This window comes from Myxocyprinus asiaticus, chromosome 17, assembly GCF_019703515.2.
Source record: "Myxocyprinus asiaticus isolate MX2 ecotype Aquarium Trade chromosome 17, UBuf_Myxa_2, whole genome shotgun sequence".
NCBI lineage: Eukaryota > Metazoa > Chordata > Actinopteri > Cypriniformes > Catostomidae > Myxocyprinus > Myxocyprinus asiaticus.
The window spans coordinates 6,553,596-6,697,774 of NC_059360.1; the positions used below are offsets into that span (position 1 = coordinate 6,553,596).

The following is a 144,179-nucleotide window of genomic DNA, read 5'->3' on the forward strand; positions in this document are numbered from 1 at the left end:
CAAAACGTGAAATATTGAGGCGGATGGACTACAGCGGCAGAAGACTACATTGGGTTCCACTTCTGTCAGCCAAGAACAGAAAGCTGAGGCTGCAGTGGGCACAGGCTCACCAAAACCAGACAGTTGAATACTGGAAAAACTTAGCCTGATCTGATGAATCTCGATTTCTGCTGAGGCACACAGATGGCAGGGAATCCATGCCATGAAGAATTGAGGCTGTTTTGAGAGTAAAGGGAGGCCCTACCTAGTGTTAGTATAGTGTTCCTAATAAAGTGCTCAGTGAGTGTGTATGTATGTGTATATATATATATATATATGTATATATATACAGTTGAAGTCAGAAGTTAGAAGATTTCATATTGGCAAACGTCATGGTTACTGGTGTAACCTCCGTTCCCTGATGGAGGGAACGAGACGTTGGTGTCGATGTAGTGACACTAGGGGTCACTCTTGGGAGCCCGAGACACCTCTGGTCTTTGATAAAAGGCCAATGAAAATTGGCGAGTGGTATTTGCATGCCACTCCCCCGAACATACGGGTATAAAAGGAGCTGGTATGCAACCACTGGTATTTACGCTGAGGAGCCGATATAAGGTCCGGCCATTTCAGCGGGTAGTTCAGTGTTGTGGCAGGAGGGACCAACGTCTCGTTCCCTCCATCAGGGAACGGAGGTTACACCAGTAACCATGACGTTCCCTATCTGTCACTCACTCGACGTTGGTGTCGATGTAGTGACACTAGGGGTCCCTATACAAAACGCCACAAGGCTGAACTGTGTTACGTGAACTGGCGGTGTGTGGTGGGCAGACTTGCTGTGTGCCTCATAGCCAGCACACCAGGTCGACACGTAACCTCCCCCAACACTGTTATGAGTGTCGAACGGCCCTTTTTGGGGACAAGTCGACTACCCAAAGATAGAGACGGGCTTAACCCAGTCGTGGCCTCTTTTCCCCTTCTCTTTTTCCACTCCCTAAAAAAAGAAGGGGGATTATCCGACTGGGCCGCCAGGTCTAGTCGGGGGGTGTCCCTCCCAAGGGGAGGACACCGCGGAGACCACACCTCACCCCAGAGAGGGGGGGGGGGCTATTTAAGTGGAAAAATACATCACATGGTCTTTCCAACCATGTGGAGAGCCTTCAAGGTAGATCCTGCCCAATGGGGGAGGAGGTACTACAACATGGAGACTGGGGCAGAGGGGCTCTGCCCAAGGAAGACGCAGTTTGCCAGCAGGGAAACGAATTAGCGGAAGATATAGATCGCATGGGGTTAGCCTTACAGGGAACCGCCACATGCGGAGCACCTACCCCAGAACTGGGCTCTTAGTTAGCGCGTGTACTGGGCCGGCAGTGAGTCTCTCCGAAAACTCGACTGCCACAGGGCTCGGAGGAAGTCAACCAGGGAACAACTTCTGTGAACACTACTGGGAATTAACAGCGCACGTCTTCAGCTCAAAAGGAGGTGGAAGGTGCTATGTGCAAGCGATACACCTGGCCGGCTATCCCGGGCTTATCCGCTTAGGTTGCGTGCCACTACCTGGGACGAAACCGGTTCCACCCGGAGGTTGTAGAACCTTGCAAAGGTGTTGGGTGTTGGGTGTTGCCCAGCCCGCTGCTCTACAAATGTCTGTTAGAGAGGCACCTCTGGCCAGGGCCCAAGAAGCCGCTACACCACGGGTAGAATGGGCTCGTAGCCCTACCGGGGGCAGCATGTCTTGGGCGAGATATGCCATAGATATGGCATCAACAAGCCAGTGGGCGATCCTCTGCTTGGAGACAGCGCTTCCTTTCCGCTGTGCACCAAAGCAGACAAAGAGCTGCTCAGAGAGTCTAAAGCTCTGCGTGCGATCCAAATAGATGCGCAAAGCGCGCACTGGACACAGCAACGCCAGGGCTGGGTCTGCCTCCTCCTGGGGCAGCGCTTGCAGGTTCACCACCTGGTCCCTAAAAGGAGTGGTGGGAACCTTGGGCTCATAGCCCGGTCGGGGTCTCAGGATCACGTGAGAATAGCCCGGACCGAAGTCCAGGCACGTTTCGCTGACAGAGAACGCTTGCAGGTCACCTACCCTCTTGATGGAAGTGAGCGCAGTCAGGAGGGCAGTCTCCACGGTGAGAGTGCCTTAAGCTCGACTGACTGCAGAGGCTCAAAGGGGGCTCTCTGTAGGCCCTGAAGAACTACGGAGAGATCCCATGAGGGAACGAGGGGCGGTCTGGAGGGATTCAGCATCCTAGCGCCTCTTAGGAATCTGATGATCAGGTCATGCTTCCCTAAGGACTTACCATCAACTGCGTCGTGGTGAGCTGCTATGGCAGCAACGTACACCTTCAAGGTGGAAGGGGACAGCCTCCCTTCCAACCTCTCCTGCAGGAAGGAAAGCACTGATCCGACTGCGCATCTCTGGGGGTCTTCGTGTCGAGAAGAACACCACTTAGCGAACAGACGCCACTTCAAGGCATACAGGCACCTCGTAGAGGGGGCCCTAGCCTGAGTGATCGTGTCTACCACCACGGGTGGTAGGCCACCTAGGTCTTCCGCGTCCCGTCCAGGGACCAGACATGGAGATTCCAGAGGTCTGGGCGCGGGTGCCAGAGGGTGCCCCGTCCTTGAGAAAGAAGGTCCTTCCTCAGGGGAATTTGCCAGGGGGGAGCTGTTGCGAGGAGCGTGAGGTCCGAGAACCATGTCTGGGTGGGCCAGTAGGGTGCTACAAGGACGACCTGCTCCTCGTCCTCCCTGACCTTGTACAGAGTCTGTGCAAGTAGGCTCACTGGGGGAAATGCGTATTTGCGAATGCCAGGGGGCCAGCTGTGTGCCAGCGCGTCTATGCCGAGGGCGTACCAGAGCGGGCAGTGGGTGGATTCTTGGGAGGCAAACAGGTCCACCTGTGCCTGACCGAATTGACTCCAAATCAGCTGGACCACCTGGGGGTGGAGTCTCCACTCTCCCCTGTGGGAAACCTGCCGTGACAGCACGTCCGCTGTAGCATTGAGGTTGGCTGGGATATGAGTGGCTCGCAGCGACTTGAGGTGCTGCTGACTCCGGAGGAGGAGACGGCGGGCGAGTTGTGACATACAGCGGGAGCGCATACCGCCTTGGCAGTTGACATATGCTACTGCTGCCATGCTGTCTGTCCGAACTAGCACGTGCTTGCCCTGGATCAACGGCCGGAACCTCCGCAGGGCGAGCAGAATTGCCAGTAACTCGAGGCAGTTGATGTGCCAACGCAGCCGCGGACCCGTCCAGAGGCCAGTGGCTGCGTGCCCATTGCAAACAGCGCCCCAGCCCGTTTTGGAGGCGTGACCATGACGTGCCTGGAGACCAGTTCTAGGGGAACACCTGCTCGTAGAAACGAGAGGTCGGTCCAAGGGCTGAAAAGACGGTGACAGACCGACGTAATGGCCACGCGGTGTGTCCCGTGGCGCCATGCCCGTCTCGGGACTCGAGTCTGAAGCCAGTGCTGAAGCGGCCTCATATGCATCAACCCGAGCGGAGTGACCACCGCCGAGGATGCCATATGCCCCAGGAGCCTCTGAAAAAGTTTCAGTGGAACCGCTGTTTTCTGTTTGAACGCCTTCAAACAGGTCAGCACCGACTGGGCGAGCTCGTTCGTAAGGTGTGCCGTCAGAGAGACTGAGTCCAACTCCAAACTGAGAAAAGAGATGCTCTGAACAGGGAGGAGCTTGCTCTTTTCCCTGTTGACCCGAAGCCCTAGTCGGCTGAGGTGCGAGAGCACCAGGTCCCTGTGTGCACATAACACGTCTCGAGAGTGAGCTAAGGTTAGCCAGTCGTTAAGATAGTTGAGAATGCGAATGCCCACCTCCCTTAATGGGGCAAGGGCAGCCTCTGCGATCTTCGTAAAGACGCGAGGAGACGGACAGGCCGAAATGGAGGACTTTGTACTGATACGCCCGACCCTCGAACGCGAACCGCAGGAAGGGTCTGTATCGAGGAAGGATCGAGACATGAAAGTACGCGTCCTTCAGGTCTACCGTCGCAAACCAATCTTGATGCTGGACGCTCGCTAAAATGTGTCTTTGCATCAGCATCTTGAATGGGAGTCTGTGTAAAGCCCGGTTCAGTACTCGCAGGTCCAAGATTGGCCGCAACCCACCGCCTTTCTTTGGTACGATGAAGTAGGGGCTGTAAAACCCTTTCTTCATCTCGGCTGGAGGGACAGGTTCTATCGCGCCCTTCCGTAGGAGGGTAGAGATTTCCACGCGCAGGGTAACAGCGTTTTCGCCCTTGACGAAGGTGAAGTAAATACCGCTGAACCTGGGCGGGCGCCTGGCGAACTGAATCGCGTAGCCGAGTCGGACGGTCCGGATCAACCACCGCGATGGATTGGGAAGCGCAAGCCATGCGTCCAAATTCCGTGCAAGGGGGACCAAGGGGACAACGTCGTCAGACGTACCAGCAGGTGGGGCCTCGCGGCGGGGCGGAGCGTGAGGTGCCACAGCACGTCGTGGCCGTGCTGAGTCTAGGGACATTGAAGCACTTACCTGGCTCCTTGTGACCACCCCCGGAACAGCCTGGGACGGGGGAGGAAGAGGCCTGTCCTTGCAACCCTTGGAGGCTGTCACATCAGGGGTGGATTTGTGCCACAGCTGGGCGCTCAGGGGCGGAAAGGGCACCGCTGGAGCGCCAATCCTGCAAGATAAAGCCTGTGGACGGTAGTCATGGTGACGACCGTACACACCGGGTATGTGACCCAGGGAGGAAGGGAGCCGCTCTTTTGTTGAACTGTTGGGTACCGCAGCCACTTGGGCGTGCGGCGAAATCAAACAAAAAGGCAACAAAAGATTTTCCACCCGGCCCTTCACCGGGGGATGGAGTGGTCTTTCTACCAGCTCCAGGTGAGTGGGTTCCCTCGTCCCTGGGTTGCCCGTCTCAGGGGCGCTTCAGAGACCTCCGTGGGTTTTTCGGTGCCGGCTGTGAGACGGGTGGCGTCGGCTTCCTGCGGGGGATGCCCATGGCGACGAGCAGACGGGGTCCGGGGTCTTGAGCCGTGCCAGGGCAGGATGTGCCGGATTGCCTCCGTCTGCTGCTTTACCGTCGAGAACTGCTGGGCAAAGTCCTCAACGGTGTCGCCGAATTGGCCCGCCTGGGAAATGGGGGCAGAAAGGAACCGTGTCTTGTCGGCTTCGCCCATCTTGACCAGGTTGAGCCACAGGTGGTGCTCCTGGACCACTAGTGTGGCCATCGTCCGCCCGAGAGACCGCGCCGTGACCTTCATCGCCCGGAGGGCGAGGTCGGTCGCCGAGCGCAGTTCCTGCATCAAATCTGGGGTGGAACTACCCTTGTGCAGTTCTTTCAGTGCCTTGGCTTGGTGGACCTGCAGGAGAGCCATGGCGTGCAGGGCAGAGGCGGCTTGTCCAGCAGCGCTGTAGGCCTTGGCCGTCAGGGACGACGTGAGCCTACAGGGCTTGGAGGGGAGCTTAGGGCGTCCATGCCAGGTGGCGGTGCTCTGCGGGCATAAGCGCACCGCGAGCGCCTTATCCACCGGGGGAATCGCCGTATAGCCCCTGGCCGCCCCGCCATCGAGGGTAGTGAGAGCGGGGGAACTGCGGAGTCGGGGTCGGGCAGTAAAAGGTGCCTCCCACAACTTTGTCAGCTCCTCATGCACCTCCGGGAAGAATGGCACTGGAGTGGGGCGCGGCTGGTCTGAGCGACGCCGCGTGCCCAGAAACCAATCATCAAGCCGCGAGGGTTCAGGGGAGAGTGGAGGGTTCCACTCTAGCCCGACGCTCGCGGCCGCCCGGGAAAGCATGTCCGTCATTTCGGCATCGGCCTGTAACTGGGCGAACATCCCCAAAGGGGGAAGCCCAGCTGGGGCTTCTGCGTCCGACTGGACAAGCCCGCTCTCTGATGCTGCGCTCGAGAGCTCATCATCTTCGTGGGCCTCAAACAAGAAGCCAGACTCGCCGTGCGACGAGCCGGCAAACTCATCCGGAAGCCCGACTGGGGCAGACGAGCGTGCTGGGGAATGGGAGGTCCGCGGGGGGATACCTGGCGGAGGCGATCCCATTGAGGTCCACAAATCTCCCCCAGCGCCAGCCGCGCTGACCTCAAACCCGTAGGTAGGAGGACCAAGGCGGGGAGCCGCTTTCTTACGAAAGCAAGCCGCGACCGCAACGTTGCCATGGTCATGTTCTCGCAGTGAGAACATGAACCATTCATAAATGCTGCCTCCGTGTGGGTCGCACCCAGACACGAAAGACAGCGATCATGACCATCCGAAGTTGAGAGAAAATGACCGCAACCAGGAATAACACACGAACGGAAAGGCATCTTTAGAAAGACGCGTCTTTAAAAAGACGTTCCGTGTGTGCGCTCTTTTAGAGAAATATATTCTTTTAGAGGGGAAAAACGCTCTTTTAGAAAATATACTCTCTAGTTTTTCTGCCGAAGCGCCCAGGGGCGTTCTCTGCAGTGCACCAGTGCAGAGGAGGGAGAAGCCGCTGAAATGCGCTGTCAGATCCAGCAGAGGTGAATGAACAGTGCTATTCAGCTCAATGAGCATGACCGTTCGGATCCGAAGAGAAAATCTGAATGAGTGGTTGCATACCAGCTCCTTTTATACCCGTATGTTCGGGGGAGTGGCATGCAAATACCACTCGCCAATTTTCATTGGCCTTTTATCAAAGACGAGAGTTGTCTCGGGCTCCCAAGAGTGACCCCTAGTGTCACTACATCGACACCAACGTCGAGTGAGTGACAGCTAGGGAACTATAGTTTGGCAAGTCATTTAGGACCTTCTTTGTGCATGACACGAGTATTTTTTCCAACAATTGTTTACAGACAGATTGTTTCGCTTTTAATTGACTATATCACAATTCCAGTGGGTCAGAAATGTACATACACTAAGTTAACTGTGCCTTTAAGCAGCTTGGAAAATTCCAGATAATTATGTCAAGACTTTAGACAATAAGCTTCTGATAGGAGGTGTACTGAATTGGAGGTGTACCTGTGGTTGTATTTTAAGGCCTACCTTCAAACTTATTGCCTCTTTGCTTGACATCCAAAATAAATCAGCCAAGACCTCTGAAAAAAATGGTGGACCTCCACAAGTCTGGTTCATCGTTGGGAGCAATTTCCAAACACCTGAAGGTACAACGTTCATCTGTACAAACAATAGTACCCAAGTATAAACACCATGGGACAACGCAACTATCATACCGCTCAGGAAGGAGATGCATTTTGTCTCCAAGAGATGAACATAGTTTGTGTGTGAAAAGTGCAAATCAATCCCAGAGCAACAGCAAAGTACCTTGTGAAGATGCTGGAGGAAACAGGTAGACAAGTATCTATATCAAGTATCTGGATCCACAGTAAAACGAGTCCTATATTGACATAACCTGAAATGCTGCTCAGCAAGGAAGAAGCCACTGCTCCAAAACCGCCTTTAAAAAGCCAGACTACAGTTTGCAAGTGCACATGGGGACAAAGGTCTTACATTTTGAAGAAAAGTCTTCTAGTCTAAAGAAACAAAAATTTAACTGTTTGGCCATAATGACCATCGTTATGTTTGGAGGAAAAAGGGTGAGGCTTGCAAGCCGAAGAACACCATCCCAACCATGAAGCATGGTGGTTGCAGCATCATGTTGTGGGAGTGCTTTGCTGCAGGAGGGACTGGTGCACTTCACAAAATAGATGGCATAATGAGGAAGGAAAATTATGTGGATATATTGAAGCAACATCTCAAGACATCAGCCAGGAAGTTAAAACTTGGTCGCAAATGGGCCTTCCAAATGGACAATGACCCCAAGCATACCTCCAAAGTTGTGAAAAAATGGCTGAAGGACAACAAAGTCAAGGTATTGGAGCGGCCATCACAATGCCCTGTCCTCAGTCCGATAGAAAATTTGTGGGCAGAACTGAAAAAGTATGTGTGATCAAGGAGGCCTACAAACCTCAGTTACACCAGTTCTGTCTGAAGGAATGGGCCAAAATTCCAGCAACTTACTGTGAGAAGCTTGTGGAAGGCTACCCAAAAAGTTTGACCCAAGTTAAACAATTTAAAGGCAATGCTAACAAACACTAACAAAGTGTATGTAAGCTTCTGACCCACTGGGAATGTGATAAAAGAAATAAAAGCTGAAATAAATAATTCTCTCTACTATTATTCTGACATTTCACATTCTTTTTTTTTAATTTTTTAATTTTTTTATCCCCTTTTCTCCCAATTTGGAATGCCCAATTCCCACTACTTAGTAGGTCCTCATGGTGCCGCGGTTATTCACCTCAATCCAGGTGGTGGAGGACAAGTCTCAGTTGCCTCCGCTTCTGAGACAGTCAGTTCGTGCATCTTATCACGTGGCTCGTTGTGCATGACACCGCGGAGACTCCCAGCATGTGGAGGCTTATGCTACTCTCCACGATCCACACACAACTTACCACGCGCCCCATTGAGAGTGAGAACCACTAATCATGACAATGAGGAGGTTACCCCGTGTGACTCTACCCTCCCTAGCAACCGGGCCAATTTGGTTGCTTAGGAGATCTGGCTGGAGTCACTCAGCACACCCTGGATTTGAACTCGCGACTCCAGGGGTGGTAGTCAGCTTCAATACTCGCTGAGCTACCTAGGCCCCTGACATTTCACATTCTTAAAATAAAGTAGTGATCCTAACTGACCTAAGACAGTGAATGTTTTGTACAATTAAATATCAGGAATTGTGAAAAACTGAGTTTAAATGTATGTGGCTAAGGTGTATGTAAACTTCTGACTTCAACTGTATATATATATATACAGAGTATGTACAGTGTATATATATATATATATATATATATATATATATATATATATATATATATATATATATATATATATATATACAGGTGCATCTCAATAAATTAGAATGTCGTGGAAAAGTTCATTTATTTCAGTAATTCAACTCAAATTGTGAAACTCGTGTATTAAATAAATTCAATGCACACAGACTGAAGTAGTTTAAGTCTTTGGTTCTTTTAATTTTGATGATTATGGCTCACATTTAACAAAAACCCACCAATTTACTATCTCAACAAATTAGAATATGGTGACATGCCAATCAGCTAATCAACTCAAAACACCTGCAAAGTTTTCCTGAGCCTTCAAAATGGTCTCTCAGTTTGGTTCACTAGGCTACACAATCATGGGGAAGACTGCTGATCTGACAGTTGTCCAGAAGACAATAATTGACACCCTTCACAAGGAGGGTAAGCCACAAACATTCATTGCCAAAGAAGCTGGCTGTTCACAGAGTGCTGTATCCAAGCATGTTAACAGAAAGTTGAGTGGAAGTTAAAAATGTGGAAGAAAAAGATGAACAACCAACCGAGAGAACTGCAGCCTTATGAGGATTGTCAAGCAAAATCGATTCAAGAATTTGGGTGAACTTCACAAGGAATGGACTGAGGCTGGGGTCAAGGCATCAAGAGCCACCACACACAGACGTGTCAAGGAATTTGGCTACAGTTGTCGTATTCCTCTTGTTAAGCCACTCCTGAACCACAGACAACGTCAGAGGCGTCTTACCTGGGCTAAGGAGAAGAAGAACTGGACTGTTGCCCAGTGGTCCTAAGTCCTCTTTTCAGATGAGAGCAAGTTTTGTATTTCATTTGGAAACCAAGGTCCTAGAGTCTGGAGGAAGGGTGGAGAAGCTCATAGCCCAAGTTGCTTGAAGTCCAGTGTTAAGTTTCCACAGTCTGTGATGATTTGTGGTGCAATGTCATCTGCTGGTGTTGGTCCATTGTGTTTTTTGAAAACCAAAGTCACTGCACCCGTTTACCAAGAAATTTTGGAGCACTTCATGCTTCCTTCTGCTGACCAGCTTTTTGAAGATGCTGATTTCATTTTCCAGCAGGATTTGGCACCTGCCCACACTGCCAAAAGCACCAAAAGTTGGTTAAATGACCATGGTGTTGGTGTGCTTGATTGGCCAGCAAACTCACCAGACCTGAACCCCATAGAGAATCTATGGGGTATTGTCAAGAGGAAAATGAGAAACAAGAGACCAAAAAATGCAGATGAGCTGAAGGCCACTGTCAAAGAAACCTGGGCTTCCACACCACCTCGGCAGTGCCACAAACTGATCACCTCCATGCCACGCCAAATTGAGGCAGTAATTAAAGCAAAAGGAGCCCCTACCAAGTATTGAGTACATATACAGTAAATGAACATACTTTCCAGAAGGCCAACAATTCACTAAAAATGTTTTTTTTATTGGTCTTATGATGTATTCTAATTTGTTGAGATAGTGAATTGGTGGGTTTTTGTTAAATGTGAGCCAAAATCATCACAATTAAAAAAACCAAAGACTTAAACTACTTCAGTCTGTGTGCATTGAATTTATTTAATACACGAGTTTCACAATTTGAGTTGAATTACTGAAATAAATGAACTTTTCCACGACATTCTAATTTATTGAGATGCACCTGTATATACCGATCAGCCACAACATTAAGACCACCTGCCTAATATCGTGTAGGTCCCCCTCATGCCGCCAAAACAGCTCTGACCCGTCTAGGCATGGACTTCACAAGACCTCTGAAGGTGTCATGTGGTATCTGGCACCAAGACATTAGCAGCAGATCTTTTAAGTCCTGTAAGTTGCGAAGTGGTGCCTCCATAGATCGGACTTGTTGGTCCAGCACATCCCATAGATGCTCAGTCGGATTGAGATCTGGTGAATTTGGAGGCCAAGTCAACCCCTTGAACACTTTGACATGTTCCTCAAACCATTCCTGAACAGTGTGGCAGGGCGCATTATCCTGCTGAATGAGGCCACTGCCATCAGGGAATACTGTTGCCATGAAGGGATGTAGGTGGTCTGCAAAACTCTTTAGGTAGGTGGTACGTGTCAAAGTAACATCCACATGAATGCCAGAACCCAAGGTTTCCCAGCATAACATTGCCCAGAACATCACACTGTCTCCGCCGGCCTGCCTTCTTCCTATAATTCATCCTGCTGCCATCTCGTCCCCAGGTAAACGACGCACACGTGCCTGGCCATCCACATGGTCTAAAAGAAAACATGATTCATCAGACCAGGCCACCTTCTTCCATTGCTCCATGGTCCAGTTCTGACACTCACGTGCCCATTATAGGCACTTTCGGCAGTGGACAGGGGTCAGCATGGGCACTCTGACCAGTCTGTGGCTACGCAACCCCATACGCAGCAAGCTGCAATGCACTGTGTCCTGACACCTTTCTATCATGGCCAGCATTAAGTTTTTCAGCAATTTGTGCTACAGTAGCTCTTCTGTGGGATCGGACCAGACAGGCTAGCATTCGCTCCCCATGCGCATCAATGAGCCTTAGGCGCCCATGACCCTGTCGCCGGTTCACCAGTTGTGCTTCCTTGTACAACTTTTGGTAGGTACTAAACACTGCTTACCGGGAACCCCCCACAAGACCTGCCTTTTTGGAGATGCTCTGACCTAGTCGTCTAGCCATCACAATTTGACCCTTGTCAAAGTCGCTTAGATCCTTACGCTTCCCCATTTATCCTGCTTCCAACACATGAAATTCAAGAACTGACTGTTCACTTGCTACCTAATATATCCCACCCCTTGACAGCTGGCATTATAATGAGATAATCGATGTTATTCACTTTACCTGTCAGTGGTTTTAATGTTGTGGCTGATCAGTGTATACTGTGTGTATATATATATATATATATATATATATGTATATGTATATATATACACACAGACACACACATATACATATATACACTGGTGGCCAAAAGTTTAGAATAATGTGCAGATTTTGCTCTTATGGAAAGAAATTGGTACTTTTATTCACCAAAGTGGCATACAACTGATCACAATGTATATTCAGGACAATAATAACGTGAAAAATTGCTATTACAATTTGAAAAAAAAATTCTGAACTTCTTAAACTATTTCAAAGATTTCTCATCAAAAAAATCCTCCACGTGCAACAATGACAGCTTTGCAGATCCTTGGCATTCTAGCTGTCAGATACTCACATTTCACCCCACACTTCCAGTAGCACTTGCCATAGATGTGGCTGTCTTGTCGGGCCCTTCTCATGCACCTTACAGTCTAGCTGATCCCACGAAAGTTCAATGAGGTTAAGATCTATCACACTTTTTCCTAATTATCTGTTGTCCAATGTATGTGTTTCTTTGCCCACTCTAACCTTTTCTTTTTGTTTTTCTGTTTCAAAAGTGGCTTTTTCTTTGCAATTCTTCCCATAAGGCCTGCACTCCTGAGTCTTCTCTTTACTGTACATGAAACTGGTGTTGAGCGGGTAGAATTCAATGAAGCTGTCAGCTGAGGACATGTGAGGCATCTCTTTCTCAAACTAGAGACTCTGATGTACTTATCTCTTTCTGTCCTTGTTAGAGCCAGTTGTCCTTTGTCTTTGAAGACTGTAGTGTACACCTTTGAATGAAATCTTCAGTCTTTTGGCAATTTCAATCATTGAATAGCCTTCATTCCTCAAAACAATGATTGACTGATAGACTAGTTTCTAGAGAAAGACATTTCTTTCTTTTTTTGCCATTTTTGACCTAATATTGACCTTAAAACATGCCAGTCTATTGCATACTGTGGCAACTCAAAAACAAACACAAAGACAATGTTAAGCTTCATTTAATGAACCAAATAGCTTTCAACTGTGTTTGATATAATGGCAAGTGAATTTCTAGTGCCAAATTAGCAATTTAGCGTGATTACTCAAGGATAACGTGTTAGAACGATAGCTGCTGAAAATGAGGCCTGTCTAGATTTGATCATGACTTTTTTCAAATAGTGATGGTGCTGTTTTTACATCAGTAATGTGCTGACTATACTTTGTGATCAGTTGAATGCCACTTTGGTGAATTAAAGTACCAATTTCCTTTCAAAACCACAAAATCTGTACATTATTCCAAACTTTTGGCTGCCAGTGTATATATATACAGGTGCATCTCAATAAATTAGAATGTCGTGGAAAAGTTCATTTATTTCAGTAATTCAACTCAAATTGTGAAACTCGTGTATTAAATAAATTCAGTGCACACAGACTGAAGTAGTTTAAGTCTTTGGTTCTTTTAATTGCGATGATTTTGGCTCACATTTAACAAAAACCCACCAATTCACTATTTCAAAAAATTAGAATACATCATAAGACCAATAAAAAAAATGTTTTTAGTGAATTGTTGGCCTTCTGGAAAGTATGTTCATTTACTGTATATGTACCCAATACTTGGTAGGGGCTCCTTTTGCTTTAATTACTGCCTCAATTCGGCGTGGCATGGAGGTGATCAGTTTGTGGCACTGCTGAGGTGGTATGGAAGCCCAGGTTTCTTTGACAGTGGCCTTCAGCTCATCTGCATTTTTTGGTCTCTTGTTTCTCATTTTCCTCTTGACAATACCCTATAGATTCTCTGTGGGGTTCAGGTCTGGTGAGTTTGCTGGCCAGTCAAGCACACCAACACCATGGTCATTTAACCAACTTTTGGTGCTTTTGGCAGTGTGGGCAGGTGCCAAATCCTGCTGGAAAATGAAATCAGCATCTTTAAAAAGCTGGTCAGCAGAAGGAAGCATGAAGTGCTCCAAAATTTCTTGGTAAACGGGTGCAGTGACTTTGGTTTTCAAAAAACACAATGGACCAACACCAGCAGATGACATTGCACCCCAAATCATCACAGACTGTGGAAACTTAACACTGGACTTCAAGCAACTTGGGCTATGAGCTTCTCCACCCTTCCTCCAGACTCTAGGACCTTGGTTTTCAAATGAAATACAAAACTTGCTCTCATCTGAAAAGAGGACTTTGGACCACTGGGCAACAGTCCAGTTCTTCTTCTCCTTAGCCCAGGTAAGACGCCTCTGACGTTGTCTGTGGTTCAGGAGTGGCTTAACAAGAGGAATACGACAACTGTAGCCAAATTTCTTGACACATCTGTGTGTGGTGGCTCTTGATGCCTTGACCCCAGCCTCAGTCCATTCCTTGTGAAGTTCACCCAAATTCTTGAATCGATTTTGCTTGACAATCCTCATAAGGCTGCGGTTCTCTCGGTTGGTTGTGCATCTTTTTCTTCCAAACTTTTTCCTTCCACTCAACTTTCTGTTAACATGTTTGGATACAGCACTCTGTGAACAGCCAGCTTCTTTGGCAATGAATGTTTGTGGCTTACCCTCCTTGTGAAGGGTGTCAATGATTGTCTTCTGGACAATTGTCAGATCAGCAGTCTTCCCCATGATTGTGTAGCCTAGTGAACCAAACTGAGAGACCATTTTGAAAGCTCAGGAAATCTTTGCAGGTGTTTTGAGTTGATTAGCTGATTGGCATGTCACCATATTCTAATTTTGTGAGATAGTGAATTGGTGGGTTTTTGTTAAATGTGAGCCAAAATCATCGCAATTAAAAGAACCAAAGACTTAAACTACTTCAGTCTGTGTGCATTGAAATTATTTAATACACGAGTTTCACAATTTGAGTTGAATTACTGAAATAAATGAACTTTCCCACGACATTCTAATTTATTGAGATGCACCTGTATATATATACACTACCTGTCAAAAGTTTAGGGTCACTTACTCATTCTTTATTATTATTATTTTTCACATTTAAGGATAATATTGAAGTCATCAAAACTATGGAAGAACAGAAATGGAACTATAGGAATTGTGTTGTGACTAAAAAAATCCAAAATAAATCAAAACTATGTTATATTTTAGCATCTTCAAAGTAGCCACCCTTTGCCTAGAATTTGCAGAAATGTACTCTTGACATTTTCTCAACCAGCTTCTTGAGGTATCACCATGGGATGCTTTTTAAACAGAATTGAAGGAGTTCCCATCAATACTGGGCACTTATTAGCTGCTTTTCTTTTTTATTCGGTCCAAGTCATCCATTTAAAAATCTTTTTTTTTTTTTTTTTTTTTTTTAAATACAATTTTAGTTTTGTAATGAAATAAATTAATATGTTGGCACAATTATATTTTTGTCTACAAAACTAATTTCAAACCTTTAAGCATACGCCTTCAAATCAAAAGGTTTTTAAGATCGTGAGAAACATTTCAGTCAAGTGACCCCAAATTTTGAACGGCAGTGTGTGTATATATATATATATATATATATATATATATATATATATATATATATATATATATATATATATATATAATGTTGTGCTCAAAAGTTTGCATACCCTGGCAGAAATTGTGAAATTTTGGCATTGATTTTGAAAATATGACTGATCATGCAAAAAAACTGTCTTTTATTTAAGGATAGTGATCATATGAAGCCATTTATTATCACATAGTTGTTTGGCTCCTTTTTAAATCATAATGATAACAGAAATCACCCAAATGGCCCTGATCAAAGTTTACATACCCTTGAATGTTTGGCCTTGTTACAGACACACAAGGTGGCACACACAGGTTTAAACGGCAATTAAAGGTTAATTTCCCACACCTGTGGCTTTTTAAACTGCAATTAGTGTCTCTGTATAAATAGTCAATGAGTTTGTTAGCTCTCACGTGGATGCACTGAGCAGGCTAGATACTGAGCCTTGGGGAGCAGAAAAGAACTGTCAAAAGACCTGCATAACAAGGTAATGGAACTTCATAAAGGATATAAAAAGATATCCAAAGCCATGAAAATGCCAGTCAGTACTGTTCAATTACTTATTAAGAAGTGGAAAATTCGGGGATCTCTTGATACCAAGCCAAGGTCAGGTAGACCAAGAAAGATTTCAGCCACAACTGCCAGAAGAATTGTTCAGGATACAAAGAAAAACCCACAGGTAACCTCAGGAGAAATACAGGCTGCTCTGGAAAAAGACGGTGTGGTTGTTTCAAGGAGCACAATACGACGATACTTGAACAAAAATGAGCTGCATGGTCTTGTTGCCAGAAAGAAGCCTATACTGTGTCAATGCCACAAAAAAGCCCAGTTACAATATACTTTGCATGACTTGGAGGCATATTGCCAAGACAAATGGACAGCTATACCACCTGCAAGAATTTGGGGCCTCATAGACAACTATTACAAAAGACTGCACGTTGTCATTGATGCTTAAGGTGGCAATACACAATATTAAGAACTAAGGGTATGCAGACTTCTGAACAGGTGTCATTTCATTTTTTTCTTTGTTGCCATGTTTTGTTTTATGATTGTGCCATTCTGTTATAACCTACAGCTGAATATGAATCCCATAAGAAATAAAATAAATGTGTTTTGCCTGCTCATATTTTCTTTAAAAATGGTACATATATTACCAATTCTCCAAGGGTATGCAAACTTTTGAGCACAACTGTATACAGTATATATATATATATATATATATATATATATATATATACACACACACACTCACTGAGCACTTATCAAAATCAAATCAAACCAAATCAAATCACTTTTATTGTCACACAGCCATATACACAAGTGCAATGGTGTTTGAAATTCTTGGGTGCAGTTCCAATCAACATAGCAGTCGTGACAGTGATGAGACATATACCAATTTACAATAACATCAAATTAACACAACACAATTTAAAGTCTAATATACACATAATTACACACAACAGAATATACAAATAATAACTTACACTGTACAGTATACAATACACACAATATAGATACACATTATTAAAAAAAAAAAAGTATATATAGAATGTACAGTAGGTTGTATTATACTGTATTGACATTCAGGCTGTCGGTTGATAGTAAGTTGCCAGTGTGTTGTTAAAAGACAATATAATATAATAATAATATAATTTATGACAGTCTGGTGTGAGATATAAGAGTAATAAAGTGCAGTGCTGATGTATTTTGATTGTGGGAGATCAAGAGTTCAAAAATCTGATTGCTTGGGGGAAGAAGCTATCATGGAGTCAGCTGGTGCAGGTCCTGATGCTGCGATACCGCCTGCCTGATGGTAGCAGTGAGAACAGCCCATGGCTTGGGTGGCTGGAGTCTCTGATGATCCTCCGAGCTTTTTTCACACACCGCCTGGTATATATGTCCTGGAGGGAGGGAAGCTCACCTCCGATGATGTGTCTGGCAGTTCGCACCACCCTTTGCTGTGCTTTGCGGTTATGGGCTGTGCTATTGCCATACCAGGCGGAGATGCAGCCAGTCAGGATGCTCTCTACAGTGCAGGTGTAGAACCATGTGAGGATGTGGCGGTTCATTCCAAACTTCCTCAGCCGTCTCAGGAAGAAGAGACGCTGATGAGCCTTCTTCACAATGACTTCAGTGTGGATGGACCATGTGAGTTCCTCAGTGATGTGGACACCCAGGAACTTGAAGCTGCTGACTCTCTCCACTGGTGCTCCATTGATGGTGATGGGACTGTGTTCTCTGTCTTTTCTTCTGAAGTCCACCACAAGCTTCTTTGTCTTACTGACGTTGAGGGAGAGGTTGTGCTCCTGACACCAGTGTGTCAGAGTGTGCACCTCCTCTCTGTAGGCTGTTTCATCATTGTCAGTCATCAGACCTACCACCGTCGTGTCATCAGCAAACTTAGTGATGGCATTGGAGCTACAGTGCATCCGGAAAGTATTCACAGCGCTTCACTTTTTCCAAATTTTGTTATGTTACAGCCTTATTCCAAAATGGATTAAATTCATTATTTTCCTCAAAATTCTACAAACAATACCCCATAATGACAATGTGAAAGAAGTTTGTTTGTTTAAAAATAAAAAATGAAAAAAATCACATGTACATAAGTATTCACAGCCTTTGCTCAATACTGTTGAAGCAGCTTTGGCAATTACAGCCTCAAGTCTTTTTGAGTATGATGCTGCAAGCTTGGCACACCTATTTTTGGGCAGTTTCTCCCATTTTTCTTTGCAGGACCTCTCAAGATCCATCAGGTTGGATGGGGAGCATCGGTGCACAGCCATTTTCGGATCTCTCCAGAGATGTTCAATCGGGTTCAAGTCTGGGCTCTGGCTGGGCCACTCAAGGACATTCACAGAGTTGTCCCGTAGCCACTCCTTTGTTATCTTGGCTGTGTGCTTAGGGTTGTTGTCCTGTTGGAAGATGAACCTTCGCCCCAGTCTGAGGTCCAGAGTGCTCTGAAGCAGGTTTTCATCAAGGATGTCTCTGTACATAGCTGCATTCATCTTTCCCTCGATCCTGACTAGTCTCCCAGTTCCTGCCGCTGAAAACATCCCCACAGCATGATGCTGCCACCACCATGCTTCACTGTAGGAATGGTATTGGCCAGGTGATGAGCGGTGCCTGGTTTTCTCCAGACATGACGCTTGCCATTCAGGCCAAAGAGTTCAATCTTTGTTTCATCAGACCAGAGAATTTTGTTTCTCATGGTCTGAGAGTCCTTCAGGTGCCTTTTGGCAAACTCCAGGCGGGCTGTCATGTGCCTTTTACTGAGGAGTGGCTTCCGTCTGGCCACTCTACCATACAGGCCTGATTGGTGGAGTGCTGCAGAGATGGTTGTTCTTCTGGAAGTTTCTCCTCGCTCCACAGAGAAACACTGGAGCTCTGTCAGAGTGACCATCGGGTTCTTGGTCACCTCCCTGACTAAGGCCCTTCTCCCCCGATCGCTCAGTTTGGCCAGGCGGCCAACTCTAGGAAGAGTCCTGGTGGTTCCAAACTTCTTCCATTTACGGATGATGGAGGCCACTGTGCTCATTGGGACCTTCAATGCTGCAGAAATTTTTCTGTACCCTTCCCCAGATCTGTGCCTCGATACAATCCTGTCTCTGAGGTCTACAGACAATTCCTTGGACTTCATGGCTTGGTTTGTGCTCTGACATGCACTGTTAACTATGGGACCTTATATAGACAGGTGTGTGCCTTTCCAAATCATGTCCAATCAACTGAATTTACCACAGGTGTACTCCAATCAAGTTGTAGAAACATCTCAAGAATGATCAGTGGAAACAGGATGCACCTGAGCTCAATTTTGAGTGTCGTGGCAAAGGCTGTGAATACTTATGTACATGTGATTTTATTTTTGTTTTTTATTTTTAATAAATTTGCAAAGATTTCAAACAAACTCCTTTCACTTTGTCATTATGGGGTATTGTTTGTAGAATTTTGAGGAAAATAATGAATTTAATCCATTTTGGAATAAGGCTGTAACATAACAAAATGTGGAAAAAGTGAAGCGCTGCGAATACTTTCCGGATGCACTGTATGTGTTGCCACATAGTCGTGTGTACAAGGAATACAAGAGTGGGCTGAGAACACAGCCCTGTGGGGCTCCAGTGTTGAGGGTCAGTGATGAGGAGATGTTGCTGCCTATTCTAACCACCTAGCGTCTGCTTGACAGGAAGTCCAGGATCCAGCTGCACAGCGAGCTGTTTAAGCCCAGAGCCCGGAGTTTCTCATCTAGCTTGGAGGGCACTATGGTGTTGAATGCTGAGCTGTAGTCTACAAACAACATTCTCACATATGTGTTCTTTTTTCCAGGTGGGAGAGAGCAGAGTGTATTGTAGATGCAATGGCATCATCAGTGGAGTGGTTGTTGCGGTAAGCAATTTGCAATGGGTCTAGAGAGAGAGGTAGCACAGAGCAGATGTAATCTCTGATTAGTCTCTCAAAGCATTTGCTGATGATGGGGGTCAGAGCAACAGGATGCCAGTCATTTAAGCAAGTGATTTTTGATTGCTTTGGAACAGGCACAAAGGTGGATGTTTTAAAGCTTGTGGGGACTACAGACAAAGAGAGGGAAAGGTTGAAAATGTCCGTATAAACACCAGCCAGCTGGTTCGCACACGCTCTGATGACGCGTCTGGGCCGTCTAATGCCGTCATTATTAGGAACACTATGGTTATTGGAGTTACTATGGTTATTGCCGTAGTGCTACTCGGCCGCCTACAGGCCTCCAAAGTCCCACGCCCCATCTGCCTCTCGCCAGGGCTGTCCTCCTGTGGTGTCGGCCCCGGCTCCCCCACCATCAGAGCCTGTACACCGGCCTCTGAGAAAAAGATCCTCCCACAGGAAGGTGGCACTGCCTGCCCGTCAGCCGCTGCCAAGAACCCCGGACGGGCTTCAAAGCGGTCCTGAGATGGGCGACCCAGGGATGTGGCAACTCTCATTGACTGGCCTGACCCAGGGGTGCGCACAGGCCCCACTCCCGCCCCTGGGCCAGCACGAGGTGAGTACCCTCGTAACACCACCGGGTACCTTCTGGGCCCCAGCACCCAAATTGTCAATAAAAGAGCAGTTTCCTCATTCCCTGGGTCATTCTCCAATGTTCAGCCCCTCTGGCCCACGTGCTCATGATGGCCAGGTGCTGAAAGTCTTTCTGGTCAACGAGTATCTCGCGTTCTCTTGTTTTCTGTCAAAAGAAAGCCGGCAAACAAGTACAGTGGTTCTATGGGCCACTCGCCCGCCCCAGCCACCGGCCACTGTTGCGGGCTCGCAGGGCAGCATGCCTCCCCTGGACGATCTTCCTGGTGGGGCGTCTGCTCTGCCTCGCCACGAACCACCCACCCCGGGCATGATAAATCCAATCGTCCCCTTGGTGCCCTTAGCACAGAGGCTGGAAGCATGGTTAGTGCTTTCCAGCCTGTCGCGATGGCTCATTAGGACAGTCCAGCTCGGCTATGTGATCCAGTTCGCCAGATGACCGCCTAGGTTCAGTGGCATCCTCTCCTCTGCGGTGCGAGTCGAGGATGCCTCAGTCCTTCGGGCGGAGGTCGCCACCTTTCTGGCAAAGGGAGCAATAGAACCTGTCTTCACCAAAGTCACAGAGGCCCTGGCCCCGCTAAGGTAAAAGGGCATTCGTACCCTCAATTATCTCGATGACTTGCTGATCCTAGCTTACTCGCGAGATCTATTGTGTGCGCACAGGGACCTTGTATTTCTGCACCTGGACCGACTGGGGCTTCAGGTCAACTGGGAGCAAGCTCTCCCCTGCTCAGAGCATCTCTTTTCTCAGTATGAAGTTAGACTCAGTCACCATGATGGCACACCTTATGAACAAGTGTGCACAGTCAGTGCTGGCCTGCCTGAGAACCTGCAGGCAGAAGGTAGCAGTCCCAGTGAAACAATTTCAAAGTCTCCTGGGGCATATGGCATCCTCGGCGGTGGTACTCCCCCTCGGGTTGATTCATATGAGACCGCTCCAGCACTGGCTACAGACTCGAGTCCCAAGGTGGGCATGGCGCCACGGCACCCAGCACGTGACTATCATGCCATGGTGCCACCAAACTTTCAGCCCTTGGTCAGATCTGGCATTTCTACGGGCAGGGGTTCCCTTAGAGCAGTTGCTGGCGGTATCGCTAGCCCTGCAGAGGCTTCGGCCGTTGATTCAGGGAAAGCACGTGTTGGTCCGGATGGACAACACAGCGACTGTGGCATACATAATCCACCAGGGCGGCGTACACTCACGTCGCATGTCGCAACTTGCCCGCCGCCTCCTTTGGAGTCAGCAGACGTTGAAGTCTCTGTGAGCCACTCACCTCCCGGGTGTCCTCAATCGTGCAGTGGATGCGCTCTCATGGCAGGTAACGCTCCGCGGAGAATGGAGACTCCACCCCCGTGCAGTCCAGCTAATTTGGGAGAGATTCGGGGAGGTGCAGGTGGACCTGTTAACCTCCCAAAAGTCCTCTCACTGCCCCCTTTGGTACTCCCTGTCCGAGGCTTCCCTCAGCATGGATGCCTTGGCGCACAGCTGGCCTTGGGGGCTGCACAAGTATGTGTTTCCCCCAGTGAGCCTCGTTGCACAGACTTTGTTCAAAGTCAGGGAGGACAGGCAACAAGTCCTGATGGTTGCGCTGTACTGGACCAACCAGACTTGGTTCTCAGACCTGATGTTCCTGGCAGTAGCCCCTCCCTGGCGCATTCCCCTAAGGCAGGACCTTCTCACTCAGGGGCAGGGCACGCTCCGGCACCCGTGGCCAGACCTCTGGAATCTCCACGTCTGGCTGCTGGACGGGATGCGGAGGACCTAGCTGGCCTTCTGCCAGCAGTGGTAGACACAATCACACAGGCCAGGGCCCCCTCCATGAGGCGGTTGTACGCTCTGAAGTGGCGTCTCTTCTCAAATTGGTGTTCTTCCCGTGGGGAAGATCCACGGAGATGTGCAGTCAGGTCTATGTTGTCCTCCTGAGACCCCAGCCCGGTTACGTGCCCAAAGTTCCCACCACTGTCTTCTGGGATCTGGTGGTGAACCTGCAAGCGCTGCCATCAGAGGAGGTAGACCCGGCCTTGTCATTGCTGTGTCCAGTTTGTGCCCTGCGCATCTATCTGGACCACACGCAGAGCTTTAGACGCTCAGAGCAGCTCTTTGTCTGCTTTGGAGGGCAGCAGAAGGGGAAAGCTGTCTCCAAACAAAGGTTGTCCCATTGGATTGTGGATGCCATTTCTCTGGCTTACCAATCACAAGAACTGCCGTGCCCTTTGGGAGTCTGGGCGCACTCCACCAAACGTGTTGCATCCTCCTGGGCACTGACGAGGGGCACCTCTCTAGCAGACATATGCAGAGCAGCGGGTTGGGCTACACCCAATACCTTTGCGAGGTTCTACAACCTGCACATAGAACCGGTTTCGACCCGAGTGTTACAGGGTGACAACAGGTAGGCCGGTCAGCTGGTCGGGTGTATCGCTTGCATTGCGCCTTTCCCCTTTTTAAGGTGATAATGTGCGCTATCTTGTCCACAACAGTTCCCCACAACTGGTGAACACTGGACACCTCTTTAATCCTTTAAGCACTATTCAGCGGCGAACTCGGTGGAGGAGTAACGCCGTCAGGCCCAGTACTCGTGGTATGCCCCTTTTCAGGTGAGCCCATGTACTTGTGCTCAGTGCTCCATACGTGGTGATTACCCCCTCGGTAATCCCGTATGATGCGTTTCCACTGTTCGGTTTCCCCTCAGGTGAACCCTGCTCTGCCTCGGCCACTGTTGCTGTAAACATTATATACAGTAATAGGGTCCTCATTCCATATGTGAACTTCCCCGTCGGTAAATCCATGTGAGGTATTCTCCACATGCTAACCTCCCTCTGGTAGGATGTGGTCTCCGTAGTGCTCTCCCTCCTGGAGAGGGAAGAGCACTTCCCCAGCGCTATTCTAGCAGGTGGTCGGCGGGAAATTGCTTAATACAAAAATCAGGAAAGGCCACCGCCTGTAGCGTCCTCGGGTAAGTGCCTCCTCCCACCCCTATCGGGACCAGGGAGATGCCTTACCTAACTCGCTGGAAGGTCACAACGTGGTCGAGCGCTCGCTGCGAGGCATGCAGCAGCCTGCCTGTGTCCGCTCCTCTGTACCTCATGACACGGTTCAGTGCCTGCGGCATTTCGTATAGGAACCCCTAGTGTCACTACATCGATACAATGTCGAGTGAGTGACAGACAGGGAATGTCTTGGTTACTGATATAACCTCTGTTCCCTGATGGAGGGAACGAGACGTTGTGCTGAACTGACCGCTGACATCGCCGTGACTATCTCATAGCTCCTCAGCACAACTCTGAATGAGTGGTGCACGCCATCTCATTTTATACCCGTATGTCTGGTGGCAGAGAATGGCATGCAAATTCCACTCACCAATTTTCATTGGCCTTTTCTGAATAAAGCAAAGGTGATTGGAGCTCTCAAGAGTGAACCCCTAGTGTCACTACATCGACACAACGTCTCATTCCCTCCATCGGGGAACAGAGGCTACATCAGTAACCAAGACATTTTTGGCTCCATTCTGAGTAAATTCTAGACACTGTTCTGTGTGAAAATCAATCGAATAACGCAGAATACAAGATGGGGTATAATTCAAACATCTTTATTAAATGATTGCTGTGCAAACAGCATTAACAGCCGCACCTGTAGAGTCCAGAAATTTACCTCACGAGAGAGCGTCACCCTTATTTCACTCCCAGCTGCAACAAGTGAAAGCGGAACTAATATTACCAGCATCCAACAAAATGAAAAGGAAGGAACGTACATATAATAAATCTATATATATATATATATAAAAGATTTTGATACTATAACATAATGCATTATTAAATTATGTAATAAAACAATGAATACAAATAATTAAATGAAATGGTGACAAACTAACCAAAACTTTCACTTTTTTTAAGTTTAATTACACCAATGGGTTATCAGTTCAACTTCAGTTTGACATTAAGCCTCTTTAGCACTGTCTTATATACAGTCGAGAAAAGTTTGTATAAGCCTACTTGTTTTTAAGGCCTAGAGTAAAGATTAAAATGGAATATTTTGTGTTTATTTAATTATTCAACCATCCAACAGTATTTTTGACATCAAAAACTTGGCAACAACTATGATATTACTAACAAGGAAATTCAGTTAACAGTGACATTGAGCAGAAAGCTTACATATAAACAATTTTGAGCTGCTGATAAAAAGTTAAATTATCAGCATCAGATGATTCGATGAAAAGAAAACTGAAGATCGGTATCAGATGTTAAAATCCTGATTGGAGCATCCCTAATATTCAAGTTGACTGGGTTTCAAAAACTAATGATGATGATTAGTGGGCTGAGATCCTATCGCAAAATGGACAAAAACAGGTACAAGGTGGGTTGGTACAATTTAAAGTTTCACTGTTTATATATTTATTTGTTTGTGGGTGAACTGAAAAAAAAAAGGTCTCAGTTTGGTTCTTTTTAAGTGGACTTAAGTGTGAAAACCCCAGCAGCCTTTTGACAGTTGAACATGTGAAAAACATTACCTTTTTTTTTTTTTTGTCTATCATAAATCCAGTTAAAATCGCAATATTTTTCAAAATAATCACAATATGACTTGTTGCCAAATCGTGCAGCCCTAGTGTACAGGTGTTCCAAATAAAGTGCTCAGTTAGTGTATATATACAAATATATATCAGAATCAGAATCAGCTTTATTGCCAAGTATGCTTACACATACAAGGAATTTGTCTTGGTGACAGGAGCTTCCAGTGTACAACAATACAAAAACAATACAAAAACAGCAGCAAGACATAGATAATAATAAAAAATAAAAAAAAAAATAATTATACACATACGTACAGACACACACATACATACATACATACATACACACATACACATGGGTAGTGCAAATCTAATACAATCTGTTATGTACAGTGCAATTTTTTTTATTTATTTTTTTTATTTAGAGGAATGAAATGGCAGAAGAGGTTGGGTGTTTTGGATAAATATAAGAAAGACTAAACTGTGTATTGCACATAGTTATTGCTCAAGGGGGCAATTTAACTGTTCATGAGATCTAGAGTGATTTTTCCAGCCTTTTTCCTCACTCTGGAAGTGTATAGTTCTTGAAGGGGGGTCGGGGGGCAACCAATAATCCTCTCAGCAGTCCGAACTGTCCTTTGTAGTCTTCTGATGTCTGATTTCATAGCTGAAACAAACCAGACAGTTATTGAAGTGCAGAGGACAGACTAAACGACTGCTGAGTAAAACTGTATCGGCAGCGCCTGTGACAGGTTGAATTTCCTCAGCTGGCGAAGGAAGTACAACCTCTGCTGGGCCTTTTTCACAATGTGGGTCTCCCACTTCAAGTCCTGTGAGATGGTAGTGCCCAGGAACCTGAATGACTCCACTGCTGCCACAGTGCTGTTTAGAATGGTGAGGGGGGTCAGTGTTGGGGTGTTTCTCCTAAAGTCCATAATGATCTCCACCGTTTTGAGTGTGTTCAGCTCAAGGTTGTTTTGACTGCACCAGACAGCCAGCTGTTCAACCTCCTTCTGTATGCAGACTCATCGTCATCTCGGATGAGGCCGATGACAGTGGTGTCGTCTGCAAACTTCAGGAGCTTGACAGAGGGGTCCTTGGCAATGCAGTCATTGGTGTAAAGGGAGAAGAGTAGTGGGGAGAGCACACATCCCTGGGGGGCACCAGTGCTGATTGTACAGGTGCTAGAAGCGAGTTTCCCTTGTCTCACAAGCTGCTGCCTGTCCGTCAGAAAGCTGGTAATCAACTGACAGATAGACATGGGAACAGAGAGTTGGTGTAATTTATTCTGGAGTATAGCTGGGATGATGGTGTTGAAAGCCGAACTGAAGTCCACAAAAAGGATCCTTGCATATGTCCCTGGTCTGTCCATATGTTGCAGGATATGATGCAATCCTATGTTGACTGCATCATCCACAGACCTGTTTGCTCGATAAGCAAATTGAAGGGGACCTAGAAAGGGTCCAGTGATGTTCTTCAGGTGGGCCAAAAGCAGTCTCTCAAATGATTTCATGACCACAGATGTCAGGGCGACAGGTCTGTAGTCATTAAGTCCTATGATTTTTGGTTTCTTTGGGACAGGAATAATGATTGAGCGTTTGAAGCAGCATGGGTCTTCACACTGCTCCAGTGATCTATTGAAGATCTGTGCGAAGATGGGGGCCAGCTGGTTAGCACAGGATCGAAGACACGCTGGTGAGACGCCATCTGGGCCTGAAGCCTTCCTCGTCTTTTGTTTTCGAAAGATGTGGCTCACATCATCTTCACAGATCTTAAGTGCAGGTTGAGTAGCAGGAGGGGGGAGGAGGGGGATTGCAGGAGGTGTTGGTGTTTGTGTGAAGTGAAGGTCAGAGTGGGTGTGGGGTGTGAGATTGGGCCTTTCAAATCTGCAGTAGAACACATTCAGGTCATCAGCCAGTTATTGGTTCCCTACAGGGTTGGGGGTAGGAGTCCTGTAATTTGTGAGTTGTTTCATCCCACTCCACACTGATGCAGGGTCGTTAGCTGAAAACTTCAGCTTCTCAGAGTATCTTCTTTTAGCCACTCTGATTTCCCTGTTCAGTGTGTTCCTGGCCTGATTGTACAACACTTTATCCCCACCCCTGTAAGCATCCTCTTTGGCCTGACGAAGCTGCCTGAGCTCTGCTGTAAACCAGGTTTGTCATTGTTGAACTTTAAATAAGTCCTAGTAGGAATGCACATATCCTCACAGAAACTGATATATGATGTAACAGTATCTGTGAGCTCATCCAGGTCTGTTGCTGCAGCCTCAAAAACACTCCAATCCATGCAATCGAAGCAGGCTTGTAGTTCCCGCTCTGCTTCATTGGTCCATCTCTTTACAGTCCTTACTACTGGCTTGGTTGATTTTAATTTCTGCCTGTAGGTTGGAAGAAGATAAACCAGACAGTGATCAGAGAGTCCCAAAGCTGCTCTAGGAACAGAGCGATATGCATCCTTTATTGTTGTGTAACAATGATCCAGTATGTTCCTGTCTCTGGTGGGGCATGTGATGTGCTGTTTGTATTTGGGCAGTTCACGTGTGAGATTTGCTTTGTTAAAATCCCCAAGAATAATAATAACTGAGTCCGGGTATTGTTGGTCCATGTCTGTGATTTGATCAGCCAGCTGTTGCAGCGCTGTGTTTATACACGCATTTGGTGCGATATACACACCCACCAGAATAAACGAGGAAAACTCCCGCGGCAAGTAGAAAGGCTTACAGTTAATAAAGAGTGCTTCCAAATTAGGACAGCACATCCTCTTTAACATTGTTACATCTGTACACCAACTTTCATTGATAGAAATGCATGTTCCACCGCCTCTCGTTTTTCCCCATTAACTCCGAGATGCGATCTGCTCCGAACAGCTGGAAGCCTGGCAGATGTAACGCGTTGTCCGGAATGGCTTCACTCAGCCAGGTTTCTGTGAAGCACAAGGCAGCAGAGGTTGAAAAGTCCTTGTTTGTGTGTGTGAGGAGATGTAGTTCATCCGTTTTGTTAGGAAGAGAGCGGAGATTCGCTAAGTGAATACTCGGCAGCGCTGTTCGATATCAGTGCCGACGGAGTTTGACCAGCGCATCGGCACGTCTCCCTCGTCTGCGTTTCTTGAACAGCAGAGCTGCGCCTCCAACTAAAATGTCTAGCAAAACGTCTGAATATTCGAAAACCGGGAAAAGATTGTCTGGTACATGCTGTCAAATGTTCAGCAGTTTGTTAAAACTGACTGGAAAAAGATTACTAAACACAGGACAAACAAACAAAAACAACAAAAGAACTGAGGAGCTCTACACCGAGGCAGCCATCCGCGGCACCATCATGATGATATATATACAGGTGCATCTCAATGAATTAGAACATCGTGGAAAAGTTCATTTATTTCAGTAATTCAACTCAAATTGTGAAACTCGTGTATTAAATAAATTCAATGCACACAGACTGAAGTAGTTTAAGTCTTTGGTTCTTTTAATTATGATGATTTTGGCTCACATTTAACAAAAACCCACCAATTCACTATCTCAACAAATTAGAATATGGTGACATGCCAATCAGCTAATCAACTCAAAACACCTGCAAAGGTTTCCTGAGCCTTCAAAATGGTCTCTCAGTTTGGTTCACTAGGCTACACAATCATGGGGAAGACTGCTGATCTGACAGTTGTCCAGAAGACAATCATTGACACCCTTCACAAGGAGGGTAAGCCACAAACATTCATTGCCAAAGAAGCTGGCTGTTCACAGAGTGCTGTATCCAAGCATGTTAACAGAAAGTTGAGTGGAAGGAAAAAATGTGGAAGAAAAAGATGAACAACCAACCGAGAGAACTGCAGCCTTATGAGGATTGTCAAGCAAAATTGATTCAAGAATTTGGGTGAACTTCACAAGGAATGGACTGAGGCTGGGGTCAAGGCATCAAGAGCCACCACACACAGACGTGTCAAGGAATTTGGCTACAGTTGTCGTATTCCTCTTGTTAAAAATGAGAAACAAGAGACCAAAAAATGCAGATGAGCTGAAGGCCACTGTCAAAGAAACCTGGGCTTCCATACCACCTCAGCAGTGCCACAAACTGATCACCTCCATGCCACGCTGAATTGAGGCAGTAATTAAAGCAAAAGGAGCCCCTACCAAGTACTGAGTACATATACAGTAAATGAACATACTTTCCAGAAGGCCAACAATTCACTAAAAATGTTTTTTTTATTGGTCTTATGATGTATTCTAATTTGTTGAGATAGTGAATTGGTGGGTTTTTGTTAAATGTGAGCCAAAATCATCACAATTAAAAGAACCAAAGACTTAAACTACTTCAGTCTGTGTGCATTGAATTTATTTAATACACGAGTTTCACAATTTGAGTTGAATTACTGAAATAAATGAACTTTTCCACGACATTCTAATTTATTGATATGCACCTGTATATATATATATATATATATATATATATATATATATATATATATATATATATGCTGTTGATAGAGCTCAACTGGAAATTGACCCTTAAACAGTCCTCTAAGCCATGTAATCTTTCTTCCACCACTTACATATACCATGTACATTGTTCCACTTGCACAGCACCCAGGCAGGTTCCTTCTCTCCAGCAAACGGGAATCATCACATAGTGCTGTCATCTTTACAGGTCACCAGACCTCCAGCGGCTCATCAAGACACGATGGCGTCACAACTACGCATTCACCATCTCAGACAGAGCTGATACCTAATCACCCTTCACTCTCTCTGCAACAAAGTGGCCTTTTGATGCACCCCCATGTGTCAAAAGCCAGCGGTGCTGCCGTCTTATCTGATGACATTCTGAACTCCTTGGTGTTTTCCTTGAGGGCGGCCGTGTGAGTGACATGCATGAAAAGCAGATGGAGTCTGATTGTGATGTCTCTCAGTGGCCAGGAGAGCAGCAGATGGAAGAAACTAGACTCACCTCATGCAAACTTGAAGGAAACTGAAGTGTCCTCTCGATCTGTGACTATTAAGAGGCCTGCAGCCATTGTCTCACTAGAGCGGTGTCCAACCCGCAGTCCTTCTCCAGACACCACTGATCCAAGAGATTCCTCACAGTACAGGAATTCTGGAGATGAGGATGAGGTAGTGTCTGCAAAGGATGAAGCTGACTCAGTGCTGAGACATCAAGATCTTCCAGGTGTGAATCTTTTTAATTATTGCAATTCAAGGTTTTTACATAACTTTTCATGCCTCACCAGTATTGTATTATTTTTTGAATGACAAACCCAGCTGATATAAATTATACCTACTCACAGTGCTCTTCTACACATTTTAGATCACTCTAAAAGCAGACGTCCCAGCATTCCTAGATCAGCTGTTAAAATTAATCCAGAGCTCTCAGTGCACACCGACAGTGATATTTCAGTTTTACCAAGTCAGAGTTACCATGGTCATCACATCTGGAGAGATGTTGTAATTTAAGGGCAAAGTGTCATACCCATTCAAGCCAACAGTGGCACACAGTGGAACGCTGATAAAAAAAATTCTGCAAGACCTGACTCTCTCAAACGTCCCGTCAGGTGAGGTTGTTTAGATCGTTTTGCTTCTAAAACAACACACTCTCATGATGAAACTTCATTTGGTCTGTATGTTAATTGTTACTATAATGTCGTATTCAACTCATTTTGAAGTATTACTGTACCCAAGGCTTCATTTTTAAATTAAATGATTTGAAAGTCCTTTTATCATTTACTCATTGCATTATCATTACATTTTTATTTTGTATGCCATTAGGGATAAATGAAGTTTTCAGAATGTCCAAGTTCTGGCTCAAAAATTAGAACATAAAGTAATCCTTTATTTGTGCACTATATTCCATGTCTTGTGATTGCTTTGTCTTTATTTAATGATCATGCTGTAGCAGTCAGATGCCGACCCACACTCATTTTAACATTCAAAACTGCTGTCTCAAGAAGCATCATGACAGCTTTGACATCAGTGGTGTCAGTTGCCAATGGTTTTCACGTGTCTTATAACTGATTGCAACATTTAAATGTTTGGATGTATATTTTTGCTCCTCACACGACTCTATCGTGTGGCTTCGGATGTCTTTGAATGCTGCATGAGTCAATTTGGAATACTTGTAGAGTGCTTTTTTTTTTACAGTGCTTTATTATTGTTCCCTATCTGTCACTCACTCAACGTTGTGTCGATGTAGTGACACTAGGGGTCACTCTGGGGAGCCCCAAACACCTCAAATTGGCGAGTGGAATTTGCATGCCACTCCCCTGAACATACGGGTTTAAACGGAGCTGGGATGCAACCACTCATTCAGATTTTCTCTTCGGAGCCGAGCGGTTCTATTCATCGAAGCTGAATTCATCCGCAAAGTTAATTCACCTCATCTGCTGGATTCTATGCTGCATTTCAGTGGCTTCTCCCCCTCTCAACTTGGTTGAGATGCGAGAGGCTGACAAGGCACGGTTCCTTGATGCCCCCATCTCCCAGGTTGTCCTATTCGGTGACACCGTCAAGGACTTTTCCCAGCAGTTCTCGGCAGTGAAGCAGCAGACGGAGGCCATACAACACATCCTGCCCCGGCGCGGCTCAAGACCCCGCGCCCTGTCTGCTCATCGCTAAGGGTGTCCTCCTGCAACTACAACACCGGCTCCACCGCAGCCCGCCCCCATGGCCTGGCCCCGGCGTGGAGCCCAGCGCAGGAAGCAGACGCCACCCGTCTCACGGCCGGCCGCCAAGAACCTGAGGAAGGCTTCGAAGCGCCCCTGAGACGGGCGACACAGGGGCAAGGAGACCCGCTTCTCTGGAGCTGGTGAGCAGACCACTCCATCCCTGGGTGGAGGGCCAGGAGGAGAATCTTTTGTTTCGTTTTCATTTAACTTTGCCGCATGTCCAAGAGGCTGCGGTACTCAAAAATGCAACAAAAGAGCGTTTTTCTTGTTCCCTGGGTCACATGTCCATTGCGCACAGCTGTCGTCATGACCACTGTCCCATCTTTGCAGGTATGGCACTCTAGCGGCAGTCCCCCCGCCCCTGTGCGCCCAGCTGTGGCACAAACATGCCCACACGGGATTGGGTCCGGTGGACTATGGGGACGAGACTCCTCCTCCCCCCTCTTCGGCCAATCTTATGGTGGGCGGCAGGAGCCAGGTAAGTGCTTCAATGTCCCTGGACTCAGCACAGCCACGGGGCTCGAATCCCCTCGACGTGGTACCTCGAGCTCCGCCGTCCGGTGCGAGCTTTACGCATCTATTTGGATTGCACGCAGAGCCTTAGAAGTTCTGAGCAGCTCTTTGTTTGCTTTGGTGAACAGCGGGAAGGAATTGCTGTCTCCAAACATAGAAAGCCCACTGGGTCATTAACGCCATCACAATGGCTTATCAGGCTCAGGACATGCCACCCCCTGCGCAGTTACGAGCCCACTCCACCAGGAGTATGGTGGCCTCCTGGGCCCTGGCCAGCGGGCTGGGCAACACCCAACACCTTTGCGAGGTTGTACAATCTCCGGGTTGAGCCGGTCTCTTCCCGTGTATTGGCAGGCACGAGCAGGTAAGTTCCGGGACAAACTGGCCAGGTGTACCGCTTGCGCATAGCGCCTTTCCCCTCCCTTGAGGTGAAGACGTGCGCTCTTGACTCCCTGTGTTCACAGACTGTGATCCCTGGATGACTTTCCTCCGTAGCCCTCTGGCAGTTGAGTTTGCGGAGAAACTTGCTGACCGGCCCAGTACGTGCGCTAATGAGCCCCTTTACTGAGGTAGGTGCTCCACATGTGCTGGTTCCCCAAAGGCGACCCCATGTGATATCTTCCGCAAAATCGTTTCCCTGGCGGCAAACTACGTCTTCCTTGGGCAGAGGCCCCTCTGCCTCCAGTCGCCATGCTCTGTAGAAACTCCTCCCCCTTCAGGTAGGACCTACCATGAGACCTCTCCACATGACATACTTCCGACAAGACTCAGTAAGACCATGTGATGTATTCCACTCAAAATACCCCCCCCCCCGAGCGTTGGGGGAGATTACGTGACGGCCTGGTGCGCTGGCTACGAGGCACACAGCAGTCTGCCCGTCACACACCGCCAGTTCACGTAACACAGTTCAGCTAGTTGTGGCGTTTTGTATAGGGACCCCTAGTGTCACTACATCGACACAACGTCGAGTGAGTGACAGATAACGAACATCCTGGTAACCTCTGTTTCCTGATGGAGGGAACGAGACATTGTGTCCCTCTTGCCACAACGCTGAACTACCTGCTGAAATGGCCGGGACCTGGTCTCGGCTCCTCAGCACAAAACCTGAATGATTGGTTGCATACCAGCTCCTTTTATACCCGTATGTCTGGGGGAGTGGCATGCAAATTCCACTCGCCAATTCTCATTGGCCTTTTTTCAAAAAAGCAGAGGTGTTTGGGGCTCCCAAGAGTGACCCCTAGTGTCACTACATCAACACAAAGTCTCGTTCCCTCCATCAGGGAATGGAGGTTACGAAAGTAACCAGGACATTACTGTTCTTGTAAATGCTTGTTAGGTCTTTTATATTGTTGAGAATTGGTTAGGTTTAGGCATAGGGGTGAGGTTAAGTGCTCAAAAATGTCCATATAATATTGTAATGTAACCAATTATTTGGACAAAAAAAAAACGAAAATTTTTTCTGGGGATATTTTTTTTTCTTTCTTTTTTTACGAATAATCTAAAAGTACCAATTCCAGCTATTTTAGCGATTCAAGTTTCTTCAAGTTTACAATTGTGCAGAATTAGTGGCAAAATAAAGAGTATTTTGGTGAGGCTTGCTTCTGTTTCACAAATTTGTTCAATTTTGTTAACTGATTAGTTCAGTGACCCCTTCTGGAAATGTCACTAGGTGGCAACAAATGAGCGTCTTATGTGCCTTGAGTGAGTCAGTGAATCATTTTGAGTCATTCATGACCGAAATCTACCAAGAGACTTTATAGTGTTTAAGCATTAAAAGAACAAAGCAGATCTATAGTCTTTCTTCAGTCTGAGCATTATTTTTCATCCAAAAAGACAACAATAATAATTTAATAATAGTGAGTTTCAATAACGTCCTTACCTTCTCCTTTATTAAAACTTGTATGGCTACAAATCTACTGACTTCAGTATAAGAATTATAAACACAAAGCAGATCTACGGTATCATTTTCCTACAGTAGCCTATTTAAACTGCTGAGCATGGCTTTTATCAGAAAAGACCACAATAACAGACAAATAATAATAATTTTGAGTTCCATTAATGTTTTTCGTCATTGTAAAGCACATTTCACATGAGTTGAGTCGAGGCGTCAACGCTCCATTCAACACCAGCGTCAAGCGCCGCATTGCCCTCCACATGATGAGCATTGCAGAAAGCGTCACAGAGGGGCGATTTTACGAGCTTGCCATGCAATAAAGTGGGAGGTGTGTACAATAAACATTGAAAACATATTTGGAAAAGAGAGAAAAAAGCTTGCAGTTGCTTTGATAGCAGAAAGTAATAAAAGGACTCGTTTATGTTTAGGTCTAAGCGTTTTCTTGGTGAATTTAAATTAGTTCAATAACTTGGGGTCTCTGATATTCGTAAATGATAAGGTAATATTTAATTAAAAGAAATTATGAGACATTCGATGTCTCTTCACAAATTTGGACAGTTTTTAAATATTTCTTGTTGCTTAGTACTCTCAAAGACATTATTGGTGAAGCAAAAACGTGTGTGTGAAAAACACTTTGGTGCAAAGTGATGTCAATTCATAGACTTCAATATATTCTGCAGTGCTGACGCGAGTCATGTGAAAGACCCTTAACGCGTATAAATATCAGTCACTTTTGCACATTAATCATTGCTCTTCACAATCACAAAAGTGACCGATTATGGTTTCAAAATGGCAAATGTATCCGAAAGGTGAGGAGTTTGGATCCCTGAAATTACTATATATATATATATATATATATATATATATATATATATATATATATATATAAAATTTCTTTTTATAATTATTTTTTTTTATGCATTTATATATTTTGTGGAATTTGATAAATGTCCACGGCACACCTGACAATCTTTCAAGGCACAGTAGTTGGGAAACACTGGCTGTATAAAAACTGTCAAAACTACCCTACATGGAACTGACGATGGGTCCTGCTGAATGTTTGCCCCCAAAATGATTAACCTCATTACCAATGGGATCACAGCCTCCCTCTTATTTTTATTTAAGTATTGAAGGTGGCACTAATTATTACAATAAAGGAGAGTTTGTGATGTTAAAACACTACATTTAGCTGTAATTGCCATTAGCTTCTGCAGATTTCAGATTTACTAAAGCATTTTTATTGCATTAGTGTGCCCTGTCTTGTGACTGATGTGTTAAATTTAATGGAGTAAAATGCTTGTAGAGCATTTTCTTATAACTGCATTATATCTTATATTTGACATTTGGGATCCATTAACATAGCCTAGGGCTTTCAGTGTATGCAGTTTTTCTGTACTGTTATGTTAAGTGAAATCAGTGCTGTTTTGAAGAGCGGAAGCTAATGTAGTCGACACATCATACATACACTGGGGTTTCTACTAAAAGTAGAAGCCACAAAATTGAGGGGTTATTTCTCTGTGTATGGTTTTGTTGGGAGGGGGAAGTGTGTACAGGGGTGTACAGATATAATGAACTGCTGTCCTGCTCACTTAGTGGGGCTCAGTTTGGCTTTAGGTAGACTTGTAAGGAAGGCTCAGACCCCGATTCCAGCATTATTGGCCTAATCCCAGATAATGCTGTAACAGAGCAATTTTCTCCTCGGGAGATTTGACCAAGTCCCAGTATTTCTTCACTTCATAGAGTGGTCTGAAAAATGGGGGTGTGGGCATCACCAATGCTGCAGGAAGTAATGGTACTGCAGGTCACAACAAGTGGTAGATTTGCATGATGTGCATGGACAAACAATTAGATATACACAAAATGGCATTAACAGCTGCAGCAATTGCATGTTTCACAGAACATACGTATGAACACCTTGCACAAATTAAAATATTAAAATATAAAAACTGTTTAGTAAGCTTACAGTGTTTCTAAAAATATGTTATGCACATATAGAGTAAATTGCTGGACCTTTGCATTTGTTCTCTGCCTTAGAAATATACAGTATATATTCCCTTAAACTTCCTTTATTTGGGCATTAAGATGTGATTGGAATTTGAAGTGCACAAAATCAAATAACCGCGGTCAGATGATTATTTAATAAGCATGACAATACAACATGATTGCGAGTGTGATATTGCTTTTAAACGACAGTTCAACGAACAAGTAAATAAATAAGTTGGGAAAAACTAAGGACTGGCTCAAGAAAACACTTGTGTGTAGAACTTCTTTCTTACACCACAGGATCTGCTGTTGCTACTATACAGAGAGCAGGTCTAAATGATTAACAGCAATACACATACACTAGGGATGGGCATTTTGGTCATTTTGTCTTCTCGAGTACTCGGACTAATTAGGGGCAATGACATGGATATAACTGTATATATAATAACATGTCTGACAAATGTGGCTGCTGCATTGCGGTCTTGTTGTTCCAGTGTATTGTCTATTCGTTATTATAGGCTGTTATAAAATAATCTGTTACAAAATGTACAAAATGTTGCATAATAAAAATATAATGCATCATATTTTGTCATTATGTGAAGATTCGCTTCCCAACTCAATGAAAGAATGTGCACAACGCATGTCTGTCTGAGCCGTCTATTTTCAAATCACGGTTGGCTTAACAGGAGACGCCATAACCATCGCGTTTTTAACATGCATGTTAAGTTGACTTCAGTTTTGAAGATGCTGCATTCTGTTCCATTTAGCTGCACTCTGTCTAGCTGTTTGAAACACTCGCAGCGTGTTGAGTCCACTGCCACATGCCTGGTGTGTGTGTGTTTGTCTCCCCAAGTGTTCGCTCCTGTGGGGAAAGCCGTGATGCTCCGTATTGTTGTTGCTGTGATGATTCATGAAGCACTCCATTCAACTCTTGAGTCGGAATTTCCACCTTTCAACCGAGGAAAGTGCAACGGAATGACACTCTGTGTCGGATTTCTAACTTCTAACTAACCCTTCTTCTAACTAAGCGGAAATCTTCAACTCCCATTTCGTCGAGATGCAGGTGTATGTTACATTATGCAAACATTACAGAACCCAGGGCAGGGAGGTTTACAGTCAGTTACAAACATTCACTTTTATTAAATAATGACCATTAACAAGTCAAAGCTCTAACATTAAATGATAATAAAACATGTTTAGCCAATGTTTTGCAGTGACAGTTGTTCAAAACACGGTTAATGACTCTCTTTTTTGATTATCGTAACGATAGCATTGTAGGGCCATATATCAATTTGGTTGCTATGAGACGTCTCTGACAATCAGGGTACCCCTCAAAATCACAACGTAATCAGTCTCAAAATTTAAAATAAGCATTTTGACATGTTTGTGTTTAGTTGTCAGGTAATTGACTTTTCACTTCATTCGAAATTCAATGACATTCTAGATCATTGCTATGACTTCTTATGAAGAAAGTATTCAACAGTTTTGGCTGATATTGCTATTCAATGGTTGTATACATGTATTTCTGACTAAAGCGAGTGATCATGTCTTGTTTTCAGAGGCTCACCACTCTCCCCTCACCCTCATAAACAAACCTAATTTCTCCACTGAATGATGTTGTTTGTAAGGATTGTGTTCACTGCCACTAAATGAAATAATTCTTCAAGACTACATTAGGTTACATAAGTCAGGACAATTCAAGTCATTTTATTTGTATAGCGCCTTCCACAACACACATCGTTTTAAAGCAGCTTTACAGAAAATCATGCATTAACAGAAAATGAAACTGTAATATCTATAATGTCTTAGAGTCATCATTGTGTAGTTTGATAAAATACGATTGTGAATTGTGTTTAAAAATAAGTAATTAAATAATAATTTGTAACAGGGTTAAAATGAGAAAAGAGGAGGCGGGAACCGGATGAACCATCAAAGTAATATTTTAATAAAAACATAAACAAAAAGACACAAACATAAACACACACATGGCAGCTACGTGTGGCTCTCTCTCTCTCGAACTGCCACATCTGGCTGCCTTTATCCCTCTCCTCGGCTGATTAGTCCGATTTGGGGCTAGGCATGCATTGTCATGGCCCAGCCCGCCCTCCTCCTCGTCACATAATTGTATTTAGAAACCCAGTGAGCAAGCCGAAAGCGACTGTGGCAAGGAACACAAAACTCCATAAGATGTTGGTTAATGGAGAAAAATAACCTTGGGAGAAACCAGGCTCACTGTGGGGGCCAGTTCCCCTCTGGATAACATCATGAATATAATGCCAATATTACTTATGTGTAGTGCAAGTCATGGTTTAAAATTATTAAACTAAGTGTTAAGGGTCAGTGTTTAAACAAAGATTTTGTAAGAACTGTAAGATTAATGACTAAAGTTTATCCTGGATTAACTGCAGAAGTTCACATAGATGCATTGTCCTTTGTTAGTTGGCTGATGAAGGGTTTTGTTGGCAATTAATTGATAGTCTATGTATTCAATTACAAGAGTGTAGACCATCCTTAGACCAAGGTGGACCTAAACCATGCTAATGCAAGTCCACAAATGCCAACATAATTCTCTAGTGTATTCAAGAGAATGTCGTGATCTATTGTGTCGAAGGCATCACTATGATCTAAAAGCACTAGAAGTGAAATGCAACCACGATCAGATGATAAGAGCAAGTCATTTGTAACTCTGATAAGTGCAGTCTCTGTACTGCGATGGGGCTTAAATCCTGACTGATATTGTTAATATATACTATTTCTCTGTAGAAATGAACATAGTTGGGAGGACACTACCTTTTCTAGTATTTCTGACATAAACAGGAGATTTGAAACTGGCCTATAATTAGCCTGTTCTCCAGGATCAAGTTGTGGCTTCTTAATAAGCGGTTTGATAACTGCCATTTTAAAGTTTCTTGGGACATGTCCTAAGGATAGCGAGGAGTTAATAATATCAAGAAGAGGTTCTGAGATTATATAATACCTCTTTTAAGAGCTTAGTTGGTATTGGATCTAACATACATGTTGTGGCTTTTGATGTTTCGACAAGTTTTGTTAGCTCTTCTTGACCTATGACATGGTCATGGGGAGACTGTTTCTAAGGTACTGTGACAGATGATTGCATAATTCCAATTTTATTTCTGATTATTTCAATTTTATCAGTAAATAAATTCATGAAGTCATTGCTATTGTGCTGCGATGGAATATCTGGTTCAGATATTTACTTTACCATTTACTTTATGAGCTATAATACAGAAGAAAAATTGTTATCAGTGAATGTTGAAAACAAAATTTAATCAGGGCTCGACATTAACACTTGTCCACTTGTCCGGGACAAGTGGATTTTTGAAGGGGCAAGTGAAAGAGAATTTTACTTGCCTGACCGGACAAGCAGACTGATTAAAACATCAATAATGAAACAAATAACCAGCTATATTTGTACTATGCTAGGCCTGTGTCACTTATTAGAAATTTCATATTCTTATTTTGCTGTTGAAAGTAATCCAGAGCACGTAATTTTATAATTCGCTAGCGATCTAGTAACAGCTGTGCCTTGTTTGATTGACAGGCGGCGTATGTGTGTGTGCTGAACATGCTTGCGCTAATGCGCCTGAACGGTCAAATACATTTCAAAATTCTGCCAAAATGCCCATCTTGGTGAGGTATTCATGTAAACACAATGAGTTATGTCTAAAGTGAATGTAAACAGTGGCGAAAAAAGCAGATTTGTATTAAAATGTCGGACTTGTAAGTGTAAATGTAAGCTAATAGACCTGCTGCTGTCTAGTGTGTCATTATAATAATCAAACATCCAGAACAAGTAAATGAAAAAAAAAACACTGCTCTTGATTGGGTAACTTTAGTAGCTTTAAAAATTATTTATGTATTATAATCATACAGTGAAGACCAGTAGTAGTTTTATGTTGCATTTCATTCTGAATGTTTACTTGAATACTTGATAGCCTTCTGCTGTTGAAAACTTTTAAAGCTGTTAAAAAAGCACTGAATTTTCTTAATTTGTATTTTTTGTTCTATTAATTTTAATTTTTTCTATTCATTGCTGTTTATTGCTATTTTATTACTGACTGTTTACTAGTCTTGAATAATTACTTACGAACTTGAAACCACTACCGACTACTGAAATTTTGGTGTTGTGAAAAAGTATTGTATAATACATGGGCAGTGATAATTGTACTAATTACTGTGTATGTGTTGTCTGTATTGTGGCAGTGTTTTGTGGTGTTTTGGTTACCTTTGATTGCTGCCTTGCTCTGATTGGTTGCTGGACAGAGAGCTTGAGGATAAAGCTGTAGAGTTAACTTACTTCGGGGAGGCCTTTTGTCTCCAGGCTGCTGAGATGGGTTTCTCCTTCCGCAGCAGCAGCAGCAGCTGTTGTATTATACTAAGTGTTTCCTCAACTTATTTTAGTTGTTACCTGTTGTTATTGTACAACCTGTTGTTTATGGTACAACCTGTTGCTTATTGAAGTAATGGTGGTGAGTATTGATTCTTTGTTTCATATTTTTAGATATTGATACTCGCAGAGACTCCTTAGTTCATTGTTTATCTTTTTTTGTTCCTTTTGGAAGCCGTAGGGAGGAGGATACCATTTTTGTTGTTGACCATGTTTTCTCGTGTTTTTGGTTTAGAGAGGGAGTAAGGAAAGCGTTTTGTTAATTTTAATTTTGTTTTGTTAAGGTTAGAAAGTACTCCTTAAAATTAGACAGAAGGAAATTATGTTTGTTTTGTCCTGGTCCCCTTCTGAAGCCTTTTTAAGCTTCCCTTTTTTGTGTGTGTGTGAACTTGTAAGTAAATTTGATTTGATTTGGGTGATCTTTGTGACAGCGCTGGGACAGGAGAGGATACCTCTTTAGCTGCCCAAGTTATTTTTATGAATTTCTGTTATTTCCTTGTTACCCCCTTCTCAACCCTAGACGGGGAGGGACGTAACATTACCATACATAAAATAATGATCATGTGACAATAGCTTCCTACCCAATGCAGTTTACATTTAGAGTTCAAGGAAATCCACTTAATTTTTTTTTCTTTTTTTTTTTAAAGTTCAATAAATGCATGACATTTCCAAAGTCAATGAGTAATCGTGATCTCAGTATTGACCAAAATAATTGAGCAGCCCTATTGTGATATCTCACCTGTCTCTGTGACAGCTCTAAACTATGTAAACAGCAAACAAAAATGTGTCCGCGGACTGCGTTCTCTGGCGCTTTCGACCTGTCAGTCATTTTGCACATTCTCATGGTATTGTAGTTACAGCAACATATTGAGGCTTAATGCCATTTTTATGCCATGTTGTTCATTACATTTGTCAGTGCAGGGCGCTATTTTGTGCTGTTGTTTTTAACAACTGTAAAAACCGCACCATGTCAATCTCAAAACTCATTTTTGTATATTTGGACTGTGGGGTTTTGGAAAGAAGGGCATGGATAATTCAATGGCTCAGTCTCATGAAAGTAGAATGGCCAAAATCGCTAACAGCACCTTTAATTAGAGGCTCTAAACAAATAACTATTCACCTAGTTTGATTTAAAAAAAAAAAAAAAAAAAACTCTATAATAACCGAAACACACCAATTTCACTCCATGTGTTTCAGATTAACCCAAACAGTTTTTAAAAAGGTTTGTGAGTAATGGTTGGTTTAAGGATAAATGATTAGAGTTGGCTTTTAATAATTGTTAAATGTTTCTTTGCTTTGTTAATCTATGAGGCATTGTTATGTGTTTCGGAAAAGATAAGCAAGTTGTGGTAATGATAATTTCATTCTCAATTTACAGTTAAATACCATTTAAAAATTGGATCATTCCTTGCTTCCTCAAGCACCTAAATAATTATTTCTGCACATTGTTGGGTGTTAATGTAAATATGAAAGCATTTTGTCTACCTGATTTTCCCTGTTTCAACATGTTACTCAACCTAGATCACTTGCATAGCCTTTTAAAATGTGATACACTCAAGTAAAGTTTTAGCACACAAACTTTAACTGTACAGTAGTTTATTAAGACAACTGATGGTACAAATACACAACACATCCATTTTAAGAACAATTAAAAAATAAGAGCAGTTATTTATTTAATTATAGTCAAACTTAGCATGTTTGCTAGTAGAGAAGATAATGACTTTTGATAAATAGGTTAAATGTATAGCAATATCTTTTTTTCCATAAAAATATAGATCACTGATTAAATTTTCACAGAAACAGAGGTTCTTTTTTTCACAGGGTTTAGTGAGGAATTTTTTTTCTAACATTAGAAAAGCTAATGACAAAAATTTGCTCTAATTTGGACTTGTAAAGGAGGAGGCGAGAAGCAGCTTTCCTTGTTTAGGTAAGGATTTATTTTCTGCGTCTGTAGCACAATTACAGTCTCACAGTCTTTGCGTTATCCACTAAGTTAATCTCCAATTGCACACCGCTACACAAAATAAACTCTCATCATTTGTAATAATAACACTCTTTGTTTCATTCCCGTCTGTGGTGCCCAGGCTCTCTCTCTTCTATTTGCGGTGTGTCTCTATTTATGCCGCTCTCCCCGTGCTCACTGAAATTAGAGACAGGTGTTAGACATAATTTAGCTCAGGTGTAAGCGTCCTTACCGCTTTCTCTCTCTCCGGAGAGATGCTTGACCACGCCCCCGCTGCCACAGGACTCTAATTAGTTAATGGTTTAAAAACTTACTTTCAAACTTCTTGTAAATATGGAAAATAACATGTTTAAGTAAAAGTCATATATTCTGACTGACAAGAGCACATTTAACTTGCGTTGTAGTCATTTGAAGGTCAAAGCCAAAGGTGTGCTGCTTCATTCCAAAAAAATCCATCTTTATTTAAAAATCCTGATGGAAGAAGAAAGAGAACATCACTGATGGACCTCATTTAATTTTCCAGCAGATTCAATTTATGATTTTATTTATTTTAGAAACATTTAGGATGACATTCATTAGTTTTAAATTTTTTGTGATGGTTGCAGAGATGTGTAAATTATAATTTTAAGGTAAAATTTTGCATAGCTTATTTAAAAAGTATGTAAAATTAACTTTTTTAGGTCTGACTAAAAATGGGTAAGACAGACAACATGACTGTTTAATATAATTTTTATTAAATTAAATTATAAAGAAATTACTGTTACATATAAACAATACAAAAACAACAATGTATGCTGTACCGAAGACCAACATAGTAAATAAAAATGATTATTTGAGGTTCCAAACATCACTATCTGGATAATAGAATGGAAAAAAAACATGGTGACCATCAAGCCATTTCTCTGTATTGCGACACTTTTTGGCTGCCTTTTCAAAACACAACATTTTAAGGTAATACTTATTAAGGTAAATACTATGATGCATCAGCAAGTTCAAACAAAACCTAGATACATGTCACCTCACTTTTTCACAAAAAAAAAAAAAAACTAAAAAAAGAAAAAAAATGTTTTTGTAGTTGTGTCTATATAACCTGTTTCAGAAACTTTGCTTTCTCATTACTGCAACAAATGCAAAATTTGTTTGACAATGGATTTAATGGTCATTTTTGACAACTGTGTTTTTACATACCTCTGTAAGATGAATCAATAATTATTGCTCACTTGTAATTGGTGTCCCTATTATTAGGGTTTTTGAGTTAGGGCACCTTATTACTGCAATTAATTGTATTATTACCGTGACTTTTGTATAATCATGTCGGTATTGAGAAACTATTCTCTTTTTGAGTATTTCAACTTAAAATTGTCTTTTTAGTTCCAATATGAATGCATTTTAATATTAAAATGAATGACTGTTCAGATAAGGGTAAAACATCAGTGACAATGAATGACTGGGCTGCCCCTGTGTCACGTAACATCTGAATTCCTAATTGATCTTCAGGTTTACAGAAAATGAAATTAATCCTTTAAGCAAGAATGGACTATAACTTGAATCAAAGTCCTCACAAGGTAAAGCATTCTCAATCACAGAACTCACAAACCCAACACATTTAAGTGGCTGTTGCTACTGTTTGCACTGCAGTGCAAGACAATTAGCAATGACATATTGTGACTGTAGAAACATTCGCTTACCTCTTTAGGTTGAGGGGGGCTAGATTTCGTTGGGAAAGTTGAGATTGAGCAGACGGGACAACTGGCATTCTCTGTGATCGGGCAGATGTGAACACGTTTTTGTGCGTTAGCACAAACTCTTCTACGAACAACGCTGTTCATTTAGGTAAACCACAACTCGCTCTGTTAAACAGCCTTTAAATTCCTCCAACATTCTCTCAACGAAGTAAATCATTCACAGCACAGCACTTATCAAAAAGAATGCCCTTTTCCCTGGCAAACTCAACAAAGGTCTGATTGGGTAACTTTTTATGATTCCTGAATCATTGTCTGTACGCTTCAGGAACGAGCTTGTGTGCATGGAGGATAGCAGTTTTAACCATGTCATACTGTAAACACTCTTCTAAGGAAAGTGTAGAACAGACCTCCTGAGCCTTGCCAACCAACTTACATTGAAGCAGAAGGGACCATACATCTTTCGGCCAATGGAGAGAGGATGCAATGCGCTGAAGTATGTGTCCATCTCCGTTTCCCTGAACTGAGGCACTAAAGCGATTATGCCTACTAACATCAAAGGTGGCGGATGGTGGCTCAACCACCGGAGCAACAGTAGAGAACAGCGGGGCTTGGCTGTGCAGCAGAACTGGCAACTTTCATCGAATTTGTTGAAGTGGCATTCGAAAACGGTATGGTTTATCAAAATTCTGTGAATAACTTTTTGTCGTGAGTGCCTCTAGATGATGCAGGCCAATTTTCGTGCAAATCAGACAAACGGCCTAGGATGAGTTCGAAAAGTATGTTTTTCAGAAAATTCAAAATGTCTGAATTTTCATGACGGAAAATTATAGGGTCTCAAAAAAAAAAGAAGAGACCAACACTAAAACAGCCTGTAATGGATCCAGTGTGAAGCACTTTCAAGTATGATGCTGAATTTGTAATGAATCGTCACCCATTTATTTCATATTATATTTGTACCTCAATGTGGCATTTTCAAGTTTCATATGCTTTTCAGAAATAAATAGACATATCAGTGCCCTATTTCTATTTCTAAGGGGCAGAATATACACTGATGAGCAAAAACATTATGACCACTCACAGTAGAAGCGAATAACGTTGATTTTCTCCTTACAAGGCCATATGTCAAGGTCTGGGTAGTTTAGATGGTAAGCAAACAATCAGTTCTCGTAGTCAACGTGTTGAATGTAGGAGAAATGGGCAGGAGTAAAGACATGAGTGACTTTGACAAGGGCCAAATTGTTATGGCCAGATGACTGGGTCTGAGCATCTCTGAAACTTTAAGGCTTGTGAGGTGCTCCCGGTCAGCAGTGGTGTGTACCTACCAACAGTGGTCCAATGAGGAACAAACCACAAACTGGCAACAGGGTGTTGGGCGCCCAAGGCTCATCGATGTGCGAGAGCAACGAAGGCTATCTGTCTGGTCCAAACAGACAGAAGGTCTACTGTGGCACAAGTCACAGAAAACTTTGGTTACGGGAGGAATGTGTGACAACACACAGTGCATCGCACCCTGCTGTGTATGGGCTGCATAGCCGCAGATCGGTCAGAGTGCCCATGATGTCCCCTGTCCACCATCGAAAGCACCTACAAAGGGCAAGTGAGCATCAGAACTGGACCTTGGAGCAGTGGAAGAAGGTCGCCTGGTCCAACGAGTCCTGTTTTCTTTTACATCACATGGACGGCCGTGTATGTGTGTGCCCTTTACCTGGGGATGTGATGGTACCAAGATGCACTGTGGGAAGACAACAAGCCGGTGGAGGGAGTGTGATGCTCTGGGCAATGTTCTGCTAGGAAACCCTGAGTCTGGAAATTCATGTAGACGTCAGTTTGACACATGCCACCTACTTAAACATCGTTGAAGATCAGATACACCCCTTCAAGGCAATGGTATTCCCTGATGGCAGTGGCCTCTTTCAGCAGGATAATGCGCCCTGCCACACTGCACACATTGTTCTGGAATGGATGGAGGAACATGATGAAGAGTTCAAGGTATTGCCCTGGCCTCCAAATTCCCCAGATCTCAATCCGATTGACCATCTGTGGGATGTTCTGGACAAACAATTCTGTTCCACGGTGGCTCCACCTCACAACTTGCAGGATTTGAAGAATCTGCTGCTAAAGCCTTGGTGGGTCGGTGCTGTTTTGGTGGCACGAGGAGGACCAAAAGCACATGGATATTATTCACACGGGGTTCACACGCAGCTTCATCAGGGTGTTTCCTGGAAACAACCTACAAAAGAGAGGCAGGGATTGTTTTGTGGCCCCTGACCCCAGAGCCTATTATAGATTGTCATAAATTATTTTTGGCCATTTTATGTGGTGGGGGGTTTAGGATTTGGGCCTGTGTTTTGCAGAAGCTTTTCTATAAGGGCCACCCAGTGCTTGATACATCAGTGTGAGAGAGATATGAATTCACTAAAACAAAATGAGGCACAGACAATATTTTACATTTCTACAGCCATCCATTGCTTAAAGACAGAAGAATGTCTCTCATTTTACACCTAAGATGAAATGCAGGGTCACATACATAAGTTCTTTTAAATTGCATTTTAAATCTAATATGTTTTAAATTCAATATATTTCAATATTTTTAATATGATTAAAGTCCTTTCTTAACACATTCCTATGCTGTGTCCAAAATCGCTCATTTGTTCACTCATTCACTATTTCCTATTTAAAGGATGTCAGTAAGTGCACTATATCAGCAAGGAGTAAATGAAATGAATGGGTGAATTTGACAATAATACTTGTTATTCTTATAAAATGGTATATATAGTGTGGTGAGGTTGGCAAGAGACAGACACAATGAGTGTGGCTTCAGACCTTGAAGAGGCATTTTTTTTGAATAAAATATAGTGAGGAAAGCTGCAAATTGCACCTCTCTCTCTCTCTCTCTCTCTCTCTCTCTCTCTGTCGGTTGCTTACTCACTGTCTCTCTCCTTCTTGCATTCTCCCCCAATTTATCAGTTCTCTCCGCAATGGATTATGGGCAACATAGCGTCAACAAGTGTACATCTGCCATACACATGAAATCAGAGTACAGTGTTGGTAAGAATGAGTAAACGTATGTAGGGAACAAGTTGTTCACTCAGAATTTGTACACTACTTCAAAATGGCAGACACTCGAAATATTGCACTATATAGTAGATAAGGGGTGATTTCAGACACAGGCCTGGTCTTATAAGTGCAACAGTGTCTGCCCACTTTTTCAGCCATCTTGGTTCCGGAAATAATTTCTTCCATTATTTCATAAAATCCTCCATAAAAAGAGTTCTAAGCCATTAACCAAACTTTAATTTGAAGCAAAAAAATATTTGAAAATGGACAAAAAGACAAGGGTACAAGAAGTGTATTTAGTGTCTTTTTTAAAAGGGCATTAATACAAAACCATGATGCATTGCGAATGAGGTAATCAAATGTAAAACTATGGAAAAATATAAAACAATTACATTTAAGTTGTTGATTATAAGTATAAAAACAAGATATACAAATTGTATTGCATACTATTCTGATATTTGCAAATAGATAAGTAGTTTAAGAATGTTTGAAAGTAATTTGGGCAGTAGCTGCAGAGTTTGTTTGGTGCGCTTTGTATGCCATGATTCTCTGACTGGTGAAGCTTTTCTCTTCAGGATCATGGGGAGTGTAGGTCTTCACCAGGAATTCTGCTATTAAACAGAATTTTTTAAAAATGAAGTTGTAAAAACCTGGACTTATGGCTTCAACAGTAGCATAAACCATCGATAAACAACCTTGCCGCGCATGGTAGCTCTGTCTTTAAAGGCTTGTTTCAAAAACATTGTCCATGCTATTTAGGCTACTGTTGTAGGTAACTCAGTTTTTCATTCTTGCCAATAGTTAAAGGGTTAGTTCACTCAAAAATGATAATCCTCTCATGATTTACATACCTTTAAGCCATCCCAGATCTTCAGCAGAACCGGAGGGAAGATTTTTATAAGAACATTTCAGCTCAGTTTGTCCATACAATGCAATGAATGGGTGCCATCAGTCTGCTGGTTATTTGATGGCCCAAAAGGCATATTTACGCAGAACAAAAGTAATCCACAGGACTTAAGTCGATCAATTAATGTCTTCTGAAGCAAATCGATAGGTTTGTGTAAAAAATAAATCGATAAACAAAAAATCGCTTCCTGCCAGCATCACACTGCATTACGCGAGAGTTAGGTAATTTCAAACAACAATCCAGCGCAGGGCGGAAGCAACGATTTAAAGTTAAAAACATTTTAATTATCGATTTGTTTCTTACACCAATCTATTGGTTTGCTTCAGAAGACATTAACTGATTGACTTTAGTCATGTGGATTTCTTTTATGCTGCCTAAATATGACTTTTGGACTGTCAAATAGCCAGCTGCCTGATGGCACCCATTCACCTGCAATGTCAAGTCAAGTGGCTTTTATTGTCATTTCAACCATATACAGCTTGTACAGTACACAGTGAAATGAAACAATGTTCCTCCAGGACCATGGTGCTACATAAAAACAACATGAAACAACATAAAACAAACTCATTTTTGGGTGAACTAACCCTTAAATTTAGTAATTTAATTCATAAATAGATTTTAAAAATGTAAAACCATTAGGATATGTCAAGAGGCTTCTGAGGGTGAACTTGACATTTCACATTTCACAAAGCTTCCTCAAAGTTGGGTTCTGTCTGTGTTTCAGGAAGGAAGTAGTCCTCCACAATTGACTGCAAACTTTCATACAGGTCTGGCTTCATTCTGTTGAATGTCCACTTTTCACTATCCAATCAATTCCCAATGGATAAATATCCTGTTGAATATCCTGTTTCATTTGGAAACACATCACATTACTGAAGTAAAATAAGTTACAAATGCCGTTTCATGTTGAATCTCAACCAAAATAGAATTGCACTTAAAAGAAGTGGAAGAGGAAAGACAGCTTTTAAAGATAATGTGCTAAACACAGTAACAAATATTCAGTGTGAACTTACAGTTTTTTTGTTCTTATTCTGGTAAATGTTCCCAGGCTCTACATGGAAGGATTGTGTCATCTTCTAGACTGCATCAAGCAACGTCTCAGCAACGTTAAAGAAATATGGCTCTACTGAAGCTGCACAGACAGTGAGCAGAAACTCAGAGATATCATCAGGTAAGCAAGGGACAGTGTTTTCTTTCCCTGCTTGAGTCTGTCCCTGTCTCAATGTGCAGACTATCCACCCTAAACAGTATATGAGATAAGAATTAGTATGTCTCAAATGGTAGTATGTTTAGAAAAAGGGTTCTAAAGTAGCCAGGATGGTCTACTATTTCCGGCAGATGTGCGAAGTGTGGACCTTTGCATGCTTTTTTGGCTAATATTTCCTACAATCCCTTGCTCGACAGAAGCAATTGTTCTGTCTTTCTGAATTGGTTATAACATTCAATATATGATAGATAAACTTTTTATTTTTATTTTTATTTTTTTTTACTTCATTTGATTATGATTCATACGATCACATTGTATATTTATTTCATTTTTTTTTTTTATGGTGTGAATATAAAATTACAGTATATAAATTATAATTGTATTTTTTTTCCCATGTAGTTTGGATTGACTTTTAGCATTGTGTACTTCTAGAAAATAAAGTGTTGTTTAAACATTTTTCACACTCACTAGTTTATTTAACTTGTTATCTAGCAATAGCTATCAGTTTATATACATGCATAACAGGAGATTTATGTATTTTTTTTTCTAAAAGTTATGGACATTTCATAACTAACATTGTATTTATTCAAAATACATTTCACACTTTTTTTTCTTCCTAATCAAATTACAGCTTGATTGAAAATGATGCCAAATAAAAATATGCTGCTCAAAAGGGATATTTACCTTGATGTTTCTTTGTTTTCTTCAAACATCACTTGTCTCGTATTTCATCTCAAGCATGCTTTGTACTGACACTTTTGTCCAAAAAAAAAATCTTCATTAGATGCAAAATTGTTTGGTGTGGTGAAAATTATGCCACAACTTTAGGATGGTTGTAATTTAAATAAATATTGAAACGCTTTAATTCATTCTTTGTTTAGATTGTCATAGTTTTAAAAATTAGGCGAATTTTGTATTTTTATAATGGATATTCATAGTTTTATATTGAAAGTCAGAGTCTGGGGCAAGGGTAAAACAAAATCTATTCATAAAAAAAAATATTGAAAAGCATTTAAAAAGTTCCAAAAACAAATGATGAAGACATGGTAAAAAGTTTCTTAAGTCACTTCTAAAAAAAAGTTAAAATCTGTTCATTTTAAATAATATGAACATGAAATAAGTTGAAAAAACACCCATGTGCATTTTAAATAAATAATAATTTAATAAAATCATAAAGAGTAATGTAGATGAAAGTAATTAGAATAAATCTTATTGACTGTTCTAATCATCTGTATCAATGAGCCATCAGTACACACTTGTCATACATGCCCCAGAAAAAAAACAGGATGTTCAATATTGCTCGCAGTTATTTGCTTTGACTATTTGCTTGCAGATTATTAGATGGTTTATATATATATATATCTCACGCACACACACACACACAGGTGGCCAAAAGTTTGGAATAATGTTCCAGCACCATCACTATCTGAAAAAACGTCATTTTTTATCAAATCTAGACACGCCCCATTTCCAGCAGCCATCACTCCAACACCTTATCCTTCAGTAATCATGCTAAATTGCTAATTTGGTACTAGAAAATCACTTGCCATTATATCAAACAGTTGAAAGCTATTTGGTTCGTTAAATGAAGCTTAACATTGTCTTTGTGTTTGTTTTTGAGTTGCCACAGTATGCAATAGACTCAATATTAAGTCAAAAATTGCACACACAAAAAAAAAAAGAAACAGATTTCTCTAGAAACTCGTCAGTCAATCATTGTTTTGAGGAATGAAGGCTATACAATATTTGAAATTGCCAAAAAACTGAAGATTTCATACAAAGGTATACACTACAGTCTTCAAAGACAAATGACAACTGTCTCTAACAAGGACAGAAAGAGAAATGGAAGGCCAGATGTACAACTAAACAAGAGGATAAGTACATCAGAGTCTCTAGTTTGAGAAATAGACACCTCACATTTCTTCAGCTGACAGCTTCATTGAATTCTACCCGCTCAACACCAGTTTCATGTACAGTAAAGAGAAGACTCAGTGGTGCAGGCCTTATGGGAAGAATTGCAAAGAAAAAGCCACTTTTGAAACAGAAAAACAAAAAGGTTAGAGTGGGCAAAGAAACAGACATTGGACAACAGATAATTGGAAAAGAGTGTTATGGATCTTAACCCCATTGAGCTTTTGTGGGATCAGCTAGACTGTAAGGTGCATGAGAAGTGACAAGACAGCCTCATCTATGGCAAGTGCTACAGGAAGCAAGGGGTGAAATGTCACCAGAGTATCTGGACAAACTGTCAGCTAGAATGCCAAGGATCTGCAAAGCAGTCATTGCTGCATGTAGAGGATTTTTTGATGAGAACTCTTTGAAGAAGTTAATGTTCTGATTTTTTTTTTTTTTTTTTTTTTTTAATTGTAATAGTAATTTTTCACGTTATTAATGTCCTGACTATACATTGTGATCAGTTGAATGCCACTTTGGTGAATATTAAAGTACCAATTTCTTTCCATAAGAGCAAAATCTGTACATTATTCCAAAATTTGGCCACCAGTGTGTGTGTGTGTGTGTGTGTGTGTGTGTGTATGTATGTATGTATGTATGTATGTATATATATATATACATACACACATACATACATACATACATACATACATATACGTATGTACTGTTGTACATGAAACTGGTGTTGAGCTGGTAGAATTCAATGAAGCTGTCAGCTGAGGACATTTGAGGAATCTGTTTCTCAAACTAGAGACTCTGATGTACTTGTGCTCTTGTTTAGTTGTATCTGTTTAGTTACATCTCTTTCTGTACTTGTTAGAGCCAGCTGTCCTTTGTCCCAATTCAAAAACAAATGCAAAGACAATGTTAAGCTTCATTTAACGAACCAAATAGCTTTCAGCTGTGTTCGGCAAGTGATTTTCTAGTACCAAATTAGCAATTTAGCATGATTACTCAAGAATAAGGTGTTGGAGTGATGGCTGCTGGAAATGGGGCCTGTCTAAATTTGATCAAAAATGACTTTTTTCAAATTGTGATGGTGCTGTTTTTTACATCAGTAATGTCCTGACTATACTTTGTGGTCAGTTGAATGCCACTTTGGTGAATTAAAGTACCAATTTCTTTCTGAAACAGCAAAATCTGTACATTATTCCAAACTTTTGGCCACCAGTGTGTATATAAAATATATATATATATATATATATATATATATATATATATATATATATATACTGCGTGCCCAATTATTAGGCAAGTGAGTATTCTAATCTTATCATTATTTCCATGCACATTTTCCAACTCAAACCATATAAACTTGAATGCTAATTGGATTCAATCATTTTCAGGTGGTATGTATTTGTGTAATGAGGGAGGGTGTGGGGAAAGTGACTAACACCTTATATCAAGGTGTGCATAATTATTAGGCAGCTTCATTAGCTCGTGTAAAATGGGCCAAAAAAGAGATTTAACTGACACTGAAAAGTCAAATATTGTAAAATGCCTTTCAGACGGATGCAAAACTCTTGAAATAGCCAAACTATTGAGGCGTGACAACCGGACAATCAAATGTTTTGTTGCGAATAGTCAACTGGGGCGCAAAAAACGCATGGAGAAGAAAAGGCGCAAATTAACTGCAAAATACTTGAGAAGAATTAAACGTGAAGCTACCAGGAACCAATTATCCTCCAATGCTACCATATTCCAGAACTGCAACCTATCTGGAGTGTCCAGAAGTACAAGGTGTCAAGTGCTTAGAGACATGGCCAAGGTCAAGAAGGCTGAAACACGACCACCACTGAATATATTCACAAGTTGAAGCGTCAAGATTGGGCAAAGAAATACATGAAGACAGATTTTTCAAAGGTTTTATGGACAGATGAAATGAGAGTGACTCTTGATGGACCAGATGGATGGGCCCATGGCTGGATCACTAATGGACACAGGGCACCACTTCGAGTCAGGAGCCAGTAAGGTGGAGGAGGGGTACTGGTATGGGCTGCTATTATTAAGGATGAGGTAGTTGGACCTTTTCGAGTTGAAGATGGACTGAAGCTCAACTCTCAAACCTACTGCCAGTTTCTGGAAAGTACTTTCTTCAAGCAGTGGTACAGGAAGACGTCCTCAGCATTCAAGAAGGCCATGATCTTTATGCAGGACAATGCTCCATCACATGCATCCAAGTAATCCACTGCTTGGCTAGCCAGCAAGGGTCTCAAAGATGCCAAAATAATGACTTGGCCCCCTTCCTCACCTGACTTAAATCATACTGAGAACTTGTGGGCCCTTCTCAAATGTGAGATTTACAGTGAGGGAAGACAATACACCTCTTTGAACAGCATTTGGGAGGCTGTGGTTGCTGCTTCAGCGAAAGTTGATCGTGAACAGATCAAGAAACTGACAGACTCCATGGATGGAAGGCTCATGGCAGTTATTGAAAAGAAGGGTGGCTGTATTGGTCATTGGATATTTTTGAAAGGCCAGCATTTTTATTTAATTGTCATTTTTTGTTACTTATTTGTCGCACCTACTCTAAAAATTATTTTTGTAATTTAGTTGCCTAATAATTGGGCACACTTATATACTCCCCTGAGAAAGACAAAACTCACTTTTTCTTTGTTAAACATTCAGGTTTGAGGTTCAATAACATTTTGGATTGACTGAGAGCATTGTGTTTATTCAACAATAAAATTAATCCTGAGGAATACAATTTGCCTAATAACTGGGCACGCAGTGTGTGTGTGTGTGTGTGTGTGTGTGTGTGTGTGTGTATGTTGTGTCTCTTATCAAGGCAAGCGGTAAGTTATGATGTGTGTTAAATTTGTTTCTCCTGGTGCAGCGAAGGCCGTGTCTGTCAGCTGACAGTGCTCTGCTGTGGGACCACTGTTTCAGACATCATTCAGCTGCAGCGACAGTGAATCCTCAGCATAGACCTCATCGTTCAGCTCTTTACTCCACTCCTAGTGCTCAACAACTCCACATACAATGACAAGGTATCACTCTCACCTACCTTCTGCTTTAAAACAGCCCCCCAGAATAGTACAGCAAATTGCAGAATATAATGAAGTCAGTAGTGTTATCTACTGTAAACATTATTTGACAATTGGCATCTTTATCCTTCAACAGCAGACTAAAACCATGTAATAGCAGGATGGATACTAACTATGGTACAGAGCCAGTTAGTAAGACAACACAGGTTCTGTTTAGGACACAGAGCTAATATTATCTTGCCACTAAATCCCCAAATCTTGGATTTTTACCTAAATCTAGTTGAAACTCAAATTCAAACATCTAAAGGATTTTTATTCTTGTGTTGAAATAACAGTAATTATGATTGCAGTGGTGCAAGGAGGATGTCCAGCCCCTTCCCCCATATGTTTGCATATGCAATCATGTGCTGACTTATGTTATGTTCTTGTTCTTGGCAGATACCTTTAACAAATACTTTAATGGGTAGTTAGAGGGCAGTTCACCCAAAAATTTAATTTCCGTCATTATTCATCCTCAAGTCTGCATGAATTTGCCTCTTCCATAGAATGCCAAAGGAGATGTTAGGAAGTATGTCTCAGTCACCATTCACTGTCACTGCATCTTACTTTACATACAATTAAAGTGAATGGTGACTTAAAATAACATTCTCCCTAACATCTTTTAAGTTCAGTGGAAGAAAGGAAGTCATACAGGTTTGCAACAACACGAAGGTGAGTAAGTGATGACAGAATTGTAATTTTTGAGTGAACTATCACTTTAAGAGTACAAGTCAATACTCAACAGTTACATTAGAAATGTCAGTTTAGTGTTGACAAAATTAATTATTTTTTTTAATTAAATCTTGAGAACCTTGCTTTATATAGTATGTATATTAAAGATCGAACCCATGACCTTTGAAACTATATAAACCAGTGCTTTTACACACTGAGCCACTTAGTTGACATGTCAGGGTGATGGCAAAGAGACATCGCAAGGTTAGAGTCAGCACACAAGTGTGGATTATCTTTTGAACTTTAGTTGCTGCTGTCTCAATACTGCTCAGTTATCCTCAGGACATGATGTTTATGATGCATAAACATTTTTCTTTTAAATCTGACAATGCTTTTAGAAGATATATCACGTTTTAATTAAATTCAATGTGGCAGAGGAACAGTATGGCTGACATGAGAAACATTGGTATTGTTGAAATCTGTATGACCTAAGGAATCCACAGGCATCAACCCCATGATTTTAGGACATACAGATCCAAAGTTACGGCCAGAAATAGCCATTTTTTTACATATTTTTACCAATAGATGGCGCTGTCTCCAAATTTTGCATGTACCCTCATATCATGGTCCTGATGAAGCATACCAAGTTTTGTATTGAAAGGACAAACCATTGCCGATATACAGCCTCACATCCAGTTTTACATCGACGTCATTAACTTTGCACTGCCATAACTTTTAAACAAAGATGACAATTTTGATTATTTTGAGCCATTGTTTGGACAAATCGGACAAAGTTTGAAGGATGTGAAACTTTTAAACTGTAAACATCATTATCCAAGATGGCAGCTACTGTAATGGGTGGAGTTATAATGTATGGGGGTTCATTTGAAACATTAAGAGGAGAGACAAAAAATAATTTTGTTTCTAGGACAAACAGTTCAAAAGATACACTATATTGCCAAAAGTATTCGCTCATCTGCCTTTAGACACATATGAACTTAAGTGACATCCCATTCTTAATCCATGGTGTTTAATATGACGTCGGCCCACCCTTTGCAGCTATAACAGCTTCAACTCTTCTAGGAAGGCTTTCCACAAGGTTTAGGAGTGTGTTTATGGGAATTTTTGACCATTCTTCAAGAAGCGCATTTGTGAGGCCAGACACTGATGTTGGATGAGAAGACCTGGCTCACAGTCTTCGCTCTAATTCATCCCAAAGGTGCTCTATCGGGTTGAGGTCAGGACTCTGTGCAGTCCAGTCAAGTTCTTCCACATCAAACTCGCTCATCCATGTCTTTATGGACCTTGCTTTGTGCACTGGTGCGCAGTCATGTTGGAACAGGAAGGGGCCATCCCCAAACTGTTCCCACAAAGTTGGGAGCATGGAATTGTCCAAAATCTCTTGGTATGCTGAAGCATTCAGAGTTCCTTTCACTAGAACTAAGGGGCCAAGCCCAGCTCCTGAAAAACAACCCCACACCATAATTCCCCCTCCACCAAACTTCACAGTTGGCACAATGCAGTCCGTTCTCCTGGCAACCGCCAAACCCAGACTGCTCTAGAGTCCAGTGGCGGCGTGCTTTACACCACTGCATCCGACGCTTTGCATTGCACTTGGTGATGTATGGCTTGGATGCAGCTGCTCGGCCATGGAAACCCATTCCATGAAGCTCTCTATGCACTGTTCTTGAGCTAATCTGAAGGCCACATGAACTTTGGAGGTCTGTAGTGATTGACTCTGCAGAAAGTTGGCGACCTCTGCGCACTTAGCGCCTTAGCATCCGCTGACCCCGCTCTGTCATTTTACGTGGCCTACCACTTCGTGGCTGAGTTGCTGTCATTCCCAATCGCTTCCACTTTGTTATAATACCACTGACAGTTGACTGTGGAATATTTAGTAGCGAGGAAATTTCACGACTGGACTTGTTGCACAGGTGGCATCCTATCACAGTACCACGCTGGAATTCACTGAGCTCCTGAGAGCGGCCCATTCTTTCACAAATGTTTGTAGAAGCAGTCTGCATGCCTAGGTGCTTCATTTTATACACCTGTGGCCATGTAAGTGATTGGAACACCTGAATTCAATTATTTGGATGGGTGACTTTTGGCAATATAGTGTACATGCTAAAGAAAATTAAATTTTTGAACTGGTGGTGGCACTATGGAGTTTGTCCTAGAGGTCCCAAATTTGCTATGGGGACTATTCATGACCACCCCTATCAGTGTGCCAAATTTCATCATTTTCCTACAAACGGTTCTATGGGCTGCCATAGACGTTGGGGAGGAATAATAATAATACTAACGGATACAATAGGGGCTGCGCACCTTCAGTGCTTGGCCCTTAATTATGGTTATTATAACTACAGTAAGAAATTACAGAAAAATATTAAGCCTACAATTGTACTATAACAAATAATAACCATATTAATATTCTTATTATACCCAATTAATATTTCTCTAATAATTTAATAAACACGGCATTGCTATGAGATCTGGTTAAACCCTCGAGATGATCTCATCTCTTCTTCTGTCTACAAAAACCTGGTGTCATAAGGTTGTTTAAGATTTATATAGGAAGTTGTAGTGAACAATGAAAGTGAACAAGAAGTGCTGTAAATACAGTTGTGCTCAAAAGTTTGCAAATCCTTGGAGAATTGGTAATATATGTACCATTTTTAAAGAAAACATGAGTGAGCAGGCAAAACACATTTCTATTATTTCTTACGGGATTCATTTTCAACTGCAGGTTATAACAGAATAGCACAATCATAAAACAAAACATAGCAACAAAGAAAAAAATGAAATGACCCCTGTTCAAAAGTCTGCATACCCTTAGTTCTTAATACTGTGTATTGCCCCCTTTAGTATCAATGACAGCATGCAGTCTTTTGTAATAGTTGTCTATGAGGCCTCAAATTCTTGCAGGTGGTATAGCTGCCCATTCGTCTTGGCAAAATGCCTCCAGGTCATGCAAAGTCTTTTGTCATCTTGCATGAACCGTACGTTTGAGATCTCCCCAGAGTGGCTCGATGATATTAAGGTCAGTAGACTGTGATGGCCACTCCAGAACCTTCACCTTTTTCTGCTGTAATCACTGGAGGGTCAACTTGGCCTTGTGCCAAGGGTCATTGTCGTGCTGGAAAGTCCAAGAGCATCCCATGCGCAGCTTTCATGCAAAAGAATGCCAGTATTTTCTGATAACGCGCTGCATTCATCTTGCCATCAATTTTCACAAGATTCCTCATGCCTTTAGAGCAAACACACACCCCCAAAACATCAGTGAGCCACCACCATGCTTCACAGTGGGGATGGTATTCTTTTCACTATAGGCCTTGTTGACCCCTCTCCAAACATAGCGCTTATGGTTGTGACCATAAAGCTCTATTTTGGTCTCATCACTCCAAATTACAGTGTGCCAGAAGCTGTGAAGCGTGTCAAGGTGTTGTCGGGCATATTGTAACTGGGCTTTTTTGTGGCATTGGCGCAGTAAAGACTTCTTTCTGGCAACTCAAACATGCAGCTAATTTTTGTTCAAGTATCATTGTATTGTGCTTCTTGAAGCAACCACACTGTCTTTTTCTAGAGCAGCCTGTATTTCGCCTGAGGTTACCTGTGGGTTTTTCTTTGTATCCCGAACAATTCTTCTGGCAGTTGTGGCTGAAATCTTTCTTGGTCTACCTGACCTTGGCTTGGTATCAAGAGATCCCCGAATTTTCCACTTCTTAATAAGTGATTGAACAGTACTGACTGGCATTTTCAAGGCTTTGGATATCTTTTTATATCCTTTTCCATATTTATAAAGTTCCATTACCTTGTTACGCAGGTCTTTTAACAGTTCTTTTCTGCTCCCCATGACTCAGTATCTAGCCTGCTCAGTGCATCCACGTGAGAGCTAACAAACTCATTGACTATTTATACGCAGACACTAACTGCAATTTAAAAAGCCACAGGTGTGGTAAATTAACCTTTAATTGCCATTTAAACCTGTGTGTGTCACCTTGTGTGTCTATATCAAGGCCAAACATTCAAGGGTATGTAAACTTTTGATCAGGGACATTTGGGTGATTTTTCTATCATTATGATTTAAAAAGTAGCCAAACAACTATGTGATAATAAATGGCTTCATATGATCACTATCCTTAAATAAAAGACATGATTTGCATGATCAGTCATATTTTCAAAATCAATGCCAAAATTTCACAATTTCTGCCAGGGTATGCAAACTTTTGAGCACAACTGTATATCAGTGCACGTTACCGAACTGAAACCAACGCTTCACATCTGTTATTCTGTGCATGAGATGAAATTTGTGGAGCGGCACAGAACCGCCTCACGTTCTCAGAACAGAGCTCCACACGAGCATCACGTACAGACTGTTTGATTAAATCACATCACAGCCCTCTGCAGTTTAATATTCACATATGGTCATATCTTGATTTCAATTTTTTTATTTTGCTGGATCATTCAGCCCTACACAATGCAATGGAAAGAAGTGTTGTTTTTGCGTTATTTCGCGCATGTGCTACTTTTATCTCATCACATCCAATTCAAACTGCAAGCTCACAACTTGGGTATCTTCTTTTGCCATGGTGCTGGAGATTCAGTAGCAGCAGAGCAGTGCAGGAAACACCGTTACATACACTATAGTAAACCCTTGCTTCAGAAATCTCCTATTTTCTGTTTTCAGAAAGTTTTAATACATCTTGAGTCCTAAACTTGTGTTAAAGTGGTATATTGCTTCATTCTACTCTCCAGTTCTGTATGGGTTCAAACTGGAAATCTACTTAAATACTATTGAAACTGCCCATAAAGATTCAGTGATTCATGCTAGTGTTCATGAAACCACTCTTTACTGTGTTTAGCTGTGTATATGGGGGCATTAGTATGCTGAAATATGGAATAATTATGAGGAAATTATGTTTGCACAATACTATACACCTGGTCCAGTAAAATGACATCATCCTGTAAATGTGCATGGGTCTTGAAAACACACTCTTTCCTGGTGGCACCCCTACCATAAATTCTAGCTTTATAAAGCTTACTACTTTTCTGTTGAAATTAGTCACAGAGGTGCTGATACTGGCCTACTGTTATTGTTAATGCTGTATTTTGTGGCATTAAGCCTATGAAGTGTTTCTTTTGGAACTGTGGACTTCCAGAAAGTAAAGTTGTACACTTTTTGGACACACTCACATTTTTATTTTTTATTTACTTGTCTACATGCATCAAAGATTTAATTTTTGTATTTTTTGTATTTTTTTTTTTTCTGAAAGTCATGAAAATTCCCAACACAGCTCAGATTCTGTATTGTGTTTAATAGAATTCAGTGGTGAAATTGAAAGCGAATCAACATTTGAATATTTTTGAAATAAAATGGCCAAATTGATTTGTCTGAAATATTTTATGTATCCTATAAACACACAAATAATATTGTCATGCTTTTTGCATAATTTGGCAAAATTATGATTGGAATTTTGATTGGAAATGACGCCCAATAAAAATCTAAAAAAAAAAAAAAAAAGGTGATAGTAACCTTAAATTTTCTTTTTATGTCAAACATCACTTTTCTCATATTTCAGCTCAAGCATGCTCTTCAATTACACTAACTTTTGAAAAATCTTTTATTAGGGGCGAAATGTTTTGGTGTGGAAGAAATGATTCAGAATGATAGAAATCATTTTTACTCAATAAATATTGAAATGATTTGTTTATTTAACTCTGTTTAAACCATCATAAACATGTAATAATTTGTATTTTTAAACATGTAATAATTTGTATTTTTAAAATGGATTTTCATAGTTTAATATTGGAAGTCTGGGACAAGGCTAAAACAGTCAAATCTGTACATAAAAGCACTTGTAAAGTAACAAAATAAATGATGATGGTTAGATAAAAAGTTTCCAAGTCAGTTTTAATGTGTAAAAAAGAAAAGAAAGAAATGTGTTCGTTTAAATATAAATTAACCCCATGTCACATGAAAGTGTCGAAGTTGAAGAAACAACCAGCTATTGTAAGATAGTATTTGACAGGAATTCTCTTTCTCGTGATCTGTGCAGATTACACTTGTTGTCATTATTTTTAAGACCGTTTCCTTTGATACGTCAAGCAATGTTGGGAGTTTTCTTATAATCCATGCGATTACCCTTGTCATTTATTTTTAAGGCATTTCCAGTGATACCTCAAATATGTAGCAGTTTGTTATTATAGTCCACGCATCTTCAGTTCATGCAGTGACTATCTGGCTTACTTTGGTAGTTGTGGTTTACTTCTATTTTCATATGTATTTCTTTTATTTTGTCCACCCATTTGTATTCATCCTCATACAGAGAAAGTAAATTCTGATTTTACAGGATCTGGGCCTGTATTCACAAATATTTTAAATTTACCACTAGGAGTTCTCCAAAGAGTAAAAAAAAAAAAATAGATCTCAGGGATTTCAACTGTGGCATGATTGTTGGTGCAAGATGGGCTGGTTTGAGTATTTCTGTAACTGCTGATCTCCTGGAATTTTCACACACAACAGTCACTAGAGCAGGGGTACTAAACTTTGGTAAGCTGGGGGACCAGAAAGCAGGATCTTTTTAGCCTCGAGGGCTGCACTCTTTTTTTTTTTTTTAATTATTATTTTTTTTTTTATTAAAACATATAACCCCAATTCCAAAAAAGTTGAGACAGATTTGTAAATTATATTCACTCATTGCTATATTGAAAGCACTACAACTAAACATTATATGATGTTTTATCTCGTGAATTTCATTGTTCTTTTTTAATGTACAGTAATTTCAAATCAGATGATTACAACACACTCCAAAAAAGTTGGGACAGGGACAATTTAAGACTAGTAACAATTTGACGAGTTAAAATAATAAGGCAATGTGAAACAGGAGATGTTAAACAGGTGAGGCAATCATGTCAAAGTATATAAGGAGCCTCCAAATACAGCCTAGTCCTTCAAGAGCAATGATCATTCGAGACTTGTCAATTTGCCAACAGATGCTTCAGCAAATAATCCAGCACTTTAGGAAGACTCTGTCTGCTTTATATATCTAGCCAAACGCTTCCCTGCTTTGTCCCCCCGACTCAAAGAATGACTGTCTTGCCCTGAATAACCAAAACTCCACTTTCTGCGACAAAATAGTATTATATCTATATTCAATCGGGTCAATTCTGTGAGGCCTTCAGATGACATACGGCGCTTCAGCTCTGCCTCTGCACTTTTAATATTTCCTTCCAACTCCACGTGTTCTCGTGCTTTGGATTTTTTGATGAATGAGGCATACTGTTTGATCCGACCCCTAAGAACCGCCTTAAGTGCCTCCCAAGCTATGCCCACAGAGGATACCGAGGACCAGTTGGTCTCCATATAAACAATGATTTCAGTCTTTAACATTTGTTGGAAATCAGGATTTTGCAAAAAGGACACATTAAGGCGCCAACTATATGATTTCTTTTGCTCTATATGTGGCAACTCACCAGGGCAGGGATATTTCCAATTGAGCAATCAACAACAGATGAAATGAGGGATTTGGATATATATATAAAAAAATCTATTCTAGAATAAATCTTATGGACTGATGAAAAAATATATAGTCTTTACCAGATGGGTTCAAAAGTCTCCAAATATCTGTAAGACCAAGATTTTTACACATCCTGTGAAGCGTCAGTGTTGCTCTAGGGGGCTTACACACTTTTGCTTCACTATGATCAAGGACTGAGTCCATCAAAAGATTAAAGTCTCCTCCCAAAATTATATCAAGAGTGGTGCCAGCGGCTTGCAACATCCCTTCAAGATCTATAAAAAAGCCCTGATCATCAGCGTTAGGTGTGAAAATATTAGCCAAAATCAGACTTTGCCCCTGAATTTCTGCTAAAACAATAATGACTCTTCCTAATTTATCATTAAACTGTTTGAGAAATTTGAACTGTAAATGTTTATTTACCAATATAATGACTCCCTTGCCCTTACTTGAGCCAATCGGCGTAATCGATTGACATATTACAGCGAGATCCTCCAAGTCCGCAAGTACCTTCGTCAACATCACCGACATGTTTGACAGTTGATGCTGGATTCCTTCTCCCGCCGCACCATGCAAATCGAGTCCCCGGTCCACAGGCCTGTCTGGGCTTTCATCTTGAACCCGTAAGTGTCTTTTAATGTCTCCAGAGCCCGAGGATTTTGACTTCTTTGCCATGTTTACCTCAAACAGTAAATGTGTAACTGGGTGTATCAAATTTCACCGGATTATATCATGAAAATAATTACAAAGATTTGCAAAGTGCGCAGAGCTGTCTCTCACACGTCTGCCCTTCGCATGGTGTCACCGTACTCCTCGGACATCACTGTCTTAAAAAAACATCATTCATCTGTAATGGATATCATGAACATTGGCTTGGGATTACTTTAGTAAACCTTTGTTAGTCAACACCATTCGCCGCTGCATTCACAGATGCAAGTTAAGACTTTACTATGCAAAGCAGAAGCCCTACATCAACACTGTCCAGAAGCACTGCCGACTTCTCTGGGCTCGGTTTCATCTTAGATAGAAAGTAGAACAGTGGAGCTGTGTTTTTTGGTCCAATGAGTCCACATTTCAAATAATATTTTGAAAAACACAGCCTTCGTGTTCTCCGGGCCAAAGAGGAAAAGGACCATCCAAGCTGTTATCAGCATCAGGTCCAAAAGCCAGTGTCTGAATGGGCCAGTGGTGTGTCAGTGCCCATGGCATGGGTAACTCGCACATCTTTGAGGGCACCATTAGGTAGAAGCATATACTGCCATCCAGCACTGACTTTTCCAGGGACATCCTGGCATTTTCAGCAGGACAACTTCAAACCACATATTGGCCGAATAAGCAGAGAGCGCAGGTGCTAGATTGGCCTGTCTGCAGTCCTGACCATCTCCAATTGAGAATGTGTGATGCATTATGAAGCGCACAATACGGCAACGAAGACCCTGTAAAACTGTGCAGCTGAAGTCCTGCATAATGGATGAATGGGGGGAAATTCCACTTTTTAAACTTAACAAACTTGTGTTTTCAGTGCCTAAATCTTAATAAGTGTTAATGGTGATGTTTCACAGTGGTAAACACTCGACTATCCCAACTTTTTTGTAGTGTGTTGCAATCATCTGATTTTAAATTTCTGTACATTTTGTCCAAACTTTTTTGGAATTGGGGTTATATTTTAATAACTTTTTTAATATTAATGAGGCGAGCAGACTATGCTATTTAATACATTATGGACACATGCAAGTAACACAAGTAAAATAAAATTCTTGTAAAAGTGTGGTTCTTTAAAAAAATAAAAAGTGATATACTATTATTATAATGATCATATACAGTATAGGCCAATATGTTTTTTGTTTGTTTATTTTAAAAGATTCTCACTTTTAAAAGTAGACTATATACTGCTGCAGAATGCACCACTCTAAAAAATGACAATGTACAATTAAAATGTACCTTTTGATAAATGACAAATTTTTTGCCATATATAGAAAGATGATAATCGGGCCTGTTGTCATTGTCAAAGATTGTCGTGTCACACTGGCCACCTAATGAACACGCTCGCTCATGCGTGCACACACACACCACAGATCTAGTGCTCTCAAAACAAGACATTTATATCCAATACTATCTCCAAAATTGCTTCAATGAGGCGGGCAGCCTGTTGAGTACCATGGCTCTAGAGTTGGTGGCACAGAATGGTGCCAAAAAAACAAAATCCAGTGAGCGGCAGTTCTGCAGAAAGAAACGCCTTGTTGATGAGCGAGGTCAACAGAGAATGGCCAGACTGGTTCGAGCTGACAGAAAAGGCTACGGTAACTCAGAAAACTACTCTGTACAATTGTAGTGAGCAGAATAGCATCTCCGAATGCAGAATCATAGTGTTCCTAATTTTTTTTTTTTTTTTTCGGTTGATGAACATTTCTTCATCCTGTGTTGATGCAATGAAATGAGCGTGCATTCCGTACAGCATCAAAACATCGGGTAGCCCCGCTATGGCTGTGAATGCCCCATTTTTTTCTCTGCATCGAGCGGGCATCCTCAGGAAAAAAAATATGCTATGAGTAGTCAGAGAATATGTGGTCTGGAAAGGGCATATACAGGTCCATCTCAATAAATTAGAATGTCATGGAAAAGTTCATTTATTTCAGTAATTCAACTCAAATTGTGAAACTCGTGTATTAAATAAATTCAATGCACACAGACTGAAGTAGTTTAAGTCTTTGGTTCTTTTAATTGTGATGATTTTGGCTCACATTTAACAAAAACCCACCAATTCACTATCTCAAAAAATTAGAATATGGTGACATGCCAATCAGCTAATCAACTCAAAACACCTGCAAAGGTTTCCTGAGCCTTCTAAATGGTCTTTCAGTTTGGTTCACTAGGCTACACAATCATGGGGAAGACTGCTGATCTGACAGTTGTCCAGAAGACAATCATTGACACCCTTCACAAGGAGGGTAAGCCACAAACATTCATTGCCAAAGAAGCTGGCTGTTCACAGAGTGCTGTATCCAAGCATGTTAACAGAAAGTTGAGTGGAAGGAAAAAGTGTGGAAGAAAAAGATGCACAACCAACCGAGAGAACCGCAGCCTTATGAGGATTGTCAAGCAAAATCGATTCAAGAATTTGGGTGAACTTCACAAGGAATGGACTGAGGCTGGGGTCAAGGCATCAAGAGCCACCACACACAGACATGTCAAGGAATTTGGCTACAGTTGTCGTATTCCTCTTGTTAAGTCACTCCTGAACCACAGACAAGGTCAGAGGCATCTTACCTGGGCTAAGGAGAAGAAGAACTGGACTGTTGCCCAGTGTTCCAAAGTCCTCTTTTCAGATGAGAGCAAGTTTTGTATTTCATTTGGAAACCAAGGTCCTAGAGTCTGGAGGAAGGGTGGAGAAGCTCATAGCCCAAGTTGCTTGAAGTCCAGTGTTAAGTTTCCACAGTCTGTAATGATTTGTGGTGCAATGTCATCTGCTGGTGTTGGTCCATTGTGTTTTTTGAAAACCAAAGTCACTGCACCCGTTTACCAAGAAATTTTGGAGCACTTCATGCTTCCTTCTGCTGACCAGCTTTTTGAAGATGCTGATTTCATTTTCCAGCAGGATTTGGCACCTGCCCACACTGCCAAAAGCACCAAAAGTTGGTCAGATGACCATGGTGTTGGTGTGCTTGACTGGCCAGCAAACTCACCAGACCTGAACCCCATAGAGAATCTATGGGGTATTGTCAAGAGGAAAATGAGAAACAAGAGACCAAAAAATGCAGATGAGCTGAAGGCCACTGTCAAAGATACCTGGGCTTCCATACCACCTCAGCAGTGCCACAAACTGATCACCTCCATGCCACGCCGAATTGAGGCAGTAATTAAAGCAAAAGGAGCCCCTACCAAGTATTGAGTCCATATACAGTAAATGAACATACTTTCCAGAAGGCCAACAATTCACTAAAAATGTTTTTTTTATTGGTCTTATGATGTATTCTAATTTTTTGAGATAGTGAATTGGTGGGTTTTTGTTAAATGTGAGCCAAAATCATCACAATTAAAAGAACCAAAGACTTAAACTACTTCAGTCTGTGTGCATTGAATTTATTTAATACACGAGTTTCACAATTTGAGTTGAATTACTGGAATAAATGAACTTTTCCACGACATTCTAATTTATTGAGATGCACCTGTATACAAGGCTCCCATGTATCCTGGAACACCTGGAATTTTGCAAGATTTCCAGTCATGGAAAATGAGAAAAATACCTGGAAAATATTTTTGTATAATTAAACTGTTTGACTAACTAAGTTTTTTGTTACATGTACAAAAACTTTGTAACAATCGGGACTCGGGATAGGTGTCAAATACACAAATTCATATTGTTTTGTCACTGCTTGCGGCTACGCATTGCGAATCGAGATCAACGATTGACTGTCATAAACAAAATCCTGTCACATACGTTCTATGCTCATCTACTGTCATCTCTACATTGCTCTAAAAAAAAAAAAATGTATAATATGATATAGTGCAAATTGTTGTTTTTTTTTTTTTTTTTTTTTTTTTTAGCCCTACATTGCTGTTGTGTTCACTACAAAAACATTCACATTGTAAACTTTAGACAATGATGATGGCCATTTTGTTTTTAATAATAATTCACTCCCCGGAGTGGTAGCGTTTTGCTGCAGCCTTTACACCTCAAGATGGGAATTCATTTTTAGTAATTCAATGATCATAGTTGAATTAAACGGTTATACTGCGGTGACTACATGTAGGGCCCTATGATTTCCGCAATGTGGAAAATACAGGCAGAATCACTGAATCCAGTCATAAAAATGGCATTAGCTGTAAAACACGGAATGTCACAGAATTTGACATTGGGATGAATTTGAATGTTTGAATGCACAATTGATCAAATTAAAATTGCAATATGTCCTAGTGTGATTATTAAACCGCAAAAGGGTGTCATTTAATTGAATAAATATATAATCTCCATGTGTGTAGTAGATGACAGAGCAGAGCGCTCTGAAATGCACAGAACATATTGACTATGTTTATTTAATTAAATCACAGCTTTTGGGGGTTTGACAATTACACTGGGGCATGAAGCGAACTGCTTATCCGGAGGTGAGAAACTACTGTCAAAAACACAGAAACACCAAAATAAAAGCTTGATTTAAATGGACACGTGAAATAAAAAAAAAGAGACAAAAATATATTATTACTAAATAGTAATGTTACGTTTACTATAAATAATAATTATGTATTAAAGCAATATCTCACATCAATGATGTGAGATATTGCAGTGTTATGTTAAAAAAAAATTATGAAAATAATTAGATTTTCATTTGCATAAACTTCTAATGAATTAATTTGATTAGACACCATTTTGATAATATTTAATTAATCTTTTGAATATGGAATAAAAAAAAAACTATCTAATAACCTTGTGCAACCCCGCGTCCACTTGCGTGGGCTTTGTATTTTAGCTTCGATATATGCAACACATCATTTAAATGAATAAAAACTGACTGAATACTGTTCACAAGAATCTAGACTGTCATTTAAAGGGTTAACTTCTGCCGCACCAAGTCATGTGACACAACAGCATGTCGTTGATTTCCTTGAAGCGCTCCTACGGCCTCTGGTAAAAAAAAATCTCTACGTTTTTTAATTGAAACCTGTTTGGTTGTAAAGAGGAGATTCTCTAATTTCATTTAATATGCTGCTTTAAAAAATCAGTTAATATCGTACGTCATGATAAACATGATGTCCACATATGTGGAAACTGGCACTGCATTTCCTCAAAAGTAAAAAAAAAAAAACGTGTTAGATATTTTGAATATCTTTCAACTCTAACACATCAGTGGGTCATTTAGCTTCAGTGCAATATACATTTTGTTAAGTTTAATTTTGTTACCACTGTACAATACAGTTCTATCAGGAAGACTCGCAGACTTGAGTGAAATTTAAGATGACATTTATTTGATGAATATAAAACAGAAATGCAATGTTTCTCTTTGGTGTAAGCCCCATCTGGCAGTCCAAAGAAGTTGTACTCTGGACTGTCATATCCTGCCGGAGATAGGAGGCAGGGGCGAGGAGCCTGCCCCCATGCTGGACGGGACTCAAGTGGTGGTGGTGGGGTGGTGGAGGTTGCCATGTTAGCACACTGAAACAGCAATGTGATAGATTGTGAGCAGGCTTTTAAAGCACTGGCTTACATGTGATTGGCTAGGAGTTGCCTAGCTAATGGTGCAATGATGTACAGCTGCTAGTCTTCCCACTAGAACTACGCTGTGCTTACATTTCTATTCATTAACATTAGTAAATATACTCCTATATTTACTGTGCATTTTCACATTGAGAATAAATGGGTTCATCCAAAAGCTGAAAAATGTTGCTTTCAGAGGCTTTATATGGAGTTAGGATGAAAATTAGGTGCATTTCAAACTGTTCTGAGACCAGTAAAGACAGACAGCACACTGGAGGTTAAGTCATTCACTAAATAGGGAGCAAGGAAGCATTCTATAGGTTTCTATGCAGCTAAGTGCATTAAATCCTAAAATCCAGCCAAAAGTTCAGTTTCAGGCTGCAGATGATATTTGGACCACTCAAAGTGCATGGCAGACATGGGACAATAGAAATCATTACATAGATTCAGAATTTTATAGTGATAAATGTTATTTTAACATGGTTGGCAGTGATTGCATGATGAACATTACTTTGAATACAAATTATTTATTCAGCTTTACAGAAAATCAGCTGAAAACATAATAAACAATTTGATTAAAAAAAAAATCTTTCTATAGCTTGGTGTTATTTAAAATTTCACAACGTAGTCTCACTGTCCACATATGTGGACATTAATTTTTAGGAAAACTATTTGCTCTAGAAATTATTATTATTATTATTATTGCTTGTTTATTAGGTGCTACTAGTTACAAATCAAAAAGGGAAATGGAAAATGCACACAGCAGTTACGTGGAGGTCTCAGGAGGATAACCACATTTTACTGTACATCATGACCTCTCGTGTGTATTTTCTTAAATATTACACCTGTTCGGCATATAAAATGTCCTGGAAAATTGTTCCTTGAAAAGAGTGGGAACCTGTATATAGTTTGATAGATGATTCTGCTGATGGATGACAGAAATGTCCAATTCATCCACGCTACACAATTTCATTTTGCCTGTGGCCAAGGAGCGCAGAGTTGTCAAATCTTTATCTCCGGTGTAATTGGGTTGTTTCAGTTTATGGGAGAGGTACCTTCATCTCTAACTAAGTTTACAATAATGAAAACACCCTCGTGATTCAGACTATACCTTTTTTAAAAGATCAATGTAAACATTATAATATTTTTAATATTATAATGTTATATCACTAAAATACACTGACTTAATTGTGATTCAGGCGAATAATATTGTAATACATTGTTTTTAATGTGGATTGACGGCAGCAGCCATGCTTCAGATCGTTTGTGAGTCACTCTTAAGGATTTAGAAGTCCTCAGGGTGACTTCTAAGCTGTTGTGGGTTTTGGAGCTTTAGGAGCTACTTTTAGCGTTAAAATGCTTTTTGAATTACTCTTAAAATTTTACGAGTCCTAAAATTAGTAGTGACACACCCCTAATTTTTAAGAGTTGCTCCTAAATTTCCACGTTAGGAGCTACTTTTAGTTTTAAGATTTTTTTGTTAATACAGGCCCTGACCTGTAGATGACCACTAAAAATCTGATTGACTATTTGAAGTATATGGGTTTTAATCCAGCTAATCTACCAACTTCAATAATAGTATCACTTTGTAATATGAATAAATGACAGTCTGGAGTTGAGAGCAGGGCTTTGAATATAGAGACCGATACAGAGACTTCAGATGTGTTTTTATTTTTATTTTTTTATTTTATTTTTAGTTTCAAGCAATTGCTGCATTCTCGTGATTTGTGATATCATCTCTCTAATCTTGTACTGCAAAGAGATGAGAGGGTGAGCTAATCCAAATGAAATCATATTACTGGAAATCATGGAGAGAGTGATTGTCCTACCGTTGTAGTTCTTCTAGTTAAATAATCTCCTATGAACAAATAATCAGCATTACAATATGTTGAATTTGAATGAAGAAAGTTGTCTCTTTGTCTTACAGGCAGGAGAGTTGTTGAAGAGGCTTCTGACTTATGAATCTGACATCAATTAGCCTTCAGATTGTGAACAGTCATCCTCATGCAGCTTGCCCTCACTTCTGGACGACAGTGTGGAAAACAAGCCTGCCAGGCCTTCCAAGAAATATTCTAAAGCCATTCAAACACAAGGTTGATATGCTTTGTTTTCTTGCAAATATCTGTTCATCCAGTTTCAAATGATTGATGTATAGTCCATGTAATATAGAGCAGATTCTATACCTATTGGTTTTAAGAGCCATACTTAGCCATGCAGAAAAGATCAGTGAGAGAAACCGTGAGGAACATAACCAACCAAACCACATTAATGGCTCATTTTCAGTGCCAAAGCAAGGAAATATCAGCTCGGTAACTTCATTCTGATGGAGGAAGAGGGGACCTTGAGTAGTCGCAGGATGCCAGAGCTCTGTGACCCTCATGAGAATACACTTTTGCCCAAATCTCATTTCTGGCAAAGCCAGCCTTTACTCTCCATTTAAACCTGTCTCAGTCAGTCCTGCTGTTCAGATTCAAAAAGCTCCCCACCCCCTCCCCCAGCTCTCTCTCTTTTCTTTTTCTTCCTTTCTCCTCTGTCTCACTCTCCCACCATCTCTAAGAGCTATGCTTTCCTTCTCTTTTCTTTGTTTCAGGAATTCAAAGTGCTGAAGAGGACAGTGCCGACCAAAGCCTAGTGGAAAATTATTCCTATTAGAGGTAAAAAGGCAGATCGAAGAACCGCCCATTTGGGAGTTCTTCTGTGCCTGTTTTGTCTTTCTCCTCATGCAAGAGATAATGGGGATCCCTTTTTTGCCTGACTGGATAGCTGTGAAAGGATGATCAAGGTGAATCAGAGGTCAAAGTCCCACCTGAAGAGTGGAACAGTTCCCCTAATTATCGCCCAAGAAAACAAACCCGTCTCTTTTCTTCTTCCCTAGGTATGGGTGAAACTGAGATTCTCAGAGCGTATAATGCGAAGGTTTAATTGTCCGTCAGCCAGGTCGGGGGTGCCGGGCAAGATCTGTCATTGGCTCTCATTATCTGCTAAACAATGCAAGCTAGAGGCGGACTTGAAAAGACTGGATGTCAAGGCATCCTTTGAAAAGCTTCGGGTAGCGAGTCCCAGCACCAGCTCAGAAATGTAAAACTATCCATTATTCCACTTGGCTATCTGATTTCAAACTGTGCCTTTCATGCGCAAGGCTAGCCCGAGAGCGCCGCATAGAGAGAGAAGTCCAGCTTCTCACTGCAACTAATCAAAGGCATTATGGCAGTAGAAATCCGCCTCTGCTGTCCCTGGCTGCTTCTGAGCTATTTACAGGCGGCTAATGAAGACTGTCTTGAGTTCTGTTGTCTTTTGCATTAAATTACTTTGCAATCACCAGTGGAAACATCATACAAACATTGGCAAATATCACTCTGTCCATATCAGTAAACCAGTGCAGACAATCGCAACATTTTTAGATGCTCTTTGTACATGGTACTGATGCCTGATGCCGTCATTATAGCAGGAAAAGAAGCAACAAGAACATGTTTGTTGCTGCCATACTATAAATATCAGGATAATGAGATATTGCAGTGTATTGTGTCTTCGCTTTAAGCTTTGTGGACATAACCACGTTCAATTTGTATTTTAGCATTTAAAACTAGCATTTCTTTTACAAGGCTCTTTTTTGGTCATATTTCAAGGTTGAAATGCTTACTGGTTAAAGATTTCAAATTTGAAAGTTTATAGAACACTAAAGAAAGAATCCAATAAAATGGTGCGGCAACACAAAAGCCGGCTGGTTCTTTTTTCCAGAGATGGTGGCCTGTCTATGTGCATCTGGAATAGATCAATAGTTTAGTGCTCACTCACTCTGTTCTTCACCTTCTCTCTTTGCTCATCAGAGGCCTTAAGGAGCTGCTGTTGGTTCATCAAACATCAGACCTCTGGAAAGTTGGAAGTCAAGGTCTTTAGCAAATATTTGAATAGCTGCTTTTGAATTTTGTATTTTTTCTGTCTCTCTTTTCTTTAGAGACCAAAGCATATCAGCTGCTTAAACAGTCTGTGGCACAAGAGAGGTACTGAAGTGACTCAGAGGAGGAGGACTCAGAGCCGTCAGGTAATGGGAATAATAACAAATGTTCTAAAGTCTTAGACAGAGTCATGCAATTCTTCATGTTTATATAAAAGAAAACATTTTACTGTTGTACATATACACCAATCAGCCACAACATTAAAACCACCTGCCTAATATTGTGTAGGTCCCCCTCGTGCTGCCAAAACAGCACCAACCTGCATCTCAGAATAGCATTCTGAGATGCTATTCTTCTCACCACAATTGTACAGTGCGGTTATCTGAGTTACCATAGACTTTGTCAGTTCGAACCAATCTGGCCATTCTCTGCTGACCTCTCTCATCAACAAGGCATATCAATTCACAGAACTGCCCCTCACTGGATGTTTTTTGTTTTTGGCACCATTCAGAGTAAATTCTAAAGACTGCTGTGTGTGAAAATCCCAGGAGATCAGCAGTTACAGAAATACTCAAACCAGCCCATCTGGCACCAACAATCATGCCATGCTCCAAATCACTGAGATCACATTGTTTCCCCCTTCTGATGGTTGATATGAACATTAACTGATGGTCCTGACCCGTATCTGCATGGTTTATGCACTGCACTGCTGCCACACGATTGGCTGATTAGATAATCACATGGATGACTGTTGGTGCCAGATGGGCTGGTTTGAGTATTTCTGTAACTGCTGATCTCCTGGGATTTTCACATACAACAGTCTCTAGAATTTACTAAGAATGGTGCCAAAAACAAAAAAACATCCAGTGAGGGGCAGTTCTGTGGGTGGAAATGCCTTATTGATGAGAGAGGTCAACAGAGAACAGCCAGACTGGTTCAAATTGACAAAGTCTTCGGTAACTCAGATAACTGCTCTGTACAGTTGTGGTGAGAAGAATAGCATCTCATTATGCTATTCTGAGATGTGGGTTGGCACTGTTTTGGTGGCACGAGGGGGAACTACACAATATTAGGCAGGTGGTATTAATGTTGGGGCTGATCGGTGTATATAAAATATAATTTTTTGTCTCCACCTTTTTTAAATTGGACTTAATATCATTTTATTTAAATTGTAACATTTGTGATACATCAGGCCTATTTTCTGAGTTTAATGTTTGTGAATATTTATACTAATCTGGCCTATTCTTATGAAAAAATACCTTTTGCTTTTTATTTTTTCAATGGCTGATTACATGTAGTTTTTTCAATGGCCAATTCTTAAACTATTACCCCCAATCCTAAATATATGGTTAAGTCTTGCAAAGAAGCAATAGCCATTTATCATTACTAACACAAACCCTATGGGTTACATTATTTTACCTCTGTCACAGTAAGTTTGGAATTTATAAACTTCTATAATTTGAACCAATAACTGGGTAAATTCTGGTAGTATCACTCAGTTTTTGGTGTGCCTTGTAATAAATGACACATTATAGTTGAAAAATAATAACCCATATCATGTCTCTCTCATAACATATTTTGTGGAATGACCAATCAACCCTGTTACATTCAAAAAGTTTCAGGGTAGAATCTTACGGGGTTAAAGGTCAGTGGCGAATAATGGCCTTAACTAGCAAATATGATCGCATGCCACCACATTATTTTTTTATGTCGTCAAATATGATGTCAGGTATATTTAAAACCATTTATGTAAAGGTGGGATATATAAAAAATTATGCATTAAGCATTTTAGAAAAAAAAAAAAAAAAAAACAGACATTAAAAGCATATTTTAATTTTAGTAATGCAAATGTCTCTATATAAATTTCGATATGATGAATGTGGACACACAAATTGGCAGATAGTATGAAAATAAACTATTTAAAAATAAATGTGACAAAGCTCCGTATCTATTTTGTTTTCCTCTTAATTGTATCAGTAGTAATCCTTGGGGGCTCAAATAGCACGTTTTTCCTGAAAATGGGCCATATATATAGTTATACAAGTTACAAATTAAATTATTATATTAAATAATTTTTAATAAAAAAATTGTAGGAACACACCCTTTTCATTTTATTTAAACGATTAATTTGTTATCCAAAGACATCAACAAATTGGAGAGGACTGAGGTGCTCTGGGACTCTTTCACACAAAATAGACGTTAAGTACATGTACCTATCTATCTATCTATCTCTCTCTCTCTCTCTCTCTCTCTCTCTCTCTCTCTCTCTCTTCTCTTCTTTAATAAAAAAGCAATGTAGTTTGTCCTTGAAACACACTTAGCACAATTAACACAAGTTCACGTGGGAGACATCAGTCAAGCTGTATTTTCATTCAGAGCTTCCTCTGTCATCATTGGTATTATTTGATTGCTTCTGCATATCAGGACTTTGAATGATGAAAAAGGATCTTGAGGGTGCAGTGTTTAGGTTTTCACATCAACACAAGTTCACACAATCAGCTAAGAAATGCAGCCCTCCTAGCAGTGCCTCTCCTCAGTGAATCCATTAGGGCAGGTAATGGATGGGTAAACCTTGTGAAGAGTAATCGTCTCTGATTTCACATGCTTTCCGAGCATCACGCTGATACAAGGGTCGAAAGTCTCCCTCCCCGTCTTTCCATCTTTTTTCTTTCTTTCTCCTTTTCTCTCTTCTGCCCATTTTTTGCCCACTCTTTGCCTCCTCTCTCTCTCTCTCTCTCTCTCTCTCTCTCTCTCTCTCTCTCTCTCTCTCTCAGCTAGTTTACACTATTTGCAGAGAAAAGGGTTTAATGATCACTCTCTGTCAGAGCTCCCTGATGGATGCCACAGTCTGTCCAATGAATGGCCTCATTAATAAACATAAGCCGCCTCTTCTGCGAGATGCTTTTGGATCATCCCAGAACCTCATATTCACACAGAGCTCCTCAGAGAACCCTGCAAGAGACTCTATATCGCTTGTAGAGGGTTAGTGGTTTTTTAAAGCTCATAGTAAAGACCATGGTTTGCTTGAAAAAAGAAATGTAACATTGTTATGCCTCTGCTTAGGTTTCAGGTGAATTATTTATTTATTTATTTAATTTTTTGCCATGTTGAAGAATTCCTCTCGCCGGTCTCTTTTTGTGCTTTATTGGCTCTATAAGTACCCTGCACTTGAGCACCAGTAGAACACTACATGTGCTGTTCCCCCATCCTCTCCTCTCTTTCTCACTCTCTCTCCGTCACTTACTGCTGTCATTCTGTCACCGAGCCGATGGGCACATTAAAAGGCATTCTGGCTCGGTCCAAAATGAAAAAATAAAACTAAATTATACTAATAAAACTAAATAAAATAAATCGAGTGCCTCTCTTTCTTAAGCATAATTATGATGTTTGTGGTTAAGCCGGCAAAGTTGCTGAAGAATTGGAGTATAAAGCAGGTGCTTTGGTGCAAAAAATGCATTTATGGGCCTTTGTGCGCCTCCTCATTATGTGTGGGGCTGATTCATTAAGTAATTGGTTTGCAGTTGTTTACATGAGTATTAAGGCCCCCTATTCAGCAGTCTTTGAGAGATACATTGTGCAAATGTTGCATGTTATGAATGCCCAATGAGAGGCGGGGGGCCAGGTCTATTGGCCAAACACCGCACCGCGCTGAAAAGACCAGAGAAAAGCATCAGGCGTTGCTTTGCATAGCAATGACTTGCCCATAATAAGCTTTCCAGAATAAATACATGCAGTTCATACAAGATGCAAAGAGATACTCTTAACACATTTATGTGTGTTCATTTCACTATAATAGCACTGAAGAGAATCAGGGTCTTTCTTATCCACCCCTTTTTTTATTATTATTAATTCCCCTCCCTGCCCTCCTCTCATCAGCATGCGTTTTTTTTTTTTTTTTCTTCTTCTTTTCTCTTACAGCAAAATACTTTTATTGAGCACTGTGTTTATTGTATTATAATTCAGAGAGGACGCGGACAGATCAGCCTGTGTTTATTACGGCTGTGTGCTGGAGTGATTCAGGAAGGGGAGAGCTGGAATAAGCAGTTGCACTCCATGTAAAGACCTCTTGTTCCTATGCTTTGTTTCAGGCTGCATGCCACAGCTTCCTCCTCTTCAGCTGCTATTGTGTCCTCTTGTACTGCAGGCATTTAGCACGGCTTTCGCTCTTGCATCTTTTCTCTGTCCTATTTTGTTGCTTTATGAAAAATAGCCGGTTAGGATTAGTAACGGGTTAGCATAACATCTTCAGAATGCTTCAGGATTTCAGTAATTATTCACAAGTTGAAGAGGACAAAACAGTGCTTCTGTAGCAGCAGGTTTGTTAATGTGTCATGGAAGCAGTAGCGAGTTGGGGTTTTTCTACAAATTTCCAACAGTGTATGTGCATGCATCACATGAGAATTGTGTCACTATTGTAATTTTGTCATCTGAAAATCATTAAAAATTACCACACAATGTAATTTCCAACACATCTTAAATTCTGTATTGTGTTTAACAGAATTGTGTGGTGGAAATGATGGTGATGGAAATGACATTTTTAAAGTTTTTTAAATAAAATGGCCGAGTATATATACAGCTTAACGTTGTTTGGTGTGTTGGAAATGATGTGAAAACTGTGGGGCAGTCATAATATTTGAAAAATTGATAGAAAGCATTTTCACACAATAAATATTGAAATGTAATATGTTTATTACACTTTTTGTGTAGATTATTATAGGTTTAAACAATAGATTTTCACAGTTTAATATTGAAAGAGTACAACAGTCAAATGTATACATCAAAGGCATTTGAAAAGTACCAAAAATAAATTGTCAAATGTTTCAAATTTAGTTTTAATAAGACCTTCATACAATGTATAAATATATGAATGATATCAACATATAACATTTGTTTTCAAGTCGTCATTTTTATGTGTATAGCGCTTTTCACAACACACTGTTTCAAAGAAGCTTTTCAGAAAATCATGCATTAACAAAAAAAAATGAAACTAATATTTATAAAGTCTTAAAGTGATCATTGTGTAATTTGATTAAATATGATTGTAAATTGTGTATAATGATTAAATAATTTTATTTAGAACCCGTGTGAGCAAGCTGAAGGTGACTGTGGCAAGGAACACACACACACAAAAAAGATGTTGGTTAATGGAGAAAAAAAACCTTTGGAGAAACCAGACTCACTGTGGGGGCCAGTTCCCCTCTGGCTTACCAGCATGAATAAAATGCCAATATTAGTTATTTATGTGCAGTGCTGGTCATGGTTTAGGATTAGTAAACTAACTAAGTGTTAAGGTCCAGTGTTTAAATTTTTTTTAAAGAAAAATAATGAACTGTATGATTAATGACTAATGTCTTTGAAGTCCATCCTGGATTAACTGCAGAAGTTCACATAGATGCATTGTCCTTTGTTAGTTGGCTGATGAAGGCTTTAATTAATTGATAGTATGTATTCCATTTCAAGAGTGTAGTCCATCAATAGACAAAGATTATGCAGGCAGAGATCAATGAGGTGCATCATAGTTCAACCGATAGGTCATTTCGGTGAGGTTCGGTGGGGTCCATCCTAAGTCCAATGTTCAGGCAGTGGCATATGAATTATCCGATGTCTTACAGTTGGAGTTGGCATCAGTTCATCCTCTGAAGTCTATCGTAAGAGACTGAAGTGATGTCTGGCTAGCACCGGCTGCATTTAGTCGTCATCACTCAGTGACACCAAGCAGGAACGGAGCTGGATCTGGCCGGCTATGGTAACCTCGGGATAGGAGTAATAATATTAGCGTAGATGTCATTCAATTTTATGCAGAGTTATAGATCATGATAGATGTTTCTAGTTCCAGCTGACCTAACTAAAGCAGCCTAATTGTGAGTTGATGGATAAATTAGGTGTATGCCTGGCTGAATAGATGAGTCTTTAGTCTAGACTTAAACTGAGTGAGTGTGTCTGCGTCCTGAACAGTGTTAGGGAGACTATTCCATAGTTTAGGAGCCAAATAGGAAAAGGATCTACCTCCTTTTGTGGATTTTGATATTCTAGGAACTATTAACAAGCCATAATTTTGTGATCGTAATGAACGTGATGGAATATAGCGTGTCAGAAGGTCACTTAAGTACCATGGAGCAAGACCATTCAAAGCTTTGTATGTAGTTAACAGAATTTTAAAATGAATACGAAATTTAACAGGTAGCCAGTTTAACGATGATAAAATGGGGCTAATATGATCATATTTCTTGGTTCTAGTCAGCACTCTGGCAGATGCATTTTGAACCAATTGAAGTTTATTTTTGAACTTGCAGGACATCCTCCGAGTAATGCATTACAATAATCTGGTCTTGAGGTCATGAACGCATGAATTCGTTTTCGGCATCAGCAACAGGGAGCATGTGTCATAATTTAGCAGTATTTCTGAGGTGGAAGAATGCTGTTCTACAAACACTGGAAATTTGATTTTCAAAGGATAGATTGGTATCAGTAACAGTACATCAGTCGAGAGTCAAACTGTATTTTAGCAGCTTATCTTTAGAGCTTTATGATCCAATAATTAGTACTAATATTAGTATTTAATATTATTATTAATAGTAGTACTAATAGTATGTAATAATAGTATAGGATTAGTATTAATAATTTGTAGTTTTGATGAAAACCCCTTGGACATGAAATGGCTTTAATATATAAATATGATATATATAAAGTTCATATACATATTATTTGTCAACTACCCAAATGCAGCAGACCCAGTTCAGTTCTCTGTCTTGTTTGTGCACAGCACATTTCAAAAGTAAAGCCACTCTGCCTGTTGCCCTGCAGTTTTGATTGTTGACCAGCAGAGGACACTCATATTTAGGCCAGCTGTGTGGTAGCAGACAAGAGGCAGCCAGTGACACACAGAGGGCGCTGCTGCTCTGAGTCATTACCTCACTCCAGAGTTCTTGGCTCTCACAGAGGCCTAATCAATGGTAAATCAGTTCTGATGTGGGTCACATCTAGGATAGGTGTAGGAGGTGCTACTGCTACCTTACACAAACACTGATCCAGAGAGCACGTTGTATTAGCATAGCTGTGGAGGCGTATAGATGTTTATATTCATACAATATATTATCATGTTAAGTAGAGATATATTATGTTTATAATGTGTATTTATATAATGTAGCTACATGAAAGGATTTGCACCTACCATGAGTGATTATTATGATCATGTTTAAATGATTCTTGTCTTGTCAGACTAAGATGTTTCTAGCTTTATCTTTTTCTTTAATTTCCATCTTTTGTTTATCTTTTGTCTTTTTAAGTGAAGGAACTATTTTCAGAATGCCACTCCTGTATTTGTATTTTTATTTTGTTCTTTTTAAATGGAAAATTACAAAAGGAACAATATTATGACCAATACACTTTGTACACTTTCATCATTGTAACCGTAGAACTATAATTGGCTGTGATCACAGGTATTATGAAAATAGCTTTGCCCAGACAACAACTGCAGACTAAATGCAGTCTATTTACATGAAGCCTACTATTGCATAAATGCTAAGAGATGTCTTTTATTCATAGCTCGGATATCATAACAAATAACCCACACTCCCCATATATTAATATATCAAATGCTTGCCTAAAAATGCACAGGGGTACTTTTCATCAATATCACAAATACCCCCAAATGCACAAAACAGTGTGGTACAGAGCGAGAGAGAAAAAAGTAAACGTTGGAGCGGAGGAAAAAAGAGAGAGGTTGCCGCCAAAGTGGTAATTTGCATCATTTTACACATTATATTCACCTCTGTGTATGAGACGCAGCCAAACAGTGGCCAGCCCTGTCTTACATATTTAGATCCGTTGCCTCAATTAAGTGGACCTCAGTGCAAGAAGAACTGGCATATATGTTTATGGAAATGGAATATTAGATTGGAGGGTCAGTGGCATTCATAGCTCTCTCTGATAATAGTGTCTTGAAATCAGACTCGTCACTGTCTGAAGTGGCCCAGCTGATAAAGCATTCTCATGGCAAGCAAGTAATATAAAAGAATAGCCCAATTTACCCACCCAAACATGTATTTATTACTAAGCTTATCATGGCTTTGTTGGAGCATTTGAAGATCCCTCCCGTGTTTTCAGCTTTCGCATTGGAAAGAGAAACTGAGATTTTTTTTACTTTTATTTGTTTAATTTATTTGTTGTCAGTATAGTTTTTAATTTGTACAAATCCCAATGAATTCTTTCAAAATGTTTATAGTAAACAGATCACATTAAAGTAATAGTAAAATGCCATTCGTGTCTAGCTCTGAACAGCATTTTTCTAGTGTCAGTTTTTGTACCACAATTTCAAGGATTTAAAACACTCGAAAATACTATACTATAGAATATGTGTAAGGGGATAATGTACAGTCAAGCAGTCATTATCTCAAAATAAACCCAGATGGGTGATCAGGTCTTGTAACATTCTGAAGGGAATTATTTTTGTGACAATGACCAGTTAACTGTACATTGTCCCACTTTTTACATGGCTACTTGCCAAAAAAATAAATGGGCATGAAATATTGGTTGTTGAAATTATTTTATTATGTGATAAACAGAGTTGAGGAAGCTACTTTGAAACTGTAGCTTTCCAAGCTACAAGCTTAAAAAGTAGCTAACTACATTTTAGTAAGGAAAACTCTCTGAAAGATTTACTATGTTAATGTGGCTATAACATATTTGACAGGATTTTGGTCTTGGCAGACTAGATCTGCTACGCTGCTGCTGCTGCTGCTGCTGCTGCTGCTGCTGCTGCTACAGAGCAAGTTCGAAGACTCGCTACTGCTAGAACATACACAGATATACTGTGTTAAGCATGTGAACATGTTGCAGCTGCTGAACATTTAGACAAACACAAGACATGCTGCATTGAGCATGTAGGACATGTTGCTGCACAATTAGACATACACTACATACAATGCCCAAACAAAGCAGGGAAGCTGCACAAACGCGTAATACCAGACACAAACCCCCCAACAATGCAGATCTTCCACAAAGACTTGTGTACTGCTGCTGCTGTAAAAAGTCAAGGTATGTAAGTGTATACTAGCTAAAAATCTCTGGGCCAGCTTGGCCGAATAGCTCAAAGCTATTTAAAGAAGAAAATGTTTTTAGATTTATAACAATCAGATTCAATTCAATAATGTTACCTGATAGTTATATATTTAATTAGGGTTGCATTCTCTTACGAAAATTGACCATGGTTTTACAACAGTAAACAGTTTAACAATGGTAGTTGTAGTAAAACTATAATAACAAAATTAACCACGGTTACAGTCATTGTAACTACAATAATACTGTATAGACACTACAGTATTACTGTTGTATCAAAACTGTGATTTTAGACAAAAAAAATAAAAAAATAAAAGTTACTACAATAGTGCTTTATATTAACCATTTTTTCCACAAAAAAAGCATATAAGCCAGATCCAACAGGGTAGTAAAAGGCATTTTTAACCACCCCTTCATATTGACAAATAGGAAGAAAAGTGGGGACAATAAACCAACAGCTCAGTGCAAAGAAAGAGACACTAGCTATGCCAGGTAGTGGAGCAATCATGTCTTGACACATCTTCCCATTTAGCACAAAGCAGGGGAGCAGAGTGATCATCTAGCAAAGGGCTTTTGTACAATGACACTAGCCAACAGGGTAGTGAAATATTGCACACTTGCTCTCATTCACTGCAGTGGGAATAGAGAGAGACCATACTTTTGATCGAACACCAATTAGTCAGTGTTCAACCTTCTTTCTCTGTAAAGATTTAGCAGCCAGACATATGTCTTCTAGTGGCATGCCCTTTGTCCATGCCCAGGAGAAGGCCATACTCCTGACAGAATGAGCATTTATGCCCACGGGACATTGTATGCCTTGCAAATCATATGCAAGTGCATTACCATCCACAACCCAGGAGGAGGAGAGAACCCCTGCAGGGTAACAACCTGGAGCCGGATTCACGAAAATGTTCTTAAGAAAAAAAAAAAAAGTTCTTAGGGTAAATTATAAGAAATTCGTAAGATATTTCTAAGTGCAATTCTTGAAAAATTCTTAAGAAGTTCTCAAATATTTTCTTGATGGGCTTCTGCTCATGAGGTTGCCTTGTCTAATAGAACAAATTCAGTACCAACACTGGTAAATCGTAAAAATAAATGTATCTATCTATTAATGACATTAACCGTCATAGGAGAATTTGCTTACTGCTACGAATGCGTGAGCAACAGATTTCTGTGCTTCCACGCCTGTGCCTCTGATTGACCTAGTAACAGCCAATCATCAAGATAAATCAATATGTGGATGCTGCTCAGCTTCAGCGGAGCAAGCAGTGCATTGAATATTTTTTGTGAATGCGCTAGAAGCCCAAAAGGTAGTACGTTGAACTGGAATGCAGTCCCCTTGAAGGAGAATTTCAAGAATGGCCTGTGAAGAGGGGCAATCTGTACATAAAAGTATACATCTTTCAGGTCGATTGATACAAACCAACCCATAGGGCAGACATAAGACAGAATCTGTCTCTGAGTCACTGTCTTGAACAGAGACTTCTTAAGTGTCCGATCCTTTTTGGCAATCAGAAAATAAAGGCTGAAACATGACCATCTGTCTGAGTGCAGGCCGCTGGGCTTGCTTTCTCACCAGCGCTTTGCACTTTGGTTCAACTTTTGTTGTTTTTAAATGTGCTTTATAAATAAAGTTGACTTTACTTTTCTCAACTCAATGGGAAGAAACAAGGATAGAGATGGTAACACTCTGTTTGGCTGGACATTGTCCAGAAGTAGAGTGAGAGAGCAAACCATCTGCGTTGGAGAACTACCCTGTCTCGGCAGGATGTGTCTATAAGCCAGTGATTGCTTCTTACCAGAGAACCTCTCAGTGAAAGCATCAATTGCATCACCAAAGAGGCCCTTCTGACACCGGGGCATCAAGAAGGATGGCTTTGTCCCTGATGCTCAGATCTGATAAGTTTAGCCAGATGTGGCATTCAGCGGACACCAGGCTACCCATAGATCTGGTAATGGCCTGGGCAGTGGTCTTGGTTGCTCGGAGCACCAAATCTGTAGTGTGAAGCAGCTCATATAGGGATTCAGGGACTGAACCACTCTTATCCAAGTCCTTTAGCAGATCTGCATGGTTGGCCTGCAAAACCTCCATGAAACCAGCCTGACCTGCTTGAAGTGTAGGCCTTACACAACAGTGTGGATGTGGATGCAATGGCTTAGATTTCCATGCCAGTTTGGAAGAGGAGGGGCATAAATGTGCTGCTACTGCCTCTTCAACTGTAGGAAGCTGTGAAAATCTTCTACAGTTAGCTCGGCCTGGTACAAGAATGTGAAGGCCGCTGTACTTGAGACACACTTTCTCGTTGAGTACGGCACATGCCATGTCTTGACCAGTTGGTCATGCAGCTCGGGGAAGAACAGTCCTGGGTGGTGCAATACACGATTTTGCTGGCTCGGTAAAGATTTTTCATCCAGTCGAGATATACAATATAACTCGTTCTCACCGACCGGGTGCAGATCCTGAAAGAGGAAAATGTTGATGGTGTAGTGCTGGACTTCGGCTTATATGCCCATGATGAAGTCAGCGTAGGCTGAACGCCAACCGTCACCAGCCAATCAAATTGGTGCGATTGTATAGGATTTCAAAGTCAACGACACCAGGGGGGTGCTCCCGTAGCATCAGCTTCTGACACAGCGTCAAAGTTACATTCTTGAACGTTAACTATTATTAATTGTATCAAAACCATGGTTGCTGCCAAAAAACAAAAACATGGTTACAGTCATGATTACTACAATATTACTATATAGTATGGTTAATTTTCATAAGGGTTGAAAAAATAGGGTGAAAACATTAAAGTGAATGTACAATAAATCTATTAAATTAATATTTTATGTAACTGAATCAGATTATAGTGAAAAAAACAGTAGCTGGGTCATTCTGCAAAAAAAATTAATTTCTGACTGAAAAATATTACAATTTTCAATTCAGTTCAGTTTTCGCCTTTAAAAGCTTAGGGTAAACATTTTTAACATTATTTTTTTATTTGTAAAGGACAACATGACTGTTGTTCTTTATTTTATTATTTAATCTTGTTTCACAAATCAAGCAAGGTTTGTAACATCAGTGATGAAAATATCCTGGTTACTTTCGTAACCTCCGTTCCCTGATGGAGGGAACGAGATGTTGTGTCGATGTAGTGACACTAGAAGTCGCCCTTGGGAGCCCCAAACACCTCTGATCTTTGAGAAAAGGCCAGTGGGAATTGGCGAGTGGAATTTGCATGCCACTCCCCCGGACATACAGGTAAAAAAGGAGCTGTTAGCAACCACCCATTCAGGTTTTGTGCTGAGGAGCCGAGACAGGGTCTCGGCCATTTCAGCGGGTAGTTCTGAGATGTGGCAGGAGGAACACAATGTCTCGTTCCCTCCATCAGGTAACGGGGGTTATGAAAGTAACCAGGATGTTCCCTATCCCTCACTCACTCGACGTTGTGTCGATGTAGTGACACTAGGGGTCCCTATACGAAACGCCACAACTAGCTGAACTGTGTTATGTGGACTGGCGGTACGAGATGGGCAAACCATTGCGTGCCTCATAGCCAGCGCACCTGGCTGTCACGTAACCTCCCCCAATGCTCTTACGAGCGTTGTACGGTCCCCTGCACCTCGGGGACAAGTCGGCTGCCCAAAATGGGGACAGGCCACCCCAGCTGTGGCCTCTTCTCTTCTTTTTTCTCCCCAAAAAAGAATGGAAATCGTTCACCTTGGGGTCATAAATGTCCGCGTCGGGGGGTGTCATCCATTCCCAAGGGAAGACTCCGCGGAGACCATATCTTGCCCGAAGGGGAGGCAATTGTGTGGAAATACGTCACATGGTCTTGTCGGCAGTGTCGCATGTGGAGAAGTCCCCGTGGTAGGTCCTACCCAGAAGGGACAGAGCTCTACAAACACGGCAACCAGTGGCAGAGGGAAACTCTGCCCAAGGAAGACGTGGGTTTACCAACAGGGAAACCGTCTCGTGGAAGATACATCACACGGGGTTACAAACAGGCAACCAGCGCATGTGGAGCACCTACCCCAGTACAGGGCCTAATAGCACACGTACTGGGCCAGCATCGAGTTTCTCCTCGAACTTGCCTGCCACAGGGCTAAGGAGGAAGGACATCCAGGGTCCACGACCTCGTGAACATGGCTGGGTGGTAACAAGCGCACATCTCCCCCTCCAGGAGGGGAAAGGCACTATATGCAAGTGGTACACCCGGCCAGTTGTCCCGCCAACTTACCTGTTCGTACCTGACAACACACGGGATGAACCGTCTCAACCCGGAGATTGAGGAACCTCGCAAAGGTATTGGGTGTTGCCCAGCCCGCTGCTCTACCGATGTCTGCCAAAGAGGCACCATTGGTCGGGGCCCAGGAGGCCGCCCAAAGGAGGAGTATGCCCAAAGCCCCAAGGGGGGCGGCATGTCCTGCTTTCTTTGCGTCGGGAAGAACACTACTTAGCGAACAGACGCCACTACAATGCATACAGGTGCCTCGTAGAGGGAGCCCTAGCCTGAGTGATCATGTCTACCACCACAGGTGGTAGGCCACTTAGGTCTTCTGCGTCCCATCCAAGGGCCAGACATGAACATTCCAGAGGTCTGGTCCAGAGCGTCTGCCACGCTGTTGAGGTCACGCGGGATGTGAGTGGCTCGCAACGACTTGAGTTGCTGCTGAATCCAGAGGTGGAGGGCGAGTTGCGACATGCGACGTTAGCACAAGCCGCCTTGGCGGCTACTGTACACTACCATCGCCATGTTGTACGTCCGAACCAACATGTGCTTGCCCTGGATCAACGGCCGAAGCCTCTGCAGGGTGAGCAACACTTCCAGAAACTCGAGGCAGTTGACATGCCAACGCAGGCTGCGTACCCATTGCGCATGGCAACACAACCACGCTCGGAGGCATCTGTCGTAACCACGACGTGCCTGGGGTACTTGCACTAAGGGGACTCCTACCCGCAGGAATGCAAGGCCCGTCCAAGGGCTGAACAGGTTGCGGCAGATCGGCGTGATGACGACATGATGTGTGCCGTGGCGCCATGCCCATCTCGCGACTCGAGTCTGATGCCAGTGCTGAAACGGTCTCATATGCATCGACCAGAGTGGTGTGACCGCTGTTGAGGATGCCATATGCCCCAGGAGCCTCTGAAAATGCTTCAGTGGGACCGCCATGCTCCGACTGAACAACTTCAGGTAGTTCAGCACTGACAGCGTGCACTCGCTCGTGAGTCTAACTCCAACCCGAGAAAATAGATGCTCTGTACCGGGGTGAGCTGCTCTTTCCCCAGTTGACCCAAAGCCCCAATCTGCTGAGGTGCCTGAGCACCAGGTCCCTGTGCGCTCACAACAAGTGTTAGAGCCTGGCTAGAGCCAGCCAGTCAATGAGACAGTTGAGGATGTGGATGCCCACTTCCCTTAGTGGGGCAAGGGCTTCCTCTGCGAATTCCGTGAAGACGAGAGGTGACAGGGACCAACCGAAGGGGAGGACCTTGTACTGGTGCACCCGGCCCTAGAAGTCGAGCCAAAGAAAGGGCCTGTGCCGAGGAGAAACCGAGACGTTGAAGTATGCGTCCTTCAGGTCTACTGCCACAAACCAATCCTGATGCCGGACGCTCGCGAAAATGCGTTTCCACATTAGCATCTTGAATGGGAGTCTGTGCAAGGCCCGGTTCAGAACTTGCAGGTATGGGATTGGCCGCAACCCACCACCTTTCCTTGGTACGATGAAGTAGGGGCTGTAGAACCCCTTCTTCATCTCGGCTGGAGGGTCAGGCTCTACCGCATCCTTCTGCAGAAGGGACATGATCTCCACAGGCAGGGCAGTGGCGTTCTCGCCCTGCATTTGAGGTAAAACGGATGCCGCTGAACCCGGGCAGGTGCCTGGCGAATTGAATCGCATAGCCAAGTCAGACGGTCTCTGTCAGCCATCACGACAGGTTGGGGAGCGCAAGCCACGCCTCCAAGCTCCGGGCGAATGGGACCAAGGAGACAATCACGTCAGACGTACCGGCGGGTGGGGCCTCACGGCGGGGTGGAGCCAGAGGTGCCACGTTGAGGGGGCTCGGACCCTGAACTTGTGGCCGTGCTGAGTCTGAGGACATCGAAGCACTTACCTGGCTCTGGATCCCCACCATAGGACAGGTCAGTGACGGGGGAGGAGGGAACCGTCCTCGTAATCTGTCACAACCGCCCCACCTCCGCAGCGTCATTCCTGCCATAACTGTGCAGTGTCCAGCGATCGCAATAACGATGGCCGTAAACACTGGATCAGTCCCGGGTCAGAACTACCCTTGTACAGTTCTCTTAGCGCCTTGGCGTAGTTTACCCGCAGGAGAGCCATGGTGTGCAGGGCAGAGGCGGCCTGTCCAGCGGCACCATAGGCGTTAGTCGCCAGAGACGATGTAAACCTACAGGTGCTGGACGGGAGTCTCGAGTGTTTCTGCCAGGTGGCGGCGTTTTGCCGGCACAGGTGCACCGCAACTGCCTTATCCACCTGGGGAATCGCCGAGTAGCCCCTGGCAGCCCCACCGTCAAGGGTAGTGAGGGAGCTCAGAGACCGGGTCCGGGCAGTGAAAGGTGCCTGCCATGACCTCGTAAGCTCCTCATGCACCTCCGGGAAGAAAGGGACCGGGGCGCGGCCATGAGCGGCACTCCAAGCCCAGAATCAATCGTTAAGCCACGTTAAGCCAGCAGCTCCGATGCTGCGATAGAGAGCTCATCCACTTTGCGAGCGCCGAATGAGATCGCGAACTCGCCCTGAGACGATCCAGCAGTCTCATCCCAGAACTCGACCAGGGCAAATGAGCGTACTGAGGAATGGGAGGTCCGTGGGGGGTTACCTGGCGGAGCGGCTCCCATTGGGGTCCCCAAATCGCCCCCAGTGCTAACCGACACGGCCTCAAACCCATAGGTAGAAGGACCGAGGCGGGGAGCCGCTGGGGTGGCTTTCCCTCTAACAAAGGAAAGCCGCAACCGCAACGTTGCCATGGTCATGTTCTCGCAGTGAGAACATGACCCGTGTACAAACGCTGTCTCTGCGTGGGCAGTGACCAAGCACGTAAGACAGCGATCGTGGCCATCGGAATCGGAGAGGTAACGACCGCAACCAGGAATTAAACACAGACGGAAAGGCATCTTTAAAAAGACGCTCTCCGTCAGTGCCACTCTTTAGTAGGGAAAATATACTCTTTTATTGCAAGAATATATACTCTTTTAGACTGACGAAGCGCCCAGGGGCTTTCTCTGCACTTCACTGGTGTGCGAGGGGGAGAAGCTGCTGTAATGCGCCGTAAACTCCAACAGTTTTTTAGAGGTGAATGGAACAGCAGAGGATTCAGCTCACTGAACACAACCGCTCAGCTCCGAAGAAAAAAATCTGAATGAGTGGTAGCGAGCCAGCTCCTTTTATACCCGTATGTCCGGGAGAGTGGCATGCAAATTCCACTCGCTAATTCCCATTGGCCTTTTCTCAAAGATCAGAGGTCTTTGGGGCTCCCAAGGGCGACCCCTAGTGTCACTACATCGACACAATGTCGAGTGAGTGACAGATAGGGAACAACAGTGACAAATTCTCTTAAAAGACTATTTAAAAAAAAAAAAAGAAAAAAGTTAGAGTCAAAAGCATCACAAAACATATACCACTGATCAGGCTGAAGTCAATAAATCATACAATTATTTACACACACACACACATATATATATATATATATATATATATATATATATATATATATATATATATATATAAAATTTCTTTTTTTCAGTAAAAATCTTTCATGTGAACCTTAAACAGTGTAACACCAATGACATATTTAAATGAACCATGTGAAAATATTAGTTACATTTTAAATTAATAACTTTTTCAACATTGTGGGAAAATTACTGTATGCACATTTGAGCAGCCTCTTCTTCCACTAAACTTTGACCTTGTAATGTTCTTTTCCACAAGTTTTTGTAATTTCAAAATACAAGTTTTTAACATTGAAAACACCAATGACATGAAATCAAGGGACATTATTTTTATCATTATTTATTTTTATCAGTTATTTTGATAATGACCCAATTAAATGTTAAAAGAAGGCAAAGTACCTTGAAGTCCCTTTATTTACCTCAAAAAAAAGAAGGCGAAGTCCCTTAAAGTCCCTTTATATATTCTTAGGTCAATGACCAAAGGTCATTTAAGTAATTTGTTGGTTCTGACCCTGATCATAGCATCTGCATCAAAAGAATTTATAAAATGTTGTGGAAAAAAAAGAGCTAAACTGAATTATATGAGAGCAAACATAATTAAGTTCAAATACATCTTTACAGCTCTTTTGGTCAGTGTCAAGGTTAAGAGTACATGGCTGAATTGTCATAAGGTCGCCAGGGCATGTGTGAATACACATAGAATTTTGTTTATTCATCCATATTTATCAAAGGGGAATTAAATATTCTTACTTGTGTAATCCTTAAAGTACATCGACATGAAAACAAAATCAATAATGTGGATATATCAAGACATGGAGGGTGAGGATGAGGATGAAGATGAAGACATCATTGTTGAGGTCTGAATAGCCCCTGTGCTGATGTAAATGAAGAAGGAAGCCTGTTTGAAATGTAGCACAAGCTTTTGCATATGCATCAAATCAGATCAAAGGCTTGCCAGGGGTCATGCATTTACATAGAGATATCAGTGATGCTATGGGAACCCAGCAACCCTGAGCTCAGTCCGCTCTGACCAGGTCCTTCAACACAATTAGAAAAGAAGTCAAGGAAGTTTATTTGGCCACTCGCTCCATCTGAGAACAGGCTTAGTGGGGAAATTAAGTTCTACAGGGTTTGGTTAGGTACTACCAGAAAAGAGAGTGAAAACCATCATCTATGTTTTGGTAAGGAATGACTGCTTCTGAGAGTGTTTCATTTGTTGTGGCTGAACTGTCATTGAAGAATAAAATTTAGTTTTCTGACTGCATGTCATGGTTCAAACATTTCAATCAAAATCTTTTACAGAAATGTTATTTTTTTGTGCATTTTTATTTTGTGTGAAATAATTACAATATGTCAGAAAATGCAGTGGTCTCACAATCTCATTTCATTTTTTCTCGTAGGAAGTTTGCAAAAGCTCAGGCCTTCTCTGATGTCCAGTCAAAGGGTAAGAACTTATTAAAACATGTTAAAGCAATACAAATGCATCATTTTACAGGTTGATACAACAATGTATGTATCAAATGCATAGCAAAGAATCATATTCAGATTCTACTTATATACTACCTAAATTTTATATGTAAAAATGCACTTCTTCTTAATGTTAGACAACTGATTGTTGTTGTTATTAAGATAACATGGATCAGAGGCAACAGCTGAAATCTCACTAGGCAGCAATGAGGCACATTTAAATGTTTCTCCACTAGGACTATCAGTGTGCATTGCTTATAGTTTGTGCATTTTTTATTGCTTTAAAGTAATAGTTGCATCTTGTAAATAAATAAATAAAAACTGAATAAAAAGCAAAAATGTAAGGTATCCCAAAGGCTCAGTAAGGATTTATTTGGTTTTGGATCATGCTAATGTGCAAATTCATCACGGCCCTCTTACTGCAGGAAAATATTAATGATGAACGTATATATTTTCTATTTCAGCATTTTGGGGAGAATCAGATGACAGCAATTCTGAGATTGAAATGGCCTTGCATACTCTGTCCCGCAACACCAGTAGCAATGACTTTGACAATTTTTATGATTAATGTTTCTCTATTTAGAGTTCACACTGTCAAGTTTTTTTTTTTCAATGAGTAATTAATATGTTTCAGAGAGATGCCTTTATATGATTCAAAAGCAAACAAAAATCTTCACAGAGGAATGAGTGCGACATTCCATGAAAACAAATAAGAGCGATCCTCTTTATTGTGGCCAAAGACTGTGAAGGGTTTTCAAAACATGTCGGTGTTAACCCTGCTTGAATCTCTTTAGCTGAACAACACTTGGACCTGGTTGAAATAGATTAAACTTTGTTTCTAAAGTGATTCCTTTGCACTGTGTTGAATATTACACAGTTTAGATGCTGCAGGTATCTGGCGGTGAGTTTGAGTGGAATGCTCTGAGTCAACTCCTATGAAAAGCCATTGCACAATGGCCACTCTGCATGCTGCTAAAACACCTTTGAACTTGCTCAAGTATATGTGGTCCATTTAGGAGGACAAAATGCGTTGTGTTCATCTCAATATAGAAACAAATGCTCTCTGCTTTTGCGGTAGCATAAAAAGCGTTTTCGTCAGCTGAATGCCACAGTGTCTCCCAGTCTTTTTTACACCAACGAAATGTACTGTGCAAAGTCCACCTCTAAATTCACCTGTTATAAATATAAGCACTTGTTCAGTTGAAATACTTACAAAGAAATATTTATCATTAATCTTAGTTTCTCATTACCGCAATGAGTATAAAAATTTGCGATAATGATAAAGTACATTTCGGTAATGTGGTGACCTTACACAATAACATGAATAATCGGGGCACACATTAGTATTGCTTCATCTTACAGAGGTTCCAGTTTTTAACAAATTTAGTATCAGTTGCGGTGTCATATAGACACAACTACAAAATTGTTTGGGGGGGTGGGGGGGGAATGAGGTGACTAGTATCCAGGTATCCATGTTGAACTTCTACTTTTGCTGACGCATCATGGCAGAATAAGTCTGTATTTCACAAAAAATTCTTTTTTTTTTTTTTTTTTTTTTTTTTGAAAATTTAGATAAAAAGTCTTGTGACACAGAGAAATGGAATGATGGACACCAGGTTTTTTCATTCTATCATCCAGTCAAATAAATTATTTGTTTTTATTTACTATTGGGTACAACATGTCTGGCCATTGGGTACAAATATATCATTTACTTTTCTTTTTTTTTTTTTCTTTTTTTTTTATGCATTAAATAGTCCTAATTTTGAATCTGGATGCATTGCATGAATGAGTAATTATCCCAAAAAAACAAAAAAAAAATCTTGAAATTTTTTTTTTGTAATCTTGATGCGCAACATGGAGCACATGTACATTTATATTGTTCAAATTTCAGAATGTAATTTCATTATTTTTATATAGAAATCCTCACTGCCATGGTTCCAGCTTAGTTTCATGAGAATTACCCTCCTATATATTCTGTATCAAACAGATACAGACATCTGTGTTATAAACAAGTACAAAATGTGTAATTTGCTCATTTCAATTCATTTTACATTTTTCTTTTAATATGCCCATCTACTCATTATTTTTAGACTCAAAATGATAGTTTAAAATTATGTATTATTGCGATAGGCATTGAAAAGAGCACTGATCAAACATAGCAATATCATTACAGTAATAGCGGTTATTTTTCCAAAACAGCCAATCAGTGATAACAACTGCAACCCTTTTTCTAATGGACCTGAAAATAACATTACAAACTGAAATTGCCGCACACTGATTTTCAGAACTGTTTTCCCAGCCATCAATAATCTACATCACCTGTGACTTGAACACAGCAGGGGGCTGTCATTTTGTCTGTGACACCAAGTTAATTTGGTTACATTGTTGCATTGGTATATTTAACATGCACAAAGGCATGTTATTCTGTAATGATACAAAAGCTCTATCAGTGAGATTCCATTAGTTCGCTTTTAGGTAAGTTTATGAGGCTGAAACTGCTAAAGTAGGACTCCACACTCATTAGCCATAATGGCTCCAGCCAGCCTTGACCCACAGGTGCACGCGCCAAAACGTGGCTGCATAATTTGGAGATTGCTAAAAAGCTCCCCTCATATAATGTCTGTGTTAAGGATCATGTCAACAGATACTTGTGTGGTGGACAAAGCTCTGTAAGAGAGTAACATTGTGCTAGTCTGTAACAACACAAACCCTATTTAAAGGAACTATCTTCAGAGCTGTACAGTCCAAGGAAGTCATTTCCACAGACGTTGTGTTCTTATGCACAGACAGAAAATTGAAATGCAAAAGAAGGCCTTGTGAATGATGTCACATCAAATGAAATACTGTGAAACTTTACAAATAATACACAAAATATTTTGAAAGAGGCAGGGCTAAGATTGTTTTCAAAAATGTGTTGATATAAAAAACAATGTACCTTCATAAGTGCACTGTGCAACTTAATATATATTTCAAATATACATGTTCATCTCACGGCAGGGAAGGTCATTATAGCATTCAGATTCAGATCTAACTGAATCTAATCATGCCTAATTTTAAGGCTCAGTTAGGATGTCCGTTTCTGAATCTTCATTCATTTGATAAATAACAGTCAAATGTGTTTAATTATTTTCTTAATTTATTATGAAATCCCATCTTATTATCTCCATAGATGTCAGTGTTATGCATGGTATGTGCACGGTATAAAAAATGTGCTCTGCGTGTGTAGTTTCACCATGTTTCAAAGCAACTCCTATAGTGTTCATACCCCATGAAATATTTCTTTGTTTAGCAAAATGACTGCGTTAAATACCTACTTATGATTACTTCAGCCTATTTGTAAATCACGAAATAGACTTGTACTGTTGCATTTTTTAAGTATATATTTGTGACTGCTTCCTCTTTCAAAATTTTTTTTTTTTTTTACAGTATCCTTATTGTAGCTGTAAATGTTCACAAGATTATTTTTATTATTATTTATTTATTTGGTCAATGTCTTGCTTATCATGCTGCATAGATTTTATGATCATTCTTTAGTCCTCTGGACTAAATTGTCAATGTGTTAAACAGGAGACTTTGTTGGATATGGTTTTGTTTTAAAGGTGCTATATGTAAGATTGACAACAAGCTGGGTACTGCAATGGGTACTGCAGTCCAAATTCAAAATATTGGAGAGTTGCCGGCCCTCCCCAGAATGTTGACACGCAAATTAGCCAACTAGGCATCCGTTTTAAAGGATTTCTGGGCTTTAAGCTGTCTCCACCTTCCAAAGTCATCTCCAATATTATCCTTGTTTTACTACGCCTCTGGTCATGGTGGTTTTTAGACGGATGGCGAGGCTTTTTAGGTCGGGTGGAATCTGTTATCTCTGATCCAGTTTGTTTGTTGGCTTATGGCTGCAGCACGCAGTGTTGTTTGCCTGCAAACTTGTTCATATCTGGCAACCCGGCAGTGTCGTGAGTGGGCAGTGGGCGGGATCACACAGACCAAAACATAAACAGAAATTTTGGCCTGGAATGGAAACTTCAAAGTAAAATATACTGGCTGAAGCATTGTTATCGGAGAAGCCAGTATTTCAACTTAGCATGTTTCCTAATTCTCTAATGACATATTATGGTCATTTTATGATTTAGTACAGTAAAACTATTACGTATAGCACCTTTAAATGTCTAAATTGTTATTGACACAGGGGCACCTAAGCTAAACTTTTATTCTGCCAATGAACAATATGCAGCAAAGGCCAGACATGTCTGTCTTTGTTTCTGGAAAAATCTCTTACAATAAAAGAAAGGAAGACCCAGATGAAAGCAAGTAGGGAAGTTAAACACTCTTGTTAACAATGATATGCTAGCATTGTGCTATTTGCATATTGCATGTTTGTGTAATTTATTCATGCTTATTCGACAAGTTGAAGTTTCAAGTGTGTCCCTTCCACTCTCCCCCTATCCACTTTTATTTTTATCAGGGAATAATGATTTAAAACAAGGTCATTTGATCTTCTGTTTCAATAGACCTTAATGAAATATTCATTTACTCGGCTGTGGTTTCTCTAACAGTGTTTCTGAGGATGTTCAGCAAAAGACACAAAGGCCGAGCTTTTCATCATTCAAGCCACATTTCACATTTTGATTCAGATGGATATAGATAATTAAAACATTTTACTTGGAAACATATAGTTCACCTAAATCACTTTGCATTTTACATCAGTCTATGTGTAAATTCTTATATGTAGAAAATATTGATCAGCCTGTCTGTGAGCTCCGAACTTGTAGTTCTGCATTTCTGAATGTACACATACTGCATACATGTGTACTTTGAATGGTCTTGTGTTTATGCAGTTTATTTATTTGAAATCTTTATTCATTTTGACTTCAGAGTATGCATTTTATTAATATGTGTGTTTCCTTGTGCCTGATCTCATGACAATTGTGACTGGTGACAATTTTGAATAATATTACATGGATCTATATGTATCGCAGCAGTACAGAGGTGAAATGACCACAGAGTGCTGCTAAAAGCAAGATACATTTTCTCCCAAAAAGATTGTTTTTAAAAAAATAGTTTACCAAGAAATGAAAATTCTCTCATCATTTACTTACCCTCATGCCATCCCAGATGTGGTTGACTTTCTTTCTTCTGTTCAACACAAGCAAAGATTTTTAGAAGAATATATCAGCTCTGTAGGTCCATACAATGCAAGTCAACAGAGTCCAAAACTTTGAAGCTCAAAAAAAGCACATAAAGGCAGCATAAAAGTAATCCATGTGACTCCAGTGGTTAAATCCATGTTTTCGGCAGCAATATGATAGGTGTGGGTGAGAAACAAATCAATATTTAAATCTATAAATTTTGTATAATTTCTCCTCCCTGCCCAGTAGGTGGCGATATGCACGAAGAATGCGAATCACCAAAAACAAAACTCTTAGGAGAGAAGAGCGCTTAGGATGGCTGTTTGAAAGTGGAGATTTATTGTAAAAAAAAAACAAGGCTTTACAGTAGGTGATAGTGGCCACAGTAAATTTTAAGTGCCGGTACATACCTTTCAGTTGGTCTGCCCTATGGATTAAAAAAAAACTACTTGACAAGTTCTTAAAATGACTTTATGAGAGACCACTGAGTTGTCTAGCGAGCCGATAGAAAACAATAAAAGAGTTCTTTACAAACTGTAGCAGTGATGATGTGTTTTTGGTTAATTTGTTCAATGAGAAAGAAAACATTTGCGCTAATTTCACAAACTGTTTAAATTCACCTAGGACAAGTTGACTAAACATGTATAGGCTGAAAAAATGTATCAAGTGTAAAAATAATATTAACTGTTTAATATTGTAATAAATGTATCAAGTGTAAAAATAATATAAACTGTTTAAACAAATTTTAGCAATTGGAACAATAGTGGTAATATGACTTTGCCATGCACATCTGCTATGTACATGTTTAAAATCACTGCATATAATCCACACACACATATTGACTGTTGAAACAAATGTTATCAATTGGAACAATAGTGGTAGTATCTTATTGCAATGTACATCTGCTTGTGTTATTAAAATTTGCTTAAAATCACTGCCAGATTCCCGACACTCTAGTTAAGTATTTTCTTCAGTGTTAGCTGAAGTTACCTTGTTATCTGTTCCACCTGCCCTCCTTGTTACCTTCCTTATTTCTATCCTATTTATTCTCCCTTTGTTGTCTTTTGCGAGTTTGTTGTGGATGTTTTCCCTGTGTGTGTCCTGTTGATCCGGTCCAGTCTTGTCCAGTTCCTCCAGCCCAGCCAGTCCTATCAGCGCCTGCCTTGGACTGTTACTTTTTCCCCCTCGGGGTAGTTTTAATTTGTTTTCATTTTTTTGTATTAATAAAGCCCATTCTACTTTGCTTTTGAGTTCTCGCCCTCTCTCTCTCCAACCCAAACTTGACAGAACGAACTGGCCAAAATGAGGACTCTGCTGAGATGGGCATCTTACTCTTCCCATCTCCCACGCACTGGCTCTTTGTTAAGGAGCAAATGGTCCAGCTCGTCCAGCGCCACTCCCTCCATCAATGGGAGGCAGACATCAGGGACTTTGCCTGCGACTTCCTCGTCGCAGTGGATGAGCTGGACTATAGCGATGACCTTGACCTCAAGGAGACCTTCAACATCTGCCTCAATGAGCCCCTCAGCCCCTGGGAGATAGAAAGGCTGGGGATACTTACTTTTTGGGACTTCGTCTATTACATCTTCTTTTGCGGGGAGTCTGGACCCCCACTTCAAGGAGAGTTCCCCCCACATTGAGTGTCCCAACCCCCACCTTCAAGTCAGTTTTATCCCCAGTCCTCCGATGAACTGAAAAATTAAGGAGGGGCAAGAACGGTCCTGCCTCTTTCCTCACTGCAGCCTTCCCAGAGGTGGCCGAGTGCGTTGCAGCTCCCCGAGAGACGGCCGAGTGCATAGCAGCACCCAGAGAGGCGGCCTCATCCTGCTCCTTTCTGGGAGCTGCCTCCCAAACCTCCAGACCCCACTCTCCACCTCGAGTCTCCTCCCAGGCCACCAGACCTCGCTCCCTATCTGGAGCCTCCTGCCAGGCCACCGGACCCCACCTCCTACCTGGGCTGTACTCCTAGGCCACCAGACCTGGACCCCGCCACCTTCCTCAGTCCTCCTCCCTGGCCACTGAATCCCGCCCCCTACCTGGACCCTCCACTCAGGCTGCCGGCTCCGCCCCCTTTTGGAAGCCTTTCCCCTGTTTTCCCCCTCCCTCCCACCCTTGGCTGGTGAAGCCGGTTCCGCCCTGGTCCCTCCTGCTGGTTCTGCCCTGATCCCTCCTGCAGATTCCGCCCTGGTCTGCCCTGCTGGCTCCACCCTGGTCTGTCCTGCCGGTCCCGTCCTGGATCATCTATTTGCTCTCACCTGTATTTTGTGTGTGTTCTGTCTTGTGTATCTAGTGTCAGGATCCTGCCATTTCGGTTAGTCTTTTTTATAGTTGTGGCTGGACCCTGACACTAGTGTTGTGTGAGTGCACATGGCTTTGTGTTTTCTCATTGCCATGCGCACTCATATCAGTTCAGTCTTTAGTAATACCCTGCCCCCTCGTTTACCTAGTTACCTTGTTATCTGTTCCACCTGCCCTCCTCATTACCCTCCTCATTTCCTTCTCTTTATATTCCCCTTGTGTGTGCTTGTCTGTGTCGGTTCGTTGTTATTTCTCCTGTCTTGTCCTGTCAGTAATGAACTGTATTCTAGATTAAGTTCCAGTGCTTCCTGTCCAGTTTTCTTTTCCTTGGTTTGTTTATCCAGTTTGTTTTTTGTTTGGTTTTGCCCCATCGGGGGTCTTTTGTTTTCCAAGCCAAGTTGGCTGTTGTCTGGGCATCCATTTTTTTTTATTAATAAAAGTCTTATTGTTCCTGAACCTGACAATCACTTTATAATGCACACACATATTGACTGTTAAAATAAATTTTGTCCATTGAAACAATACTGATAACATGTGAATGCCATGTACATCTACTTGTGCTATTTATATTTGTTCAAAACCCTGCATGTTACAAATTAAAAATCTTGACATAACACTCATAGAGGCTGTATAATAACAAAGAAAAAAATCCCAACTAACAAATCGCATTTTTAGTCTGACCCTTTATTAGATACTTTAAAACTGTTAATGAAAGCACAGCTGTTAACGATAGCACCTCAATGACGATTACATAATTGTGTTGAGAATTCACAAGTCACAGCAATAGTATTAATATATTTGGTGAAGAAAACTATGTAAGATCTGTAAAGTTGTTTATTAAAAAGTGATAAAGGCAAAGACGGTGCAATGTATATTATATTGTAAAGAGAACTTACGTAAGATTAAATACAAAGGCAAAAATACAGCAATATGAAATACGTCATGAAGACAACTCACGTATCATTACGTTTTTAAAGGGGATAAAAGGCAGAGATGCAGCAATATAATGTACATATTAAGAGAACCCAAATGAGAAAAGATGTTTTTGATTGTTAGGGCATTTGATGCAAATAAAATGCACATCCTTACTGCAGTATCATGATCAAATGAGTCCACCCGTTAAAATCGACTCCCCATCTGACATCATAGCGATTCCGTTGGCTCATAACATTTTTAAAAGGTACTGTATTCACTGCCTGAGTAGTACATCCTTTTGTGATGTATGTTGATATAACCTTTGTAAATATGTCATTTAATGACTTTTGAATCATATATTACTCATAGTATATAACCAAAGCTACAGATCGTGAAATTAAACATTTCTTGTTCTCTGTGTTTTTCAGTTAGCTTACTAACTGCACTCTATCTGCTACAGAATTACTAAACAATATTACAAAATATATTACAAATTTACACACCTTACAATCTTATATGCACACTAACAATTATGAGAGAACAGCTGTCAATGACATTTCTGTGCAGTCTAAATATATAATAAAATATAAATATAAAAAAATGTGTCCTGAGCAGGTTTGTGTACATTTAAGAACATTTAGCTAAGACCAACTTCCCTAAAACATGTCTTTAATGCATTAATGTTTTAATTATGTTCATTATTTATGTGAAGCCTGTCAATTTATATTCATATGTATAGTGCTTATCATAATATACATTGTTTCAAAGCTGTCACGATAACACAATTGGTTTTTGATCAGGCATTACAAACGGTTACCTCCTGGGGACTCAGCCGTACTCATTTGATCATGACACAGTTTCAAGATTTCTTCCTTGAGTTACTTCAGCATTTAATGTCAGTGTTGAAACAGCTTTCTGTGCTTTATCGCCACGAGTTGCATTGGTTTTGGTAATTGCAGTATCTTCTGACACGTGATCCAAAGCTCATATTTTAGTGGTCAGGGCATTTCATTGCTGGGCAAGGAAAAATGTATTTGACACACTCACTGTCCAAAAAAAAAAAAAAAAATTTTTGCTTTGTCGGCATGCAAATGTTTGCTCCAGGTGTGAATGGCTCCACAGAAATCCAATGTTACTATTCAAAATCTTTAACGTGCCGAGAAATTGTGGCGAAAATTGAAATTTGGTGTGAGAATTTTCTTTTACATATTTCATTTACAGTTGCCTGTGGCTCTATGTTACACCTCATTGTTCTTCCGGCCGTGGCTGTAATGCTAGACTTTGACACAAGGTGAGCTATGTAACATATAAATGAGAACATACAGCATTGCGTGCAGATCCCTTGCAGAAGAACTCTCTGCATCGCTCTAGACCACTGGGCCCTTGCATCTAATGCACAAAGTCTAATTATATTTAACCACATTTAAGTTGGAGCAGCAAGTCCCTCCTTATAGGTTCTGTGTGATCTCTGCCTCTTTTGTTCTGTTTCATGCCCATGGAGTAATTAATATGGTAAGACATCATGTTCGGTGAATTCCTTTGAGATGGGTTTGCGAAAGCTGTTAAAGCCGAGAGGCTGAATTAGTATTCATGCAGATTTTCCCGCTACTAGTCCCAGCTCCCATTGGGACAGGGGGCTAGATTGGGTAGCCAGACAACGTTCATCCTTGATTATGTGAGTGGAATGCCACACGGCTACGCAAGTGGAGCAGGAAAAAGGCTGTTCCTTGGGCAGCAAATCAATTTCTGTGATCTGCTAAATGGAACAACAACAGCATGATACTTTAACTATATAAATAAATAAAGCTCTGCACTGAGAGCATCTTTACACTGATTACTGGCCATTACCAATAGTAAGGACTAATCAGGAAGTTAATTTATGAATGCATTTTTTTAAGCTTTGACAAGCTGGAATTTGCACATTACCCAAAAGTTTTATAGCAACAGGATCACACCTAACTCAAAGGAACATTGATCTCCCCAAGGGCCACTTAAAATAGCACACCGTTATTTAACATAGAACCGCATATTTAACACTAAACAGAACTTGAAACAGAATTATAACCCCAAATTACTTACAAAAGACAATTCATCACATCCCTAAATAGTCCCCAGACCTTGCACAAACCTACCTAATTAATTATTCGAATACAACAGCCATTGGCTAGTCCCCGAGCATAATCAACAACAACAGGTCTACAATTTTTATCTCCTGTCGTAACCTTACATAACACATAATTCATATGCTTTTGAGTTGGTGTATAGGTTTACATATATGCAAATAGCTGTGGTGTAATTTATTTAATTGTTGTAGGCTGGAAGATCTTGTTTTGTATGGTGTTTTTGTGTTCTGAGATGTTTTATTATAAAACTTGGTCTATTTCGATTGTAACTTCTGACTGGGTGGACTTGTATTGTGGTGTGGACATTCTTTTGGTCTATCTCTGTGTCTTATATCATAAAATGTCTGCCTCCCTATGAAAACGCATTTCTTTTACACTTATTTTAAAACAGTATTCAGAGTTATACCAAATGCATCTTTTACCAGGTTAGCAAGCTGCAGACTGTAAATAAAACTGGTTGCTATGTACTGTATATGTATATACAATAAAAATGTCTATATGTTTCACTTCCTTCAAACTGCTCTGAGCTATAATCTTGCAACATCCATCACTAGTGCGCAGGACTGCTGCTGAGGAGCAGGTGTCTGAGGTTTTAAATAAGCATTTCCTATTCATGCTAATGGCTGAACCCTGTTCCCCCGTGAGGAGAGTTGAGCGTGCTCTCTTCTCCAGAGCACAGTGCATGCTAATAAGAACACACTCCACAATCCCCGCTCTGTGTGTCATAGCTAATCTTGTTTTATCACCTTTGTTAACATCTCCATGCACAACAGATTTAATCCAGGCAGAGATTACCGTAATGTGACTTCTGCTTTCCCAGATGGAGTCTGCACCCTTCAGTCTATAAACATTTGTATTCCCTGCGGTAGGATGGACAAAGAAGGATGAAGTGAAACACTATAGATGTAACGACAGGTTATGAACTGTGTCTGAATGCTTGAAGTGCAGAGGTAAAAACGTTATGCAAGCCCTCAAATCTGCACGCAGGAAGCAAGAATTGCCTCTACTGGGAGAATACGAGGGGTGACCCCTTTTGAGCCCTCGATGCTGTTCACGCACAGAACTGCGAAGTGGAGAGTCAACAGTTGTGGAAGCCAAAGAGACACAAGGAAAACTATTTCTCCTTTATCCATGATGATTAATTCTGTTCATCTCAGGAGATTGTCTTTAATCATGGAGCATAAGGTGCCAGTGCTTTGGCCCTGCATTCAGGGAGCAGTGAATTACCTCCTGCCAGATTGCCAGACAGCTGTAATAAGACTCAGCTTTGAGTTAACTGTCCAATGGAAAGTCAAAGCTCACAATCTGGGCTCCTTAACAAGAGGGCAGGGTCACCCTTGTACAAGAGCATGTAATAGAGGGCACACAATATATCCAGAGCAAAGAAAGCAGAAGATCCTCAAAATAAAGTTTTCAAAAATTCATAGCCGTATTGGAGACATCAAGTCCTCACTTGCATCGATACTGTCAATGACACACTGAATGAATCCCATTTTAGATGAACGAGGAACAAATGAAAACATGTTAGTTAGAATTAGACAGGAATGCACAAAATTGAATGATTGTTAACAACTATATTTAATCGTTAATTACCAAAAAAACAAATCCCAAATGCAATGACAGGCTGTTTTAGTTCTGAATAATAGATGGATTTTGAGTTCTCGATAATTGATAGAAAAATGATTTGACTTGCACATTAATGCCACTGTTCATAGCAACTGTAACGTTCTGTAACGATGTTGCTGGCACTGGCAATGACAAAGATGATGACGATGGAATAAAGAACCCAAGTGCAAATTTATTCCAACGTGTAATCCAAAAACCCTAACTACAAACATGAATGAAACATAAACATGAACTTGACTTAGACATAAACTTGGCTTGGCATAAACTAGACTTGACATGAACTTGAACTCACAACCAAAGTTACATCAACAAACAATACGTGACAATGGACCATGGAAAATATGAGGGTTAAATACATGACATGGGAGAACACATGACAAAGATAACCAATAAACACTAAGAACTCTAAACAATTGAAAAATCATGGAAGTTGTTATCTCGGTATAGAAGATCTCTGCAATGTGTCATCTGGGGGGGGGGGGGGGGGTGGCACTGCCACCTAATGCCTTGGTAACAGCCCTGGAGCAGGCATCTAACAAAATTTTTAATTACTTCAAATGTGTAAATCTTCTCCTGTGGCACGACTGGAAGTGCATTGCTTCAGCAGTGTGGGAGACCCTGGTTCTCTTCCCACGTTGAAACCAGGAAGTAATCATGTTCTCAGAACACTGGATTCACACATACTCCGTGAGCGGGGCGTGAGCAATGCGTTGCGTTTGGGCTTTCACATTGGCCGCGTCTCTTTTCTTGGTTCCTATGGTAATGGCAGGCAGTCACTTGAACTTGGTTGTGATTGGTTAATATACCAAAGCCCCTTTCAAGGCAAGTCAGACCACTTCTGGAATGCTCTCAGGCAGGCTGGGCAGCTATTTTCTTTGTAAAAAATAGCATAAAAGTACAGCTCCTATCTACTTGAATGGGGAAAGACTGAAATTTCCAAAATGGTTGGTCATGATTACAATCAAAGAACATATTTCAAATCAGCAGTAAATTCTGACAACATTAGTATCATAAATAGTGCTGCTTTACCTCAGATTATATTTAAAAAACACTTTTTTCAGGCTGGATCATCTAATGCACATGCACGTTCTTGAGTTGATTGACAGGCAATGTCTTTATCTAAAAGGTAATTGGCTCTTTTACCTGTAAGGTCTCTTCTAAACTGTCTCTCTATATATATACAAAACGGGCAAAATTCCAGCAGTTTATTTATTTATTCTTTCCTTTATTTCGTTATTTTGTGTTTGTTTGTATGTAGACCTTTAAATTGTAGTGTATAGTAGGTTCAGCTGTTGAGTTCAGCCTGAGCCGCGTGGTAAAATTAGGTTTTTCGGCGCAGAAACTATCCACTCACTGCCACTTCTGGGACACGTCATCTCGCAACTCACGCTTGCAAGGTGAAGGGTGTAATCTGTTAACATGGGCACCAAAATGAAAACAAGCTGCTCACACCTCTCTCAAGCCCCGCTCACGGACAATATGTGAAACCAACCTAATAAGTGAATTCCGAGATTCAGAGGTTCCATTTTCCTTCTAAGATTACATTTTTACTCCATTGCAAATCAGGTTTAGGGTTGAGGTTTGGGTTTGTGGGTACAGATAATAAAATCTGCATTCCTCTTCACTGTTTTACATCCTTTACAGCTTAAAACAATTCTTTTTGGATGCCCCTCTGTGGGTATTTCAGCCGGAAACTGAAGCTCACATGCAGGGGTGTCAGACTGGGAGTAATGATGGACCTGAGTTACAGGTACCCTCACTGGAGGGGGGCCCAATGAAAGGCAATATTGATATTATCATGAAACAGTTATATGTAGTAATAACATGCTAGGAATAAAATGTTGCAAGACTCTGTTTTCCATCCATAAAAATGGGGAGTTTCCCAATTTGCCTTGTCTGCTCCCATGTTAGAGAACCCCTCCCCACCCCCATTGAAAATGAAAGTGGTCTGGTCCTCAAGTTTAGTCAGTGCTGAGCGCACGCTACAAACTGAGCACGTCATGTAGTACGTTACTACAGAAATGAAGCCAAAATCGAACTTTAAAAAAAAGAAAGTTGTGGAGAAAGAGCAAGGTAACAGACAATTTCTGAGTTTCTCAAAACAGAAAGGTCAGTCATACGTGTCAACATAGCTACTTAAGTAAATATTTGTGAACAGAGCCCAAAATTAACACTTAACATGCGCCAAATGCAATAAAAAAAATTTGTTTGCCGACAAAACAAAACGGAAAGATTCACCAGTTTGCCGGTAACATTATTAGCAACTCTATGATTTACACTGAACTGTGAAAATAATCGGACCCTTGTTAAATAAAGTGACGTGCGCGAACCAATCTGTCTGTTAAATGAAAGATCTGATGTGATGAACAAAATCATGATCATGTATGTTAGGGGCAGTTTTACTTTACTGACGTAATGAACTACTTGTGTTGTTTGACTCTGATATACATGGGAAAAAAAACAGCTAAATACTTATTTTTATAAATATTTTATTATAAATGTTAATAAATATTACACTTTTTTTTTTTTTTTTTAATATTTCAAATTAATTTTGGACCCTGTGTAAATGTCAGCAAGTTAAGACTTACTAAAACTACCTGAGAGGAGTAATGAATCAATAGACTGAACAATATTGCTCTTTACTCATGTCCGAGATCTTATTGTGACTTTAACAACTAGAAAACTTGCAAATTTATACATGTATAATTAATTTCGTTAGTAGGGATATGTTTTTTTATTTATTGCTTGATTCAAAGTATATTTATATTTGACAATATAAAAGTTGTAAAATACTTATACATAATATATCAGTTATATTTCCATCTAATATATTTATAAATACACTCACTGAGCACTTAATTAGGAATACTATTGCCCTAATTAAGTGCCCGACGTGGTCTTCTGCTGTTGTAACCCATCCACCTCAAGGTTCAACATGTTGTGCAATCTGAGATGCTATTCTGCACACTACAATTTTACAGAGTTACTGTAGCCTTTCTGTCAGCTCAAACCAGTCTGGCCATTCTCATCTGGACCTCTCTCATCAACAAGTTTCCATCCGCAGAACTGCCACTCACTGGATGTTTTTTGTTTTTGGCACCATTCTGAGTAAATTCTAGAGACTGTTGTGCATGAAAATCCCAGGAGATCAGCAGTTACAGAAATACTCAAACCAGCCCGTCTGGCACCAGCAATCATGCCACGGTTGAAATAACTGAGATAACAGTTTTTCCCCATTCTGATGGCTGTTGTGAACATAAACTAAAGCTCCTGACCCATATCTGCATGATTTTATACATTGCACTGCTGCCACACGATTGGCTGATTAGATAATCACATGAATAAGTAGGTGTACTGGTGTTCCTAATAAAGTGCTTAGTGAGTTTATGTATATACTGTTTGTATTAATAAAATCAAATATAAAAAATATATGTTTGGCTGCACTCATTGTTTAGGTGGCTCTAAAACAGTTATTTGCCCAATATTATAAGGGCTCAATATTTGGTGCTACGCAAGGCCGTAACCATGTTTTTTATTTTGTTTATTTTTTCATCCTCTTTCTCCCAATTTGGAATGCCCAATTCCCACTACTTAGTAGGTCCTTGTGGTGGCACGGTTACTCACCTCAATCTGAGTGGTGGAGGACAAGTCTCAGTTGCCTCCGCTTCTTGAGACAGTCAATCCGCGCATCTTATCACATGGCTCGCTGTGCATGACACTGCGGAGACTCACAGCATGTGGAGCCTCATGCTACTCCCCATTGAGAGCGAGAACCCCTAATAGCGACCACGAGGAGGTTACCCCATGTGACTCTACCCTCCCTAGCAACCGGGCCATTTTGGTTGCTTAGGAGACCTGGCTGGAGTCATTCAGCACACCCTGGATTCGAACTTGCGACTCCAGGAGTGGTAGTCAGCATCAGTACTCGCTGAGCTACCCAGGGCCCCTGGCCGTAACCATGTCTTAAATATTGGGGGGGGACCAAACTATTTTGGGGGTGAGGGGTCGTGGGTGTTGAGGTCACAAATATAATGGTCCTCTGTCCTTTAAAATAGTAAAGGTGATAAATGCTAAAATTTTTGGAATAAAGGCTTAAAATTTTGATAATGTTTGGTTTTAAAAGATATGTCTTTTTTTTTTTAAGTTCACACAGTACAAGACAAACACTGTGTCTGCTTTGCTAGCAATACACCTGTTTTAGTTATCTTTTCTTTTTTTGTGCTGTATCAAAGAAAAGACAGATTTAATTTGATTTTATTTTCATCAATTATGTATCTGTAAAATGACAACATCAGCTGGCTAGCAAAAAGAAAATACACAAGATTATTTACTGCCCTCAAGTTGTCCCTCATTGTGTTCCACCCCCAGCTCCTGATCACTATAAACTCTTATTCTGTGGAATAGAGCTGTAACAGCATATGGGTTTTGAACAACAAAAGGGTGAATAAATGTGTGAGTAAAAGTACATTTTCCTTTTTTAGGTGAACTACTCCTTTAACTGGTGGATCATTTTTTGAGCACAGACCTGACATACTCAAAATAAAGTATCTTTTAAAAGAAAACATTTAGGAGATACTGTACAGAATTAATTAAAGACAAAGAAATTATTTAGAAAATCTTTAATTGAATGTTAATTATTACCTAATAATATTTGCACTAAAAATATATGACACAGTCCTTGTCACAACCTAAAAACTCAATGGAAGTCACAAGTCACAGGTCTTACCAAGTTCTAGTTCTAATCTAAAGGGTAATAACGCTCTACTTTGTGTTTTATGGAAAATTTTCTTAGACGATGTCAAGTAAATTTTCTAAAAAGCTCCTTATAAAGCATGCCAGATAACCACATTCATTCAATTCCTTTACAATATACACACATTCGCACTTTATCTTAAGTCTGATATGTTGAAAACTACCCTGTTAATGTTTTCACATTAAAAATTATGAATAAGATACAAATCATGTACTCTACATGACATATTTTCGATTCAAAACGGCGAATTTTGCCAAATGGTGAATAGTTTACACCCTTGGAAATTACTTTTGGTTGGTACAATGTTTTAATCATAAAACAGTGGTCAAATTGTGCATGTTTAGTTAGATACTTACATCTTACATGACACTGACACTTTTAACCTGAACTTCTTGCTGATGCACGACACTGGAATAATAATCCATGAGATTCCTGCTCAGCTTCTGAAACTTGACTCCTGCCTTCATTGATTTGATTGGCTATCTCAAATGACATTGACGAGTGGTGTTAGACTACTGAGCACACTAAAAATTATTATTTTTTAAACCTTTATATTATTCCTGCAACAACTTAATGACAGTCAGACAGCGATGCATAATGGACTGCAGCAGAACAGCAACAAAGATATCAATGATTAGGGGGGACAATCTGGCCATATCTGATTACTGGGGGGGACTTGTCCTCCTCAATGTACTGTATATTGCAGTTACGGCCCTGGCGCTACGCACCTGCTCACATGTGCCCTTTCATTCAAAAACCCTTTTCGCTTTGACCACTGGGGCATTGTTTAAAATTTCAGTAAGCACAGACCAAGTTTACCTCTAGAAAAGTCAACCTATTCACTGTGAGATCAGTCTGGCAGGTCATATCCAAAGCAGAATCATAAGGGAGGTGTCACTGTCAATCTTCGGATATTATTGTGTGCGTTTAACTGCAATATTTTCTATTATAAATATATTAGTGTAGTTACATTATACAATCATATTGATATTTTAGATCCCCTAAACCTAACCAATTATCAACAATATAAAATACTACTTATTAGCTAGGTTCCAAAACAGTCATTGAACTAATTGTCATAAATTTCCCCCAAAAATAAGCATGCCTAGAAAGGCCTTCAGTGTTTACTACACTGCAAAATGTCTCTTAGGTTATAAGATGCTGTGGGGTTGCATTCTCCTGGAAATCCAACTGGTATATTGATGTGCCCCAAACCCTGAAATCATCAGCCACATGAATTCAAAAGAGAATAAACTGACTTATAAAGGTGTTTGAAAAGAATGGATACATTGTGGAAGCTTATACTGTTTTGCTCCGTACTTGAAATGGTGAACAAGTTTCATTACTCTTCATGTACTAAAGGGCCAACCATTGTTGCATAAATGTTGTCACATACTTTCAGCAAGATGTGAGCACTGTCATTTTGCTTTTAAAGAATCCACATTGTCTGACTTAAGTCAAAGATATCTCAACACTTGACTGATGAAATGAGGAGGGAGAGGGACGTTGTTGCTGACTATCCAACCAATAGCAATGAACATTAGTTAATGATTGCAAAACCTTCAATGGCCCCTGCAACCCTTAAGAATATTGCATCTTTTTTGTCATCATAGAAACCCATTCCATAAAAAAACTGCTTGAACGATGCAACCTTGCCTGCCTAGGTGTAACTGTTCACAATAAATATTTATCCTTATTTAACTTCACATTATCCATTGATGTGGCTGATCGGATTCAGTTTTTATTGAGAAATTAGAGAAACTTGAGACCAGTGAAAGTATGATGCTCCTATTTGTAAAAAAATATTTTTCACCTTGCATTCAACTCAACATCAAGCAGAAGCAAGGCCACACATTTTCGATTCACGGTGTATGATTGAAATAGGTGGGTTGCCATAAAGTGCAGTGTTTTGAAGCATTTATTTTACGCCAGCTGCTGGATAGCTGCTTGTATGGTTTGTTTCACATGTCAGCGATAAAATTGGGAATGGCTAGTCCTCGAACGAAAGTGTCTTTCTGTTCATACACGCATATCTGTCTTTTATTAATGATGGACACATACAAGAGCAGTGAAAACACGCTATTCAGCTGATGATAAAAGACCGCCAAACGATGCCGAAGCAAAAAGAAGGCCAAATCGCATTCATGTGTTTGCAGCTCTGACTGTCTGCTGTTCAGGTCTCTGCATAATGTGGGATTAAAGCCTTTCTCTATAAATTCATTTAATTTCCATTATACAGAATTTAATGTGACCTCTCATCTTTAAAATTCACTTGTTTCCAGTTTGGCAAAGTGTTTTTTACCCATGTTTCTTGTTGAGCCTGACTCTGACGTCATATGTGGAACTGAAGCAGAGGGCAAGATTTCCCTTTAATCAACTCTAGTATCTTGTGTCTGTAGGATCAGGAGAGTTTAAATCCTTTACTAAGCATCAGTGTTAAAAAAATTATACTTTATTCATGTTGTTAAAGTAACTGTAAAATACCTCATGTGGTTTCATGCAACAACAACAACAACAACAACAAAATTGTGTTACTGTATATTACACCATCTTTTAATGTGTCATTTGCTAGAGTAACAGTAGTTTTCAGTGTAAAAAAAAATCTTCTTATGAAAATTATTAATTGGAATATTGATATTTATCATGGTTCAACATGATTTTATTACTCTGTTAGAGTTATCAATTTCCTGAAATGTCCAAACCCCACTATGGTCCGGTATGTCCTAATTTTATAAGGGGAAATAGGACCAAATTCCATTTGCTGTCTAAATGGCTATTATATGAATATAACACTTGTCCAGCAGTCAAATGGACCTCAGTAGGGGTTTAAGCATTGAAATGGTGGTGAAGACTCTGGAAGGGCAATGGGGTCAATCAAAGGCCACCTTACGTCTCTCAGCCTCGGTGTTGGGTGTTCCTCTCTGTAATTCTCTGATTTGACTTTGATGTGCCAATTTTCCACTGATGAATAATTGTCTGGTTTGCTGATAACTTGTGGGAGTCAAGAGCATTCTGGTGGTACTTAATGCAAATGGGATATTTGGGTTCTTCAAATCAGGACCGTGTCCCCTCCATGTCAGCCATGTGATTCGGTGGATAAACTTACCAATTAGCAGTGTTTGAAGAAGCTATTTTTGATTAGTGCAATCAGTAAACAGCCTAGCCTCTCTGTGATTGTCCTTGTGATTAGATGAGTTGTCACTTGAGAAGTTGTTGGAGATTTTAATGTATGGCCTTATAGTCCTGCAAAGTACAATAATTACCTGATCTTTTTTCCATAGCACAGCACTCAGAATAAAATGTGGTTGCTTTGAAAATTCTGACCAGCTCATTTTGCCCCTTTTTTGGAGGACTCCCTCAGAGCAAAGTAATTGTAGCACAGCTAAGGTAGCCAAGTTTTCAACAATTGCCAAGCGGTTATGTCTGATATATGAAATTCAGTTTTCTGCAAATATATGTATTCTTTAATTGATTATTGCAATTAGCCTACTGTTTATTTAAAAATGGCAATTAAATGTATTATAAATTATTGATATGCAGTTCTAACAATAAAAATGGTGACCAACCCTTGACTAACATATTTATCTAACATGATTTAAATGCTTAATAAAGCATTTACATTACATAATTTTATTATATTAATTATATTATATAATTATTATATAATTTATAGAAATTATAACAACATAAATAAAAAGGGTTACTAGCCCTTTACTTAACTAACATGTTATAAATGCTTAATGAATACACTTCATACTTGTATTAATAAAAAAAAAAAAAAAAACATTTATAAAAAATTAAAAAAAAAACATAAAATGCCCCAATTTATGATTTATGTCACAATTACATAAAATAACAGACTATTATAGTGAGATTAAAATGGGCGATGATGCCATTTTGCTACAGTCCATCTTGACTCACAAGTGTCATTGTTATTTTTCCTGTCAAGCTTATGTCAAAAGAATGGTGCTACTCTGAGTGGTGTCCCAACTTAACTATTCTAAGTTATCTAAAGTCCTCTGTAAAACCACTTTTCAGGTCTTCGTGCTCATTCACAGCATATACAGTATCAGTATACAGTATATAACAAAGCTTAATGACCAATAAACCATACCAAACTTTATGTACATAGGTTTCTAATGTTGGTACCAATAAATGCTTCATTTGTATCCACTTTACATTAAAGTAAATTTGAAAAGCTTCCTTACATTAATTTTTTTTTAAGCATTTATAACGTTCAATAAAATGGCTCACTATTTTACAGGTATTACATGAAATTCACCTTTTTATGCATGTTGTTATAAATGCATATCAATAATTTAGAATGCATTTTATAAATGAATTGATAGTCATTAATGAACCCCTTTATAAACCCGTAACAAAGGGAACTGTAATGTAAAGTTTTATGTTCATTCTTTGGAAGTTCCTAGAAAATGCTTTAGCTAAAACTTTACAATCATGTTCCATAAGTTAATGCATTAGGTATCAAGAACTAACAATGAACAATATATTTTTAACAGCATGTATTATTCAAAGTTAATGTTAGTTTATAAAAAATACAATTGTTCATAGTTAGTTCATGTTAGTAGTGTTTAATGCATTAACCAATGTTAACATATACATTTTTTAAATTAAAAGTTGTATATGTTGAAATTAACATTCACCAAGATAATGATAATGATAATGAAGACAATGATAAATGCTGTAAAAGTGTTGTTTATTGTTAGTACATGTGAACTAATGTAGTTAACTAATGTTAACAAATGGGACTGTATTGTAAAGAGTTATCATGCTTTCATTGTATCTAAATTGTTTCTGGGGAAAACAACTGTGGGGAATCGTAATCCTGATGATGTCCAAAGCAGTGATTGATCAGGTAAAAATGTCACATTCTTTATATAGAATCTAATTATTAGGATGTACACATCTTACCAGGCACTTAACGCTTAATCAATACTACTTGACAGCATCTATCTCTTGTGAGAGTTGAACAGAATGATCAGGAGCACACATTCAGGATTAGGTGATTAGGACAGGTTTAATGTGCTGTGTAATGATTAAAGGAATGCCCAAGCTTGCTAATTAACCATCAAGTGTGGATAGACCAAGGATTTGAGGCAAACCATGTAGGCAAAGTGTGTTTCATGTCATCTTTGTTTTCCCTTATCATCAGTGACCCCCAGTACAAGGTTTCAGGAGTGAATTCAATGCTCTGAGCTAAAACTTCTTCAACTTTCTCTTTCAGTGGGTCAGTACCCCCTGTAGAGCAGGGTGAATGTGTCCAAGCCTAACCTCTGTGACCAGCTGCTTAAATCAGGGCAAGCAAACACTCTACCGTCTGCTGTGACCAAGAGGCCAGCCAGCTGTAACGCACCTTTGTCCCATGCGCTTCCTAGACTAATTGCCTTTATTTGCATAATGTACATGGGTTGTGCGCATAATATTATTCAGGTTATAGGTAAACGCAGCAGGGAATGGGCCTGAAAAGTGATGCAGAATGTACAGATAAATGTACATGTATTCAGAAAGATACTGTTTGTATAATAGACGAATGGATAGAGAAAGTTTGAAAGTGCAGCATAAACTTTTAGTGAAAAGCATTTACCACAGTGAGTGCACTGCAGGAACCTGAAAGATACATCTAAATTTCTTTCAGTCTTCTACTCAATCTTTTCAATTGTACTACTGATAAGCCAGCTCTAAGTATTTTCCCTCCTGGGTAAACTTAGGAGGATGAGCAGGGGACAGAACGTGGGATTTGGGGTGTAATCCTGTTTGTCATCCGGGGCACATGGACTGCCAGCTATTGATTCCAAGCAACAGTCTAGAAATTTATTAAGGGGAACAACAGGCATCTAATTGTAATGCCCTCTTTGGAGTGGTGCATCTATTGATGAATAGTGAAGAGTAGACAGGTTGTTGCAAGATGATAATTGGAAAGAGAGTGGGTGGTCCAGCACTGCTCTTTGGCCTTGTGTAAGCAACATATTAGGCCTGCCTTGCTCTGTTTGTACATTGCTGGGGGGGTTCACAAATGTGCCAATATTCTTAGATTTCATCTCCACTTGATGAAGCAAGCAGTGGTCTCTTAATTTGTTAGACTTAATTAAACTTGATTAAACGTATTAGTGAACACTGCCATGTGCAAACAGATAAACAGTTGAGGTAAACATATTCCTAGAGTGATGGACTAAACCTGGTGGGTTAAGAGCCATGCATCATACTTTTTGCATGTCTTGTTTTGGCTTTCACACATTACAGCTATTTCCTTCGAGTATAATTTTCACTGACATTTTAATTATATCAGTGTAGTTTCTGTTTTTATTGTCGTATGTGTATGTTAGCCAATGACAAATGAGGATGTCTGAGATGATGAAAAAGAAAATGTCTTAGAAATGTAATTTTGGTAATCTTGTTTAATGAAATCACATATCATTATCATTATTATTATTAAGTTTTCAAATATATTTTTCTGTGATAACAAAATGCGTTCCTGCTTCTTATTCATTCAAAGATAAATAATATTTTAAACCAAAACTGCTAATAATAAAATGTTATGTCAAAAACTACTCTACAAAGTTTTATTCCACAAATGCTTGCCATTTCATTATGATCTCTGGAAAATTATATCAATTAGAAATTTTTTACTATGTTACATGAAATTCATGTAAGTTTCAGAATGAATTGCATTTGTAATGTATTATGGAATAGAACCAAGCCAAAAATAAATAAATAAATAAACATCACTTTATTGACACGTATTTTATAAAAAATAAATAAAACATTTAAAATTCTATGTCTTCAAATAGAATTTTATATGATTTTATTTCCTGTTGTATGCTTTTCTTGTCATAAGACAATAAAATGGCTTACTTTCAGAATTTTAATTATTAATATTTTAAAACAAAACTGCAAATAATACAATATTAAACACCCCGAAATATCCAAATTAATAATAATTCAGAAACTGAAAATGTACGTATCATAGAAGAGGTGCATTCAAGTCATTTTCTGCATGAATTGCATTTGTAATGTATTCTGAATACATCCCGACCAACAAAACAAAACAAAAAGAACATCACTTCATTGACCCATGCATATATGTATATCTTTTTTTAGAGTCTACGTGTCCAGGCACACAACAAAGCACAAACATGGTCAAGGCTCTGTCCACCAAGGAGTGTTACACACATAGTAGAGCAGAACATAAACATATGCAACATCAATCCTCCCTCTCACACTTCTGAAGTGGTTGCACACAAACAATTCATGCTATTGCCTGCCTCCATTTGAACCACCATCCACCCCTGCCCCTATAACCAAACAAGGCCCAGTCTTGCAGCTGGCCATCACCTTGGCAACTGTGGATTGGGAAGAAGCTGTGTGCTAGTTAGAAAGTGTAGCATTGTAAGAGACTTGCAGGGACCTAGAATACTTCAGCACTTCACAATGTGGCCCATTCAACCCTGATTTCAATTTTAGGAGCTGAATACAAATCAGATACTATTGGCTCTTGAGAATTCCATTGTCATCTGAAGCATTTTCATCAAGGCATACAAATTTTCACAATTGTGTCATTCATGCTAAAGCTCATGCTACAGAAAGATCAGATGTGGACTAATGGGTGAAAAATAGGTAAAACTTTACATTAGCAATTTAACACAAACTGAGTACATCAATATCTGATATTTTCGCATTCAGCAGATGATGCTTCAATTTTTTAATAGCAATAATGCATAATGCTACAGCATATATTGATTGTATTGACTGATTAACTTTAAATCTGCTATCATTTTCACATGAAGTCTGATATTCCAAGAATTCCTCAATTAAGGTGTCTTTGATCATGAAGTTTTCACATTTTGTCTGCTATTTCTTATATTAAAAGGGAGTTTTTATGAATACCCCTAGTTTACATATGTGGGACTAAAATTATTTTGTATTATTATTATTATTGCCCATCTGTTATATATCTGTTATATATCCCATTACACAGTATAAAGGCAATGTTAAATATAATTGTCATTTTCAGATTTATATTTAGTAATCAAATAACTAGCAAACTGTCATTTAGCACATGCTTATATCCCAAAAGTGTAGGTCTACTTATTACAATGACAGTACCTGGACAGTCCCTTGTTACAATGACAGCAATCTGAAGTTACACACACACACACACACACAGGTTGGTGCGGCTATCCTTATGAGGACTCTCCACTGACACAATTATTTTTATACTGTAGATTCTATCCCCTAACCCTAACCCTACCCCTAAACATAACCCTCACAAAAAAACGTTCTGCATTTTTAAATTTTCAATAAAACATCGTTTAGTATGTTTTTTAAGCGATTTGAATTATGGGGACACTAGAAATTTCCTCATAAAACACATTTATAGCGTAATACCCTTGTAATTACCAGTTTGTAACCTAAAAAAAAATGTCCTCATAAACCACCCAACCCCCCCCCCCCCCCACACACACACACACACATTTGCTTATCTATATAAATGGGGACATGCCGTAGACCTGTTGTTTTATATAAAGCTAACTATGATTACTATAAACTTACCCTAACCCACACCCTAAACCTAACAGAAAACTTATTGCATTATTAGAATAATAATAAAAAAACAAAAATTTAAAAAAATCAGTATTTAATTTATGTTTGGATTGTTTTCCCAAATGAGGTCACCCCAAAATGTCCCCAAATGGACTAGGTTTTGTCCGATTTTGCTTACTTTTGGGTACACATTTGTCCCCAAACTATAAGCTAAATGCACACACACACACACATGTTGGTGCGGCTATCCTTATGAGGACTCTCCATAGACATAATGATTTTTATACTGTACGAACTATAGATTCTATCCCCTAACACTACCTCTAAACCTAACCCTTACTTTTGTACCTTTCTGCATTTTTATATTTTCAAAAAAAAAAAAAACAATTATAATAATAATAAAAAAAACATCATTTAGTATGTTTTGTTTAAGCAATTTGAATTATGGGGACACTAGAAATGTCCTCATAAACCACATTTATAGCATAATACCCTTGCAATTAACAGTTTGTAACCTACACACACACACACTGTACAAATATGTTAACAGATCAAGTTAGTAAACAGTCTTAAATTATTTATGATCGGATAGTGTCGATCACCACATCAGCATAGTTAATATACACAATAAGGCTAAAAAAATAACATTTCGAAAAAATTATCTGTAATTGCAATAATGCTGGGCTATAATTTAGGAGATATTCATAAAAATAACCTTTTTGTAACCTCAAAAACACCTTTGTGGTCTGTGATCTTCTTTACCTCCCTGTATGCTTAGCTTCAGAACTTTGATCTGGGCCCTCTACCAAAATCTTTAAACCACCCTATTCCAATAAGGTCTATAATATCACATTTATTAGATGTCTAAAGTTAAACAAATTTCTCTTGAGTGGTGTTTGCTGAAATTAATGAGGCATAACTAATGGTATACATCCATAATGACAGCGATGCTGAGACTGGCAGCTAGAGACAGACCAGCCATTGATTCTTGCTTTAGTCCTCTTGAAGTACTAATCAGGTTCTTTGGTTTGGCTGTACAGGCTTCGCAAGGCTATTGTGGGCCTGTGTCACTTGAGGTCAGTAGTTATTAGTGCTGACTGAAAACAGTTTCTTTAACAACTTATATGCAGCCTGAATAAGATGCATAGGGAACTTGGAAGAGGGATTACTGACTAGCCAGAGCTACATGGACAGGCATTGGGAGGAATGTGACATGGTTTGATAATAAGGGATACAAAACTCTCTCTCTCTCTCTCTCTCTCTGTTTCTCCCTTTCTCACTCTATTTCTATTTCCTTCTCTAACGTAGTGAAATGAATTAGACTTTAGAGGGGTGAATTGCACGCACAATGTTGGTGGAATGTTATTCATAGTGAGCAATGTAATTAAACAGTTCCAGATTGAGAATAGTATAATGTTGTTGCTGTGTGTTTGTGTGTGTGTGTGTGTGTGTGTGTGTGTGTGTGTGTGTGTGTGTGTGTATGTTTCTATTCTATACTTCTCTACAATGGCAGTGGTAAAATGCACTGTCATTTGTTTAATTTTATGGAAACCATTAGAGAGAGAATTGCTTTCAGAGTCCCTTGACCTCCTTGAAATATTGCTCTCTATTTTCCCCCAGTTTGAAATGGCTCAAATTAGGATGGTTTGCATTTTCTAGGATGCAATCTGCTTTGATACTACAAAGCTGATGGTTTCTTATACTTACATGAAAACATATTACCTAAACTCACCTGCCGAGCTCAAACAGCCCCCACTATTTTGATACTCCAGGTTGACAACAAACTACCTCCCCTCCTGACTAACATCACTCGCAATGAAATATCCTGGAACTCTTGCCAATTTAATGTACTTTCAGTGAAGTCTCTGCTCCATTGTTTTAAGCAGTAAGGTTCTTTTCATTCACAAGAAATGAACCAAAGGTGACAAAGAAGAGAGGAAGGTATACTGACTCTATTCAAAGAATGCATTTTACCACTTTGTCTGTGATAAACAGGCATCAAGCACTGATATTCATTAAAAAAATTGTTTTATCTCATTTAGAATTGAGAAACATATAGAGATTGATTCCATTGTCTTCCTCATGCTATGAAGTAAATTACTGAGAAAGCACCTCAGTTTGTCGAAACAGAAGTGTCTACATTTGTTTGGAAACACAAACATCAGAGACAGAAGTGTGTCGAAGTGGAGGTGGGGCATCATATACATACAAATGCCATTTCTGAAGTATGTCAGACTGATCCACTGGATTCATAAAAACCCAAATTGCAGTTAAAGTGTCTTTATGATATAGATATATAAATAGCCTAATATATGTGATTGTGTATACATATACACTTTTGATCACACATGTGTAATACACCTATTCATTACCATTCAAAAACTTGGTTTACGTGCATTTTCTTTACATTTTCATCTTTATTGTGCCTATAAATAAAACTAAAACCATTGTTCATATAATTTTATAAACTGTTCCAGTCACATTTGTTCCCACATAAACTGTAATACTGACGTCAGTCTGCCTATGCCAATTAGTGCTGTCCAGGTTGCTAGGTCACCATGGCCAATTGAAAGACACATCAATAGAACTTGAAAAGGTTTCTCTGTGATCAGACGTTCTGACATATTAAGTAGAATAATGGCTGGGGAAAATACAGATAAGGCCCCTAGGCTGGATTCAAATTACTCAGTGGTAAGAATTTGTTAAGATCCTGCAATTAATGGGGAAGAATCACGCTCCGAGAAATCTATGGCAGGACTGAGAGAAGCAATACTAAAATCTCTTTATGTTGTGTTTTCCTGAAATAAATAATAGTGAAGAGTATATTTTTGAACTTTCAATAAGCTTTTGATAACCAATTTGTAATAAACAGGACATGCAGAACTAGCACCTCTTCAATAAAAATAAAAGCAAAACTTGGGAAATTTTGGTTGTAATGATATATATATATATATATATATATATATATATATATATATTAGTTTACACTAAAAAAATGTCCCCACTTTTTCCTTTTCTTTTCTTTTTTAATTTCCAATCAGATTTTGCAAAGAATTGCTTTAAAATATAAGCCTTGAGGAAAATTGCATATATCTACATATATAGTTAGGAGGTGTCATTTGTATTATTCTCATTTTGCCATTATTTTATAACAATTAGTTGTAGGTATTATTTTTCAAACTGACTAAAGTAGCTGGAACATTATTAAAAGTATCTGTACATAACACATGGCTTCAAGTGAACACTAAATTCCTTTTTTTTTTCTTTTTTTTTTTTTTTTTTTTTTTTTTGTATTAGCACAAATATAGAAACAATGTACAAGTGCTCTGTCTGATGTTATAGGGACTGCTACAGTGTTCAGAACTTGAAGAGTCCTTACTGCACAATACTAGAGACTCCCAGAGATGAGGCTGGACGATGGTCATAGTCTGCCATTTAAATCCTGCTTTTGCCTCTAACACCACATTATTTGGATGCAATTTACAGACACATTCGATCATCCAAAAGCCAAGTAAAACAATATCATAATCAGATAGCCACAGGTTAATGCAGGCTTTGACATACTTTGGCCAATGTGCCTATTATCAGGCCATAGTCATGCTATAATATACCACCAATAATTTTGCACCAGTTGTTTAGCTTACTTCCCCCCCCCCCCCCCTTTATTTACTTCCCAGTGGCTGAAAAAAAAAAAAAAAAAAAAAAAATATATATATATATATATATATATATATATATATATATATATATAGCTGATTCAGCTGATTATATTTTTTATTTTATTTTTTTATATATATATATATATATATATATATATATATATATATATATATATATATATATATATATATTTAAAAAAAATAAAAAAATATATAAAATCCATGCCAGAAATAAATTAATCATTCACAATATTTTTCTTTAATAAAGAAGTAAGGTTTTAAAAGGGCCTTTTGAAAGATCACACTTGTGAAATATAGGCCCTGCTGATTTGCTGGCGGTTGCCAAAACTTTGTCTTAATTGTTGAAAATATAAAAGCTGTCCAACTCCCTCTTGAACCATTTGAACAATAGGTAAAGCAGCATTCACATTCCAGTCAATTTTAAAACTGTCTAGTTTAAGTTTATGTGAATATGGGTCAGATCTCTTGACAGTTCTCTTGTTTCCTTTCTATTACTTTTGATTAGAATTATGGCATTACTCAACATTGTAACTCCATATAGAATAATAATGAATAGTAATTTTAATCAAAAAAGAAGTTGCTTTTGTTTCGATTTTCAAGGCTTATATCACTGAATAACTCTGTAGCTTTAATAACTTTTATGGCCCTTTCATAAAAACAGACTAAGTTTGAATCAGCTATTTCTTCTTCTTTTCATTTATTTTTGCGACATTTGTTATTTTGTGTGATATTCCCAAATCATTATCCGATAATTCTGAGACTTGTAGGATCATTTCATATAGTTGCCTATAGATAATGGTACGCATGTTAATCATTACTTGAAACTCACATTCTATGTTTTCATAGCTATTGATTCTTCAGTAGCTAGAGCATCGCTTCCGCCGCTAATAGCGCAACATATTTTATTCGCTATACATACAAGAACAAATATATTTATAAATAATGACTGTCAAAATTAAGCATAGGCATTAACTTTTCGCTGCACCTTTAAAGTATTTTTGGACTCAGTATTGATTTTTTTTTTTTTTTTTTAAGCAATTATGATAATTAAAGGACAACACTGTTTAAAACGTATTTTAAGTTATATATATATATATATATATATATATATATATATATATATATATATATATATATATATATATATATATAAACGTCGCTATTAATTTGGCTAAACTCTCCCTGTCATTACTAAGAACAGTAGACTAAAATTTGACAAACTCGGATAATGTAAATGTTTTATTTATTTATTTATTTATTTTTATGTTTTGAATAGTGTACCTACATGAGATGTGAACTCTTTACATGTATCTTTGGAGATTAGAATATGCTAAGCCACTCAAATTTTGGAACCGTTAAATAAAGTGAATAAATTCATAATAAAAATATTCTCTCTTCTGCGTATATAAAAGTTATTTCGGTGTAATAGCATATTATTCTATTTCTGTTCGTATAATATGTAATTATTATTATTATTATAAATAATAGCCTTCTAATAATAATAATTTGGCTATCATATCTGTGGCTTTTGTTTCAGATCAGTTCAAATTAGGTGAGGCGCTTGAATCTGTATTAAATTTATGGTCGAAATTAACTAAACTTTAGACGCTGTAAAGAACAAAAAATTAACCTGCAGACTTTAAATAAATTGCACGTTTGAGGGAATCTGATCGTACCTAAAAGTTACACATTTGTCATACTTGCCAATTGTTTTCCAATCAAAATATGTCATTGGACATTGCGAAGTTTCCTCCTATCGACCTTGGTTTACATTAAAGTAGTTCTCATATAGAATTCTCAAAAACGCTCTTCAAAGAGATTACTGAACACAAATGTATTCCCCAACAATGGCGTGCATTTTAATTGATTTATTGTTTACGTTCAATTGGTTTGAAACATATACAGCAGCCATCGTCTTTGTGTCTGTTTTAACTTACCAAAATAAGAAAAAGAATAAATGACCAACAAAAAGACTTAAACATTTATATTACAAGTAAACAGAAACTTGAGTGTTAGCCAAATATACAGTCCCTACTTTTCATTTCTCTAAATGAATACATTAGTTTACAATTGACTTTTCATAGCATGTTCAGGCATTGATTTTTTTTTTTATTTTTTAGGGGAACTTTTTCAGTTCTTGCTAGAAGTTCATACCTGAAATATGAAACATTGCTTCCCATGTCCTGTCATTACCATAGAGCAGCATTTTAACAACAGACAACCTTCTACTAGAACAACAAAGGGAAGTCCAAAACATACAGCATAAGGCTAGAAATGATTATTATCTTGTCAATAATGAGCAGAAGGGTCATTGTAGAAAACTGTGACCACAAAACCTTTTTTTTTTTTTTTTTTTTTTTTTTTTAAGTGGCACATTTCCACAAAAACTTGTTCCATTGATCCGATCACCCGCTTTAAATCGTCACATGGATGCATGAAATGTGAAGCAGCACTGTCTGCTTTTGGCCTCACCCTCACGCGCATTTCTTTACTCAGAGGACACTAAAGTTTGTAAAAAAGAAAGAAAAGTGGTTTGTCTTACCACGTTCGGCCATAAAGCAAATTTGATGTGACCATATTATTTGTGTAATCTACAGTAGTGTCTATCTGGCCCATGTTGTTCATTTGCGAGTGAAGTGACGGGGGACTGGGGGACAATTCCTCCAGGTCTTGGGCCTGGACCAGTGCGTTGACTTGCTGGTTTTGGTGATGGTTCATAGAATTACTCGAGGTTGGATGCACGACACCGGAACCGTTTTGCTGCTGCTGTTGCATTTGCTGATGGTTCGGCGTCGGTGTGTTGGAGCCGTTTTGACAAGGCTTGCCGTCCTTCACTAAGACAGGGACAGCCACTCTCCTCGGTGACTGCTGCTGTTGACACAGGTTACCCTCCTGTTGAAGCTGTTGCGCTGCTTTGTCCTTGGCCTGCCGTTTCATCTTGTAGCGGTGATTCTGAAACCAGATCTTGACCTGTGTCGGGGTTAGATGTATCATGCTTGCCAGGTGTTCCCTCTCTGGCGCTGAAAGGTATTTCTGTTGCTTAAATCTCCTTTCCAGCTCGTAGACTTGTGCTTGAGAGAAGAGCACCCGTCGTTTCCTCCTCGGAGCGGCGTGCAGAGGTGGGATGGATTTGGTGGTGTCGGCCATGCCTGTCAGCGTGCCCATTCCTGTCATGTTCATACCTGTGGAAGGTCCCATGAATCTAGAAACTTCAAAATATGCATACAGATGTACGGCCATTCAATTAGTAGCAGTGTTAGGTTAAGTTAATAATAAGCTAGGTGTTTTAAATAATGTCTTTTAAATACATCATTTACGCGTGCAAAAATGAGCAAATATAAACGTTATAAAAAATTATAAGTAATTGATATGAGCAGAAATCTACATGATGACAAAATCAGAAATAATATTAGCAGAAAAGAGGTGACAGTGAAATATGTGGGCTACTTTTAAAGCTAATGCGTAAAACTAACATCAACTCGCCGGAAACTCAATAAACAAGTTACGCCTTTTTAAAGTATACTGAGAGATAAATCAGAATAATGTATCATTACTTACTTGTGGAGTATCTAGGGTCAGGATTGGCGCCGTACCACCCTGTTGCTGCTGCGCTGTTTCTCATAGTCTCTTGGTAAGAGGGTAGGTCCCCCATGTTGGCAATGCTGCCATTGCAGTAGCCCCCCATTGCACTATGCGAGAACTGGGAAACGGAGTGTGGCATATGGTAGGTGGTCGCCACAGTGGCATTGTGGCCCATAGAGTGTTGCTGCATGCCAGTCTGGGACACCTGAGGTTGCCGGTACGCTCCCAATGGAGATGTGAGGTTTCCAGTGCTCTCCATGCCACTAAACTTCTTGTAGGTCTCCTCAATTGGGCTCAAAATATCTGTCACTGAAAAGGGTGTCGTGTGCTTTGGGCTCAGCGACATGGTTCAGAAAGCAGCGAGATATTAGGTGGTGGAGCTCAGGCGTGTTGTTGTATCAGCTCTGTTCTCGTGGACGTCGACGTAAGAGAGTGCTTGTAGTATGCCTGAGATCCGATTGATCGCCTTGGAGAAGGAGGCGAGCCCTGGCCACTCTTATCTCAGGTTTATTGTAGCCAGGCGCCAGATTTACGACAAACATGAGGGGCGGAGCGACTCTCTGGACCAGCAAACAATAGTAATTGACATCTCAGTAAGATAATTGGGAAAAAATTTTGTTAGTTTCATATTACATTTTGAACCATGCCGACTGAACATTTTGATTGTGATATTTCTCCTTTTTGTCATACACAACAAGTGTAACATCGTCCCTAAAACGCTTATTCATCATGCTATAAGCCAGTGTTATTAGTCCTTCCAAAGACTACTTTTTTTTTCTTTTTCTTTTTTCTTTTTTTTTTTTTTTTTTGGTGACTCTTAATCTGCGTCAATAGGGAATTCCATACTTTTTCAAACTTTGAGAGCACTCTGAGAGTCATAAGCGCCAGTACGCACAGTCAAAGAGACACAATCAAAACCTCCTTCAGACTATGACCTAATTTATGTGTCTTAAGCATCATTTTGCGCCACCGGTGAGGGGCTTTTCCAAATAGCTCATAGTAAAAAAAAAAAAATGTGTCCACATAAAAATGACACTAGCATTTGTGTGTTTGCATCACTTACTCAAAACTGGGACCTTGGAGAAAGTGAATGAATGTTTATGTGCTGTATCAGCCTACAATTGAAAACATGCTTAATTTATTGAGTATAGACGATAATAACAAGAGAACAATGGAAAATCTATTTATATAATAGTGCCCGGTAAATTTTAAAATTATTATTTTTTCTTTTCTTATTTTGCTTTTTACTTTCGACACCAAACTTCCAAACAAAAATCATCCAGAATATATAGGCTACATAAACTTATTAAAAGTGCTTAACTGAACTGGAAAGAGCAAAAAGCTAACATGTTTCAAATTTCTATTAATTTGCAAATACAAACTGCCCTGTGATATTTCAAATTACAGCACACGTGTTTTTCGAAATTAAACTTTTGAAATCACAGACTGTACAAGCTAAAATGAATGAAAGTTCTAAAATATTACTTCTTGATTAAAAAAAAATCTATATATTTATTCTGCATTGTTAAATAAAGCAAACAAGGTTTAACCTAATTTGACACATATCTTTATATAAAGTTAAAATAGGGCTCTCCATTTTAAGTAATAGGCCTACACGAGGAAACAAAGAATCTGAAGTTTGTATATGATGCTTTTAGGTTATAGGTTACACACATTTCCATGTCTTTATCTATCACGTTGAAAACACCTCTCTCTAATATAACCACGTGGGTGGATGTACAGTAGGTGTCAGACATGTCGATGTAAAATACAAATTCCATCTACAGTGTGCCAACCTCATGTAAGGTGACATTTAGTTAAACAGTATAGGCTTAAGTAACACTGCACTTCTACACTTCGCAAACTTAGATCTCAAAGCAAACAGTAACGTCCAGCATTTCCATCTATCTAATAAATGTTCAGCAAACACGTTTAAAAACATGTTTAATTGTCGATATGTTTAATTTGGGTTCATTTGAGTCCCGCCAGTTCGACGGATCACACATAGTTTGGTTTGTGACTCGTCTAAGGTTTTGTGCGCCTGATCCATTAGGTAAATGAGGGCCACTCAACCTTGTGGAATATTAAGGCAGAGAGCATGACCGAGGGCCAAGCAACCGTCTCACTCTGCTGCTGGAGAAACCACTGGATGGGTGACCGCTTAGCATTTCAAGTATACCAATTCACTCAAAAAAAAAAAAAAAAAAAAAAAAAACTTCGTTTGTAGGTATACTTCAATGGACGGAACAAATCCAAAGTATCTACTCAAAGACGGGACAGGGATATACTGGACAACGTTATTTCAGGTATTGAAACAGGTTGCCGTGTGAAATTAGATGCATCGCTTCGCATTTAAGATAGCGTGTTTATCCTGTTTATGTTAGATGTTTTTTTTTTTTTTTTTTTCTGATTTCATTTTCATGCTGATTTTTGGGAAACGCGGAATTTCTCTTTAAATATGTTTTATTAGGCGTGAGTGTATGTTTGTCTACGCGCTAGTGGGTGGGTAATGAGGGTCCAAGATGAAGAAGAAAAAACTGTAACAAACTTAACTGAAAGTGGTTGATCAATGAGTTGCACTCATTAATAATGCTCTAAATTAAATCTGAACACGATTGCATATGTAATGTTCAAACCTATGGAAACAATCGAACGTTAGAAACAAAATACAAATATATCAGTGCTGAATGTGCTTTAATTTAGTTCTATTTAGATTACGCGTCTTTAAGCCTGAGTCGGCGGAGATCTGTTTATGTATTAACAGGTAAACTGTACAACATAACACTGCAAAGTGCATGAGGAGAATACTCAGGAGTTATCTGTACAGTTTTCTGGCAGTTTAACTCAGTTAGTTGTCAATATACCTCTGACCCTTCTCACTTTATGCATGAAAAGAGCTATTGGTAAGTGGTTGGCCATGAAAATAAATGATAACGTAGTATGGCTGTGAAATGTATGCTTTCATTTATAAATGTTTGTTTCATTTACATTTCATTTACACTGTGCAATACGTTGTAAATACCTTTCTCAAATAACCATAATCATTTAAAGCGGACCAGGCTATATTTAAGCCTCAAAGTGAATGGGCAAACACATGTGTCCACTGGAGTGCTGGACGGATCAAGGGTCAGTGAGGGCATTGAGAGTCTGAAGTAAGAGCTGAGGTCCTGACCCATCATCTCACATATCCGACTGCGGAACAAAGTGTCCGCAATAAGTTAAACGTGCTTGTAAAATTCTGGCGCATCCAACTGATCAACTTCACAATCATTTATGCAGAACTGGAAATGTAATAGGCCTATAGCCTAAAACACATCCAAATCTATGACGCACAATATATATGTAACGCAACAGGTAGGCCAGGGTTTGCTCACTTCTTGAAGGTGTGTTCAATGACAGCATGTCAAAACACAGTATTTAGCTCAAGTTGGTTTTTCAAACCCTTGTTTAGTTCTTACTAAACATAAACATATCTACAGACACGAAGACGGGAATTCAATATGTGTTTTCTTACAATACTCTGATTACACAAGTCACTGAGTTTTTGCCGAGGTAGATATATCAACATAAGGATTATAGATCTAACGTGCTGGCCTCTTTTATTTTAGGGGACAATTATGTAAATTTAGATCAACGTATCAAATTTATTTTTTGTTACCTGTAGCCTACTTGCTCTCGCTTTTGCTGTTTGATATAAGAAAATTGTGTAGACATGTAGCATGTGTGTGCTTATAAATAGCCTATACTCTTACTGTCGCCTATTTTAGTAGATTGAAAAATTTTATTATATATATATATATATATATATATATATATATATATATATATATATATATATATATTGTTATAGTGTCTTCATAGCTGTGCGTGCAAACCTTGCGTGTTTAACAACATCGTTTACTACTGGTGTATTATGGTCTACCATTTTCAGACAGAGCATATGGCTATAATAATAATTAAAAAATGTAATGGAACATGGCGTGTTCACCGTTTACATCTATGTAACACAAACATATCTTAATTATGTTAATGTATTTAATGTCATTGTTTGTGATTTAAATGCATAAATATACTACGTTCTTTACATCATGGTTAGTTACTTAGTTGGCCACCCACTGCATTAATCTGAATATATCTGTTTCAGAGATGCTATCATCATTTTCTAAACGTTTTTAAATTTAGTAGCATCTGGGTGCATTTGAAGGATGTTGCTTTTTTTTGCGCAGTTACTACAACATAACATTTGTTATTTTAAATGGTTATTTTTATATGTATTTTTATTTTTTATTTTATTTATTTATTTATTTGGTGCGTTTTAAAGTGTTTCTTCAAATAATTACTTAATTCGTTGATAGTCACTTTCTACAAGCCTGTAATAGAATGGGAATCTGATCTCCCATTCCAGTCCTAAAACATAGCACATATCTTTATAATCATTCATTTCAGGGTTATATCTTTGTCTTTTATATGTAATACAACCGCAGAAACGCGGAAGCAACATTAAAAAACAAGCCATTTTTTTAGACGTTCTGATTTTACATTTTAATAGATTTAATTTAGATAGATAGATAGATAGATAGATAGGCAGCAACATTAAGAAATACAATATAAATACGCTACAATGTGCAGACACATGGTTCAACAAAATATATAATGTTTTTTCTTTTTTTGTTGTTGTTTTTTTTTAATAATAAAATATTACTAAGATCAAATTCCACGATTCAATTAGTACTTTAATTAGCACAGCTATCGAATAATGTTTCCAAAGATGAAACAATTACCACTTTTTTTCTTGATGTCGACCATTTTTTCCTATAAGCAGGCAGGTGCTCGTCCTAGCATCCCAGCTGCAGTAAAAAGCAGCTTTTAAGTACTGCATACCCACCGTTAAGAAGGTTAAAGGTCCTCCCAAGAGGAGCAAGTATTTGTCAGGCCTCTCCAAAATCTTATTCTTCTGCGCAAGTTTTCATTAAAATGCAATTAATGGAACTCGATGGACGAAATGATGCTAATAGGTTGCAGAACACATGGCGGTGTAGAGACAATATTATCTCCAGAATTATAATGCAGATTTATTAGTTTACAGATTGCAGCCTATATCTTTAACATTTAAAAACAGATTTATAATCGAATGGTCTATGTTTACAAACTTAAGATGGTAGTCAGGGCTCGATGGTTTCCTTTTTTTTTCCACCATGGCCATGTTTATTTCTTGGTATGAGAAAGAAACCAGTGAAAGAGATACTTTTCCTTTCGTGTCTAAATCAGTCGTTTGAGATTCTCTCAGTGTTGCTGCGAACATAGGTAATACACCAAGGACTAGTACTATAACATATTCATATTTTTATGATTATTCTTTACTGAAACATTTTGACAAAACATAGTGTAGAACGGGGCTAAAGGCACACCTTAAGGAAAATGTGCGTTTAGTCATAAAGTGTATCAAGATAAAATAATAATAATAATAATAATAATCTTTTTATTGCATATTAATGTAGTGACATAATGAAAAGTAAAAAGAAATAATAACGGAAGGTTGTTTTGATTATTTTTTTAAATTATTATTTTTTTTAAAAGGTGATGAGGGGGCCTTTTACCCCACACATAAATGGGACAGGGCCACACACTTGGGGTAAAACACCCCCAGGGGTGATATTCTGTATATATAGATACAATAGCTATAGGTTAAAATTTGTCAACTTAGGCAAATACTTTTAAGATAGCAAGAGGCTTTTTTTGAGTAACAAATTAAGATAATGTTTATTGAAAATAACCACTTCAGAAAGGGTTAACCATTTCCTGTTAATTTCAATCACATGTGGAATTTCAAAACATTTAAAGTATTCTATAAACAAATGAATCTCTATTGTGATTTGGTCAGTCAATGTGAGCCCACTTTCAACATTTACATAAGAAATCTATTCACCCCACTTAAAAAAACAATGTGTTTTATGAGGGCATTAAACCCCTGCAACTGGGGCTTTTTATCCTTTCAATTATTGGACAGTTATTTAAAAAATCTTTGATTTAATCACCTTGGATAAAACTGAAAATGACAAATAAGTATTTTGTCTTAAAAATAAATGTGATAATTTCCTGTTGTACTCTCTATGTCATATGCACATATAAAATAAGTGCCTAAATAGTATAGTAAATTTAAAGGAATTTTGATAATTATAATTTACATTTCCCAGCAGACTTTGATTAAATAAAAAACATAATGATTGTGAATTTCTAGAGACCTAATTAACACCTACATCTGCTATGTTTTTACACTTGTAATGCCAGTGAAGAACTAAATAAAATTATCACTGTTTAGGAGAAAAACCTGTATAATGATATAATGTTTTTACATCAAAACTGTTGCAACTACTCTTTTTTTCAGTTGGTCTGCATAGTTTGTCTTTGTTGCTTCATTTTAAAAGTGGTAACAAAACAGAGAGGCACCTCTCATATGCTTGCATGGTTAATGGAGGAGACCTCTAGCTTTAGTCTGAAATGGATCTCAAGAGACACAAATATAATACTAGTTCAGTGCCCTCAGATCTGCTGCCGTTTGCTCATATAATGAACACATATTTTAACATTTTACCTCAGCTGCTCAGTTACTCAGCTATAAACAGATGACTTAATATACTGTTCACTGTGCCAGACAGTACAGTAAAAATATATCCAATAATACATAAGTGTACACTACCTCCACATCACTAAAAAGCAAAATTAATTCTATGAGCTAATACATGAAAAGTTTTGTAAAAAACAAAAAAGTAAAGAAACATAACATCATAAATAATACAATTTATCAACAATAAACTTTACTATCTAACATGACTATTTTCAGTACTATGCTATACAGGATTTCACTACTGATGCACTTTGTTGAAAAGTGTGAAAATGGGTGGACTGGGAAGAGAAATCGGCCCTGTATTTGAAATAAGTCCCGGTTCTCCCTATGGCCAGTCCGGCCCTGGCTTAATGTGTGTGAATATTTTTGTAAGTCTTAGTCTATAATTTATTGTATAAAATTTTTTGAAAAATCATATTTTAAATACAGTATCATATGTACAGATATTAATTCAATATCAGTGATATAATGTTATGTTTGTTGTGTAAGAGAAATAGCCTTAGAAACTATATCACTACTAAACCTCTTTCCAGAGACCTTGGCATTAGTGTATACTATCAGTTTATGATTTTCTAATGTTCTTTAAATTACATAACCTGTGTATCAAAGGTCTTGCAAATAATCTATGAGTTATTTGTTTAATTAGGAATAAGGATTTCATCTTATTAATTAACAAAGAAACAGCAATTTATCTTTCATAAGATAATAGTCATACTTTGCCATTGCTACATCCAATTCAACCACTTACATCTTTCCATCCTATGCACTTTTATTTGTTTATGTTATCTTTTAGCATATTAGTACCATTTTGTAGGTTTTGTTAGTTATTCTTGTTTATCTTTTTGAAAATAAAACACATTTTATTAAAACTGTGTTCCTTGTGTTGATGATACAGAAGAGCTCTAAAGGTTAGGCCGAATTTTACAAATTCCTTCCAATTTACATATTTATTTTACTGTTAAGGTGAAACTCCTTAGCTGGTGCCCCGAAGATGAAGGGAGGGGCTGTCTGATATTGATAATCACACACACATACACCTTAAGTGAAGTATGATAAAAAATCACCACATATTTTGGTGTCTTGTGTGAGACCTAGTTCATTTCAACTGGTACCAGGGTGATTTTCACTAAATTGTTAAATGTCAGTCTTTTCCTCACACAAAGCAATCATATAGCTTCAGAAGAGCTGGAATATATGTATATTCCAGCAAGTGCAATATATTCGCATAGACTATTTTTTTTATGTTGCTTTAATTACTTTCTTGTTCTTTTTGAAGCTTGTCAGCCCTGGTCCACTTCCACTTTCACTGTATGGAAGAGAGCCACTCTAACATTCTACAACTTTTTTCTGCAACAAACTTGTCCATTGTGTTACACAGAGTAAAAAATTCTAACAGGTTTGTAAATATATAAGAACAGATAAATGTAAATGATGACAGATTTTTCATTTTTGGGTGCACTACCCCTTTAAGACAACACTAAGGGTGGTTTCACATATAGACTATTTAAAAGTTACTATATATATATAGTAATTAACATTTTTTTTTTTTTTTTTTAATGAAAAACACAACATATACACACTGAATCAACATTAAACTTTTAACCCTCATTAACATCCCTCCCCAAACACCAACCCCACCCTACCCCAAAGAACACCCCTGTGGTCACATAAAATAATACACACAAACAATAAAAAAATAAAAAAAAATAAAATAAAAAATGTAAAAAAATAAATACAAAATAAAATATATAATAAACATGCATAATTAAACTAAAAATCTCCCTCCTCATCCCTTCCCCTAGAGTCTTCCAAAACTGCCAAATACCTACCCCACTTCCTGAAAAATAAGTCCCCCAGCCCCAGCCTTCCATCTATCATCTTTTCATAAGCCGCCACCCTCCCCATCTCCGCACACCACTCCGGAAATGGTGGCGCTCCGTCTGACTTCCATCCCCTTAAAATAATTTATCACGCCAGTCATAACCCAATTTTTTATATATTTGTCCCCCGAATTTATAACTTCCCCATCACCCAAAATGCAAAGTCTGGGGCAAAGTAAAATTTGAGTGCCCAGAATGTCAAGCAAATAATTCTGAATCTTTAACCAAAAATCTTGGATCTTAACGCATCCCCAAAAAACATGGGTTGTGTCTCCAACTTCTGATTGGCATCGCCAGCAGGTGGGTGTGTCTTTAAGACCAAGCCTATATAATCTAGAGGGGGTCCAATAAAATCTCTGTAAAATCTTAAATTGCATAAGGCGAACCCTTGCATCTCTAGATGCAGACTTCACATTTTTCAGAATCTCAGTCCACACTCCATCCTCCAATACCAAATTCAAATCTTTCTCCCATAATCTCTTAATAGAAGATAAAGCTCCATCCCCCATACTCTGAATTAACAGGGAGTAGTACACTGATGCATCATGACCTTTTCCAAACGCCGCAATCACCTCTCCCAAGGTATCTGCCTCCTTAGGGGGGTGTGTGCTTCTCCTAAAACTAGTACAAAGCAGGTGGCGCTATTGTAAATACCTATAAAACTGAGGTCTGGGGATCCCAAAATGTTGGACCAAGTTTTCAAACGATCTCAACACTCCACTTTCATATAGGTCACCGAGTGTAGCAACCCCCTTCACAATCCACTCTGGCCAGCAGAAAGGGGACTTGCCAATACATAATCTTGGGTTCTGCCATATGCTCAAGGCAACATTTATATAAGTGTCCAATTTAAACAATCTGGACACTTTAGTCTATACCGAGTGTAAATGCGAAATAACAGAGTGTAACTTAACTTTTCCGATTAGTTTGATAGAGATGCTTTGTAATGGCGAAATAGGGACAAGAACTGCCTGTTCAATAATAAACCAGGGAGGGGCTCTCTCAGGTGGAAGTGACCAATGAGCCAAATGTCTGAGACTGAACACATAGTAATAAAACAAAATCTTGGGTAGACCTAGCCCTCCTTTGTCAATCGGCCTATGTAACTTATTAAAATGCAATCTGGGACGTTTACCATTCCAAATGAAGGACTTCGCTATGCTATCAAATTGCTTGAAATAAGAGAGGTGGACATCTATAGGGAGAGATTGTAGCTAAAGTTAAGTTAAATTTTGGAATACAATTAATTTTAATAACATTAACCTTCCCAATCATCGATAAATGTAATGAAGCCCACCTGCCCACATCGCTCGAAAATCTTTTTATTAAAGGGTCAAAATTAACTAAATCAGACATATTTGCAGGGAATAAAATCCCCAAATACTTAATGCCCTGTTTGAACCATTGGAAGGTGCCCGGCTGGAAAGCCGTTACTGGACAGCATGCTGTCAGAGCCAAAGCTTCGGATTTAGACCAATTAACTTTGTATCCTGAGAACTTGGAAAAGGAATTAATAATTCTGTGGAGGCAAGGCATAGATCTAGTAGGTTCAGAGACAAATAATAAAATATCATCTGCGTAAAGCAGAAGCATATGCACCACATCTCCCGCCACCATGCCTGGAAAATCATCCTCCCCCCTTATCGCGGCTGCTAATGGTTCCAGGGCAAGACAGAACAATAAAGGGGAAAGAGGGCAGCCCTGCCGAGTGCCCCTATCCGGAGTAAAATAATCTGAAATTAATCCATTTGTTTGTACCGCTGCTACTGGGTGTCTATAAAGTAACTTAATCCAACCAATAAATGTACTCCCGAACCCATACATTTCCAAAATTTTAAAATGATAATCCCATTCTACCATATCAAATGCCTTTTCGGTGTCAAGTGAGATGGCAGTGACCAGAGATTGATCATTCGCTACTGACCACATGATATTGATGAGACGCCTGATGTTATCAGAAGAGCTATGGCCCTGAATAAACCCCACCTGATCTATATGTATAAGAGATGTCATAACCTTACTTAATCGGTTAGCCAACATTTTTGACAATATTTTTACATCTAGTTGTATCAGGGAGATTGGACGGTAACTTTTACACTCGCCTGGATCTTTGTCCTTTTTAAGAATCAGACTAATCCAGGCTTGTGTCATGGTTGGAGGAAGCTTTCCATTCTTTGATGATTCAGTATAAACGTCTAACAAAAGTGGAGCTAGTTCTGTAGCATAGGATTCAATAGAACAAGCTCCAGCCGCTAGGCGGAACCAATACAAAAAGAAACAAAACCGGCATCCCAGTTCCCCAGATGGTTGAGTCAATTCATTCGGAGGCCGCATAAAAGTATATACCATGACTTACACAATCCGTCAACTTTATAAAAGACAATCTTTGTGGGAGCATGTAGATATTTTGCGGTCATCCGTAGTGTCCACTCTCAAACTGACCGGGAACTTCAATGCAAAAGTAATCTTTCGTCAATGCAAAAGTTTCCTAAGGAAAAGTGTTATTCACAAAACAAACTCCAGCCGCTCGGCGGAGCCAATGCAAAAAGAAAAAAGAAACCAAATTGATGCCCAGCTTCCTCAAAAGCCAGAGTAAGTACAGTGAGTCGACCCACTCACATGAGAAACATCCAATGGTTTACTCACCCATTGATTCAATAAAAGACATTGCCTGATTGGGACATGTAAATACTTTGTGACCGTCCTTCGTTTCTATTCTCAGTTTGGCCGGAAACATCAGAGCAAAAGTGATCTTTCGCTGATGTAAGAGTTTCTTACATTCCTTGAACCGATCGCGTTTCTCTTTTGTTGAACTCGCAAAGTCCGGGAACAAGAAAATATTATGATTCTTCCAAGAAAGCTTCCCTTTGCTCCTCGCCTGGCGCAACACAAGATCTTTATCGGATGATCTCAGAAATCTGGCCAGAATCGATCGGGGCCTATCTCCCTCAGCAAATCTGTGAGCTGGGACTCTGTGAGCTCGCTCGATTTCCAGCTTGTGGCCTGTTATGTCGAGCAGACTTGGGAAAAGCTCGTCTAGGAATTTCACCATATCTCTGCCCTCCACCTGCTCAGGAATTCCAACAATTCAAACGTTATTCCTGCGGCTTCTATTCTCAAGATCTTCAAGCTTTTCAAGGAGATGTTCCAAATCAACTTTGATCACGGGCGGATTAGCGGTTAATTCCCTCTCCGAAGATTCCAGACAATATTCGTCTCTCAACATCAGTCACTTTTGTAACTAACTCAGATAATTTTATTTCCATCGCCATAATCGATCGACGTATTACAGCGAGATCCTCCAAGTCAGCAAGAACCTTCGTCAACATCACCGACATGTTGGACAACTGACGCTGGATCACCTCTCCTGCTGCACCATCCAAATCGAGTCCCCGGTCTGTAGGCCTGTCGGGGCTTTCATCCTGAACACGTAAGTGTCTTTTAATGTCTCCAGAGCCCGAGGATTTTGACTTCTTTGCCATTTTTTGCCTCAAAAGCAAATGTGTAACTGGATGTATAAACTTTCACCAGATTATAACATGAAAATAATAAAAAATTTAGCAAAGTGCGCAGAGCTCGTCGCTCACACGTCCGCTTCTTGCATGGTGTCATATGACCCCCTAAAAGTTTATATATTAAAATGTATTCTTTAACATTGATTCAGCTTAAAATATAAGATGAATCTAAGATGATGACATGTTACAAAGGCTTTGTGTTTTGATCCTTTGTGTATTGAGTTGAGATGCTGCTGCAATCACAAAACAACTGTTCTTATTCGTCCTTCAGTCATTTTCCATTAGCCTCTTCCATAGATGTTTCAGTAAATACATTTTTAACATAATGATTATTGTTTACTATGGATTCTGATTATAAAAGAATGCTGAATAGAATGCTGTAAAAAATAATAAAATGGAAAGTGCTAAATGACTGATGTTTTGTAACTCTGTGTGGCTCAAGCTAATAGGTTCTTTGAACTTGTTATCTGTTAGCCAATCAGCTCGCTCAAATGTGACATGTTAAGCCATTGACATGTAATCAGGTAGCCAGTAAATTTGTGTCTCTCTCTTTGTCTAACATTTTAATAGCTCAGTTTTGAAGATAAGCTGGTTTCAGTGCAGTGTGCTGCAAATGTTTTTCACTGAAACCCTATTCCACCCCTGCTCCACTGGTCTAGATTTGCTAAATGGGATTGTATGTATGGCTATTTGTGCAGCAGCATGTCAATACAGCATGCCTTGCGTTTTTTTCTAATTGTGCAGCAGCAGCATGTCCACATGCTAATACAGGATGTCAGTGTATGTTCTAGCATTAGCAAGTCCCCGTACTTGCTCTGCAGCAGCAATAGCATAGCAAATCTAGTCTGGTCCGCCAAGACCAATATCCTATCTTATGTCTTACCAACATTAACATACTAAATCTTTCTGAGAGTTGACATGACTGAAATAAAATCATTGATCAATAGTAATTACCTACTGATATTCACGGCACACTTGCTTGATTTGTACAACTGAAAATTTACAACAGGCCAATTTCTGAGATGTTTGTCTGTCAAAATATTATTTAAAATGTGAAAATTAATTTTGTGTGATTTGAATTATAAGCATTTTATTGTGTTTAAGACATTGCATTATTATATTGGATTGTATGTACAAGACACATAGGGCCATACAACTAAAACAAGGAACATATACTTACTGGGGCAGTAGTGATACAAGTCATTTTTAAGGTTGCGTGTTTAAGGAAGCAAGGCTCTGTTAGAAAACTCAATTCCCCCATAACTACCCCCATCATCAAACAAGACTACTGTGAAAGCAGCTAGACATTCTAACATACTGTATGCTTTAAACTTAGTGATGTTTCAAACATCCAAGATGTACTTCCCTAAGGTTAGATTTGCAGACAAAACATACTCAGTATTACACAGAAGCTGTTGTTTGCCTTTTTTATTGAGTTGATGCCTTGAATGGCATGATACTAATGCACTGTATTTGAGGCTGTTCAGACCTGATCTCTAAAGATTCTCTTTTTCAAGCAGAAGTACTATGATCACTTCAAAGCTTTAGACCATCGGTTTTGAAATGCCTATTCAGTATCTGTCAAAGTGACAGAGAATCAGTGACAAAGATCAGAATATACTGTGCACTTCTCAGCAGTTGAATGTCACAACTATTATTTCTTAAATGTCAATTTCTGGGTGGATTCACGTGACGCAATGCGAGGATCGGACGTGTGAACGGCGAGCTCTGCGCACTTTGCTAGTTTTAATACCTTTTAATAACATAAACCGGTGAGATTCGATACACTCTGTTCCATAACTGTTCTAGGAGGACAATATATCAAAGATTTCAAAATCCTCGGGCTCAAAATCTCTCTAACATGCTCAGGCTAACACCCCTGAGCAGGTCGTGGACAAGGGAGTCGATTATGTCAGAGAGGTGCGGGAAATGCAGTGAGAGATGTTGAACATGCCAGCAATGCTGACGAAGGTCGTTGCTGATTTTGAGGATCTTGCTGTGATACGTCGATCCATCACTGCCATGGAGGCAAGATTTACTGATGTGGTCACAAGAGTGGGGGATGTCGAGAAATGGATCGATTATCTGGAGTCATTGGAGATGGAATTATCTGCTAATCTGTTAGCGACCAAGGTAGATTTGGAGTGTGTCTGGGAGAAGTTGGAGGACATGGAAAACCATAGCCGGCAGAATAACGTTCATACCATGGGAGTCCTGGAGGGAGTGGAGGGACAGAATATGGTGGAATTCCTGGACAGGCTCTTTCCGAGTCTGCTCGACATAGCAGGACATAAACTGGAAATCGAGCGAGCTCACAGGGTTCCGGCTTAGCAATCCGCTGAGGGAGAGAGGCCGATGAATTTTGGCCAAAGTTCTGAGATCATCCGATAAAGAACAGACTTTGATTATGAGGCACAAAGTAAAGGAAGGCTTTCTTGGAAGAACCACAGCATTTTCTTGTTCCCAGACTTTGCGAACTCGACAAGAGAGAAACGTGATTGATTCAAGGAATGCAAGAAACTTTTCCATCAACGTAAAGTCGCTTTTGCACTGATATTCCTGGCCAAATTGAGAATAGATGCTAAGGATGGCCGTAAAACATTCACATGCCCACAGCAAGCGATGTCCTTCATAAAGTGTTGTGGTGCTCACGTTACAGCTGGGTGGACCGGCTCACTGAACATTTGCTTGACTGTTGGAAGATTCAGCGCGCTCTTTTTGTGCTGGTTCCACCTAGTGGCTGGAGTTTATTTTGTGGAGTATTTCTGGCAAAGTCATTGGAGTAAGTTATTTGCTTACACAGCCTAGCGGCTGGAGTTTATTTTGTAGAATATTACACCTTCAAGACAGTCTTTGTGTTTATTCTGCCTATTGGCTGGAGTTTGTTTTATAGATTATCTTTTGCTGTGTAATTCTGTCTCACAAAATGTGTATAGAAACACCGGACTTGAGCAAAAATTGTCATGGGGGTTCACGTAGGCATACATGGACTGTTTGAGTTTGGAGGGATGGATGCCAGTTGGCGCTGTCGTGCATGGGGTTAATGTGCACGTTTTTCTTTTTTTTTTTTTTTTTTTTTGTTCTAAGGGATGTTCGGGGTTTGATTGTTGCACTAATGTTGGAATGTGGTCTTTATAATCTTGTCTTTGACACACAATCTATTTTTTCTTATATGTCAAAATGTCAAATGATAATATGAGTGGATTGTCTCTCTCTTCATGTGGAATGTGAATGGGTTTGGGCACCACATAAAAAGAAGGAAGGTTATTTCTCTTCATAAGCGTAAGAAATATGATATAGTGTTTCTTCAAGAAACACCTTTCTCCGCAGGAAGCTGAAAAATGTGGAAAGATATGGGTGGGCATTTTTTTTTCATAGTGCTGGCTCGAGTAAGAACTGGGGAGTCATTACACTTTTGGGGGTTGAATAATAGGGTTCAAAACAGTGTTTCTATGAATGCAAACTTTAATACAGTGAAAAAGACACTCTATTAGCATAACACAAATATATATAAATAAATAAATATTTACAACATTCTTTTGAATGTCCATGTACTAAAATAAAATATTTGATGCCATGAGTGTACCTTCATTTACTATTACTAATATTTTGAATGGCCAATGGATAATGAAGCAATGTGATAACAATTTTACCTGGTCGCAAAAAGTAGTCAGTTAATTTACCCGATGAACTTTCACCTTTTGCTGACCCTTTATTCTTCACAGAGCTAATGTGTGCTTCTAAATCACTTGCACCTTTATTAGCAACTGACACATAAGTGCCAGCTTTACATGTCATACATTCTGGTTCCCACGGATCTCGGCCTGATGAAAGCATGGGATTTTTTGTGCAAATCTTCTGTAAATTTGCACTTTCGTTTGGGCATTGTTTCCACTCAGCTGTCATTTGCTGCTACTGTCAAGCAGCTGTTTGATGCCGAACACAACAGCTCTGCATGTTCGCGGAGAGATTGACAGGCAGGAATTTGGCCAATAGTTGCTTCAAGCCTCTTATAATCGACCAATTGCTGTGCGAGAAGGCGGGACTTACAAAGAGGGGTTAAAGCAATGTAAATATGTGCACACAATGAAGTATTAGACCAGATGCATATCATAATGCAACTAAAGCCGCAAATTTAGAAATCCCGGCCGGATGCTTTTTTAAGGTCCGAAAAAGAGGACCTTAAAAAAAGGAGGATGTATGGTCACCCTAATATTGGGAGGAGACTTTAATCTTTTGATGGACTCAGTCCTTGATCATAGTGAAGCAAAAGTGTGCAAGCCCCCTAGAGCAACATTGACACTTCACAGGATGTGTAAAAATCTTGGTCTTACAGATATTTGGAGGCTTTTGAACCCATCTGGAAGGGACTATACATTTTTTTCATCAGTCCATAAGATTTACTCTAGAATAGATTTTTTTTTTATATCTAAGTCCCTCATTTCATCTTTTGTTGATTGCTCAATTGGAAACATTTTAGTCTCAGATCACGCCTTGGAGTGTTTAGAGGTGTTGCCACATATGAAGAAAAGGAAATAATATAGTTGACGCTTTAATGTTTCCCTCTTGCAAAATCCTGAATTCCAAAAAATGCTAAAGGCTGAAATAAATGTCTATATGGAGACCAACTGGCCCTCAGTATCCTCTGTGGGCGTTGCTTGGTAGGCACTTAAGGCAGTTCTTAGGGGCCGGATTATACAGTATGCCGCTTTCACCAAAAAATCCAAAGCACAAGAACTTGTAGAATTGGAAGGGAATATTAAAAGTGCCAAGGCAGAGCTGAAGCACCGAAAGTCGTCTAATGGCCTCAGAGAATTGACCCGATTGAAATACAGATATAATACTATTTTGTTACAGAAGTTGGAGTTTTGGCTATTCAGGGCAAGACAGTCATACTTTGAGTCGGGGGACAAAGCAGGAAAACCTCTGGCTAGATATATAAAACAGAGAGAGTCTTTTTCTACCATTCCCTCAGTGAAATCTGCTAGTGGTGAAATATTTACCTTGGCCACTGATATTAGTAAGGCTTTTAAAGAATTCTATCTTGATCTTTCAAGTTCCAGTCTAATGAAGAGGATATTAGAAATTTTGTGGAACTGTCGGCTTAGCAAAAACATTCTCTTGATTCTGAGATAACCTTGGAGGAGCTTGGGGAGGTAATTAAGGCCTTGTCTACAGGCAAGGCTCCGGGGCCAAACGGCTTAGCCGCTGAATTTTTTTAGATCTTATGTTACAGAACTGGCACCAGTCTTGCTAGAAGTTTATACGGAATCATTAAAGAATGGAAAGCTTCCGCCAACAATGACACAAGCCCGGATCAGTCTGATTCTTAAAAAGGACAAAGATCCTAACGAGTGTAAGAGTTACCATCCACTTTCCCTGATCCAGTTAGACGTTAAAATATTGTCAAAAATTTTGGCTAACCGATTAAATAAAATTATGACATCTCTTATACATATAGATCAGGTGGGGTTTATTCGGGCCGTAGCTCTTCTGATAACATTAGGCATTTCATCAATATCATATGGTCAGTGGCGAATGATCAGGCTCCGGTCGCTGTCATCGCACTTGATGGCAAAAAGGCATTTGATATGTTAGAATGGGATTATCTTTTTACGATTTTGGAAATATACAGGTTCAGGAATACTTTTATTACTTTTATCGATTCTATTGGACCACCTCTTGATTGTATAGGCTTGGTCTGAAGACACACCCACATGCTGGCGATGCCAATCAGAAGATGGAGACACAACCCATGTTTTTTGGTGGTGTGTTAAGATCCAAGAATTTTGGTCGAGGGTTCAAAGTTTTATGTGTGACATATTGGGCACTCAAATTTCATTTTGCCCCAGACTCTATATTTTAGGTGATGAGGCGGTCATTAATATAGGGGATAAATATATAAAAAATTGGGTCCTAGCCAGTGTTATGATTGGCAGACAGATTGTTCTTAGGGGATGGAAGTCGGCTGGAACACCCTCATTTCAAGAGTGGTGCACAGAGATGGGGAGGGTGGCGGCATTTGAGGAAATGTCATGTAGAAGTCAAGGCAAGTTAGATTAATTTAATAAAAAAACGGGGCAGCTACTTAGCCTTCTTGGAGGGCTCTCGGGGAGGGGCAGTGTAGTTTTAAATGTGTGTGATTATTTTTATTTATTTATTATTTATTTATTTTAATCAATGTTTCTTTTTATTTATATATTTATTTATTTATTATTTTTGTGTGTGTGTGTATATTCAAGTTTGACCACAGGGATATTTGTTGAGGGTCAGGGTGGGGTTGGGGATTGGGAGGGGGAAAGGGAATAATGGGGGTTAAATGTTAATTCTGTGAATATATGTTTTACTTTTCTTTGTCAATTGTGTGAATCAATAAAAACTGTTAATCTGAAAAAATTACAATTTCTGCATAGCCACATAATTCAAGTCATTTTTATAGTGCTTTTCACAACACACATTGTTTGAAAGCAGCTTTACAGAAAATGCATTAACAGATAATGAAACTGTAATATATATATATATATATATAAAGTCATAGATTCATCATTGTGTAGTTTGATAAAATATGATAGTAAATTGTGTATAAAAAATAAATAATTAAATAATAATTGTATTTAGAACTCCAGTGAGCAAGCTGAAGTCGACTGTGTCAAGGAACACAAAACTCAGTAAGATGTTGGCTAAAGGAGAAAAATAACCTTGGGAGAAACCAGGCTCATTGTGGGGGCCAGTTCCCTCTGGCTAAACAGCATGAATTTTTTTTTTTTATGTGCAGTGCAGGGGTGTAGATTCCAGGGGGGATGGGGGTGGGAGATAACCCCCCTAATAATCAAAACAAGTAAGTACCGTTTTAAGTCTAAAGCCCGTATAGAATCATGCCAATCTTATTGGCAGATGACGCTCTGCCCCATATGTGCGCATCATCACTGGCATATAAAATGGAGCACAGCACCATTTTGTCAGAATTCTTTTTTCATTGTTACGACTGCATCTCTCATGCTCTGAAAACCAGACTCATCGCTTCGTTGTTTTGATCTGCACACCTGAGCAGCTAGTGGAGTTTTTTTATCTCCATTTTGTGCTTCCGACAACAAATGTATCCTTTGGATTTTGGTGTATTGCTATTTTTGCATTGTGCGTGTTTCTTTCTAGCCAAAGAAACTAAAAGAGCTGTTTGCTTAATACATCTTTTTCAATATGGTGTTTATACAATTATTCCCTCTGTGTGAGCAATTTATACCTCTGTCTGATGGCACGAGCTGTTTAATCTGCCTAAGCCATGCCCAGAAAACATTTTTGTGTCCCCAAAATGATTCTCTTGCTCTCCCTGCTGTTGTATGCCAGGAATGAGAACATGATTTCAGTTTTGTGACTGCTTGTACTGTCGCGGCAGTATGATAGAAGGTTGCCACATCCCAACATAAGGGACAGACCTGACGAGGCCTACCTACCAGCTCTAAATGACTCACTCATGCTGGGTGACTGCCCCCTGTGGTTCAAGGTCTAGTGGGTGAAGGTCCTCCCCTCTGTCTTGTCCCTGGCTCCACGCACATTTATCAAACACGTCGATGTGGCGCTCGCTCTGCTGAGGCTGAGTGGAGTCTGTGTATTGAACTACCTGAAGGCTTTGACTTTGGCATTCAGGACAGCCAGTGGAATGGCACCCACGTACTTCAGTTCACTTCTACAGGTCTATGCTCCAACTCGCTCTCTGCAGTCTATGATTGAGCAGTGCCTAGTGGTCACATCTCAAAGAGGCTCAAAGACTATTTCACGATTGTTCACTTTCTCTGTTCCTCTGTGGTGGATTGAGCTTCCAACCTTCACACAATCTGCAGATACCGTCTCAACATTCAAGAACCAGCTGAAAACACAACTGTTCCACGAGCACTTAACTAATCCACACTAATTGCAGTTACTATTGAACTTGCACTTACTGTAAAATATATGAATAAATACAAATCTTTCTTTGTCATTTTCTTCTGCCCTAGTGCCTTTACTACTCCAGCTATCTTGAAAACCTGGCAGTTCAACACTGCATATGTTATTGAACTTTGTATGGCAAATTGCTTGCTATTTTCCTCATTTGTAAGTCACTTAAGATAAAAAGCATCTGCTAAATGGCTAAATGTAAATTTAAATGTTGACAATTGCCTGTTCTTAGCGCAATCAGAGGAGTTGGTGTGCAAGCACAGGAATCTGTTGCTTTTAAACCATGGGCCTCATTTATATAATGTAAGTATGACATTTCATGGATTTTATCATATGTCAAAAGTGAGGAATAAATCGGGATTTATAAAGACAGAAACTGATGTGAAAATGTTCTTATGCATACGTTAACTGACAATCAAATGTACAGATGTTTTTTGTGCTTATGCTCCTGTGTGCCAATGCACAATGACTTCATTTTTTTTTTATTTAAGTGATGCAAATATGTGCCATGGAAGTGACTGACTAAATTTATTAATAAATGAGTGAACAAGTTTACAGGTACAAGAAAATTCAGAAATGAATCAGAATGTGGTTTTATAGATTATGTGTAATGCAAATGTTTTATTTTGGAAATCTGCTGTAACAGACTATTTATTTAGCCCCATCTTCACGTTTTCATTATAAATTAATTTTGAAACCTATAATATAACAGGCAGGTGTAATATACAGTATGTAATATGTCAAGCACATTTTTGGAGCGAGGAGGTGGAGAGATTAAATTTAAAAATAGCTGAATCAATATACAGATGGTTAAAAAGCACTTTCATCATTTATCATTCAGCCTCTTGTCTGCTGTTGTTGAGAATATAAATAAAAACTAATTATTTGACTAAAATGCAGAGTAATCAATGGCAAGAGTGAAAAGAAGATCATAGCAGGAAAAGAACATGCATGTAGTTTATACAGAACATGATTTTAATGTAGCTAGACTATGAATAAATAATTATAAAACAGCACATAAACCTCCTTTTAGAATTAAAGTTAAGCAAGGATATGGATATTGGTAGAAAAATGGTGTGGATTTCCATTAAATGTGGTCAACGAATGGATTTATTATTGATACTGAAAATGAATAACTGATGATGAGTTGTTGAATATACTTCATTATATGGGCAAAAACTGTTTGCTGCACTACACTTTTTTAGAAAACCTTGCCAACCGCACATGAACATACCATAAA

The 144,179-nt window shown here is 39.8% G+C and overlaps 1 protein-coding gene, 1 long non-coding RNA gene and 1 pseudogene across 2 annotated transcripts; 2 read left to right on the forward strand and 1 right to left on the reverse strand.

Moving 5' to 3' along the window:
• The first annotated feature begins 20,162 nt into the window (after window positions 1-20,162).
• LOC127454698 (centrosomal protein kizuna-like) lies at window positions 20,163-70,881 on the forward strand (annotated as a pseudogene).
• Window positions 70,882-90,210: 19,329 nt separating this feature from the next.
• LOC127454927 (uncharacterized) lies at window positions 90,211-91,169 on the forward strand. The gene is made up of 2 exons (XR_007899613.1): window positions 90,211-90,299; window positions 90,787-91,169. It is a non-coding gene; the product is annotated as an uncharacterized LOC127454927 (long non-coding RNA).
• Window positions 91,170-121,739: 30,570 nt separating this feature from the next.
• LOC127454914 (homeobox protein Nkx-2.4-like) lies at window positions 121,740-123,333 on the reverse strand. Its single transcript, XM_051722449.1, has 2 exons — window positions 122,964-123,333; window positions 121,740-122,614 (listed from the first exon to the last, which is right to left on the reverse strand). Exons 1-2 carry the CDS (start codon window positions 123,331-123,333, stop codon window positions 121,944-121,946), a joined length of 1,041 nt encoding a protein of 346 aa, XP_051578409.1. The 3' UTR covers window positions 121,740-121,943.
• Window positions 123,334-144,179: the final 20,846 nt, after the last annotated feature.

Bases quoted from the DNA above. Each gene is read 5' to 3' on its own strand.
- LOC127454914 (XM_051722449.1), bottom strand. From the start codon at position 123,333: ATGTCGCTGAGCCCAAAGCACACGACACCCTTTTCAGTGACAGATATT. The intron at 122,615-122,963 runs GTAAGTAATGAT...CATATTTTGAAG, and splicing joins TGACCCTAGATACTCCACAA to TTTCTAGATTCATGGGACCT.